At 41.0% G+C, this 144,179-nt stretch overlaps 2 protein-coding genes across 3 annotated transcripts; one reads left to right on the top strand and one right to left on the bottom strand.

The window, feature by feature from the left end:
* Positions 1–48,422: 48,422 nt before the first annotated feature.
* igfbp2a (insulin-like growth factor binding protein 2a) lies at positions 48,423–97,244 on the top strand. Of its 2 annotated transcripts, none has more exons than XM_053638054.1 (4): positions 48,423–49,372; positions 63,014–63,189; positions 92,940–93,080; positions 94,234–94,457. In XM_053638054.1, the coding sequence occupies exons 1-4, from the start codon at positions 49,021–49,023 to the stop codon at positions 94,234–94,236; spliced, it is 672 nt and encodes a 223-aa protein (XP_053494029.1). In that variant the 5' UTR covers positions 48,423–49,020; the 3' UTR covers positions 94,237–94,457. The 2 variants fall into 2 exon arrangements, with proteins under 2 accessions (XP_053494029.1, XP_053494028.1); XM_053638053.1 differs by lacking the exon at positions 94,234–94,457 and adding an exon at positions 94,465–97,244 and having other exon boundaries at positions 48,427–49,372.
* Positions 97,245–111,615: 14,371 nt separating this feature from the next.
* igfbp5a (insulin-like growth factor binding protein 5a) lies at positions 111,616–131,996 on the bottom strand. The gene is made up of 4 exons (XM_053638334.1): positions 131,279–131,996; positions 114,838–115,034; positions 114,533–114,652; positions 111,616–113,794 (listed from the first exon to the last, which is right to left on the bottom strand). The coding sequence occupies exons 1-4, from the start codon at positions 131,613–131,615 to the stop codon at positions 113,660–113,662; spliced, it is 789 nt and encodes a 262-aa protein (XP_053494309.1). The 5' UTR covers positions 131,616–131,996; the 3' UTR covers positions 111,616–113,659.
* Positions 131,997–144,179: the final 12,183 nt, after the last annotated feature.

Below are 144,179 nucleotides of genomic sequence, written 5' to 3'. Positions count from 1 at the left end.
AAACTGTAGCCTAATGTCACAAATAATTATTGAAATATTAATGGTATTAATAAATCTTTTTGGCCTGCCACCATATCAGTCAATTTAAATTAATGGTTGCATTCAGAGTATAAGGGGTGTGTGTGTGTGTGTGTGTATGTGTGTGCACGTGCGCGTGCGCGTGTTTAGGAGTGCAGCTTAGCACTTGTAGCCTCCACTGTTTCGTTGTCAGAAGTGTTTGATAACTAAAATACCCCCCCCCCCCCCCCCCGTCTTTTTGCCAGTATCAGCCAGAGGAGGATGTCCTCGAGGAGAGTTTTTAATTGCACTTTTTAAATTTTAGTTTTATACCACACCATGGTATCGACTTTGGTATCGAGTATCGTGTACTTTTGGTGGTATCAGTACCAACTACTAGATTTTTGGTATCGTGACATCCCTAATTCTGTTTTTTTTTACTTCTTCTACTAATTTAAGGTCTACTGTTAGATTTCCATGTATCTCAGGAATCTCAGATTATGCCTTTCAGATCTTCCGTCATGCCTTCCAGCCTGTTCTACAATTACTTCTATTAACTTTTAGTTCTGTGCTTAGAAAGTGTGGTTCTCCTCAGAGCGCTTCAGATCGATCTGGGGAGCCTAAATGAACACACACTAACACATGCATGCTCAAATAGACATCCGAGTTTATTCATGCAGACCAAGAGTATTTTTACACATTGTTAACAGCAGTGCATGGACAGTTTCTACTGGTGCAGGGGCCAGACAGATCGACAAAACAAAACACACAGCACACTATGAAAATAAGTCTTTTCAAGAGACAGAAAATACATGTGCCAGGTATAAGAAAGGATGGCAGTTGATCAGCTTATTTAAAGAGGTAATTAAATGTATACATTCATCATAGGTATTTAATAGCACAGAGACACACAAACAGAAACTATAACCCAGTATTCCCCGTATCTAAGGTGTCTTAATACAGTTCAAAATATGAGAGTACATGATATAAGAGAATTTCCTTTCATTTCTCTCTTTTATTCTTGCGTAGCATAGAATAAACCAAAAGGAATTCTCTAAAGTCATAGGTTAACATCACCCGTCCACAGAAAAGTCATGATATTGGTTTTGTGATGAGAACTAATACAGAAAAAACTATATGTATATGTGTAAAAGGTGAATCAGGTCAGCCAGCAGGACAGGACTTCCTTCTTTTGTAGACACGTTCACCCACGCTCAGACCTCGTCAGGGGTACAGGTACGTTCCCGAATGGGCAACCTGTCATAGAGAATAGGTGGAGGAAAAATAGAATGGACAGAGCTCATTTGTTAACAGCTTTTAACCAACTTGCATGTCTCCAGATCAGTCCTTCGGAGGTCGTAACACCTGGTCTCCTGGAATAAAAGGAGGTGTGGGTTACTGTGAAGGGTAAAGGTAATTTTAATTTAGCACGTACTTGCATGTCAAGCAATTTAGACACGTAGTCGTCTAGATGAATATCGACACCACTTCCTGCAGACTGAGAAAGGTTAGTAGACGTTTTCCAAGCCATGGGGAAAGTCGACCGAATAAATAACACCTCAAAGGGTGAAATGCCTGTGGTTTTAGATGGCGTCATTCGAATTTCAGTAAGAATGGCAGGTAAAAGGTCAGGCCAGGCAGTACTCCTTCACCAAAATCCTGACGACAGTTTTAGCATTTTCCCTCACGCATAGAAAAGCCACAACCCATTTAGAAAAACGGTCTACAATGACCAACAACATTCTATGCGGTCCAACGGTTGGCATATGGGTAAAATCGACCTGCAGACTTTCAAAAGGCATCAAATGGCCTCTGCTTTACAGCAGAACCAGTGGCATTGTTATGTAGACATATCAAACATCGTGAGAGATGTGTCTTTATTCGAGGACATAAGTCACGTATACAAAATTTGGAGGTCATATTAGACAACACTCCTGATAGGAACGATGTGAGACACCCTCTTTGTTTTGACAATCGCGAGAGCAGTTGGTTTAGCACAGGAAGAGATTAGATTGTCAACTAGAATGGAGTGTGAGATTGGCGGGCTTAAAACACGATCCGTCTACAAAAACATACTTACTATTGAACAAAGGAGTATCAGAGAGATTAGATCGAATGCTACATGAAGAAACAATTTCTTTTAAACAATCATGATTTTCAGGTAAAGGAATGGTGTCATCCTGTGAATTTAGCAGACAAATTTAATGGTCAAATTTGCGGTAGCACAGAGAAAAGTTTCATAACCACTTCTGCGCTGAGCCATCATGTGTTGTGTTTCAATGTTGGATAATACCTGAAGGGCCATGTGCAACACCAAAGGGTGACAGAAACCAATCATTCTGCATCTATTACCTACAGAGCAGCACTCCCAGCCACTGCCCAGCCACTGCCCACAGACAGCCAGGTAATCCAGCATGTTCCTGTGCCACCCCCACAGTGTTCATGAGTGGGCAGATGGTAAGGTTCACAGGAGTATGTGTCCCAGGAGTCAAAAGTGGATTGAATGTTCTACGATGGCTCTGAGCTGTTTTGTAGCGGGCAGTTGAGAAGTCATCACAACCGCCATCCGGCCGTCCGACAGCCGTCTCTGTCCTTTTGATAAGAGAAAACCCAAACATTTGACTTCTGTTTTACATAGGTGCAATTTTGTACGTGAAATCTTGAATCCATTGTGAGCCGGATGTTCTAGCAGTCTCAAGGTTGCAGTTCAGCAGCTTCTGACTCAACAGTGATAAAAAGATTGTCCCGTATTGCAGTACACGAGCGTCGTCATGGAGATCTTGCAATGAGTCTCACCACACGAGAAAACACGGGGCCAATGTAGCCCTTTGGCAGGCGTGTCCAGGTCAGCTGGCATCCCCATGCGTAAATGCAAACGTGGCTGAACACTGAAACAGCAGAGCACAATCTACCACGCTAAACCACGCATGGTGTGAAGGTATTAATGTAATGTAATAATAGAAGGCACATTAGAACAATAGGAGAAATACAACATTGAAACACAACTTCCGCCTGAGGTCTTGTGTTGAACAGGCTTGGGAACAGGATTTAACAGGCGTGTTACACGGGCCTATACAGGGCTTCAAAACGCCTTGCTGTACCAGAGAATTACCAATAACATCATCAATGCCAAGGGCTTTCGATTCAGACAAGGGATATTGTTTTACATACACAGGATGAGAATGTTTTGACTTAGCTGATAGATCATTGCATGTCCTTGTGGTCTGCCCAGAGAGTTAGGCACATTCTGACACATTGAACAGCTGATTTAGGAGATTTACTGCGTTTCACAATTAGAGGTTTAGAAATTTAGAGCCCGAGAATGCAAAATTAAAAGGACACTCTGGCATGTTTACGAATTCATACGTGAAAATTAATTAATGATCCAAACGTTATAATAATTTGTACTTATATTCATAACATTCCCTGAACTGAAGGATACATAACATAACATTCCCTGAAGTGGCCTGCCACTTCCAACATACAGTGAGGGAAAAAAGTATTTGATCCCCTGCTGATTTTGTACGTTTGCCCACTGACAAAGAAATGATCAGTCTATAATTTTAATGGTAGTTGTATTTGAACAGTGAGAGACAGAATAACAACAAAAAAATCCAGAAAAACGCATGTCAAAAATTTTATAAATTAATTTGCATTTTAATGAGGGAAAAAAGTATTTGACCCCCTCTCAATCAGAAAGATTTCTGGCTCCCAGGTGTCTTTTATACAGGTAACGAGCTGAGATTAGGAGCACACTCTTAAAAGGAGTGCTCCTAATATCAGTTTGTTACCTGTATAAAAGACACCTGTCCACAGAAGCAATCAATCAGTCATATTCCAAACTCTCCACCATGGCCAAGACCAAAGAGCTCTCCAAGGATGTCAGGGACAAGACTGTAGACCTACACAAGTCTGGAATGGGCTACAAGACCATTGCCAAGCATACTGGTGAGAAGGGGACAACAGTTGGTGCGATTATTCGCAAATGGAAGAAGCACAAAAGAACTGTCAATCTCCCTCGGCCTGGGGCTCCATGCAAGATCTCACCTCGTGGAGTTGCATTGATCATGAGAACAGTGAGGAATCAGCCCAGAACTACACGGGAGGATCTTGTCAATGATCTCAAGGCAGCTGGGACCATAGTCACCAAGAAAACAATTGGTAACACACTACGCCGTGAAGGACTGAAATCCTGCAGCGCGCGCAAGGTCCGCTGCTCAAGAAAACACATATACATGCCCGTCTGAAGTTTGCCAATGAACATCTGAATGATTCTGAGGACAACTGGGTGAAAGCGTTGAGGTCAGATGAGACCAAAATGGAGCTCTTTGGCATCAACTCAACTCGCCGTGTTTGGAGGAGGAGGAATGCTGCCTATGACCCCTGGAACACCATCCCCACCGTCAAACATGGAGGTGGAAACATTATGCTTTGGGGTTTCTTTTCTGCTAAGGGGACAGGACAACTTCACCGCATCAAAGGGACGATGGACGGGGCCATGTACCGTCAAATCTTGGGTGAAAACCTCCTTCCCTCAGCCAGGGCATTGAAAATGGGTCGTGGATGGATATTCCAGCATGACAATGACCCAAAACACATGGCCAAGGCAACAAAGGAGTGGCTCGGGAAGAACCACATTTAGGTCCTGGAGTGACCTAGGCAGTCTCCAGACCTTAATCCCATAGAAAATCTGTGGAGAGAGCTGAAGGTTCGAGTTGCCAAACGTCAGCCTCGAAACCTTAATGATTTGGAGAAGATCTGCAAAGACGAGTGGGACAAAATCCCTCCTGAGATGTGTGCAAACCTGGTGGCCAACTACAAGAAACGTCTGACCTCTGTGATTGCCAACAAGGGTTTTTAAACCAAGTACTAAGTCATGTTTTGCAGAGGGGTCAAATACTTATTTCCCTCATTAAAATGCAAATCAATTTATAACATTTTTGATGTGCGTTTTTCTGGATTTTTTTGTTGTTATTCTGTCTCTCACTGTTCAAATAAATCTACCATTAAAGTTATAGACTGATCATTTCTTTGTCAGTGGGTAAACATACAAAATCAGCAGGGGATCAAATACTTTTTTCCCTCACTGTAGGTGCTGTTATTACCTCATGTACAGATCTCTGTGTATCTGGCTTGATTGGGGAGGTGTGGGCATGTGCTTTAGACAGTTGTTTTGTCCCCCTGAACTTGAGTCCTGATCTTGTGCCCAGCAGTGAGAAGTCCTGCATTTCATTTTCTGAGTAATCAGACAAAGCTTCCAGCGCAGTGAGGTCTGGATAGAAATGTGGATTGGATGATGGTGCTGAGGGACCCGCTTCTGCTGCTGATTGTGTTCGCCGTGGAGGGGTGGAATCCAGGTCAGGATCGGCTTTCTGTAACTTAGCACACTGAGAAACAGATGAGGGCCTTGCCTGACATTTTTTCTCTCTTTTATGTACCTCACGCTGACATTCACCAAATGCCTTCCAGTGAGCCAAAAACTGCACTTCGCTCTTTGTTTTAGGGGTCTCTCTCTCCTTTGTCTCCAAATTAAGTTTCTGTTGTTTTAACTGTCTGAGGCTAAAACTACCTATTTCTGGGAAAACACATTCTTTAACTCATACATCATATTGGTTCAAACATCCTTTTCCATAATTTACAAGCATAAGCTTGTGTGACATTAGGACCAACATACGAACAACCTGTGCCCTGTTTTAATTGCTTGTCTCAATATTCTTTTTGTGAAAGGATAAAATTCAGGCACACAAGGGCTATCTGTAGTATATAACAGTGGTTCCCAAACTTTTTACAGTGACATAACCCCCAGGCATTTAATATCCTTTTGCATACCCCCTCTCTTAAACTGTGCTGTCTGACGATGGCATCCTCTGTATTGTTTTTATTTTTTTTTTTGGCCTTTTCCCCAAGCATTATACCAGTTATATCAGCTGCAGCAGGAAGTATTAAGTCCACCACAATAGTATGGGGTTTGCCCGTCTTAGCCACTCTGCAACTCACCATGTAGGATGCTTCCAGACCCTTCCTATTTAGGGCTTCCTACGCTGTTATAAAAACCTTATTACTCCTGAGTTGTCTTAATTGTCTTTCAAAAAGCTCTCGAGGTTTATTTAGCAAAAAGGAAGTAGCATTCTTTGTTTCTAAATATCTGCGCAGAAATGCTGGTTTCATGCAATTATGAAAGAGTACGTTTGCACATATAACACACTGTAGCTGGGGAGTTTCTTCACTGTCAGCGTGTGTAAAGCCCAAAAAATATATTTCTCATCATATTTGCGTTCTGATGTTTTTTCTGCAAATTGCTGGTGAGGAAGAGGTGGCGTTTCAACTTCGGATACATCGCTGTCTGTATCCGTGTGAACTGGGCTAGTAGCAATGGGTACACTTACACTTGCTACGGATGCGGTGTTAGAGGGACCTGGGCCACTGCTGTCAGAGGACTATGGTTGCAGGCCGATATCTTTGTAGCCACTTCTCCATTTTAATGTTACGAGCTATTACTTAACTTCATGATATAGCCATGTGATGGTGATAAATGACACGCGGTAAGATGCACGCTGAGGCATGACTGTGATTAGATGCAGTTTTGACCCCGAAAGACAGGATAATTTGATTGGATGTCATGTATTTGATCTTTAGTACATTGCAATTTTGCTGTTTGTACACTGGAGGGGGCACAAGTTTATTTTTTGGCCGTGAGAAAAACATTGAATTAGAATTTTAATGTTATTTAGTGAGGCTGTCACATTACAAAGATGGTTTTGGAAGCAATCGCAGATATACAACGTTTATTAAACAAACAAACAACAAAACAAAGACACTCAGACAACTTTGGCAAAATACTGTGGCAAGAAACAAAACACGGTGACATGGAACACGGCAGTCTAAGACAAACGAAAGACAGAGAAGCAGTGCAAACAGTGGCTAATATATAGGAGTGCTCGTTAACCGAAACGTGGTTCAGGTGTAGGTGGTCATGTGACATATTGTAGTCCAGTGCAATGGCTGATGGGAACTAAAGTCCAGAGTTACCTCCTTGATATATGACAGAACCCCCCCAAGGGCGCTTCTCCTGGAGTGCCCAAAAAATGCACCCCCTCCATTTGGTAGTCCTGGCCCCTTGGGCAAAATGACCCCAGCAGAACTAGGAGACGGAGCGGCGACCTCAGCAGAGCAAGAAAGCAACGCAACGTCTTCAGTGTAACAGGTAAGCAGAGCGATGTTCTCAGCGGAAGAGGTAAGCAGAGCGACATCCTTAGTGGGGTTGGAGCACAGAGCGACGTCTGCGTGGCAGGACCGCGGGACAACTTCCTCCGCAGGACAGGAGAGGGGAGCGATGTTCTCCGCGAGGCCCGAGGGAAGCTCCAATATTTCCGCGAGGCCATAGAGAGGAGCGAGGTTCTCCACGAGGCCAAAGGGAGGAACGATGCTCTCCGTGGAGCAGGAAGGGGGAGTGACATACGACGCCTAGCAAAGAAGAGGAATGACATCTTCAGCGGTACATGGAGGCAGAGCGACATCCTCAGCGAAGCAGGATGGCAGAGCGACGACCTCAGCCTAGCAGGAAGGCAGAGCGACGGCCTCAGACGAGCAGGAAGGCAGAGCGATGTTCTCAGCCGAGCAGGAAAGTGGAGTGAGGACCTCAGCCGAGCAGGTAGGCAGAGCGACTTCTTCAGCCAAGCAGGAAGGCGGAGTGACGTCCTCAGCTGAACCGGCAAGCACAGCGGCGTTGTGCATGGGGTTGGTGAACAGAGGGGAGTACTTGGGTATGTCAGAACATGGAGCAACGTCTTCAGCCAACCCGGGTGACTGAGCGGCGTCCTCAGCTGACCCGAAAAGCTGAGAGGCGTCCTCAGACGAGCAGGGAGGCTGACTTTCGTTCTCCGCTGACTCCATTTGCTGACCTAGCTCCATTATGGGGGAGGGAGGGTGGGAGATGGTACTAGCTCCGACCACAGACTCCCACTTGTACCCGGACTCCTCCACCTGATGGTGTAGCATAGCGAAGTACTCCGCGAACATAGGCGGCATAGTGACGCCCAGGTATTTCATCCTGGCGATCTGCTGCTTCCGTGGTAGGTCTTTCGTTCTGTCATGTTTCAAAGATGGTTTTGGAAGCAATCACAGATATACAACATTTATTAAACAAACAACAAAACAAAGACACTCAGACAACTTTAGCAAAATACTGTGGCAAGAAACAAAACACGGTGACATGGAACACGGCAGTCTAAGACAAACAAAAGACAGAGAAGCAGTGCAAACAGTGGCTAATATATAGGAGTGCTCGTTAACCAAAACGTGGTTCAGGTGTAGGTGGTCATGTGACATATTGTAGTCCAGTGCAATGGCTGATGATAACTGAAGTCCAGAGTTACCTCCTTGATATATGACAGAGGCAGAATTAAATGAACAGTAAATCTCAGCATTTTTCCCCGTACCCCCTCCGTCACCCCAGGGGTACGCGTACCCCAGTTTGGGAATCACTGGTATATAACAACCTGATTTGATTAAACTCAAATTATACAAGAAAATGAAAGTCCCAGTAATCAGGTACAGAGAAATATGAAATATGTGGCTGCATCCTAGACATGTATCAGTTTTGTCAACTCATACACATTCAGAAAATGAAAGACAGCAATGGAAGAAATTACCTGTGAGGGCAAGTCCACATACAGCAATTTGGTAGGACTTACAGTTTCTCTTCCCCCGCCATTTTTTTTCCAGCAAAATTTACTTGTACGTTAAATTTGCCAAATGTATCATGTACATCTGATATGATGGAATGAGTCAATGGGGCATGCCACTTGATAATAACCCATCATACTGCGCATAATACTGCGCCTCTTGCGCGTCTTAATAAGTACTCTCTTTACTTATTGATTGCTCGAAACAGACTCTTTCTGTTAGCAAACATTTTACCGTTATTATCTCTCTCTCTTTCTCTCTCTCTCTCTCTCTCTCTATATATATATATATATATATATATATATATATATATAGACCCGTCGGTATATATCTTAGCTTTGAAGGTGTGATTTAAGAAGCACCAATATCTCTGCCATCGCAGAGGCGAATTTCCCGGAACTTCTTATAAGAAATCGCTCATTGGAATGCACGCATTTCTTAGATCATTGACTCCCTTCCATACAGACAGTAATACATAATGACTTTATAAAATTCTAATTTACCTTAAGGCTGTTTCTTGATTATTGCTACCAGTCAGTGGTGAGGCTGCGTCTGTCTTTAGCCCTGCACAACAAAAGGCAAACCGCCTGCTCGTCAACACGGATTTCAGGGTGAAACTTTTTCACGGCGTCCTCTGGTTTGGTTGTTGTCCAGAAAAGCTGATAGACCAGCCAGGGACGCCAAATGTCGTGGAAATTAGACAACATTCGCAGACTCGTCCTCTGAGGTGAAAAGGTTTATTACAGAAGGATGAATACAGGATAGAAGAATGCAAGATAGAAGAAAGCAGAATAGAATAATGAGAGCACTCTGAGGTGCTTGTGCTGAACATCTACTATATATATGAAGCACAGGGCACAATACACTACCGATAAGGAGCAGTTTTGAGGCAGTTCAAACAGGTTTTGTTTCAGGGTCGAACCCTTAACAAAAAAACGTTTGAGTCTCTGTAAGCAGATAAACATTCTGTACAAATCTAAATGACGTCAGAACCAGAAGATCTAATGCAGGGGTGTCAGACGTACGGCTCGCAGGCCAAAACCGGCCCGCTAGTGGGTTCAATCCGGCCCGCAGGATGAATTTTGAAAGTGAGGAAATGCATAAAAGACGCGAACTAGAAATTTTTAATAAAATGCTATTCCTAAATTATCCGCTAGTGGCACACTGTTTTAGTCAGAATAGAAGGCGCGGCACACTCTGGGACTTGTTATTACTGTGTAGTCTACCCTATTTTCTACTAGTCCCCACACCCTCATTAGTCAAAATGTCTTTGTCAAAAAGGAGAAAAGTGGATACAGAACGTAGAGTTTTCCAAGAAAAATGGACCGCTTCCTATTTATTCACAGAGATGAATGGGAAACCTGTGTGCTTGGTGTGTATGCAACAATTTTCGGTGTTCAAGGAATATAATATTCAGCACCACTAAGAGACTCATCATGGCGAAAAATACGACAGCTTGCAAGGACAACTGAGAAAAGAGAAGATAAATGAATTGCTGGTGGGTCTGAGGAAGCAACGGTCCATTTTTACCCGGAGCCGAGAGGTCAGTGACGCAGCAGTACAAGCCGGCTACCTAATTGCTAATGAAATAGCATTAGCATCAACGCCGTATTCCAACGGTGAGTTCGTTAAAACATGCATGATGAAGTCTGCAGAACTCGTGTTTTCTCAGTAATGAATATCAATAAAACAAAACTGCGCTCAAGGCTAACACACAAGCACTTAAATGACATTCTGAGATGGGCTGCTACTCAGGACATGACGCCTGATATTGATGCACTTGTGCAGACCAAAAGATGCCTAGTTTCAGGAGCAAAAAAAGTAGTCTAGACATGACTAACTCCTTTAAAATGCTGCTTCAGACACTGATTGCACTTAAAGAATACAGTTCTGTGAAAATGAATCCTTGCTGTAATAATAGTTAAATGTAAATATGTAAATAGTTATATAATGTAAATAGTTAAACAGCTTCACTACAAAAGTTTGGTTTGGTGGAATCCTATTGTTCATGCAATGCCATAAATTTTAAAGTGCAATACTACATTTTTCAGTTCCAAATACCTGTGACTTAAACTTTTTTGCATTTGTAAAAACACTGTGACCAGTTGTAATGCACACATGTAAATGATAATCAGAAGAAAATTGCACGTTTGCACATGTACTGCGAGAGATCTCTCTTTTTGCGAGTGGAATAGCGCCCTTTTATACTTTCCCCTCACCTTCTGGATGGTGGAATTCTCCCATGCCGAGGGCCATTCACCGGCCGTGTGTGTGTCGCCAGCCCCGCCCCGCCACCACATGCTCTCCGGCTGTCCAAATCATTGGTGGTGCTGAAGCGGAGCTGTCTCTTCAGCACCACCGCGGCAGTCGCGGGAGGAGCGATTTTAGTCTCTTGTGCGCCGGCTGTCAGTCCGTCGCGACAGTACCCCCCCAGCTCCGAGCCTACTGCTGCCATGTGTTGGGCCCACAGTGCATCCCGTCGCAAGAGACCATCTGCATTCCCATGGTGGGTCCCCGCCTGGTACTGGACCTGGAAAGAGAAGTCCTGTAACGAGAGGAACCATCGGGTTACCCTGGCATTAGTGTCCTTGGCCTTGGCCATCCACTGTAGTGGGGCATGGTCTGTCACCAGGACGAAGTGCCGACCGGTCAGGTAGTATCGTGGCTCTTCGATGGCTCACTTTATCACCAGGGCCTCTCTTTCCATGGCTGCATATTTCCTTTCAGCGGTGGACAACTTCCGACTGATGTAGAGGACCGGGTGTTCCTCTCCACTGAAGGTGTGTGAGAGAACTGCGCCCAGCCCGGTTTCGGATGCATCTGTGTGCACAGTGAATGGAAGGGTGAAGTCTGGGTTGCGTAGCACTGGGGCGTTGGTGAACGCTTCTTTCAGGGCTTGAAAGGCCCTTTCCGCTTCTGCTGACCACTTCACCCGGTCAGGCTGGCCCTTTTTCGTGAGATCTGAGAGGGAGGAGGCTACAGAGGAGAAGTTAGGCACAAATCGGCGGTAGTACCCCGCCAACCCCAAGAAAGCACGTACCTGTTTTTTTTTTTTTATGTAGGCCGGGGATAGTCTTTTACTGCCTCAATTTTCTTCATCTGGGGCTTTGGTAGGCCCCAGCCAATACAGTACCCGAGGTACTGTGCCTCAGTCAGCCCCAAGTGGCACTTTTTGGTGTTGCCTGTCAGCCTGGACTTCCGGAGCTCTTTAAGGACCTCCCCTAGGGTGAAACAGGTGGTCCGACCAAGTGGAGGAGTGGATGACCCCATCGTCCAGGCAGGCAGCTGTGAAGGGACTATGGGGACGCAGGACAATGTCCATCAGTCACTGGAACGTTGCTGGCGCCACATGGAGCCCGAAGGGGAGAACCTGGTACTGCCAGTGGCCATTCGCCATGCTGAAGGCCATCTTCGGTCTTGCCTCTGGGGCCAGGGCCACTTGCCAGTATCCTTTGGTTAGGTCCAGGGTGGATATGAACCAGGCCCTCCCCAGTCGCTCCACTAGGTCGTCCACTCGGGGGAGGGGATAGCTGTCGAATTCTGAGACCTGGTTCAGCTTCTGGAAGTCATTGCATAGCCGCATACTTCCGTTGGGTTTTGGCACAACTACGATGGGGCTGGATCAGAGGCTGTTGGATTCCTCGATGATGTTGTCCCACAGCATTCGGCCGATCTCCTCCTTGATAGCCTGGCGGCAGGCCTCCAGGACACAATAGGGCCGTTGTCGCACCACCACTCCCGGCCGGGTCTTGATCTCGTGGTGGACCATCCCTGGGGAGGTAGAGAACACATCCGTGAGTTGACCCACCAACTCTGATAACTCCTGTCTTTGCCCGGGAGTGAGGTCTTCACCCAGCTGGACCAAGGTACCCTCATCATGACCTGTGTCTCGGGCCGCGAACGCAGACACTACTGGCGCCGGCTCTACCCACTTCTTTAGCAGGTTTATGTGGTATGTTTGTGTCTCTGCTCACTTACCGGGCTGTTGCAGGCGACAGTTTATGGCCCCCTTCTGCTCGAGGACCATGTATAGCCCTTGCCTTCGGGCTAGGAACTTGCAGGAACTGTTCGGCACCAGTAGGAGCACCTGATCGCCAGGTTGGTACTCCCGAGGTTGTGTCGGGCGGTCGTACACTCGTTTCTGCTCCTCCTGGGCGGATCTCATATGCTCCTGGACAATCAGGGCCACTCGGTCAATTTTCTCCTGCATCTCCTGCACGTACTCAATGACCGAGCGGAATGGGGAGGGCTGTTCCTTCCAGGCTTCCTGGGCCATATCCAGCAGCCCTTGGGGTCACCGTCCGAAGAGGAGTTCAAAGGGGGTAAAGCCCTTGGAGGCTTGGGGGCACTCCCGGATGGCAAAGAGGACATAGGGTAGGAGGAGGTCCCAATTTCTCCCTTCCTCATTTACCACCCTCTGTAGCATCCGCTTCAAGGTCTGGTTGAACCTCTCGATGAGCTCGCTGGTCTGGGGGTGGTAGACGGACGCCTTTTGGTGCTTAACCTGCAACAGCCGACACAGATCAGACATTAGTTTGGAGACGACAGGCATACCTTGGTCGGTCAAGATGTCCTTCAGTATCCCCACGCGGCTAAACAGGAGCATCAGCTCTTTCGCAATGTTATGGGAGGTGGCTTTGCGGAGTGGCACCACCTCTGGGTATCAGGTGGCATTATCCAGGATGACGAGTATGTACTCGTGGCCCCGGGCAGATTTGGAGAGTGGCCCCACGAGGTCCATGCCTACCATCTCGAAGGGGACGCCTATGATGGTCAGAGGGATAAGGGGAGCCGGTGGGGGCCTCTGTGGGGCAGTGCGCTAGCACTGGGGGCATTGTTGTCAGAAGCCCCGGACCTCTGCATCCATTCCTGGCCAGACAAAGTGGTCTTTTAGCTTTTCTAGGGTTTTTTGTGCTCCCATGTGGCCCCCGAGCGGATGGGTGTGGGCCAGGTGCATCAGCGTCTGTGTCTTGGTCTTGGGGACTGCAAGGAGGTCCACGATCTCCCCTCAGTGACTGGCCCGTTGGTATAGGAGACTGCCCCAGCGAGGAAGTAGGAGGAGGGGACCCTCTGGTTCAGGCTCTGGTTGACCCCTTCTATCTGCCGCACCTGGGCCGAGCAGTGTTTTAGGCGGTCGTCCTCCTTCTGCTCCCACCCAAAGTTCCCTTGGCGGTTCACCTGTTGGAACACAGATGAGATCGGGTTAATGTGTGTGTGCGGCTTACCTTCTACTGTGGCATCCCCCTCATCTTGCGCCAAGCAGGCCTGCCAGGCTCGTGTCTCTTTCGTTCGCTGGGGCACCCTGCTGGATTATGGAGCTGGGCTGACCGGGAACCCTGGCCAGTCTCTTCCCAAAAGCAGCAGCACAGGGAGGTTGGGGATGATGCCAACTAGGAGTGGCCAGGTGCCTGTTTTACCCTGGATCTGGACCTCGGCTGCTGGGACTTCCCTGGTATCCCCATGGATGCAGGTTACGGTGATGGTCCCGTCCCGGCTGAGTTCTTTTGGCAGGATTGTCAGCCGGGCGAGGGTCACCGTGCTCCCGGAGTCCAGCAGGGCAGTGACCGGGCTCCCTTTGACCCACACTGTCAGGGTAGGGGCTCTTGGCAGGTTTGGTGTGTGTGGAGGGCACACCCTGCCAGCCAGGGTTTCTGGGCCTTCTTCGGTGGCCCCAGGTCCGGCTCCGTTGGCAGGGGCTCGTCCCTGGGTCTCCCATAGGCAGGCGGGCTTTGGTGGTTACCCCCCAGGGTAGCGCTGGCGGTTGGGCCGGTGGGGCAGGAATATTCTGGGCAGGCTGCGGGACCACCCTCCTTCCCGGCCTAGTTCCAGGGTGGCCAAAGCGCGCTCCAGGGTGGCTAGGAGTTCCTTGGGCGTGCCCAGCGCCTGCACTCCCATGACCTGGCATTCTGTTGGTGGTAGAGCCCTTAGGAATCGGTCCATGGCCACCTTTTCTGCAACCTCGGTGGCGGTATATAGGTCGGGTTGAAGCCACCTCTTGGTTATGCTCAAGAGGGTGTCCATCTGCCCGTGTGGCTTGACCCCCGGCCAATAGTTCCTCCAGTGGAACTCCGCCGCCGCTTGGTGGGGGGGTTCGCACACACCACGCCAGGATCTCCTTCTTCACCTCCCCATAGTTGGCTGCTTCCTCTGGAGAGAGGGTGTAGTAGGCCGTGTGCGCCTCCCCGGAGAGCAGCGGGTCGAGGTTGCGTGGCCACTCGTTGCTGTCCCAATCTTTGCGGCGGGTGATTCGTTCGAAGGTCTCTAGGTAGGCCTCGATTTCGTCCTTGGGGGTCAGAGGGGGAAGCAGGCGTTGGACCTCACGGCCGGGATCAGGGAGAGGCATGGCGGCTGCGGGGGTCATTGTTTTCAGGGCCACCATTTCCCAGGTCGGGGCCTGCAGGCTGTGCACGAGCTGCTGCGTCATGGCTTGCTGCGTCACGGCTGCTGCGTCACGGAGATTTGACTCCAGAAGATGCTGCAGCATGGGATCCATTTTATTTCTTTCTTTATTTTATTTTATTTTATTTTATTTTATTTTTTATTTTTTTAAAGTGTTGTGTAGAGTGTGGGGCTTTAACAAGAAGGAAAAAAACAAAGGAGAAGGGGGGGAAAGGAACTTTATCTCCCCCCTTTTTTTTTCAGGTGGGTGGGTCTGTGCTCATGCCCGCATCCTGCACCAGTTTAGGGAAACTAGCCAGCGGTGGGCGGAGAACAGACACACGGGAGGCCGTTTTGGTGTTGCCCAGGAGGATCTTATTCAGGACAGTCTGGTAGGTATAAGTGGGTGCGTGTGTGTGTGTGTGTGTGCTTGCCTGTGGGCGTGCAATCGTGCGGTGAGGGTCTCAGTTGTCTGCGGCCAGGGGGCGGAGTCTTCGCTCGCGTCTGAGTCGTCTGGGAAAAGAAAACACACACAATGACGATTAGTAAGCACGCACTCGCTGATAAGCATCCGTGAACACACATAGAGCCATGCGCGCATGTACTGTGAGAGATCTCTCTTTTTGCAAGCGGAATAGAGCCCTTTTATACTCTCCCCTCGCCTGCTGGATTGTGGAATTCTCCCGTGCTGCGTGCCATTCACCTGCTGTGTGTGTGTCGGCAGCCCCGCCCTGCTGCCATGTGCTCTCCGGCTGTCCAAAACATTGGTGGTGCTGAAGCGGAGCTGTCTCTTCAGCACCAACGCGGCAGTCGTGGAAGGAGTGATTTTAGTCTCTTGTGCGCTGGCTGTCGGTCCGTCGTGACAGAATGTTCTGCAGCGTGTAAGGATTCAAACAGTTCAGTTCGAAGCCTGGATGGTGAGTCATACATTTTGGCGGGTCTGTAACCTGGTTCATTGATATTACAAACTAAGAAGGAAGACAAGCCAATAATTGTTTATAACGCAGTCAACATTAGACACTAAAGGAAAAGGAAAAAATTGAAAAACATTGTATGGCCTCGTATTTGAAATGTTCAGATATATGACAACTGCTAGTGTGGAAATGTTTCCCAAAAAGAATATTGAATAAATACATGTTTACTTTATGTAGTAATTTATTATACTACCTTTTTGTATTTCCAAGCAGCAGATGTTTTCAACTTTGCTGGGCATCATATGACAGTTTTCACATCTGCACCTAAACAAATTAGAAAGGTAAATTGCATGAGTATCTATCTACACATAGCAGCTGTGTTAGCATGGTTATAGCATGGTTTTGCACTTCACAATGCGGCAGTCCGCCTACAGGGCAGCAGCGTGTCGGAATTTTATAACCTCATATCTGAAAGGTAAGAGAGTTACAAAATGAAAACTTACCACTGTGAAACGTTCAGCTCAAGTCATGTTTTCAAACTTGCTTCCACTTGATCTGCTTGTTCATCTGCATTTTCAGATTCGGGCTTGAACTGATATCGTAAAACTGACATGTTGTTTAGTAACTTAGAATTTCTAAAGCTAACCCAAATGGCGTTATATTCATGTCTCACGCATGGGGGTTTTGGCCAATCACAACACAGCAGGTCAACTGGCCAATCAGAGAACTCTGGGCTTTTCAGAAGGAGGGGCTTTGCAGAAATCTGAGCAATTCAGGCAGCCTGGGATTTGAGGTACTGCAATGATGTACATTATTTCATAAATAATGTGTATTTTGAACATTAAAACATGTTAACCTACTCTCTTACAACCAAGAAAGTAAAGAAAGTTTAAAAATCTTATGACCCCTTTAAAGTTGCAAGCAGCATTTACAGGGTCTTGCACACAATGGCAGCTGGGGGCACCATCACTAGACTAATCTGGATCGTTGAGACATACTGAACTCATGTACAAAGTTTCATATTGATACAAAAAAAGAGCTGCAGAGATATAGCAGATCTTTATCTTGTTTATGATATTTTCTGGCCTGTAGGTGGCACCATCACAAAACTTTGCATGGACTTTCAGCTCATCATCCCAATGTTCCATACCAACTTTTGCTTCAATATGCAAAATAATTGCCCAGATATGGCCCCACATAATGTTTAATGGCTCTGAAGTTAGATTTATTGCTGTGTTACCGGTGACCGATCTTGAAAAATCAAAAATCCATTTGGCCATGTTTGTGTAGATTGGCTGGAAAATGTAGGAATATTTTGTGTCAATTGGAAGGTTTGTAGGACTAGTATTGAGAACTTTGTTTATGACATAATTCAAAATGGGGGACAGCCAATATGGGTGACCCAGTCAAAGTTGTCAGCTCTAATAAGAACAAAACATAAAACCACAATAGGTGCCTTAAACCTTTGTTGCTCTGCCCCTAAAAAAGAAAATGTAGAAACACAATAGGTCTCTTGCACCTTCAGTGCTTGGCCCCTAATAAGAACAAGGCCAACAAACACTATGGGTGCCTTGCACCTTTGTTGCTTGTCCACTAATAAAGCTGCAATAAAGAACTGGCATAATGTTCAATAAATTTATGCAATACATGGCCACCCACAAGTTTTGCTACGTAATCTTAAATAAATCACTGCAAATGTTTTTGTGAACAAAAACTTTAAATAACAAAAATGATTTTCATTAATAGTGAAAACCTCTGCAGTAGTAATATCATACACTTTCTGTCAAAGTGTCAATCAAAGTTGTTTGATGATTTATGACGTTTTGTGTTCCCCTGACCGACAGTTCTATAGGTACACCTAATTTATGACCAAGGGTTTGGGGTAACCCCAATCGACCTGTACCAGTGGTCATTCTGGCACCTGTATGTCTGTGTTGGATAGGAGACACATGTTTCCTCGGTGAGGGCGTGTGGGGTTTGCTAACGCCTTTGTTTACGTTAATGAGTTAGCGTATGTGGTGTTAATGGATTTTAAATATTGGTTTAAGACATTGTAGTTAAAACACAGAAGTCAGTCTGCAACTATCTGTGACAATGGCTGTTCAGAGAACTCCTAATGCTTCTAGAAGACTGGTGTGTATTACACCCATAAGAGGATCTGCTGAAAGGCAAGAGGAGTTGGCCTTTGCTCCAAGAAAAAAACAACAACAATGTGTTAGTTTGACACAATTTCTTCATGAAAATGATGATGTAAAGACGCTGATGTTTAACCCTGAACAGGGCATTACCAACTCCGGAGACCATTTCTTAAGACTGCCCTCATATTACAATGATTAAAACAGTTGGAAGATGTTACATTGGTCACATACACATGATGTCTCAAGAATCTACGTCTGCCTGCTACTACAGCAACACTCCGGTGACAGCCCCGGTTTTGCCTGATGACAACGCAATAGACAACGCTAGAAACCATCCCACAAATGTGACAACAGTTGGTTAGATCATTTCTGCAAGGAATTAGGATATCACAACATGAGTTTCCTTACAACTCCGTACAGCACCGCAGGAACTTTAGCAGGGGCCGCTGTCTATGCTGGTGTTGATGACTGCTGCATTTGGTCTGATGCTTTCAAGATTATAAAAGCGACTGTCGTGGTCCTTCTGGAACATCGCATCAACAAAAAGCTGAAAGAACTCTGCTTGGGGTGTGAAATGAATCACCCAAGTCAGATTAGACACTCATGTCTGTTCGAACCTGACGCATATTTCTTTGACAAATACTTTGAGGAGCTATCGTGTAATCTGGTTAAACCCGGAATTAAACACTTCATCACTCAAGCATTGAGTCGGTGTGGTTTGAGGATTCACCCCCGGAGGATTCAGGGGTCAGTGGATGCCGTTCTGCACGAGCTGCGTGATGAAGTGTACATTGTGGAAAGGCTTCACGAAGTCAGAGAGAAACTTACAGCATCTCACAAAAGTAAGTACACCCCTCACATTTTTGTAAATATTTGATTATATCTTTTAAGGTGACAACACTGAAGAAATGACATTTTACTACAATGTAAAGTAGTGAGTGTACAGCTTGGATAACAGTGTAAATTTGCTGTCCCCTCAAAATAACTCAACACACAGCCATTAATGTCTAAACCACTGGCAACAAAAGTGAGTACAGCCCTAAGTGAAAATGTCCAAATTGGGCCCAAAGTGTCAATATTTTGTGTGGCCACCATTATTTTCCAGCACTGCCTTAACCCTCTTGGGCATGGATTTCACCAGAGCTTCACAGGTTGCCACTGGAGTCCTCTTCCACTCCTCCATGACGACATCACAAAGCTGGTGGATGTTAGAGACCTTGTGCTCCACCTTCCATTTGAGGATGCCCCACAGATGCTCAATAGGGTTTAGTCCATCACCTACACCCTCAGCTTCTTGAGCAAGGTAGTGGTCATCTTGGAGGTGTGTTTGGGGTCGTTATCATGCTGGAATACTGCCCTGTGGCCCAGTCTCCGAAGGGAGGGGATCATGCTCTGCTTCAGTATGTCACAGTACATCTTGGCATTCATGGTTCCCTCAATGAACTGTAGCTCCCCAGTGCCGGTAACTCCCACCACCATGCTTGACTGTAGGCAATACACACTTGTCTTTGTATTCCTCACCTGGTTGCCGCCGCACAAGCTTGACACCATCTGAACCAAATAAGTTTATCTTGGTCTCGTCAGACCACAGGACATGGTTCCAGTAATCCATGTCCTTAGTCTGCTTGTCTTCAGCAAACTGTTTGCGGGCTTTCTTGTGCATCATCTTTAGAAGAGGCTTCCTTCTGGGACAACAGCCATGCAGACCAATTTGATGCAGTGTGCGTCGTATGGTCTGAACACTGACAGGCTGACCCCCCACCCCTTTAACCTCTGCAGCAATGCTGGTAGCACTCATATGTCTATTTCCCAAAGACAACCTCTGGATATGATGCTGAGCATGTGCACTCAACTTCTTTGGTCGGCCATGGCAAGGCCTGTTCTGAGTGGAACCTGTCCTGTTAAACCGCTGTATGGTCTTGGCCACCGTGCTGCAGCTCAGTGTCAGGGTCTTGGCAATCTTCTTATAGCCTAGGCCATCTTTATGTAGAGCAACAATTCTTTTTTTCAGATACTCAGAGAGTTCTTTGCCATGAGGTGCCATGTTGAACTTCCAGTGACCAGTATGAGGGAGTGTTAGAGCGAGGACACCAAATTTAACACACCTGCTCCCCATTCACACCTGATACCTTGTAACACTAACAAGTCACATGACACCGGGGAGGGAAAATGGCTACTTGGGCCCAATTTGGGCATTTTCACTTAGGGGTGTACTCACTTTTGTTGCCAACGGTTTAGACATTAATGGCTGTGTGTTGAGTTATTTTGAGGGGACAGAAAATTTACACTGTTATACAAGCTGTACACTCACTACTTTACATTGTAGCAAAGTGTCATTTCTTCAGTGTTGTCACATGAAAAGATATAATCAAATATTTACAAAAATGTGAGGGGTGTACTCACTTTTGTGAGATACTGTATAGATGTCAGCAGCAAGCAGATTGTCTATGATGCAGTGGACAGTTGGAAAGGGATCGAACCAGTCATTCAAGATGGGGAACACGTGAAGTGTGACAGGATTGGCAAAGATTCTGCTTAAACGCCGTATTAGGTGCGAGATGTCTGCTTTGTTGCATATGTGTATTAATACGTGCGATCCAATTTGTGCTTCTATCACAAAAATACTAGACCTTGTGACTGAATGTGGCAAATGTATTAGAATTGTAGACATTTTATGTATGCATACATATGTGTATGGTTTATGTGTAATCCTTCTGTCAGGAAATGAGCAGACTGTTTTCTGTTAAATAATCGATACATTTATTGCCTACATAGTTGAGAAAAACACTGATGTGCATAAAATTTCTACACTCCCTCGATGGTGTATGATAACGTTGTTCTCTTTTACTGAAATAAATACCATTACATTTATGTCCATCTGAGTTATTCTTTTGTGGAGACTAAAGTGTCGATGTGTCGGAAGAAATGAAAAAAGTTTTTATTACACACCTTCTAACCTGGAGTCTTTATGTGGTAAAAAAAAAAAAAACGTTTAAAAGACGGCGTTTTTTAAAGAAACAGGAGTTCGTTTAACTGATAAACAAGTTTCGGATTGGCTTGCCGGCAAGGATGCTTACATGTTACACAGAACTGCGCTGTTAAAATACAAAAGAAATCGTGTTTTTGTTTATGGTATTGATGAGCAGTTTCAAGCCTATCTGGTCGATATGTCTGGATATGCCAAGGAAAATGACAACATTCATTTTCTGTTGACGTACATAACTATGTTTAGTAAATTTTCATGAACTAGGTTTTAAAAAACAAATCCGGTGTCGAGGAGTCTAAAGCTTTCGAATCTATATTGGATGAGGGCAGGGTTGCCCTACAAATTACAGACAGATAATAGGAAAGAATTTTTTAACAAACATTTTCAAAGCATGACAAAAAAGTACAACATACAACATTTTGCACCAGCCACGGATTTAAAAGCATGTATTAATGAACGGTTTAATAGAACCTTAAAAGGTAGGATGTGGAGATATTTAACTGCTGCAAACTCCAAACTCTATATCGATATTCCACAAGACAACACTGATGGATACAATGCCAGCTATCATAGGAGCATTAAGATGAGACCTATTGATGTGAACAAAGAAAATGAATCTCCGGTGTATCATAATCTATATGGATCTAACCGTGGCCTCACCGCAATCCCCAAATTTAAATATAATGTTGGCAACATTGTTTGAATTTCTAAAGTAAGAGGTCTGTTCACAAAAGGATATAAGGAAAACTATAAGCACAAGTTTTTCACTATAACAGAATGCATATCATGCAAACGCCCTATAGATTGTGTGATTATGACGGCGATGCAATCAATGGTGTTTTTTATGAAGAGGAATTACAAAAAATATTTGTGAACAAAAACAAAACATTTAAAGTGGAAAAAATGTTAGACAAGAAGAAACAAGGCCAAAAAACATTGGTTTTGGTAAGATGGCTCGGATGGCCCTCAAAATTCCCATCATGGATTGACCAGAAAGAATTGGTTGATGTACAGGCCCCATAAAACAAAGGAAAACTCATAGACAGCACGCATTCACAGGGCTCTACAGTGCGTCCATTTCACTAACATTTGCGATTGAAAAGTACTGTGTGCGACTGTGAATAAATATTTAGTCGCACCGGTGCGAGTGACCTGTTTGGAGTTGTATAATACAATCGGAATAAAAACTACAGGAAGTCCAAAATGCATCTACACCGCGCAACAGTTACTTTCACACTGCTTTTCATTACTTCAGTCAACCGAACAAGTGTGTAAATACTGCAGAGAAGCCATTATGATGAAAAAAGTAACACTGCGCATCATCTGCTTCTCTCAACTTCCCGATCTCATAAACCGCCATCTTTTATTGATCACCCAAAATGACCTGAACTTGCACCTGCTCGTGTAGACACAGCGGCATTGGGCGGAGTAAATTAATAATAATGCTAACGCTACAAGGTGGGTGTAATTCAAACGTCTTTATTAAATAATTCCTCACCAATCATAAACAAGATTAGCAACTGTTCAGCCTGTTAACATACAGTACGCTGCAGCTCTCCTTCACCAACTCTAATAGCACATTCACTTCATTTAAACTCAGGGTTGCCAGATATTACTAGAAAAGTCAATTCCAGTTTCCATGTTTTGATTTAATTCCATGACATGACATGATTTGATTAAATCTATTAAAGCTGAAATAAAAAAGATCTGGTATCTGGATCGGTTTCGGTCGTAAAAATCCTAATCAGAGCATCAGTAATGAACACCATTAAACTAAAGCGCTTTGCATCTGATGGGTAAATGAACGCATCCAATCACATCCTATATGAGATTATTCAGATATATACACAATATACACATAGCGGGTCGAGAACTGACTCCGGCCCAGAACCATGACAGTGGAAAATGTCTAATAGTGTAGTTTTAAATATATTTAAGAGGAACAGAATTCAAACACTGAACATTGATGTTTATTGCATTTGTTTACAAGGTCGAACAGGTTAAGGGTTGTTTTTTTGCAGATTTCTGGGACTACAGTTGCTTCTAAGGCCAAACAGACTTCATTTTACACTATCTGTTGTTACCAGATGAGGATGGGTTCCCTTCTGAGTCTGGTGCCTCTCAAGGTTTCTTCCTCCTAACATCTTAGGTAGTTTTTCCTTGCCACCGTCGCCACCAGCTTGCTCAATTGGGATAAATTCGCACATTTAAAATCTGTATACCGTGTTTATATGTTTCTATAAAGCTGCTTTGAGACAATGTCCATTGTAAAAAGCGCTGTACACATAAATTGAATATTAATATTAAATTGAATATTAATATTAATATATTAATATTTTTGCATACGGTCTGTAAAATTAACTGAAAATATTACATTTAGTTTATCAGAAGGTAAATTAATTTGTCATGGCTCACACTATGTTCCTAAATTCTGTCATAATTGACCAGCTCAAGTTTTCTCATGCCTTCTTGTGTGTTATATTGTGGCACATTAATGTTACCATCTCTAGAAAATACAAACAAAAAAAAACCCTCAACTTCAACTTTGCTCCAAAATTTTTGATTGTGTTCCTAAATTTTTGTAATTAGGTGCACAAATGCTCCTAAAAGAAATTGTTACCGTAGAGCCCTGATTCATGTAAAAAAAAAAAAAAAAAAAAAAACAACCATGGCTGAGGGTGGATTTTATGTAATGCTCCCCTGTAATGCCTCAATGGCTGTTTATCCAGAAAATCGTATCTCATGTTATACAACTCGATTATCGAAAACTATAAATCTAAAAGGAGAATGGTAAGTCGGTTTAATCGAATTTGAATATCCGGTGTCATGGTACACATTTAATGAGGAAGATGCTATGTTCATTTTCAACTATAACTACAATGAAGACAGAGAATTGGGTCACCGAATATAATGTTGAAAGATATTATGACGACGTCGTTTTTTTGATCAGGGAGATCAACACAGCCCTTACACCATGTGCGAGTCTTGTCTATGATCATGTTAAAAATAAATTGTTTCTGAAAGGCCCTCCGAAGACATCACTGACAGTTTATGGAAAGGTGGCCAATTTTTTAGGATTAAAACCAGGTGTTATTGAAACTGCTGACCAAACTCATGAAAAGCATAATGTGACTTATGCGTCCTATCAGGCTGACATTAATGCGGGGTTTTACAGTATTTATACTAATATCATAGAATACCAGACCGTGAGTGATTTCTACGTACTGCTGCTAAAGTGTGTATATATAGAGGGTGAGAATAACAAGATTGTTAGATACGTGTTAGATACGACACACCACATTAGGTATTGGTTAATAAATCATCCATCACCGAGATAACCATACAAGTGAAAGACAATCAAAATCGAGACATACGTTTCAGTTATGGGAAGGTGTGTGCCAAGCTACATTTTTTGGCCTGTGAAACAGTTTGTTTTAAAATACGGCATATTTCAACAATCACCACACTGACCCTCTGCGTTATGTCGCGTATTACCAGAATCAAGCAGAGAATGGACTCCCCGGCTATGCAGGGGGTGGTGTTACGTATGGATCTGGGTTAGGGGGTATGTTTAGAGGCCTCTTTAGGATGGCTATTCGGTTGCTAAAACGTGGTTTTAGCATAGCCAAGCCGCATCTTATATCAGCTGCAAAAAACATACTAAGCGATGTTGTTAGCAACACATTATCGCATACTCTTAATAATAATAATAATAATAATAATAATAATAATAATAATAATAACACCACTCAAGACGGATCCGGATTAATGGTGATGGCTTGCAGAAGCACATCTAGACAGCCAAGGGTTCGGAGGAGTGGCCAAATGATGAAGAAAAGAAAACATAACACCAAGAAATAGTCAGTTGTTAAACGCAAACACAAGAAGACAGCAATCAGTTCTTAAAAAGAACAGTGCTTAAAAAGTGAACTGGATCTATTCACAGTGCCGTTGAATCAAACTGTTATTGAAAAAAATACTTATATAGAAGTAACGCCATTATCTTCTATATCACACTCAACACATCTGGAGTTTTTTTATAGCAGGTAATGGAGAGGATTATGTAGACCTAAACAACACACTGTTTTTTTTTACCTCTTAAAATCACTAATGCAGACGGTACAGATATTGCAGACGGAGCCCCCGTGGGACTTATTAACTATGCTGGCACTACAATATTTTCACAAGTGGACGTGTCGCTTGGAGACCGTTTCATATCACAGAGTTCCAACACATATCCTTATCGTTGCATAATAGAGTGTCTTACCAATTATGGTAAAGATGCTCTTGAAACATTTTCTCTCCACGGGGCTCTTTTGCAAAGACACGGCTGGCCACATGGACATAACGGACCCCGCTGGTGGTAATAGAGGTTTGACAAAACCTTTACCAATGCCAGTAATGTGGTTGAACTACTAGCACCCGTTCACAGTGACGTATTATTTCAAGAAAAACTAATGCTTAATACATTAAAATTTGCATGACTAGAGGTAACGATGAATTCTGCTTGATGCGGAGCGATATTGTAGCCTATAAATTAAACATCGTGTCGGCTTCGCTGCTTGTGAAAAAAGTGCCTGTATCACCAGGTGTGAGATTGGGGCATGCACAATCGTTGCTCAACGTTTGCCAAGCACTCCATCGACAGAGTATGTGTGAAAATCTTCTCAATTCCTGCAGGCTCACGTGTTTGTAATCAAGACAACTTATTCTTAGGAACTCTACCAATATCTGTGGTTCTGGCTGTGGTTGATAATGATGCATTTACAGGCTCCTATAATAAAAATCCATTCACATTTAAAAACTATGACCTAGAATTTTTGGGCATTTATCTGGATGGGCAGCAGCACCCCGTGAAGCCTCTGCAGCCTGAATATGGAAGTGGTTCTGCATTGCGTGAATTTTACCAGTTAGCGCTGGCTTCTGGAAAACATCTTAAAAATCAGTTTCTATCTATTGATAGGGAGGATTTTCTGCACGGTTATACCCTTTATGCATTTAACCTCACACCGGACGAGGATTGCAGTCAGCACATATCGCTTACCAAATCTGGAAATATTAGACTAGAAGCACGTTTTAGACCGCCTCTACCCCGAATGTAAAAATGGACACTGTCCAGCTTACGTCTATCAAGGATAAGATCTTGTGTAATACCCATTTTCTCGGTGTACTCCTTTGTGACTATCTACCAAAAGCCCCTTTAAGAAAATTACTGTCAGTGGTGATAATCAACACACATCCTTCAGGACCCTCGGGTGAACACTGGTTAGCCATCTACATAAATGAGGTCGGCGTGGGTTGTTTTCTCGACAGCTTTGGTAATAAACCAGATGACAATCATTTTCCTCATAATATCTAAAACTTTCTAAAGTGCAATTCTAGAGTGGTACAGCATTCATCAGTACAAGTCCAAGATTTTTCATCAAAGACTTGTGGGCAGCATTGTGTGTCTTTTTCTTTATCACATGGTAAAGGGTGGGCACACGATGGCTTAGTCGTTAGCACGTTCGCCAGGGTCCGGGGTTCGAGTCCCACCGGGGCCATGTGTGTGCAGAGTTTGCGTGTTCTCCCTGTGCTCCGGGTACTCTGGTTTCCTCCCCCAGTCCAAAGACATGCATGTCCAAAGTGTCCATAGTGTATGAATGGGTGTGTGAGTGTGTATGTGATTGTGCCCTGTGATGGACTGGCACCCTATCCAGGGTGTACCCTGCCTTGTGCCCGATGCTCCCTGGGATAGGCTCCAGGTTCCCCGTGACCCTGAAAAGGAGTAAGAAAACCCTGAAAGGGAGTAAGCGGTAGAAGATGGATGGTAAAGGGTTATGATTATGACCATATGTTGAAGCTGTATACCAACGATTTTATTAAAAATGACAAGATGGTGTTGGCTTTTAAACTAAAACTAAAAAAAGTTTGTTGTAATGAAAATGTTTTCAAATGTATTCATTGTGTTCATACAGGTGAAATGTTTTTCTAATTTTAAATTTTTTCAATAAAAACAAAGAACAGATTTCTTCTTTTGACTCATTATTATTATTATTATTATTATTATTATTATTATTATTATACATCCCATCCAACAATACAGATAATAACAAGATCATAAACATTAGAAACTCAGATATTAAAAACCACTAGCCACTGACTCGTGTCTGAATAATACTGGGCCGTCTGAATAATCTGATTGTGTTGTTGGTGAGCTCGGAAGTATTTTCTGTTTTTTACGCTTCTTAGATGAGTCGGTTATAGGCAATGTGGATTTGGTTTTGAAAGAGTTAATTGCGTGTCTGACATAATGGTTTGGTACCGTAGAATATGGTATGTTTAAAGTAGCAAAAGCCTCCAGAAATTCAAGCTGTCACGTTTCGTGACATAACGGAGATAGGACGGATGCAAACGCAATTGGAACAGTTTTATTTATGAGAAACACAGACAGGTAAATCCAAAACGTGATCCAAAAATGTAATCCACAAACATGCAAGAGGTCAGGCGATCGGCAAACAGGCATACACAGGGCTAGGCAGGAATCAAGGTCATGGTCACGGAAAACAGGGTCAAGACACAAAACATGAAACATAAACAATGGTGAGATACTGGGAGCGGAGAAACCAGTGTAAACTGACTATGACTATCTATAGTAAGTAATCTAAACTAAGTATCTTAACTATCTCTCATCTAAACTACTCTAATATTCCACACTGTGTGCTGGGAGGCGCGCGGTATATATACATACATAATCAGCCTCATAATGGCTGACGGCTGAGTTCAATTCGGACACACGTGACACAGTAGCCAATGACGGAATAGGGAGGAGACATAACAAAACATAACAAATGCACGTGTCCAAATGTCACGAATGTCAACAACGAAAAAGCAGGTGCTCGCGCACCTTGCACAGCAGCGTGCATTCACATGCTCTTCGGCACGCTGCTTAAAGGGGAAGTCGTGACAGAACCCCTCCCCAAGGGCACTCCTCCCGGAGTGCCATGAAACATCCATCTCCATCGGTGGCCCCGGCCCCCTGGGCAGAATGTCCCAAGCAGAGCCAGGAGACCGCACGGCGTTCTTGGCGAAACAAAAAGGCAGAGCGACGTTCACGGCAGAGCAGGAAAGCAGAGTGACGTCCACAGCAGAGCAGGAAAGCATAGTGACGTCCACGGCGGAACAGGAAAGCGGAGCGACGTCCTCGGCTGAACAGGAAAGCGGAGCGACATCCTCGGCTAAACAGGAAAGCGGAGTGACGTCCTCAGCTGAACAGGAAAGCGGAGAGATGTTCTCAGCAGAGCAGGATAGCAGAGGAACATCCTCGGCTGAGCAGGAAAACAGAGCGCCATACTCAGCGGTGCAGGAAAGCAGAGCGGCGTCCTCAGCAGAACAGGAAAGCAGAGCGACGTCCTCAGCGGAGCAGGAAGGCAGAGTGACATCCTCGGCAGAGCAGGGAAACAGAGCGATGTACTCAGCAGTGCAGGAACGCGGAGAGACGTCCTCGGCTGAACAGGAAAGCAGAGCGACATCCTCGGCGTTGCAGGAAAGCAGAGGGATGTCCTCGGCTGAATGGGACGGCAGAGGGATGTCCTCGGCTGAACAGGAAGGCAGAGCGATGTCCTCGGCTGAACAGGAAGGCAGAGCGACGTCCTCGGTGGAGCAGGGAAACAGAGCGACGTACGCAGCAGTGCAGGGAAACAGAGCGACGTACGCAGCAGTGCAGGGAAACAGAGGGACGTCTGCAGTGGAACAGGAAAGCGGAGCGAAGTTCCCAGCAGAACAGGAAAGCGGACTGACGTCCTTGGCTGAGCAGGAAAGCAGAACTTGGCTGTCCGTGTCGGTAGACTCGGGCGTGAGCAGAACGTGGTCGGCCGTGTCGGTAGACTCAGACTTGAGCAGAACTTGGTCGGCTGTGTCAGTAGACTTGGGCGTGAGCAGAACTTGGTTGGCCGTGGCAGTTGACTTGGACGTGAGCAGGGCTTGGTCGGTCATGTCGGCTGACTTGGACGTGAGCAGGGCTTGGTTGTCTGTGTTAACAGACACTTGGGACAGTAACTGGGCTTTACAGTTGATCTGTGGAGCTGAGACCCCCTCCTGAAACTCAGGCTGGAGCTCTGGTGCTGGAGCCTCCCTGTTGACCTCTAGCTGGAGCTAGGCAGGTGAGCCCACCTCGTGGGTCTCAGGTTCGAGCTCTGAGGTCGCCAGGTTCACCTCCGGCTGGGGCTTGGGTGCTGAGACCTCCAACGGGAGCTCCGAGGTCACCCTGTTGACCCCGGGCTGGATCTCTGCATGGGCTCTCCGGTGGAGTTTTTTATGCTCCCACCAGCTGCTCTTGAAGCATTCATGAGAGCAGTAGAATGCTTCCTGGAGACCCAGTTTTTTGCAGGTAGGGCATTGTAGCTTGGTCTCCCTCCTGCAGCCCTCAGACATGCATGTTGGTGCCACCTCCACCACGTTGGCTGGAACCTGAAGCGGATCGGTGGAGGCTGACCTGTCCATCCCCTCATAATAGAGGTTAAATGGCAGGTCAGGCTGGGGCTGTTCATTGACTCTCCTCCCCAGTAAATCCAGACCATGAAGTTGCCCTGACTGGGTGAACTCCTCCATAAAAAGTTCTGCAAATTGAGTGACATCCTGGAGGGCAGAGGACCCAGTGCTCACCAGCTGCTCCGCCCAGTCACGGGCTGGACCGCAAAACCTGGACACCAAGAACCCGATCCACTGTCTCTTAGTAGGCTCGGGATACGCCAGGCTGCAGAAATATTGCTGGCAGCTGAAGAGGAACTCCAGCGGGTAGCTCCCCAATCCAGCTGTTTCTGGCGGCAGTTCAACAGCGTACCGTTGAGGGAACTGCACGGACAAGAAATGCGGCCAGTAATCCAACCGTTTCCCGATAAGGTATTGTCCTGCTACTCCCATTGTAGCGTGATGTCTCTCCTGTCTTCCTGCTGCATCCATGTTACGGCGGAATATTCTGTCACGTTTCGTGACGTAACAGAGATAGGACGGATGCAAACGCAGTTGGAACAGTTTTATTTATGAGAAACACAGACAGGTAAATCCAAAACGTGATCCAAAAATGTAATCCACAAACATGCAAGAGGTCAGGCAATCGGCAAACAGGCATACACAGGGCTAGGCAGGAATCAAGGTCGTGGTCACGGAAAACAGGGTCGAGACACAAAACATGAAACATAAACAATGGCGAGATACTGGGAGCGGAGAAACCAGTGTAAACTGACTATGACTATCGTAAGTAATCTAAACTAAGTATCTTAACTATCTCTTATCTAAACTACTCTAATATACCGCGCCGTGTGCTGGGAGGCACACAGTCTATATACATACATAATCAGCCTCGTAATGGCTGACGGCTGAGGGCAATTCGGACACACGTGACACAATCGCCAATGACGGAACAGGGAGGAGACATAACAAAACATAACAAATGCACGTGTCCAAATGTCACGAATGTCAACAACGAAAAAGCAGGTGCTCGCGCACCTTGCACGGCAGTGTGCATTCACATGCTCTTCGGCACGCTGCTTAAAGGAGAAGTCGTGACACAAGCCAGCCGACAGGTCTTCGGGCATCAGAAATTTTTTGCGGAGCCGTGATGCTTTTAACTAAATTGAGCATGTGTGAACCAGGGATTGTTCTACCGTTAAACACAAACTCTCCCAACTTGTCCCAAGAAGTGGGACATCTTTAATTTTAGACATTTTATCTAAAGTTTAGCGAACGTTTTTTACATTCCTCTGTGGAACATTCTTCAAAATATCATCTACAACATTATCTAAATCATCGTGGGGGTTTATGCCGGCCGGCGCAGACAGCTTTTCTTTTTCTGCAGAAGTGTTAATGTTAATGTGCTGTTTTCCCAATCCCGTTGTCTAGCGAGTGTTAAACACTGTAAAATGTTTGTGTACAGCTTCGCCTTTTCGTAATTGTCCAAGTCAGAACGATGCAAAATATTTCTTATAGTCATGTCCAAATCATTCACCACAACCTGCTGAATAGAATCGTGGGGGGTACCAGGCTTTAGTTTATCCAACTGATACTGCAGAACTAAAAAAATCTTCTCTGCATACATAAAAATCAAGCTGGAGATGAAAGGAATAGCGACGCTTAAGAGCTGTAGAAGAAAGCCCTCCTGTTGGTTTATTAATACCAACCGTCTTATCCGCCCCAAATCTGATTAGGCTTTTCCTTTTTCTCAGTGTCTGGTATTGTTGCGATGTGAGCAGTATATTGCCATAGAGAACAGTTAGAGCTACTTCACATAATGTCGCAATGAGTTCGTCTGTTGCAGTTTGTAAAACAATCCGTCTTTGTTTGGGTGTTGCTTTTAATAATATTTTTAAAAGTGGCAGGTTTCTACAAAGTCTGGCCAACATTTTCTTCTTTTCTGGAGATATACCACAGGATATGATGCAAGTAAATCTGTTCTGAGCCGATAATGTTCGGGTGTTTTTGTTTTATAATCAGTCATCAGGTTCCTGAAAGGTTTGTTGGTTTTTCTAAAAAAACATTTTGGTTTCGACTTTGTCATCAAACTGTCTTCTGAGCAAGCCGTAGGGCACTTTTGATAATGGATGTAAATGGTTGAGGTTATAACGACAATCATGCCCATGAAACATACAACCTTTGAATTCGAAAGGTTTTTTTGACACCATCCTTTTCATAATAACCATCGAGATCGTATTTTCCAATCACCATCTCGCCGTGGTTTAACGCATGTTGAATGTTTATGTCGCGAGTTGTTTTAACATATTTAAGCCAGTCAATGGAAATGTTTGAGTATGTCTTGTTCTGATTTGTGTACGCATTGTTATGGGTCAGAGCTAGGGTGTCTTTTTGTAGGAAGCGGGTTTTATACACGGCCATGTAACACGCTGCTAAAGTGGCGTATCTGAATGGGTCGAGTTTGGTACACTGTATGAATTCGTGGCAGTACTTCATGCATGCCTCATGCAGAACCCCCTCTTTGTCAGACGTTGTCTCATAGCCGTAGAAATGCTCATCTGGGTATGGTCCTATGTAGTCTTCATTTTCTATTCTTTTTAAAAGATGTGGAAAAATGACTTTTCTCTGCACAGGTTAGATTTAACGAAGTGGACGTCATGGCCAGACGCATAGGTATGAATGAGTAACTATCAATGAAACATTGCTTGAATGTCTTGTCATACATTAAAATGTATTAGAATTTGAAGTGTAAGCCCTGCTTTTGTGAAATATTCCAAAAGTATAAAGTTGTCAAACCCAGAAGCATAGTGTGCAACGCATGTGAAATTCTGATAATACGTCTGTCTAAACTTTTTAACAAGTTGATCTATACAGTCTGTACCAGTGGCTGAGAACTCTTCTCCTTTAAATGTAATCGGCATACAAAGTTTGCAACGTGTTTACCATCTACGTGTTGTGTCTCTAAATCATAATATATGTATTTGTCGCTAGGTCGCTTGAGTTTTATTGGTTGTATAAAACATTGGTGTACGCCATCATTAACCAATTCCACACCACCATGGATACAACATTCTGCTGCACACGTGTTGTTTTGGGTTGGCTTCATTGACATGATAATGCCTATTACATTTCTGACAGTATTTTGTGACATCATACTGGGCGTACTCTTGTCCTAATTGCGTTTGTTTATGCGCTTTATAACAATAGGCAGATCTGCAGTACTGCATTGCCTCGTTGTGATGGTGTATTTATGACAATCAGGTGGATTACAAATATCGCAAACGTATTTACACCTATGGTCTTTACGGCCAGTAAAACCTTGGTGACAGTAATCGTACACATATGGTGTACCTATGAATGCTTTCAAATTCTTAATCATGAACTAATGGTCATTGTGCAGATACAAGAACACTGTCTTATGAGGTACTTCATTGGACGTATACCTCTCCAACATACCATTATACGTTCTATGGAACACCACTATTTTAATGTGTAACAAATACTCAAACCATGTGATGTCATTAAACCCTATCTTTTGCTGTACTGAATAACCTGCAGTGTTCTGCAGAGTCTCGGCTATCGGTTCTAGATTAGTAAACGACTTTCACTCAGATCGATTCTGATCCTCCACTGTCTGAATTAAATACCGTAATGTTTCTGTGTTACTGCTCTGTTCAAGGGAACAACCACCTTCGTCACACTTAGTTACTGCTCCCTGATTAACAAACTGATTCCCTGCAACGCTTTGACATTTTTAAACCAGATTTTAAATTTTAAACAAAGTGTTTTGAAACAACTATGGTTATAAAAAACTAGTAAAAACACTACAAACAGTAAACAGTATCGAATCAACAATTAATACAAGCAAACACACAGATGTATGGAACCTATTGTACGAGTCACCCGAGTATGTTTTTAAGAAGGTGTACATTCTGCTTTAACAAATCTGTCATCAGGTTTTGGTCATAACCAGTGCAGCAATTCTCCCCAGCATGGAGTCTCTGTGTAGCTATAATATGTTTATACAAAATGGTGTTTCGTTGTAAAGTATCCATCACAGACTGGTTATAAACACTCTGCTTCTTCTCAAAGCCACCCAGACGCTCCACAATGAAAAGTAAAACACTTTTCAAGATCCTCAATACGACAATCGATGGTGTTAAAAATACCCCTTGATGATCTTGAAACAGCTTTGCATCAGCTCAAATAAGGCTATGTTGTCTCTAACAGTCGGTGACTCGCGACTGTAAACTTCTTGGTTTGAAGATAGAGCCTCAGAGTCGTTGTCCCCGCTGACTGCTTCCGTTTTAAAACATAGCGCATACATATTGGTGGGGGTTCGTAAAGTCATTAACACCGCCTACGCTAAACTCATTAACATAAACAAAAGGTGTTAGCAAACCCCCACACCCCCCACCCAGGAAACATGTGGCTCCTATCCCACACACACACATGTGCCTGTGTCATATCCCAGTCCAGCCTCGACTCAGTTTCCCAAGAAGCAACACACACCTCCCACACACGCATGCGCTCACCTTCCCCAGAGTTCTAATCACACACACCTGTAACCAATCTCACACACACTCACACCACAGCATATAGAGACTCTTTCATCACAATGACTTAGCGAAGTATATGTTCAGTATATTCTGTCATTTTCCAAGCCATTGTTTCTAGTGTTTCTAGTGTTTGTTCGCTTAGTTTCCTTGACCTTAGCTTACGTTTCTGACTACAAATTCTGCCTCGCCCCCTATTGTTTTGTTCGCCCGATCGCCTGACCTCTGCCTGCCTTACGACCACAAACTTTGAACACCCCTTTACCTACGTATTGATCCTGTTGCCCGCTTCTGCTTCCGTGCTCCCCACGGTACGTGACAGAATACTTCGCCTTCCTATGGAAGCAGCGGGTGATCCGCGTTGGCAGCAAGCCATCGACGGCCACGGCCGGCTTATCAGCGACCATGACCAACGACTAGCCAACCTGACTGAGCAGGTAGCTAGGCTAAATCAAGCCACACCGTTCGCTACAGCGGGATCTGGCACGCTGCCGGGGTTTTCTCCTACAATGCTCCCTGATCTTTTCTACCTACCCAGACATGACGGAGAGTCGGAAGACTCTCCATTTTACGGAAGACATCATCCATTTTATGGAACTTTTGACCGGGAGAGCTCTGCTCTGGGCCACAGCGGAGTGGGAGCAGGGAGATAGCACCATAACCATGTATGATCAACTGACGGAGCGATTCTGGACCGTCTTTGATCACTCTCCAGACAACAGGGAGACTGGGGAGGAATTATTAAACCTGAAACAAGGATCATGCTGCGTGGTGGATTATGCTCTCGAGTTTCGCACTGTAGCAGCGAGGAGCGGATGGAACCAACCCGCCCTCAAAACTATGTTTCGCCAGGGATTAAATCCTGACATCGTGACCAAACTGGCATGTTGAGATGACCAACTAACACTCGACTCGCTAATTAGCCTGGCGATTCGCCTTGACCGTCTGCTACAAAGCCGCCACCCCGTACTCCGTGAGGTGGATGTGGCAGTGCAAGGTCCTCCCGTTGAACCCATGCAGCTGGGTCGGACACGGGTTAGCATGGAGGAGAGAGAACGACGACGCCGCGAACATCGCTGTTTTTACTGTGGCGAAGAAAGGCACTTCGTTCAATAATGCCCTCTTAAGCAATGCCATGCCCCAGGAGAGAGCGCAACCGCTAAGCAGCATCAGCCAGGGGTGAGTTTTGGTTCAGCAGCCCAGAGCTTGTTTCAATCTGCATTTGTTATGCCGGTCATATTAGAGTACTCAGGGTTGTCTTGTATTTTAGAAGCGCTGATTGACTCAGGAGCGGCGGGAAATTTCATCGACCAAACCACCATACAGCAGCACAACATCCCCGTCCGTCCACTAATCACACCATGCCGGATTCAAGCTATCGATGGAGCCCCCATTGGGAGGGGGGTCATTACACACTGCACTGAACCAGTCAACCTCTGCACCAGCGCTCTCCATCAGGAGAGTATGATTTTCCATGTCACTGTGTCTGCCCAACATCCAGTGGTCCTAGGATTTCCCTGCCTAGAACCCCATAATCCGAGAATTTCTTGGACTCAAAAGGAGATAATACACTGGTCCCCTCATTGCATCAAACATTGTCTCCAGACACCTGTGATCATGTTAGCAACCACGTCCATAGAGAGCACTAACGATACAACCACCGTTCATATTCCCATTGAATACCAGGACCTCAGTGAAGCGTTTAGTAAAGAAAAGGCTAGTGGATTACTACCTCATCGGCCCTACGACTGTGCCATCAATCTGCTTCCAGGCACGACACCACCCCGAGGAAGCGTTTACCCACTAATGCAGACTGAGCAGAGAGCTATGGAAGAATACATTCAAAAAGCATTACACCAGGGTTACATACGACCCTCTACATCCCCAGCATCTGCTGGATTTTTCTTTGTGGAGAAAAAAGGAGGAGGGTTACGACCATGCATAGACTATTGGGGCTTAAACCAATGCTCCGTCAAGTTTCGCTATCCACTACCGTTAGTACCTGTCGCTCTAGAACAGCTGCACACTGCTACCATTTTCACCAAGTTGGATCTACGCAGTGCTTACAACTTAATCCTGATCAGAGAGGGGGACGAGTGGAAAACAGGGTTTAGCACCACGTCCGGGCACTACGAATACCTGGTCATGCCGTATGGGCTTTCTAACGCTCTCTCTGTCTTCCAGTGTCTCATCAACGACGTCTTAAGGGACATGCTGGGATGTCATGTCATCACGTACATTGATGACATCTTGATCTACTCCAATTCCATGGAAGAACACATTCACCATGTCCGTCAGGTTCTGCAACGATTACTCCAACACCAGTTGTATGTCAAAGCTGAAAAGTGTGAATTTCATAAGGACACTTTCATTTCTAGGATACATCATTAGCCCTGAAGGGGTTACCATGGATCACAAAAAGGTCAAAGCGGTGGTGAACTGGCCTATACCCACAATGGTGAAGGAGTTACAGAGGTTTCTGGGTTTTGCAAATTTTTACAGACGATTCATCCGGAATTTTAGTGCCATAGCCAATCCTTTGACGTCCTTGTTAAAATGGAAGCCGAGATGCCTGCCATGGAACCCAGCTGCCCAAGCAGCACTTGATCAGCTTAAGAAGGCCTTTACAACCGCCCCCATTATCAAACACCCAGACCCATCTAGACCATTCGTAGTGGAGGTTGACGCATCGGAGACAGGTGTAGGAGTGGTTCTCTCGCAACGTTTCGGAGAAAGGCCAAAACTCCATCCTGTGGCTTTCTTTTCACGTAAGCTCTCACCCGCTGAAAGAAGCTATGATGTGGGCAATCGAGAACTCTTGGCCGTTAAGTTAGCCCTGGAGGAATGGCGGCACTGGTTGGAAGGAGCTACACACCCCTTCGTCATATTCACAGATCACAAGAACTTGGAATATTTACACACTGCAAAGAGGCTGTCACCCCGTCAAGCCCGATGGCCACTGTTTTTTGATCATAGAATTTTTATTGAAAATTTACATTTTACATAACACCCCACCCAACAACCCCAACAAACAGCCACAGCCAAAACCAAAAGAAAGGGGGAAACAAAAAAACAATAAACAAACAACCAGAGAAAAAAAAACAAACACAAAACAAACAAACAAACAAACAAACAAAAACAAAAAAAAACCTAACAAACATAAAAACCCAAAACAACAACAACAACAAAAAAAGGGGTAAGATGATCAGGAATTACAGTCCACCTCTCCTCAATCCACCACCAGGGTGGAGGCAGGCTGAATGACAAGGATAATTCAGAAAAGTTTGCAAACACATTATTAATGAAAAGATCCTCAAAGCGTTTCAGACCCTTCTTTTCCCACAAAGAGAACGTGGAATCCATAAAGGAGGGGGGAAAGAGGTGGCTATTACATATAGGTGCCATGGTTGAGGCCGAGATGGATTTAAAATGACGGCGAAACTGATAGAAAATTTTTAGAGAGGTACATACTATTGGATTATCCGTGTATTGTGAAAGGGCTATAGGAAGGGAGGAGAACACCATAGCAGGGAGGGAGGTTCAAGTACAAGACTTCGCTTCTAAGTGGCACCATGGAAGAGAGAGGACCTGCACCCAGACCACCAGTTTCTGAATATTAGCCGCCCAGTAATAATACATGAAATTGGGCAAGGAGAGGCCACCACTTAGTCGACTCCTCTGAAGTGAAAATTTGGAAACCCTGGGAGTTTTCCCTGCCCATACAAAAGAGGAGATTAATTGGTCTTTATTCTTGAAGAAAGATTTGGGTAAATACAAAGGGATGGACTAGAAAAGGTAGAGGAATTTTGGAAGAATGTTCATTTTTACTGTGTTTATTCTACCAAGAGGGGATAATGGTAGAGCTGCCCATCTTTGGAAGGCCGACTTCATGTATGAAATTAAGGGTGTAAAATTCGCCGCCATTAACGCAGAATAAGAATGGGCGACATTAACTCCGAGATATTTGAATTTTGAGTCCTCCAAATGAAAAGGTATTTCAGTCTGTTTTATTTTTTGGCCAGATTGGTTTATGGGTAAGCATTCACTCTTCTGTAGGTTCAGTTTATACCCGGAAAATTTCCCAAAGTCATTTAATATGCGTATTATCTCAGGACTAGATGCAATCGGATCTGTAACTTAAAGTAGTAAGTCGTCAGCATATAGGGCTAGTTTATGTGTATAATTCCTTTGCGAATTATACCCTGAAATACAGGAAGAGTTCTAAGCGCCATCGAGAGAGGCTCAATTGCCATGGCAAAAAGTAAGGGAGACAGAGGACATCCCTGGCGCGTACCCCGTGTAAAATAGTCAGATTTAGCATCGTTGGTATATATGGAAGCCTGCGGTTCCACATATAATAAACGGATCCATGATATCAGTCCATCCCCAAAGCCGAACCTCCTTAGCACTGTAAAAAGATATTCCCATTCAATTCAATTCAATTCAATTTTATTTGTATAGCGCTTTTTACAATAGACATTGTCTCAAAGCAGCTTTACAGAAATATCAACATGGTATACAGATATTAAAGGTGTGAATTTATCCCAACTGAGCAGGCCACTGAGTGGCGATGGTGGCAAGGAAAAACTCCCTAAGATGTTTTAAGAGGAAGAAACCTTGAGAGGAACCCGACTCAGAAGGGAACCCATCCTCATCTGGGTAACAACAGTTAGTGTGAAAAAGTTCATTATGGATTTATATGAAGTCTGTATGGCCTTAGTAGCAGCCGTAATCCCAGCAGTCTGGAATTAGAGAAGATTTGAGTTCCATCCAGAGGCAGAAAGGATCTGGATCTCTAGTATCTCCATAAATTCGTGTGGGGCTCGGCGAAAGGAGAGAGGGAGAAAAAAGATTATTATGACTGCGAAGTAGTAGAACAGAATCTAGTCAGGGTAGGCTTGAGTAAACAAATGCGTTTTAAGCCTAGACTTAAACACTGAGACTGTGTCTGAGTCCCGAACACTAATAGGAAGACTGTTCCATAACTGTGGGGCTCTATAAGAGAAAGCTCTTCCCCCTGCTGTAGCCTTCACTATTCGAGGTACCGTCAAATAGCCTGCATCTTTTGATCTAAGTAGGTGTGGCGGATCATATAAAACCAAAAGGTCGCTTAGATATTGTGGCGCGAGACCATTTAGTGCTTTATAGGTTAATAAAAGTATTTTATAGTTAATGCAAGATTTTACTGGGAGCCAATGCAGTATTGATAATATCGGTGTGATATGGTCGTATCTTCTAGTTCTAGATAGGACTCTAGCAGCTGCATTCTGGACTAACTGGAGCTTATTTATATTCCTACTGGAACATCCAGACAGTAAGGCATTACAGTAATCTAATCTAGAGGTGACGATTGCATGAACTAGTATTTCCGCATCATGTAGTGACAATATGTTTCTTATTTTAGAAATATTTCTGAGATGAAAGAAAGCTATCCTAGTAATATTATCTACATGAGCATCAAATGATAGGCTGGAGTCAATAATCACTCCAAGGTCTTTATCTGCTGTACATGATGAGACCATCCAGAGTAACCATGTGATCAGAAAGATTACTTCTAGCTACACGTGGGCCTAATAAAAGTATTTCTGTTTTATCAGAATTAAGTAGAAGGAAGTTAGTTAACATCCAATGTCTAATGTCCTTTACACAATCCTCAACTTTACTAAGCTTCTGTCTGTCCTCTGGCTTCGCTGAAACACACAACTGTGTATCATCAGCATAACAGTGGAAGCTAATTCCATGTTTACGAATAATTTGACCTAGGGGTAGCATATATAAAGTGAAGAGCAGTGGGCCTAAAACAGAACCCTGTGGAACTCCAAAAGTAACCTCAGTACGCATGGAGAAATCACCATTTACATCTACGAACTGATAACGATCGGTCAGATAAGACCTGAGCCAGGAGAGGACTGTTCCCTTAATACCAACAACATTTTCTAATCTATCAAGGGGAATAGTGTGATCTATAGTATCAAAAGCTGCACTAAGGTCGAGTAACACAAGCAGCGAGACACAACCCTGATCGTAGGTCAGTAGAAGGTCATTTACTACTTTAACTAACGCTGTCTCTGTGCTATGATGAGGTCTAAATCCTGACTGATACATTTCATGAATGTTATTCCTATCTAAGTACGAGCATAACTGCTTTGCTACAACCTTTTCTAAAATCTTAGAGATGAAGGGGAGATTTGAAGATGAAGGGGAGATTTGACCCCTATCGATCCTATCAAATGCCTTTTCTGCATCCAAAGAGATGACCACTTCAGATGAGGCGCTGTTTTGTTTTGAATTCAAAATGCTAAGTAGAGTACGAATATTAGAAAATGAATGCCGTCCTTTTATAAACCCGGTTTGTTCCTCTGAAATAATGCTAGGGAGAACCCCGTCCAAACGAGAGGCCAAAAGTTTGGCTAAAATCTTGACATCAACATTGAGGAGGCTAATAGGTCTGTATGAATTACATAATGTTGGGTCCTTCCCATCTTTGAGCAATAGAGTTATAGACGCTTGTCTCAATGTTTGTGGCAGCATCCCTAGTTCTAAGGATTCCACGAATACAGCCAGAAGTAATGGGGCCAATACAACATGAAATTTCTTATAAAATTTGGCAGGAAACCCGTCCGGGCCAGGTGATTTCCTAGATTGCCATGAGTTGATTGAGTTAGTGATCTCATCTAAGGTGATGGGGCTGTCAAGCTCAGATGCCAATAGAGGGTCAACTCCGGGAAAATCAATATTTCCAAGAAAATGGTCCATGTTACCTGAATTGTCAGGAGATCCAGCTGTGTATAAAGAGGAGTAAAAACTTTTAAAAATTGAATTAATTTCTACAGGATCCGAGGTTAATGCACCACTGGACTGCATAATCTGAGTGATAGAGTGCGAGAACACTCGGCTATGCAGTTGGTGAGCCAACAACCGACCGACCTTATCTCCATATTCATAATAATTGCCACGTGTATGTAACAACAGCCTCTCCGCCTCACCTGTCGATAACAACTCGAACTCCGCCTGCAAATTAAGCCTTTGTTTATGCAGCTCAGGGGTCGGGTTGAGAGCATATTGGTCATCAATAGCTCGAATATTATCCGATATCTCTTTTTTCTTATCCTTGCGTTGCTTATTGGCATGAGCAGAATAAGAGATTATCTGTCCCCTTAAGCAGGCCTTTAAAGTTTCCCAAAGTAAAGAGTAAGAGATTGAATCAGTTTGATTAGTAAGAAGAAAATCATCTATTGAAGGAGAAATATACTTGCAAAACGCTGAATCGGATAGTAGAAAGTTAGGCCTCCATGGTGGACGAAAGGCGCGATGTGAAGGTAGAAGAATGTCAAGACTTAGATGAGCATGGTCTGAAATAACCTGGTAGATATTCAGAGTTTACAACCCGAGAAATTAGAGAGTTATTAATAAAAAAGTAATCAATGCGAGAAAAAGATTTATTTACGTGAGAAAAAAAAAGAATATTTTCTCACTGTGGGGTTAAAATACCTCCACGGATCAATGTAACCATTCTGAACCATAAACTCAGAGAATACCTTTGCCATTAGCAGAGGAAGCCTTTGCAACAGCGCTAGATTTGTTCAAAACCGGGTCAATAACACAGTTTAAATCTTCCCCAAATATCAAGAGATGCGTGTTCAAAGCAGGAATTTTTTATAACAAATTCTGAGCAAAAGGAGCACTATCAAAATTCGGGGCATATTGCCCCGCTACCCCACCACCCCACTACCCCACCCTCCCCCAACCTTCCCCCATCCCACTACCCCACCCTCCCTCACCCTCCCCTACCCCACCACCCCCTGACCATCAATTATCTTCTCTCCATTCCCAAACAATGGAGGCAGAACCCTACAACACCGGAACATCCGATACTTATGAACCGTACCTATTCTTGTTGTGTGAAGTCACTCCCGAGCAAAAAAAAAAACAAAACACAGTCATTATGTATCACAGGCAACCTGTAGATTTACATGGAAACTGATATAGTTGTCCACACCCACGTTGTTTTACAGTCACATTACAGGTATTAATAAATCGGTTAACTGTTATGTAGACAGATTAAGATGGAGGAAACCATTCATTAAACCATCGTTGCGCTTTTTGGGGACAGTTGAATTGTAGCGTCTCATCACCGAGGTCTATCTGAAGGTGAGCAGGGTATCTGAGAGAAGACCGCACATTTCTCTCACGCAAGCTGTTTCTCCCTGCAGCGAAGGCCGCTCTCCTCTTAGCGACGTTGGAGCTGAAGTCAGGAAATATGAAGACCTTACGGCCTTGATGGAAAAGTTGATTCCAATTCCCGCGTCGAACAACTTTTTCTCTGTCGTGAAAGTAGTGAAACCGCACAAATATCACTCTGGACCTCTGACTCTCTCGCTGCTCCTCCGAGGGCACGGGGCCAATGCGGTGCGCTCTATCCAGCAATGGAGCAGTCGGAAAAATTTCTGATCCGAGCACATCCTGGAAAAATTTAGACATAAATGTTACGGGATCGCTCCCTTCTTCTCGTTCCGGAATACCGATGACCCGGAGATTGCAGCGCCACGAGCGGGACTCTAAATCCTCAACTTTCTCGGTGAGTTGTTTGTTAGCCGAAGTTAGCTTCAGCACCGTCTGTTCCAGTGCTACACTGCGGTCACTGTAATCGTTCAGGTGCTGGTCAAGCTCGTCAATACGCCGTCCTTGTGATTCAATGCCTGATTTAAAACTCTCAAACGACGCAACAACTGGGGCCAGAGCAGAGTCAATAGCTGCTTTCACCTGAACTGCGATGGTAGATGTTAGCTCCATTATTAAAGTGTTGCGGAGATTTTCAAAATCCAGCGGTAGCTTGTCGCCATGACTCGTCGTGCTCGGTGAAGATTTAGGTTTCCATAGTCTTTCAGAAGCCATAATTCCTTTCTGGTTATAGTCGTGGACCGAGTAATTGAAAAGGAGCACACCAAATGTCTTAGAAAAGATTCAGGTTGCCTGAAAAGTACAATTAAAAGATAAAATGCTCGGGAGCTCACTCCACTCGTGCCTTCTCACTTACATGCTCAGCTGGAAGTCCTCGGCCACTGTTTTTTAACAGGTTCCAGTTCACCCTGTCATACCGACCAGGATCCAAGAACATGCAAACCGACGTCCTGTCTCGTCTGGAGCACACAGAAGTTGTGAATAACCACAAAGAGTACACCATTCCCCCCTCATGTATCATCAGTGCCCTAGAGTGGGCACTTGATCAAGAATTAGAGAACGTTCCCCAGTCACAAGTTCCCGAAACATGTCCATCAGGAAGACTATTCGTGCCCGAACTTTACCGACAGGAACTCGTTATCTGGGCCCACACGGTAGTCGGTACAGGTCACCCAGGGGCACAACGCACATACCATCTGCTACGGGGAAAGTACTGGTGGCCTAATATGGAAAGGGAAGTACACAGAGTGGTGGCATCCTGTTCCTCGTGTGCACAAAGTAAGGTACCACGGACACTTCCTGCTGGCAAGCTCAAACCCTTACCCTTAACAGAACGCCGATGGTCACATATATCTGTGGATTTTGTAACCGATCTACCCAAGTCCCAGGGAAACACAACCATTCTTGTCATGGTGGACCGATTCTCAAACTCAGTACGCTTCATTCCACTACATGCCCTGCCCACCGCCTTTATGACTGCCGAGCTACTATTTCAACATGTTTTCAGGTATTTCGGCATTCCGGAGGAGGTAGTCTGTGATAGGGGCCCTCAATTCACCTCCAGGGTATGGTCCAGCTTTATGGAAAAGATGGGAATCACTGTAAATCTCACATCAGGTTATCATCCACAAGCTAATGGCCAAGTGGAACGGGTCAACCAAGAATTAGGCCGATTCCTCCAAACTTTCTGTGCCTCTAACCCCGAAGATTGGAGCAAATTTCTGCCATGGGCCGAGTACGCCCAAAATTCTCTCTAACACTCTGCCACAAATCTCACCCCATTCCAGTGCGTACTTGGATACCAACCTCCACTATTTCCCTGGAATGCGACTCCCACAGAATCACCTGCAGTATACCATTGGTTCCAACGTAGTGAGCAAGTCTGGGCCAACACACACTAGCGCCTGAGACAGACCACACACACATACAAGCGCAAAGCTGATCGCCACCACAGTAAGCATCCATGTTACCAACCCGGCAATAGAGTATGGTTATCCACCAAGGACTTAAGACAACCACATAGCTGCAAGAAACTCACCCCGAGATACACTGGGCCCTTCAAGATCCTCAAACAAATCAATGAGGTTACCTATCATCTGGAACTACCACGACACAGCCGCATCGCCCCCTCCTTCCACGTGTCACGTCTTAAGCCAGTTGTCACCGGACCTCTAGCCAGGGAAGTGCCCTCCGAAACCCCTTCGATTCCACTGGAGATTGATGGACAATCAGCTTACTTAATCAAGAATATCATCAACTCTAGGCACAGGAGGGGCAGGCTTGAATATTTAGTCAAGTGGGAGGGCTACGGACCAGAACAACAGTGCTGGATTCCAAAACAAGACATATTGGATCCACAGCTCATTAAGGACTTCCATGCAACTCATCCTGATCTTCTGGGTCCACGACCCCGGGGGAGACCCAGAAAGAACTTTGCTCCCAGAGTGAGCCCTTGGGGGGGCGGGGGGGGTCTGTCATATCCCAGTTTCCCAAGAAGCAACACACACCTCCCACACACACATGCGCTCACCTTCCTCGGAGTTCTAATCACACACACCTGTCACCAATCTCACACACTCTCACACCACAGCATATAGAGACTCTTTCATCACAATGACTTTGCGAAGTATACGTTCAGTAGACTTGTTCTCTGTCATTTTCCAAGCCGTTGTTTCTAGTGTTTGTTCGCTTAGTTTCCTTGACCTTAGCTTACGTTTCTGACTACGAATTCTGCCTTGTCCCCTATTGTTTTGTTCGCCCGATCGACTGACCTTTGCCTGCCTTACGACCACGAACTTTGAACACCCCTTTACCTACGTATTGATCCTGTCGCCCACTTCTGCTTCCGTGCTCCCCACGGTACGTGACAGCCAGAATGACTGCTGATACAGGTCGATAGGGGTTACCCCACCCCCACCCCACCCCTGGTCATAAATTAGGTGTACCTACAGAACTGTTGGTCAGGGGAACACAAAGGTCATAAATCATCAAACAACTTTGACTGACAGTTTGACAACATGTATAACTACTATCTGCTGATTTTGTTACTTACCTTTGAAATAGCTTTTACAAAAATCTTCACTTTGTCCACGAGCATTACTCACAAATTTGCTTGCTTCAAATTCATTTATGTATTACTGTCACGTGGTGTCTCAGAGGATCGTAAAAAATTAAGTTGGGTTTACTAAATTCCAGATTAATGTCGAATTCACAGAAAATTTACGTTATGAGTACATTAAAAACTCTATCTTGTGTTGCAAATATACTGTAGCTTTAAATTAAGTAAATGTAACTTTTTAAGTAAAATATGTTTATTTTAATGATCAGTGTTTGCTGAAGGCAGGAATATATTTTTTTCAGTGTACTTTGAAATTTGTCCAAAATTTGACCTGCTTGTGACACTAGAGCTTTGAGAGCTTGGGGTGCAGATTTGGTGTGTTTGTAGCTGAATGTGTGCTGAAGCTGCGTGCCAAATCTTTACTACACAGTTCTATTGGCTGCTATAATAAGCAGAATCCGTAGAAAAACAATAGGCGCCTTGCGCCATTGGTGCTCAGCCCCTAATAATGAGAAAAGGTAGAATAACAATAGTGTCTATGCACCTTCAGTGCTTGGCCCCCTAATAATAATAATAATAATAATAATAATAATAATAATAATAAACACGATTACATGCTTTGAATATGACACAAAATAGAGCAGTAGCAAAGCTGAAGTTGGTGTAGTTAATGACTGTATTCAGATTTACAGAAAGTTATAAAAGACTGTAATATTATTACCACAATTATATATTTATCAGAAAGCATTACAAATCTACAGTGACACCTTTTGAAAATGATAGTAACCGTAAGAAAATCTGTAATAATGCTGTAAAAACAAACATCCTTTAGTGTACTTTTTTTATTATAATAAAAAAGTCAAATATGTCATTTGGCCAGGGGTGCACAAACATTTGCATACAACTGTTATACACTGTCAGTGTGAGCCAGATGTATATGCCATATTATTGTGAGACCATTTCTCTTGTCCACACATAAACTTCCTATGAGATCACTGCCTCTTCGTAGGAAATAAATAAATACACTTGTAGGTTCAATAGCATTCACTAACCCTAGCCAATATAGCAGCTTTGTTACAATGCCGTTAAACTAGTAGCGGTCTGTGCATTTAGACTCACTTTAGGTGTGCTTATGTAATATTTTATTACAATTATTCCTAGGTAATATCATTTTATACAATAATGATAAAAATTTTCATATTTTTGTCAGTTCCAGTTTGCTAGCTAATATAGCTAATTCAGATAATTAACTCCTTCAAAACTTTACGAGAAAGTCTCAATGTTCTCATAAAACTGCCAATGACTTCGTCCAAAGAATTCGTTCTTACACAGTCCCACTAAACTTAATTGTGACTGGTTGGGTCACTATTCAGTCAGTCCAATGACCCATGATTTCCAACTACTGTGCCGGGGCACACTAGTGTGCCGTAAGAGATCGTCAGGTGTGCCGTGAGAAATTATCCAATTTCACTTAATTAGTCTTAAAATTATTTTTTTTAATTAACATTTATTAATTATTATCTGCAAATAATATGACATTGTCGAGTGTCAAGCTATCTTTCGTTCAGATTTACTTTCAACGGGGATGAGACAACACCGACTCCATTATGCTTGATGTGTGGCGAGAAGCTGTCCAACAGCGCCATGGTGCCAAGCAAGCTTAAACGCCATCTCCAAACAAAACACCCTTCGCTTCAAAACAAACAGATGGACTATTTTGTTTGCCTGTGTGAAAACACAGAGAAACAGGCAACTTTTATGAGAAAAACCACAAAGGTAAATGAGAGCCCTCAAAGGTAGTTACCTAGTTGCTGAACTTGTAGCTAAATGTAAAAAGTCCCACACTGTGGCAGAGACATTAATACTACCTGCCTGCAAAGCCATTGTCAACGAGATGCTCGGATACACATCAGTAGGAAATTTGTGTTGCAACTTGATGAGTCTACGGATATTAGTGGACATTCTCAGCTATTGGACAAAGTGCGTTTTGTGGATGGAGATGTCATTAGCGAAAACTTCCTATTTTGCAAGGCACTGCCAGAACAAAACAACAGGAGAGGAAATTTTTTGGGTCACATCGGAATATCTTGACCAGGGAGTACTTACGTGGGAAAATTGCACAAGTATTTGCACTGATGGAGCTGCAGCCATGGTTGGGCGCACCAAAGGCTTCGTTAGCAGAGTGAAGGAAAGAAACCCAAATCTTATTGTTACGCACTGTTTTTTGTACTGTGAGGCCCTCGTTGCAAAGACTTTACCAGCAAAACTAGTTCCTGTGTTGGATGATGTTGTGCGCATAGTGAACTTTGTAAAGACACGACCTTTGAAAAGTCGTATATTTCAATCTTTGTGTGAGGAAATGGGAGCGGAGTATAAAGCCTTATTGCTCCATACGGAGGTCCGATGGTTGTCGCACGGCAAGGTGCTGGCCCGTGTGTATGAGCTGCGGGAGGATAAACGTGTTTCTGATAAATGAGAGGTCCGATTACTCAAATCTGTTTGCAAGTGATGAGTGGTGTGCAAAGCTGGCATACCTGGCAGATATATTTCATTATCTTAATGAACTGAACACACGGACGCAAGGCCGAAATGAAAATGTGCTTACAAGCACAGATAAAATTAATGGATTCCGTTTAAAGGTGCACCTCTGGCAACAACATGTGCAAAGTGCCAACCCTGATGTTCCCATCACAGAGAAATGGCAAGATCACACTGCTGCACTGTGCGAGGTAATAGGTAAACATCTGAAAACTCTTGAGGAGAAGTTGTCATTTTATTTCTCTTCAGCCTCCACCGAATGCCTTGACCGGGTTAGGGACCCCTACAGCTCAGCATCAGTTGTTGGAAAGGACATGAGTTTACAGGAGCAGGAGGAACTAACTGAATTTAAACAAGATCGTGGTTTAAAGCTAAGATTTGCTTATCTTCCTTTGGACAGTTTTTGGTTGTCTGCTGCCAGGGAGTTCCCCATTCTGGCCAACAAAGCTGTTTTGACATTGCTCCCATTTTCCACAACATATCTGTGTGAGCTGAGCTTTTCAAGCCTAACTGCTATAAAAAACTAAAAACAGAGAGAGACTGAGAACTGTTGAAGACGAGCTTCGTGTGTGTCTTTCTTCAATTCCTGCCAGGATATCGGCTTTGTGTTCATCTAAACAGGCCCAGGTTTCACACTGAGTGAGTATAAATAAATTGAGAAACTATATTGTAATTATATATACTGTATTAGGCTACAGAGTGTCATTTTGTAACATTTTCCAATGTAAAAAAATGTGCCGTGGCTCAATAAAGGTTGAAAAACACTGCAATTACCAATACCTCAACTTGCTATTAATGTAAAAAATGCCCCCCCTTCTTTATTTTTTTTTTTATCTCAGACATTAGTGATTGTCTAATACAGGGTCAATTCAGGCCATATAAACGTGTCAGACAGAATCACTTGCCGCAGATCACGGAGGAAAAGTGCACATGTCCCCATGTCCCTGTTATGCTTCTGCCTACAGAAACGAAGCAGCTTGCGCGCATTTTTATATCGACCCAGATGCGCGCGATCCTCTCAGGATGTTGTGGTATGATGTCAGCGCTACACGAGCACCGATTGGACACTGTCTGCGAGCGCGCTTCTGTTGCCACTTTCTTTACCTGAAGCCGACGGAGGAGTGCAAAATACCCAATTACAATGTCGTACGTAATGCTGGAGTTGCTGTTGTTGCTGGGGTTTGCGGACGCCTCGCGTGCCGAGCTCGTGTTCCGCTGCCCAAGCTGCAGCGCCGAGCACCAGGCGGCGTGTCCCACTCTCACTGCAGAGAACTGCGGCGAGATCGTGCGTGAGCCGGGCTGCGGCTGCTGCCCAATCTGTGCACGCCGGGCCGGAGAGCTGTGTGGTGTGTACACACCGCGCTGCGCCAGCGGCCTCCGCTGTTACCCCGAGCCGGACTCGGAGCTGCCGCTAGATCAGCTAGTGCGCGGCCTCGGTCGCTGCGCACTCAGAGCGGACTCTGAGCCCAGCACGTTGAGCGCTGAACTTAGCGGTGAGTCTTCCACCCATCTATCAATTCTACATAAATTCGAGATGTATGCATGGATTCGCCGATTTTGCGCCAGGATTCATTGCACGACTTTAATAGTGTGTACAAGACTCGCTTTTTTCTAAAACTTACACACACACACACACACACACACACACACACACACACACATTGTCTACTATCATATTTTGCTGTTTGAATATATTCTTGTTTATTTCTATAGCAAAAGATAGAGATTGATTAGAAAGGTGGACTTCGCTCCTTGACCCTTTCTGGCTGTAAATTTTTCACAGTGGGTGTTAAAGGAGTGTGGTTTGCGAGAAATCTCTCTCAGTGTGCCCTGTAGCTTAAGACATGTCAGAGTAAGAGAAGAAATAAGCACATTTCATGGGAAAGACAGACTGGATCAAATTATTGTTGGAACATTTGGTAGAAATGTGGTGCAAAAGGGCATTTTTGCACTTTCAGGTCTTACTCTGCATCTCATTATTGTAATAGAACTGACACGTTGTCTGCCTTTCAAATTGACTCTTGGAGAGGATAGTACTCATGAGGTTTCTAAAGGAAAGAAATGCCTATTCTTTATTTTTAAAAATGGTGAAAATAACGAGTTATGTCAGTGCTGCTTATATTTATTTATTTATTTTCAGTTTGACAACACTTTGTACTTGTGTTCATTTATTGTAGTGAGATTTTTTTCTTAATCACTTTACACATAATATATAAAGAAAGACTCTCAGTATAACACTATTTTGTTGATGTGATCACTGAAGAGCTGAAAGGGGTCAAAAACATTTATTGTGCTTGTTTGGTTGTTCTTGTAAACAGGTCTCATCTTACATAAAGAGGAACCAATGGTCATCCTTGGACAAATAAAACAGGCCTCACACAGCCCCTGGCCACCTGGTAGAGCAGCTCAAAAATAAATTACCCATTTAGGAGGTCTATTCAGAGGTCTGATGAGAGAGGTTGCCCGACAGACTGAAAATAGTCCCAAATAATCCCCTTGCTCTCTTTAAGAGCAGGTATGGCTAGCATCCCTGATTGGTGGTTCAACAACTTGTATGCCAAAAATCTCACTGCACCGGGCTCCAAAATAAACTTGCAAGCTCCCTGCAGCTTGGAGATAGCACAAACAATGTCACAAATGTTTTTGAGCTGTGTAAGCCTGGCAGTGATGTGTGGGTGTACAGGAGGCATTAGCAGAACCGAGGAGCTCAGCAGAATTTGTAGAGGTCTGTTTTTGCATGATCCCCTCACATGGCTTTTTGCAGGACCAGGCTAAAGATGACAACTGTATGCATGTAAGTGTAGACCATCAGTGTTTTGCATATCAGGTAGTAACAAATGTTCCTCCTGCATTCATGTAGTGGCTTGATTTATTGTTTATCTCTCAGTAAGCCTAAGATGGCTCATAGCAACAAGTCTGAACTATGATGTCAGCATGCTTACTTATTCCTTCTGTTTGGGACAAAATGACAAATGAAAGTGGAACAATACTAAAAGATTTTTGCAAGGTTTTGGTTTTAAGGTTATTAAAGGTTCTACACTCAGTGTTCAGTAATTGTGGTCCAAGCACCGAAGATACAGGAACCCTGTTATTTTTGTTAGGATTTTCTTCTTCTTCTTCTTCTTCTTCTTCTTCTTCTTCTTCTTCTTCTTCTTCTTCTGCAAAACTGATTGTGCAGACTAAACCATTGGACCTACAGATATGAAACTTGGTCAGTATGTAGTACTCCCTCTCGCTTATCAGGGAAGAGAGATTAGCCTGATAATTTTATGCTTTGACTCATATGTTGAATTCCAGAAGTTCTACAGTTAAAATGTATTTTTGCAATGTATTCCTAGTCTTCTTCCAAACAAAAAAAATCCCTCAGAACCATCTAGCTCAACCCACTTGATTAGCTAATTTTTATAATACTATGAAGTACCTACTTTTGAGGACTTGTCCTAGGATGTTTGTCCTATCTTCACAATTTTGGTGTCAAGCTACCCAGCAGAGTGTGACCCTCAATAATTATCAAAAACATGCTGAGATTTGTAAAGAATATGGTTGTCACATGTCAATCAATTCAAATTCACAGCAAATCAGTGAGGCAGAATGTAATGTACTCATACAGCTTTAACTCATGTGTCTCATGGATTTGTTTTATTTACAGGGCAAGATTCTGAGGTCATTTACAAAGTTTGATGTGTAGTCATGCATAAGGAGCCGGGCTAAGGTTAGATAACATCTGATCGAGTTGAAACTTGGTATACTGCATCTATATACTGTGTGTATGTGTGTGTATATATGAATGTCTCTCTCTCTCTCTCTCTCTCTCTCTCTCTCTATATATATATATATATATATATATATATATTATATTATATGCTAATCTGCAAGTGGATTTTTGACAAAGTCCTGGTTACTTAAAAACCTGGCTGCCATTGGCCAGTCACCTTTCAGCAGGCATTTGACAAGGTAAACACTGAGCTATTCTCATGAAACTTGAAATTATGTTCCCTCTAAGGACCCCCTATTGTCTCACTGATCTTGGCCTCTGGAGGCACTATTCATGTTTTTGCACGTGAAAACAAGCATATCTTTTGTAAAATGAGGGGTACAGTAAAACTTATTTTTTTCCCTTGCTTTGTCTCCTTGCCCCCTTTATTGCCTTTTGGACCATTTAGTTCTGCCCATGCACATTTTTTGATAAGTTGCTTAATATACAAAACCTACTTTTGAGAACTTGACTTAGGATTTTTGCCCTAGCTTCACAATTTTGGTATCAAACTACTAGAGTGTGAACCTCAATGTTTTTTTTCTCTTTCGGCTGCTCCCATTCGGGGTCACCACAGTGGATCATTGGCCACATATTTTGATTCAGTTCAGTTTTATTTGTATAGCTGTCACAGTTATGGAGACTTCAGAGACGGATGCACGTGCAGATTTAAAGTTTTAATAAAGATGAGGACACAACATAAAAATACAATACATACAAGGCAAGAGAGCATAACCTGACAACAGAGGAGGAACAAAGCAAGACAAAGAATGTGGAGCAAACTGATTACATTCACACAGGTGCACGTTAACAGGAATAAGGATCAGGTGCAGGTGGTCATGTGACTGTGATGCAGAGGTGCAGTGGCTGCTGGGAACTTAAGTCCAGAGCTCCCTCTGGCAATACATGACAATAGCGCTTTTAACAATGGACATTTGTCACAAAGCAGCTTTACAGAAACGTACACAGTAAATTCAGGATATACATTTTAAATTGATAAATTTATCCCTAATGAGCAAGCCAGAGGCTTTTATCTCAAACCTGGTTGCTTCTGTAGATAAAGCATTAATTGTTGGTGATTTTAATATTAATTTTGATAACCACTGAGAACAGGCGGTTGTGTCCATCTTAGATTCAGAAGGTGTTAATCAGAATGTAATAGGACCCACTCATAATGGAGGTCACACTCTTGACCTCATACTAACATACAAATTAAATATAGAAAATATTGTAATTTTTCCGCAGTCTGAAGTTGTCTCAGACCATTATCTTATCTCTTTCAAAATACGTATTGATCATAATATTTGCACCTTGCCTCGCTACCACGTAAAACGTACCTTCATGCCAGCTACTGCACCGAGCTTCATCAATAACCTCCCAGAGACGTCACTTAGATTTGGATCACCGTCTGATCCGATAGAACTCGATCAGGCGACTGAATGCTTAGAGTCAACGCTCCGCTACACGCTAGATAGAGTGGCTCCACTCAAAAGAAAAATAATTAGAGAGAAAAAGCTAGCACCCTGGTATAACGATCAAATCAAACGCGTACCTTAAAACAGACCACTCGACAATTGGAACATAAATGGCGTCAAACCAAATTGGTAATATTTCAAACAGCATGGAAGGAGAACTTACTGAACTATAGACAATCTTTTAGTGATGCTAGAAAAGTCTATCTCTCCACCTTAATAGAAGAAAACAAAAACAATTTGAGATTTCTATTCAACACAGTAGCAAAATTAACTAGGAATAAAACCACCACAGAAAGAAGCACTCAATCACTACATAGCAACGAAGATTTCATGAATTGTTTCATGAAAAAGTTGAAAATATTAGATGTGAAATTCAGGCTATTAAATTAAAACCAGGCAGTTCTATAACTAACCCTGTAGATGATAATATAGCAATATCTGATCAATGATTAGAATGTTTTACTCCTCTTAGAGAGACCAAACTAGCTTCATTAATCTCTTCAGCGAAATCATCAACTTGCATACTCGATCCTTTCCCTACATGTTTCTTTAAACAGATTTGTCCTGGAGTAATTGAACCCCTTCTAAATATAATCAGTTCTTCCCTTAGCACTAGCTATGTACGTAAATCATTTAAATTAGCAGTTATTAAACCCCTGATTAAAAAACCTGACCTTGACCCCTCTCAAATGTCCAGCTATATCAAATCTCCCCTTCATCTCCAAGATATTAGAAAAGGTTGTAGCACAGCAGCTATGCTCGTACTTACAAAGGAACAACATTCATGAAATGTATCAGTCGGGGTTTAGACCTCATCACAGCACAGAGACAGCGTTAGTTAAAGTAGTTAACGACCTACTACTGGCCTCTGATCAGGGTTGTGTCTCGTTGCTTGTATTACTTGACCTTAGTGCAGCTTTTGAAACTATAGATCATACTATTCTCCTTGATAGATTAGAAAATGTTGTTGGCATTAAGGGAACAGTCCTCTCCTGGCTCAGGTCTTATTTGACCGATCGTTAACAGTTCGTAGATGTAAATGGCGACTTCTCCACGCATACCGAGGTTAAATTTGGTGTTCCACAAGGTTCTGTTTTAGGCCCACTGCTTTTTACATTATAAATGCTACCTCTTGGTCAAATTATTCATAAACATGGAATTAGCTTCCACTGTTATGCTGATGATACACAGTTGTATGTTTCAGAAAAGCCAGACGACAGACAGCAGCTTAATAAAGTTGTATGTGAATGTGTAAAAGACATTAGATGTTGGATGCTTATCAACTTCCTCTTACTTAATTCTGATAAGACAGAGGTACTTGTACTAGGACCACGTGTAGCTAGAAGTAAGCTTTCTGATTACACAGTAACCCTGGATGGACTTTACGTTTCATCATGTGCAGCGGTAAAAGACCTTGGAGTGATTATTGACTCCAGTCTACCATTTGATGCTCATGTAGATAATATTACTAGGATGGCCTTCTTTCAACTCAGAAATATTGCTAAGATAAGAAATATATTGTCACAACACGATGCAGAAATTTTAGTTCATACTTTCGTCACCTCTAGGCTAGAATATTGTAATGCCATACTGTCTGGATGTTCCATTAGGAGCATAAACAAACTCCATTTAGTCCAGAATGCAGCTGCTAGAGTCCTAACTAGAACCAGAAGATGCGACCACATCACCCCGATCTTATCAACACTGCATTGGCTCCCAGTGAAATCTCGCATTGATTATAAAATACTATTATTGACTAATAAAGCACTAAACGGTCTCGCGCCACAGTTCCTAAGTGAACTTTTGGTTTTCTATGATCCGCCACGCCTACTTAGATCAAAAGATGAAAAGATCAAAAGTCTGAACTGCTGAGTAACCTTACCTCATATGCAATCAGATTTGGTTCTTATGCTTGTTAATCAACCCTGTTGGGCTGGGCCTTGTTTTACTTTTTTACTTGTTTTAAGTTCGTGAACCCTTTAGAATCTTCTACATTTATGAATAAATATGACCTAAAACATCAGATTTTCACATAAGTCCTAAAAGTAGATAAAGAGGATCTAATCCATTTTTTTTTAAATATACAGAATATTATACTTGGTCATTTATTTATTGAGGAAAATGATCCAAACCTATGTTTTTAATATTTGGTGTAACCCCCTTGTGCAGCAATAACTGCAACTAAACATTTCTGGTAAGTGTTGATCAGTCCAGCACAACGGCTTGGAGGAATTTTTTGCCATTCCTCAGTACAGAACAGCTTAAACTCTGGGAGTTTAGTCGGTTTCCTCACATGAATTGCTTGCTTCAGGTCCCTCCACAACATTTCTATTGAATTAAGGTCATGAATTTGACTTGGCCAATCCAAAACATTAACTTTATTCTTCTTTAACCATTCTTTGGTAGAATGACTTGTGTGCTTAGGGTCGTTGTCTTACTGCATGATCCACTTTCTCTTGAGATTCAGTTCATGAACTGTTGTCCTGACTTTTTCTTTTAGAATTCTCTAGAATAATTCAGAATTCATTGTTCTGTCAATGATGGCAAGCCATGCAGGCCCAGAAGCAGCAAAACAGGCCCAAACCACTATACAACCACCACCATGTTCACATCTGGGATAAGGTTCTTATGCTTGAATGCAGTGTTTTCCTTTCTCAGAACATAAAGTTCTAATTTGGTCTCATCCATCCATTAAATATTTTTCCAATAGCCTTATGGCTTGTCCATGTGATCTTTAGCAAACTGCAGACAGGCAGCAATGTTCATTGGACTCATGAACATTAAAATTAGCCAATGTTTGAGAGGCCTTTAGTTGCTTAGAAGTTACCCTAGGTTCCTTTGTGATCTCATGGACTATTACACGTCTTGCTCTTGGAGTGATCTTTGTTGGTCAACCACTCCTTATGGGTAACAGTGGTATTGTATTTCCTCAATTTGTACATAATCTGTCTGATTGTTGATTGGGGAGTCCAAACTCTTTAGGGATGATTTTATAACTTTTCCAGCCTGATGAGCATCAACAACTCTTTTTCTGAGGTCCTCAAAAATCTCCTTTGTTCACACCAAAAAGTCTATTCTGAATATACCCAAATGTTTAAACACCTGTTTAACAGGTGATGCTAACATGCCATTCCGCTTTTGATGTATTCACACCAACAGGAAGCCCAGGTCAATTCTATAGTCAAGATGATTTGTACTGTCCTTTTCTATTGTTACAGTGTAACCTAGCTAACAATTTTTGATTCCCAGAATGTTCTGGAAATGTTAGTTTTTGCTTCCCAGGACATACATTTTTAAGATTTATTTTTGGTTAGCCAGGAAAGTTTTCTTTACAGAAATAGAATGTTGTTTTTAGGTTTGTAGAATGTCCTCCTAACGTTCTCTGAACATTCCCATAATGTTCTCTGAACATTCCCATAAGATTCTCTTAACCTCAATTTTCATAATTTATTTTAAATATTCATAAATTAGTTCATCATTAATCATATATAAATAAAACAAATCAGTTTATATGAATAAATAATGAGCACAAAATCCATTTTTGTTGATCCATTGTTTGCATAAAATAACAAGCCATGAATCTTGGGAAATAATTACTGTTTTGTATCATTTAATTTAAAAAAAAAAAAAAAACCCATAACCTTTTCATAGCTAACAATTTGCAAGAACACTATCATTAAAAAAATAATTTGTAACCAAAAAAAGGATGCATTTTTCAACTTCTGATCAACTTCTCCACTTGAAAACAGGTTTACTTCTTCCACCACCGTCATCAGCAAATTTAAGAAAGACAAAAAAGGCAACATAAGTTACACGTTCATTAGATTAAGCAATCAGAATTAGATCAACAATTAAATAAATAAACTTTACATTTAACATCATGAAGTTTGCGCATGGCTCTGTCTAGCTGTCTGATGTTACACACAACACCAAAAAAATCAAAATCTTAAAAATACAAATTAACATGAAAAGCAAACATACATTGGATATTAAGAAGGTTTTTGTGTATTTTGTAGTAAATCTTCGAAAAGAAAAGTAAAATACACTAAATCCTTTGCAGTTTGGTTCTCAGATGAATTTATTCATTTTTAAAGATGTTTATATATTTTTTACTGAAAAAACAAGACAAATACACTGATGCTGTGTGACATGACCAAACATTTGTTTTAAGTGTCCGGTGCTATATTTTACTTCCCTGAACTGCCAACTGTAAACTAATGTGTGAAACCTAACTAATTAGCCAGCTAGCTAGCTACCATTCAGCATTGCTTAGCCTAGGTAACTAGCTAATAAATTAACTATTGTTTTGCTGCAGCTAACTAGCTTCCTAACGTTAGACAAAGAGAAATGACAGCAACACTAATGTCCTTTGACATTATGTGACAAAATCACATACTATGCCTGTACGTACTGCATTTGAGGAAGTACGTACTAATCAGTATGTGTGTGTATTATGACTAGAATCCCAGACATACTACATCCGCCATGTTAGCATTGTCTGTGTGACTTTCGACATAATCATAAACACAAAAATCAAGTTACATGTAATATGTGCTCATGAAAAGTGGTTTACAGCTATTTTGAAAATCGGATCAAATATAGGTCCAATTTTGTACTGTAAAGAAAAATAATAAACAATGTGTACATGTCAGACACGAAGCTGATTTGACTAACCATTAATTGAACTTCAAATTTAAGCTAAATTTGAACCAATAGCCACACCAGTAGCAATTTTTGGAATACATTTTTGGAAAATAGAAATGTATGTTTGTAAGTCTAAACCAGAGCTGAAAATAGACTTTATGCTGTATAAAACTTTTACACTAGAAATATTGATTTGCCTAGAAAGTAGCAATATACACTGAAATTTTTTTTTTTTTCGCATGAACCCAAGTTCTGTAGGTGCTCAGTTTAAAGGCTGAATACATCTCAAAAGAAAGCTACAGGTGAAGATAGTCAGGGTACCATGAAAGTGGGTTCTCACACAATTTCCAATATTTTCCTGTTAATGGAGAACATGTAGTTACTTAAGCTGCAGACTGTAGAGCTGCAACAACTAATCGATAATAATTGATCGCTGTCAATGAATCTCATTATCGATTAGTTGGTCTGTGCGTGGCATGGGGCACATTTACTCATTGCATTAATTCTGTTCTGAAAACACGCATCGGAGAGTACAGACCAAAGTTGTGTCCCAAATGACATACTATACACTTACACTATGCACTATATACTCTACCCTTTAGTGTATGAATATTAGATGGGTAGTATCATCTCAAATGGGGCACTAGCATTAATATAAGCCATTTCCCAGTCGATGGCCCGTGATGTCAAATGCACATAATGCGACGCCACTAGCTTTAGCAGAATACCAAGAGTCAACAAAAATGCATTTCTTCAGTTTACTGTTTGTCAGCATTACATTTTATGCCTAACATGACCTCAGTCACCATCAGCTGAAGGCGTAATCATAAATTGACAGCAGAAAAAAGTATGCGACCCAAGTCTGCTAAGGCATGGGAGCTTTTTATATTAAATGCCACGAAGAAGACTGTAACCTGCAAACTTTACAAAGTGAAGCTTGTGTAGCACGGAAGCACGACAGTGTTGCACGAGCACAAACTTATGTTTATATCCAAAATGCTACACTGTGCAAGGGGTTGGGGAAACTGTTTTTATTCAATTTATGTAATTCAACATGCCATTTTGCATTGAGAACATTTGGCACTATTATACTTCCATACCACACGCACAACTTAACACACCTACTGAGCAACAGACTATTTGGGATTTGCCAACCATGTCTGTTGTGGTTTCATGTAGGGCTGCACGATTATGGCCAAAATGATAATCCCGATTATTTTGATCAATATTGAGATCTTGATTATTTATCACGATTATTCATTGATTTTAGGGACAACATATTTTTATTGCACTTTCACATTTAAATAAACAGACCGCTGCTTTCATCTCCATGCTGTGCTACATTCCTGCTAATGTACAAATCTTTGATTAAATTAGACTGATCCTTAAAGTACATCATCTCGTAGAAGCAAAATATAAATAAAATTGTACCCAAAATATAGGATGAGTAAAAATAAAAATGCCATCAACCAAATGAAAATATGTGATCAAATATAACAATATGCAACCAAATGAAAACAATTCAGTCGTATGCAGAAAAGGCAATAACAGTGTTTACAGGAGGAGAGATGCAAGACAGTTTCTTTTAGGAGCACTTGTGAACCTAATTACAAAAATTTAGGAGTACAGTTGAAGTTTTTTTATTTTATTATTATTATAATTTTTTTTTTTTTAGAGATAGTAACATTAATGTGCCACAATATAACACACAAGTAGGCATGAGAAAACTTCAGCTGGTCAATTATGAAAGACTTTAGGAACATAGTGTGAGCCATGACAAATTAATTTACCTTCTGATAAACTAAATGTAATATTTTCAGTTAATTTTACAGACTGTATACAAAAAAACAACCGTTAACCTCTTCCACCTTGTAAACAAATACAATAAACATCAATGTTCAGTGTTTGAAGTCTGCTCCTCTTAAATATATTTAAAGCTACACTATTAGACATTTTCCACTGTCATGGTTCTGGGCTGGAGTCAGTTCTCGAACCACTCTGTGTATATTGTGTATATATCTGAATAATCTCATATAGAATGTGATTGGGTGAGTTCATTTACCCGTCAGATGCAAACCGCTTTACTTTAATGGTGTTCATTACTGATTTTTACGACTGAAAGTGATCCAGATACCAGTCTTTTTTTGTTTAAACTTTAATCAGGAGGTCAGTCATAAACAGTTAAATGTAAGCTCTCTGCTCATGGTCACTGTTAATTGAATTAAAATAATAGCAATGAGAACTACTGTTGGTTAATTGATAAATAAACAAGCATAAAATATTTATTTTTAAATATCTTAAACAATAGAGTCCTAATTAAAAGTAGACTAACACAAGCATGATCCATTTTAGGAAAAAGGCTAATAGCTTTCTAAGGAAATAGAGAACTAAGCTTAATGTCATTGATATTAAATGCATGTGATTGGCTGTAAGGGTAGGAAGCACTTGATTTGAGTGGAGAAAACAGCAGAGTTTTCTATGAGCGGAGGACGAACTTTAAACGTCAATATCGCAGTCGATCATGTTCATTTAATTGTGGGCAGTCAAAATCGTAATCGCGATCGATATTCGATTAATTGTGCAACCCTAGTTTCATGTAACTAAAATTGAGGAAAAAATCACCAACTGAAATCTAGGCAGAAACACATACATGTTATAGCTGCAGAAGTCTTAATCCATGATTATGTTGTTAGATCCCCTTGGTCTTCCTTATCCTTACTACTTATAAGTTCTATGTTTTTCATGCTGTGCACCAGATAGAATTACCCATTCACCCAACATCGATTTTACCTACATTGACCAAACACTTGTTTTCTGTCATACCTGGTCATGCCATATGGGCTTGTCAACAGGCCTTCATAAGTAAGGTACTCTGGGAATTCTTGCATATTTGTGTTATTAATTACATTCTGACCTGTTCCCCAACCTAAACAGAAAATGATAGTTCAAAAACGCTCCCATCTTGCACCACCCTGATCATGGCCTGCAATTCATGGTGGAGGTGGATGCTTCAGAATGTGGAGTTGGAGCTCTGGAAGTTGCTGGCAATCAAAGCAGCCTTGGCAGAGTGAAAACATTGGTTGGACAGAGCCAAATACCCAATGGTTTTCATCACTGGTCACAAGAATCCTGAATGTTTCTAGGCAGCAAAGCGACTAAACCCATTCCAAGCCAGGTGGACACTATTCTTCACTCACTTAGACTTTGTGCTCACCTATTAGGTTCCAAGAATAGTAAGGCTGACGCCCTCTCACGAATTCATGTCAGTTCATGCACCAAGACACCCAGGCATCACAAGGACTGGGAGACTAGTAGAGAATAAGTTCTGGTGGGAAACATTTAGACAAGATGTCAAAAAGTATGTTAATGCTTGCTCTGTCTGTGCCCAAACCCATAACTCATGACAGTTACCCACAGGCCCCCTGCAACCTTTACCCATTTCACAATGACCTTGGTCACATATTACAATCGATTTTATCACTGATTTGCATTATTCACAGGGTCACACCACCATACATCATTGACTGCTTCTCCAAGGCCAACCACCTGACCAAGCCTGCCCAGAGCCCTTGAAACTGCTGAGATCTTGTCAGATCTCTGGCGAGATGTTTACAGGCTATATGAATTGACTGAGGACATAGTCTCAGATTGTGGTGTTCATTTCACCTCCTGGGTATGGCAAGTCTTTTGCAAAAGACTTATCAGTGTCAGTCAAATTACCATCCCCAGTTTAATGGCCAAACAGAAAGACTCAATCAAGATATAGGGAGGTTCCTGAGGGCTTCCTCCTGCAATCACCAGAATGACTGGAACAAGTTTCCTCCCTTAGATGTATATATCCAGAATTCCCTCATCCACTTGTCCATAGGCCTCACTCCATTTATGTGTGTGCTGTAGTACCAATCGCCACTGTCTACATGGTCGGGAGAGCCATCTAACGTGCTAGTGGTAGACAATTAGATGAGATGCAGCGCACATCTGTCTACAAAGAGCCGTCCAACTACATAAGAGCCTAGCAGACAGCCTAAGGTGCCCTCATCAACCTCTGCAACCTTGCCAGAGGGTCTGACGATTCACCTGAGAACTCTGACTAAAGCCTTTCAAAAGTCCCTTCAAAGTGATGAAATACTTGAATTCAGTATTGTATAAACTAGAATGACCCCCACAATATAGAATCACACCCACATTCCATATGTAATTACTCAAACCATGTATCTCCATACCTACTCACCTGATGACTGGAGTTGAACCATCCCCTCCACTGGAGATTGAGGACACACCTGTGTACACAAGATGCTCCTCAACTCCAAGCAGTTGGGTATCACCTTATATTACCTGGCAGACTGGGAAGGCTCAAGGAACACTCCTGGGTTCCGGCAAAAGACATTCTTGACCTGCTCTGGTAACTTCCACTTCGAGCACTCTGATTGTCCTGCATCCAGACCGAGAAGAAGGGGACAAGATGTGTTTGGCTTAGGGAGCCACCCATTTAGGGGAGCGAGAGTCTGTAACCTCTAGCCCAGGCTTTCCCATTTTTTGATGATCTGTTTTTGACCTTGCCTTGTCATCTCAATTTTTTGCCTTTAGCCCTTGCTGTTTTGATTTGAAGCTATTTTCCAATCAAATTTTGGTATCTCAATCACAAATAAGTTTGCAACTCAAAGATGCAATTTAAAAAGTAGTCAGGCTCTGAGAATGGATGAAAAGAAGAGCAGTCAGAAATATTCTAGAGGGAGAAATCCCATCTAAAAGATTTGTGAATGATAAGGCTGTGATTCCACAGTGTAAATGAATCAGATTATTCACATTTCATAGAAGTCGCATAATTCCGCTCTCTCCTGCTCAGTATTTGGTCCAATAGACTAATATAGAAAAGCATGAAAAAACGGGCCAAAATTTTTTTGGGTTTGCAATAATAGGTTTTTCCCTCATGCCTTCATCACCCTTGGCCAATTTTCTTTCCCCTGGAATTTAGTTTTTGTGTAATAAAGAAATAACCTGTCTGCCAGTTGTGTGCCTACTTTGGCCAGGCCTGATTTTCCTCCATAATGTTCATACAAGAGCCAACACCTAAAGTACCTAAACACCTGTCCCTTTTAATATCCATTTAGTGGAAACCTGTTAATTCAATGTGGTATTCCTCCACTTTCACATGATACAATTTTAATTGTAAGATTTTGGTAGGCTGTACATACAAGACCACTTGTAGCTAATTTACCTACTCTCCTTTAAACACTCATTTTGGCTCTTTTTTGGGGCAGGTGAGGTGATGGAGCTGCCGGAAGCAGAACAAACTGAAGTCCCTCCAATCAGAAGGCCCACAAAGGACAGCCAGTGGATGGGCCCTAAAGAGAGTGCGGTCATCCAGCACCGGCAGCAGATGAAGACCAAGATGAAGTATAAAACAGAGGAGCCCAAAGCACAACGCAGCAAGCTGGTAAGTGATGGAAAATGCAACTGAAATTGTGCAAAGTAATGAATAAGCTATAGTCAGGAACTGAATATGTGAAAAAAAGAATATGTAAATTACCTGGTAGGTCTGCCTAATAAACTGTCCACTAAGTATACTTAGAGTACATAGTCAAAGGTTTGTGGACACCTGACTATGCCCAAACATGTTCCAGCATGATAATGTCCCTGTGCACAAAACGAGGTCCATGAAGACATGGCTTGCTAAAGTTGGAGTGGAAAAACTCAAGTGGCCTGCTCAAAGCTCTGATTTCAACCCCACTGAACACTTTTGGGATGAACTGGAACGCTTACTGCATCCCAGGCATCCTTGATGGTGTAGATCTGAGTTTTCTACAAAGCATTTACTTAACCCTTTAAAAAGCTTTTGATTTACATAACCTATATTTAAATTCAACCAAAAACACATGTATGCTGTAAAACGGTGTTGTCACCACTTAGCTACGATAAATAATAATACATGTTTTTAATTGACATTATGGATGTGTGGATTTGCTAAATACACTATAAAATAAACAGAGGTGTGTGAACACCAGACCGCAGATTTAGTCCCCTTTTGCTGTTTTAATAACCTTCTGGGAAGGCTTTCTACTAGATTTTGGAGCACGGCCGTGGGGATTTTACCATTCAGCCACAAGAACATTAGTGAGGTTTAGGCACTGATGTCGGTCAAGTAGGCCAGGGGCGTAGTTCGCTTTCCAGTTCATCCCAAAGGTGTTCACTGAGATTCAGGTCAGGGCTTTGTGCAAGCCACTGCAGTACTTCCATTCCAACCTTGGCATCAGTAGTACTGATGCACTCTCAGTAGTTACTTCTCATTTTCTAAACTTGAAAAATGAGCCCACTCTGGCAGTGCTGATAGCCCACCAACAGAGAATGATGATCAGAGTGAATGCAGCATGCTAGTGACCGCTATTAACTGATGTAGGATCTTCTACTTGACAAAGCTATTTGAGTACCTCAACCTATTTCGTGGTATCAGTCCCAGATGAATTAGACATTTGGAGGCACAGGTTACCCTTGTCTGACATCATTATTCAGAAGTCTTGAGTTTATTCAGTGACTTGATTTAATTGAGTCTGTTTGGTTAAATGATTTGCTGCAAGAGTCATTTGTCATCACACTATTGCTGAAACGTTTCATTGCAGAAAATGCAACAGTGGACAGGTTGGCATATGCAGGATACACCACTGGCCACACTGGTGCCACTGCAAACACAGAACACTAAATGATTTGTGTCAGAAGCATGAATGTGATGCAAGAGCACAAACTTTGTTTATATCCACTGTTCAAGGGGTTGGGGAAACTAGTGAGAGTTGCTTAACAGGTTCAGTTTAAGTCAAGTTTGTCATTATATTATTTGCACGCTTGCAGTGTAACTTCTGTTGTTTATTATAACGGGAGCGATCTGTAAGTGATCTATTAGTAATTAGGCCGTGTTGCTCCTCATTCATAGTGTAGATGCAGTGATCAACAGTGGGAGCGCAAGTAAGATCTGTGTAAGATGTGTAACAGAAACCATAAGGTGCAGGGATTGTAGTTAAATTATCGGTTGTTTTTTGTGCTTCCATGAAAAATAATGCATAAATACTATTATAAACTATATAATATACAATTATATAATTATGTATAAAAATGATTTTTAAGTCTGAAGTTTATATTTGTAACAGTTTGTGGAATATTTAAAAATAATCAAAAAAGCTATTTTATGGTTTTTAATCCGTTTTATCTAAAAAATAATTGGCCGATTACTCGATTATGAAAATAGTTAGTTGTAGCCTTAATCTAAATAATTTTTTTCTTTGCATTTTGTTAAGCTGATTTTTAATGGGGGAAAATTATGGTCAAAGAAAACTGTACATGGTCACCTCACAGAAATATAGTGTCTGTAACAGAACATACAGTATAAATGGGAGGGAATATAAGACTAAAACCAGGCTATTTTTATAACAATCAGTGTAGCAGGCTCTTTCCGCAGGCAGTGCAACTGTCGTCAAATGTCATCACATTGAAATATTGGTAAGATATTATATGCCACACAATGTTTTAGTTTATCACTAATGTAATGTATTGTTTTTTTCTTTTTTTTTTCTTTAACACTATCTTATAATATATGGGTTACATAGAAAATAGACTTTTTGGATCAGATTCCTTCAAAAATCCCATAACGGGGTTCCATATTTTGTATTCCATACACTTGTATTGCAGGAGTTTAAACCTTAGGTTTGGGCTTTTAAACAGATACTTTGCCATTCCTCATCTGTTATATTATCACCTAAATCTTGAGACCAGGCCAGATGCTTATTTTCAGTAGTTTCCCTATTGTTAGAGATAATTAGTCTATAAAACAAGAAGATTTGCCTACCACCATGAAACTGGTTTAAGGTGATTCTTCCTAAAGGTGACAAACCTGGTAAGAGAGGCGAATGAACTTGTGCCGTATTAATAAAATTCCTAATTTGTGTGTCATACTAAACAGTTTTAGATCTTCAACTGAAATACATAAAACAAAGGCACTCTGTGTAAACACACAATACAGTTTTTTATTTATTTATTTATTTTATTGAAGCAAATAAAGTTTCATAAAAAAAAAAAAAAAAAAACTAATGAAACTTAAAATCTGGTTGTGCCACCTTTAGCAGCAATAAATGCAACAAAACAATTCTGATAACTGGAGATCAGTCTTTCACTTACTTCTAGTACTAGGACTTACTCCTGTGCTTTGGATCATTGTCTTCCTGCATAATCCAGTTGCACTTGAGTTTGTCATGGAAATTAGACAACACTCGCAGACTCGTCCTCTGAGGTGAAAAAGGTTTATTACAGAAAGTTGGTTAATACAGGATAGAAGAAAGCAGGATAGAATAATGAGAGCGCTCTGAGGCGCTTGTGCTGAACAGCTACTATATATATGAAACGCAGAGCATGATGCACTTCTGTGTACCGATAAGAAGCAGTTTGAGGCAGTTCAAACAGGCTTTGTTTCAGGTTCTTAGAAGATGTGCAGATGAACCTTGAACAGATAAACATGTTTGTGTCTCTGTAAGCAGATAAACATTCTGTACTAATCTAAATGACGTGACATGACCTTCTTTGACGTTATCCTCAGATGAACATGAACAGAGCAAGAAAAAAACTATTACAAAGTAAAAATTTATTATTTCCATCACATTTCCCCCTTTTATCATTGCAAAATATGATAACTAAAATTAACAGAGAAATTACTATGCTTTGAATACATCAGAGCTTCAGAATCCTTTCACGGTTCAACTGAATTCTTCATAAAACAGGCATAATGAGGGCGCTAAGGCTGTTTTTGCGTATATAAAGTATCCTGTGGTCAAGCAATCTCATGTAGGGTGAGAGTCATCCTGGTCAAAGGAATATTTACAATAGGTGTGAAATGGATGTCAATGGGTCGTCATTGTCAGTGTCGCTGGGAGGATCTAGTACCTAGTCAGGTTTAGGATACAAGTCAGGTTGGTCATCATAGGGATTGTAATCAGTCTTTGTCAACATCAGGTTTGGGCATTAGTGATTTCAACGAGCATGAGAGACTGCTCCAAACGAGAGAAACAATACAAGGCAAAATGAGCAAGACAAGAAGAATTATTGCACCTATTGGTAGACAGACGGTTAATATATACGAGCCCCATCCCCCGAGTACTGAGTTCAGCCAATCAAACCCTGTCTCACTAGTCTGCGGAGGGTTGTGTATCACAGACCGCATGTGTTCAATGATAGAATAACCATTATGTGTCTGCATGACGAGAGGATGTGTTACGTTGTGTGGGTAGCATTGTTGGCAATGATTCTTATGACCAAAGACGATACAGAACGGTTTACAGAGGCGGCCAATGTCTTGGCATATGGGCTTTTAACTACTAATTGTTATATAATCTGCAGCAATAGTCTACTAAAGAACTTCACGGGCTTATGTGGGACCTATTGAAATCACGTCGCCTTAGGCACTTAGACCCGTCACCACGATCAGCTAAATACCAAATTTGGGTAAAAGTGTGTGCGTCATGCACTCTTTCTGCCGCAACGATGTGATTGGCATGATTGATCAATAAGTCTTCCACACAGTACACTCCAATATCACGCTTTGGTTTATCTTTCCAGCTTAAGGGTCTACCCACCGGACCCCCAGTGTTGTCGGGAATAGTCCCAGTGATTTGTGAGTTTATTTCTGTGACAGGGCTTACTAACAGATACCACCTATACCAGGAGAAGGGTGCACGATTTGGAATAGGTTTGTATGTATGAGTGGATGTGCAGGTCGACATCTAATGATTTGTGTCTAGTCTGCAACAGTAGTCTGTGGTCAGGGAGCTTTGGGGCGTAAGAGGTGAGGTAGCAAAGTCATGTTGTCTAACCTCTGTCCTGGTCACGTGGCTATATACTACGCACTAATGAAGTTCAGTCCTCCTAAGAGTATAGTTTCCGTGTCGTCAACATTTTCTCCAAAAACTATGTGTCCGTGATTTCACAGACAATAGATACCGCTTGGTGTCTTGTGTTGTGTAACCACAAGGAACTGGTGTGAGAATGTGTGTTTGAATGCAGTGTGTCGTGTGTGGGTGTGTGGGTGTGCAGATCGTTGCTTGTTGAGCATCAGTCCTCCTAGAGGCCTCTTGATAGAGAATCACTTTGTAGTCCTTCTGTTGAAGTCCCGTCTTCCACAGCTCATTGCTTGGCTCTGGCACTCTCCTACAGTGGCTGGTGTGCATCCACGTGACTCTCTGGCTGACCTTTACCAAAAGTGACGAAAAGGATCTAGAATGGCCACGACCACCGTGGCTTGTTCCACCTGGTCCTGCGGAAGTCCTTGATCACGATCCACTCTCAGGGCTTCAGATCATGCACTGGGCCTGTGGCTGGAGCTTGAAGCGCTGCCTTTACCTACTTGTGGATAGAGTGCAGAGCAGAAGACAGGGTTGCACAGTAATTTAACATTGCATCATCACATGCTGCAGCGTCGGGAAGAGGAGCAGTCACAGGTCAAATTCCTGTGTGTGGAGGTCTCCCAAACAGTATCCCAAAGGGGCTAAGTCCATGCTAAGCCTGTTTCAGAACAGCATTTGCCCAATCTGATTTTTAGTGTCCCATTTTCTCTCTCTACCACCCCACCACTATCTGGATGATATGCACAGTGCTGCTTTAATTCAATACCCAAATATTCACCCACCTGTTTGAGGGCATGGCTCACAAAAGGTGTGCCATTATCACTGGAGATTTTTGTGGGAGTTCCACATCTAGGAATTACTTCTCTAAGCAATGCCTTTTCTACCGTGTCTGAGTCCTGTTTGGACGTAGGGACGCAGCCTTCTCTACCTTTAAACGTTGACCCACGTTATGGCAAACGGCGTAAACAAAAGATATATATATATATATATATATATATATATATATATATATATATATATATATATATATATTAGAGAAACCAATGCTTTAGCACAGCAATAATTCCCCCTTTTGACACATGGTCCCTGCCATGCGTCAACTTTGAAGACAAGGACAGCCCTGGGGGCACCGCCAAACTCAACAACCGTGCAGCCTGCTTTGCGCCACACAGTCTTTTCCTCCACCGTAGCTCGTGCTTGGATGTCTGAAAGCTGTAAAGAAGGAGTGATTATTTTCTTTTGAGTTTTGGGACCATGGATGCAGCTGTTTGCTTTGCTGCACTGTCCACTTTTTCAAATTAGACCTGTTTTCCTAGGAAAACAGGTCTAATTTGTTAATGTGTGCATCACATTTGCATACTGCAATAGCTTTAGGGAGTAGGACTGCATCCAGCAGCTCAGAGACTAGTTTGTGGTGGGTTATGTGTGTTACAGAACTCGTCAGGAAGTTCCTGTGTTTCCAAATTTTCCCAAAATCATGTATTACCCCAAAGGCATATCTACTATCTGTGTAGATAGTTACTGACTGTCCCTCAGCATATCTTCATGCCTCTATGAGGGCATACAGTTCAGCTGCTTGTTGCATAGCCCACTTGATTTTTACCTGTCTCTGGGTCACATGATGCAGACCCATCCACAAAACGGATCAAATCCAATGGATTTCCAATGGAACATCCTTCAGGTCAACTCTAGGGGAGCAGAGTTCGTTAGTCAGTACAACACAGTCATGTGGTTCCCCGTCTTCCTCTGTTGGAAGGAGAGCAGCAGGGTTAAACAGTACATCGTTTTATAGTGACATTTGGCATATCTAATAGAACTGTGTTATAGCGCAACCACTGATGGGTGGACAGGTCTGAGGTTCAAGCATGAGTAATGACACTTCATGTGGAACCAGAAGGGTCAATTCTGAGTAACGTACCAGGTCTCTGGATGCTACCACAGTTTTCTCAGCTGCTGCTACTGCATGTACACATGGGGGAAACCCTGCAGCAACTGGATCCAACTTACCTGAGAATGAGCTGTCCAACCTGTCGCATATGCCATCTCTCTGAGCGGTGCTTCTAGAATAGTTTAGAATGAAAGTTCTGCGATACGAACACATACCCAGGATAGAGAGAACTTGTTTCTTTGTCAGAGGCTTGGGAATCTTCTGGATTGCAGATACTGTTTCAGCTGAGAGTTTCTTTCCCTTTGCAGAAATGTCATGACCCAAGAACCTCACTTCTTACTGCACAAACTGTAATTTGGAGATACTGGCTTTGTGGACTTCTTTGGCAATATTCTGTAACAATTTAATGGTGTCAGTTTCACACTGTGCCCTGGAGAAAGCATTGAAGGTGCTAAGCTGTCCTTTAGCATTTGGTTGTATGTTAGTGACTCACAATACCCTTAACACAAGCGAGTGAAAGTGTCAGGACGTCCGTCAAAATATGAATGCAAACCGAAACTGACTGTCTTTATGAAGAGGTATACTGAAAAATGCATTAGCTAAATCTATGACTGAAAACCATTCGCTATTTGCTGGAACCTGGCTTAATATAGTGTAAGAATTTGGCACATCTGGAACTCTCTGTTTGACTGCTGCATTAACCGCTTTCAAATCTTGTACAAATCTCCATTCATCAGGTTGTAGGTTTTTTTTTGCTTCACTCACTGGAAATATTGGAATGCGCACTGACGAATCAGGACCGGGAACAATGACCCCTGCTTTTAGTAGTGAGTTAAATACTGGCCTAATTCCCTCAATAGCTTCTGATTTAAGAGGGTATTGAGATTGTCTGGGTCTAAAGTCAGATTTAGGCCTGATTACGACCGGTGGTGCACTTCTAATCAGGCCTACGTCATGTTTCCCTTGGGGCCACAGCCCGAGAGGCACCTTCTTCAATTGTTGGTGTATCTCTGGGGTGTGGGACTTGTCCCAAGTTTCAGAAACATTCCCTTGTCATGACAAATGACATCCCGGTTAACCCTGCACATTTCCAGAAAGAATTTTTTATAAACCACCAGTGTCGGGTTGTACCATATGTTGGAGGTGGGTTTCTGTTCCCAATCTGTAATTTTCCCATTCTCACATAATTTGACCCATGGTCCCACGACTTTCTACTGTTTGTTTGTTATTTTGGCTAATGAGACGTGAGGTGCTGGTTCCGGGACAAAACATACACACATCTGTGTGTCACTTAATTTGACTGAACATGCACAAAATTTGTCACACCAATATAGGTACAGCTCTTCCCTTTCTGGGATATCCATAAACCATTCTTTTTCAAACTCGGAATCTCTCCCTTTTTGCACTCGTGTAGTGCAATGGAGGGCAGAGGACAGCATAAAATCAACACACTTGTCCTTCATTTTATCATGTGCTCCTATCATTTTATAATTTTAGCACAGGCTCTAGGCTTGCTATGCATGGACCACTGATAAACACAGCACTCTGTTTCTTTGACAAACGGAGTTCCCTGAGTTGAGGAGATTTTAGTGTAAAACACACATTAAGTCCCTGCCCAGTAGATTGACTAGACATGAAGACGAAATTAGGAATTGGTGGGTTACTCTTTTCCCATTTTCACTTTCACAAACTAGTGGTTCAGAGAAACATTCTAATACTGAATGTCCCGTCACACCCATGGAGCGCAGTGACCGTGAACTCATTTTCGGAGATTCTTTTAATTTGCAGTGTTTTATTACTTTGCTCCTGAATCTACCAAAAATGTTTCACTTTGCCCATTAATTACAAGAGTTAAACATGGTAACTGTGTAAAGGGATAGGCATTATACTTTAAAAGGTTAAGGGTCATGACTGGTTCAGACATTTGTGAATTGTCAGTCTGACGAGTGTTGGATGTGGGTATGTGCATATGTTCCTGTTCTTTGTGAGCTAACTGATAGTTTGGGTGTCTGATGTCACCTCTTCTGTTCCCAGGTGCCTCACCCTTCCTTTCCTTCTCCCCTCAGTTGGCCTCCTCTGGGTTCTGATCTGAACAGTCTCTTGCAGACTTTTCCGCAGATAAAACATGTGAAGTTGTATCTAGGGGGGGTTGTCACCTGGCCTTCCTTGTCCGCGTCCTTTTGGTTTTCCTCGCCACCCTGGGTCTCTTCCTCTCTTCTCCATCTTTCTTTCCTTTGCCTCTTGTAAGAGCATAACGTGGATTGCATATCGTTCTACCTGAGTCAGATTTCCATTGTCCCAGGTAATGCATTGACGTTTTAAAAGAGCAATGATCTCTGGTTTCATATCATTCATGAAGCTGTTTCTGAGATGTGCTTCCCATGCCGTAACTTTGGCTGCTTGTCCATCTGCCAGTGCTACTGGCCTTAATTTGCATCATGGACTTCAGTGAGATGCAATAGATACTGGGACACAGTCTCTGAATCTTGCCGCACACATATCGCTATTTTTGTCATGTCCATTCGCACAGGAAAGATGTTCGTCGATGAGCGTCGTGATTTCTGCTCTGTACCTTGCGTTGACTCCATCATCCCTCTGTGGGTTGATCAGGTGGACATCGGCCTCTGGGAATTCATGTGAAACCTTGACCCAGTCTGTGCCAAGTTTCGCCATGAGCATTCATCGTAGTTCATGAGTGGTGGGTCTGAATTCTCTGGAGAATATCTGAAGTTCATCCCCAAACTTTCATCCTCCTACATCGCAGAGCGCCAGCAGATGCGTCATGCTGCTCTTGATGTCTTCCAATGTCCAGGGTCTGTGAACAAGCATAGGGCCTCCTTCACCGGCCACTTCTAGCATTGGGGCATTTACCACGGCGTGCACTGTCCCTTCTCGGTCTGATTTTGTTGGTCTGAAGCCCTCAGGCAGCAATGTTGTTGGTCCCTTCACTTGGGATCTCGTGTGTAATGCCACCGGTGAAGTTAGGACGGCTGGCACATAGTTTGGTGGGGGTTGGTGGCTCAGTTCTGACAGGTTTGGATAGAGTGGCATATGGGCCGCTTCATCATGAGCAGGTGCCTCTGAAACTGCAGGTTCCTCCCTCCTTACTGGCTGTGGGTGTTGCGGTGGGGCGGAGTCCAAGTCAGGATCGGCTTTCTGTAACTTAGCACACTGAGACACAGATGAGGGCCCTGCCTGACATTTTTTTTCTCTCTTTTATGCGCCTCACGCTGTCATTCAGCAAATACGTTACAGTCAGCCAAAAACTGCACTTCACTCTTGTTTTAAGGGTCTCTCGCTCCTTTGTCTCCAAATTAAATTTCTGTTGTTCTAACTGTCTGAGAGTAAAACTACTTTTTTCTGGGAAAAGACATTCTTTAACCCGTACATCATATTGGTTTTTACACTATTTAAAAAATAAATATTTACACCATCTGTTGTTACCCAGATGAGGATGGGTTCCCTTTTGAGTCTGGTTCCACTAAGGTTTCTTCCTCTTAACATTTTAGGGTGTTTTTCCTTGCCACCGTTGCCACCGACTTGCTCAATTGGGATAAATTTGCACTTTTAAAATCTTTATACCATGTTTATATATTTCTGTAAAGCTGCTTTGAGACAAAGTCTATACGGATCTATACGGATTTCAGGGTGAAACTTTTTCACGAGCGTCCTCCGGTTTGCTTGTTGTCCAGAAAAGCAGAAAGACTCACGCAGCCCAGCCAGGAGACGCCAAAGGTTGTGGAAATTAGACAACACTTGCAGACTTGTACTCTGAGGTGAAAAAGGTTTATTACAGAAAGATGGTTAATACTGGATAGAAGAAAACAGGATAGTACAATGAGAGCGCTCTCATTGTTCTATCCTGTTTTCTTCTATCCAGTATTAAACAGGTTTTGTTTCAGAGTCTTAGAAGATGTGCAGGCGAACCTTGAACAGAAAAACATGTTTGTGTCTCTGTAAGCAGATAAACATTCTGTACTGATCTAAGTGACATGACCTGGCCTTCTTAGGCGATCTTATCCTCTTATCCTCTGATGAGAATGAATAGAACAAGAACAAAACTATTACAAAGTAAAAATTTATAATTTCCCTCACAAGTTTCAACTTACAGACTGAAGACCGGATATTCCCCTGTAGGATTTTCTGGTAGAGAGCAGAATTCATGTTTCCCTCAATTATTACAATTTGCCCAGGCCCTGAAGCAGCAAAGCATCCCCACACCATCACACTGCCACAAGGATCACTACTGTGCTGAGTTTTTCCATTTGGGGATAACGGCTTTCACTGTGGTCATTTGGAGTCCCAGAGCCTTTGAAATAGCTTTGTAACCCTTCCCAGACTGATGTATGTCAATCACCTTCTTCCTTCTTCCAGCACTCAGGCTTGGTTGCATCTAGTCCAGCTGAACCTCATTATGAATGCAATTTCATAGATTTGGGGAATTAGTAACTATGAGGGCAAATACATTTTCACACAGGCCTAGTTGGTATTAGATAACTTTTTTGCTTCAATAAAAAACACGACCATTTAAAAAATGTATTTTGTGTTGAATCAAGTTGCCTTTGCTTCATCTAAGATTTTGTTTTAATTTCTGAAACAATTCATTATAAGAGACAAAAACAGAAGATATCAGGATAGGGGCAAATACTTTTTCACAACACTCTATGTTGTTAGTTATTATATCTGCGGTAGGATTTGAATATAAAATTTTAATCCTTTTTCTAAAATAAGGGTCAACACCGGCATCAAAAAGAAAGTCCCACTCCACCCTATCAAGAGATTTCTCCGCATCTAAGGAAAATAATACTGTATCTGGGACTTCTTTTTTAATGTGCATGACATTTAATACGGAACGTATATGGTATTATGAAAAGCTTGTCTGCCTTTCACAAAACCATTTTGATCAGGATCAATCAATACTGACAGATATTACCAAGTCTGCTGGCCAAAACTTTAGCAATTATCTTGGAGTCTGAGTTAGGCTAATGGGTCTGTAAGAGCCACATTTCATAGGTAATTTCCTTGGCATAAAGATTCAAGTTATGAGGGCTGAACGTAAGGAAGAGGGAAGTTTTTCACTGTCAAATGATTCATTCATCACGTCGATCATTTTATTGTGAAAGATTTTATAGATTTTATAGACATCTATAGGTAGGCCGTAAAGTTTTCAAATACTTGTTCATTCTTTATCATCAAATAATAGCTAAACAAAGCTATGAAATAACCTATTCAAAAAAGAACAAGTTAACTCACTTCTTTATGTCTTGGGGAGTGAAGCAGAGCCAATTTACAACTCTTTTGTGTATGGCACTTTTGTGTATATCATGACCGAAAGGCATCTGGAGTTTGACTACAAGACAGTAATGGAAAATTCAATGACCACTTTACAAGCAGATCCAAAAGTCAGGAGAAACAGTTGAGGCTTTCATCAGGAGCTGGTATGAACTCACTCAGTAGTGTGAATTTGGGCATATTAAAGATGACCAAATCTGAGACAGATCATTCTGATTCAGATCATCCAGATCATTCTGGATAGTGCTGTTTCACAGAAGTTGCAGCTAGAACCTGAACTGAGTTTCCAAAATGCTATTCATTTAGTGAGCAAATTATGCAACAAAGCTCAGACATGTGACAGGATTGTGCAGTGAATGCCATGATACACAATTTACAACAGCCTCAGTTCAAATGGAGCACCACAGGATGCCAACAGCAGAAGAGACCAACTCAGTGGGATTTTAAACAAGCTTAAGATAAATACTGGGCCAGACATCATGGTGATGTCACAGCAAACATTTTTTTTTTTACTTTTGCAGTGTCATTCTCTTAGTCAAAATCCGCCGAAGTCACTTGTTATGAGTACAGGAGGTGAAGCAGTATGCTTGGGGAAATGTTTTGGCAAAAAGCAGTTAAAAAAAGATGCCAATATTTGTAAAAGGGCCATATGTGCATAAACTTCTGGGAATGAACTACAAATGGGCCTCATTGTGAGGGTAGATAGCATTGACACAGAAGTGTTAGGTGACATATTTGGTGAGATAGGACTTCTGAAGTGTGACCAGTCAAGATCAAACTGAGAGCAGGTGCACAGGCCTATTTATTAACTGCAGCATGGAAGCTAAGTTGAGAAGCACGGGACTAGTAGAGGAGGTTACAACCCAATGGACTGCTGTGCACCCATGGTGCCAGTTGAGAAAAATATGAAGATTAAGTGAGAGTGTGCATTGATCTCAAATGTTTGAACCAAGCTGTGAACCATGAAAGATACAGTGGTGCTTAAAAGTTTGAACCCTTTACAATTTTCTATATTTCTGCATAAATATGACCTAAAACATCATCAAAAGTCCTAAAAGTAGATAAAGAGAACACAATTAAACAAATCAGACAAAAATAGCATACTTGGCAAGAGTATGTGATCCTTTGCTTTCAGTATCTGGTGTGACCACATTGTGCAGCAATAACTGCAACTAAAAGTTTCTAGTAACTGTTGATCAGTCCTGCACATTGAGGAATTAGCCCATTCCTCAATCCAGAACAGCTTCAACTCTGGGATGTTGGTGGGTTTCCTCACATGATCTGCTTGCTTCAGGTTCTTCCACAACATTTCTATTGGATTAAGGTCAGGACATTGACTTGGCCATTCCAAAAAATTAATTTTATTGTTCTTTAATCATTCTTTGGTAGGACGACTTGTGTGCTTAGGGTCGTTGTCTTGTAGCATGACCCACTTTCTCTTAAGATTCAGTTCATGGACAGATATCCTGACATTTTTCCTTTAGAATTTGCTGGTATAATTCAGAATTCATTGTTCCATCAATGATGGCAAACCATCCTGGCCGAGATGCAGAAAAGAGACACAAACCATGATACTACCACCACCATGTTTCATAGATGGGATAAGGTTCTTATGCTGGAATGTAGTGTTTTCCTTTCTCCAAACATAGCGCTTCTCATGTAAACCAAAAATTCTATTTTGGTCTCATCCGTCCATAAAACATTTTTTCCAGTAGCCTCCTGGCTTGTCCATGTGATCTTTAGCAAACTGCAGACGGAAAGCAAAGTTCTTTGGAGAGCCGTGGCTTTTTCCTTGTTCTACACTATCTACCCTCAGATCTATGGCCTTTGAAATCTTCGGGCCACTTGTCTGCAGAAGTTTACAAACATTGTGCTGCTCTGGGGATTGCACGTCCCCAGTATGTGCATCGAGGATCTCGACAAATTAGATCCTTGGCTGGCTCCTGGACAACAACCATAGTCCGACTATTTGGTCTTCGTGTTATCGCCTCTTGATATGCGCAAAAATGCATAATCAGACTATTAATCCCAACAATGTCAGTTTTTTGAGACATGCCTCTTTTATTTTGACGAACAAAATGCATGTCTCGACTATTAAGATGGCCCTTACAAATGCTCGATCGATATCCAATGAGTCCTTCATTGGAATTTATTGCATCGTGATCACTGGAATTTGTATTTATTATAGAGACCTGGTTAAACCCTGTTGAGTTAATGGCTCTGGGAGATTCAACACCAACAGGCTGTGACTTTTTAAATTCTCAACCGACTTCAGGGCGAAAAGAGGAGGTGGAGTGGCTATTGTTTTCACAGACTCTTTTAAATGTAGGACACTACCTGTGGATACATACTCAAGCTTTGAGGTTCAGTAATTGAAGGTTGACGTCTCAAGTCCCATTTACTGGGCACTTCTGTACAGACCTCCCAAATTCAACAATTCTCTGACTTTCTCTTTGGATTAGTGTCTTGTGGTGACAGATTTCTGATTCTTGGGGACTTCCAGGTGAAGGCCCTAGTATGAGTGGTGGTAAAAAGAAAGCAAAGATGGTGAGCTCGAGGCAATACAGCGAAAGCTATTTTTCGTTCGGATTTACTTTCACTGGGGATGAGACAACACCGACTCCATTATGCTTGGTGTGTGGCGAGAAGCTGTCCAACAGCACCATGGTGCCAAGCAAGCTTAATCACCATCTGCAAACGAAACACCCGTCGCTTCAAAACAAGCCAATGGACTATTTTGTTCACCTGTGTGAAAACACAGAGAAACAGGCAATTTTTATGAGAAAAACCACAAAGGTAAATGAGAAAGCCCTCTTAGACAGGAGTGTAGGAAAATGGAGTGAAAATGGAAAATTTTCATTTGACACTTTAAGAGAGCGCCTAATGTGTTACTGAAGTGCAGTAAAGAAGGCAAAAGCTAAATCATTTCTGAAAATGCAAATCGACCAAAAGTTCTGTTTAAGTCAAGTACTGCTTTTCTGAACGCCACACAAGAGACCTGTGAGGATTTGAAAAGATTTTTTATTCACAAAGTGGAGCGGATTAAAGGTGCAATTATCCCTTCACATGTTCATCAGCCACTAATTTTTAGGCTGTGCAGTTCATCTGATATAGCTCTGAAGATGAAGTGTTCCAGTTGCAAACTGGATATTTTGTCCCCAAATTTTTTTTAAAGATGTTTTTTACAACCAATGGTTCCAGAGTGACAGCAATTATAAACAGTTCATTAGTAAGTATTGTTGTTCCAAGCTGTCTTAAACATGCTATTGTCCATCCTCTGCTAACAAAACATTCTTTACATCCAGCAGTTCACAATAATTATAGACCAATCTCTTTAATCTTTAATTTACAAGATTTTAGAGAGAGTTGTCTACACACAGCTCTACTCCTATCTAAATAAGTTCAGCATCTTAGATAAATTTCAGTCAGGCTTCAGATTTCTACACTGTACTGAATCTGCACTGTTAAACATAACTAATGATAGTTTCCTTTCCTTGGATTCAGGATTACATGTTGTTTTAGTTTTATTGGATTTCAGTGCCGCGTTTGACACAGTTGATCATGATATTCTTTTAGATCGTCTGCAGTGTATGGTTGGCATTCAGGGCATGGCCTTCAGTGATTTGCTTCTTATTTGAAATGAAGAACGTTTTCTGTTAACTTAGAAATATTCTCCTCTGCATCGGCTCCTTTATTATGTGGGGTCCCTCAAGGGTTGATTCTAGGACCCTTACTATTCTCTGTGTACATGCGCCCACTGGCCTAAATTTTTCAGAGATATGGAATGTCTTGTCATTGCTATTCTGACAACTCAATTTTATTTTCCAGCATGCTTGGACAAAAAAAATCAACAATAGAGAATGTCCTAAATTGCTTTGCTGATATTAAGTGCTGTCTGGCAGACAATTTCTTACAGTTAATAAAAGCAAAACTGAAGTTCTGATTCTCAGCCCCTCCAAGTCCTCTACTTGAACTGACAGCTAGGTCCGCAGTCGTTAAGTTTGCAAGATCATGCAAGGACCCTTGGAATGATTTTGGACTCATCACTACTTTTAAATAGACAGATCAGTGCTGTTGTTAAGAGCAGTATCACGATTTCCCCATGAGCCAGCGCTGCAGTATTCCAGCGTGCTCGGAAAACTGAAGCGTGAGCCCGTTGCGCGAGCGCTTAGCGAATGCACGCTTCTAGGTCTTCTATGAGATTGACTTTGTTTACTTTGGACACGTGCGTTTGTTACAGTCATGTACTTTCTCCGCCCCTGTTTTGTCATTGGTTGTTTCCCGGCTTCTCAAGTGTCAGGCTAACACACACACACACACACACACACATACACAGACACGACCTGTCACACACACATAGACACTTCCTGTCTATTTCTATGCAAAGCTGTCAAACTCATAAAATTTGCATTGATTTTGCACAGAATCACATAAAGCTCTTATTCTATCTTGATTAATTTTCTCAGCCTTTTTACATAAAATAACATCAGCATTTCTATGCCATTTATCAATTCTGCTCTGAGTATCTCTCAGAGCTACCATGTTAGCCATTCTTAGTCCAATCATTTCACTTTTTGGTTTGTTGTGAACACGATCCAGTTTCTCCACTTTCTAGTCTTTTCTGTCTTTCTACTCTTCCCTTTCTTTGATTATCTCTGCAACGAGCTCTTCGTGCCTTGCGGCTCAAGTCTTTTTGCTGTGCACATAACGTCCAGTAAAGTTACAGAGTGAGAGGGGATCTGTGTTTTTTCATCCTGGTGCTTGGGGCCTGTGGATACTATAACAAATTTTTCAGTCACTATATACAGGGCATGGACTTTGTTTATCTTGAGACTGACCATAAACCCTTAGTGCTTTTGATAAATAAATATGACCGTGGCAAAGCTCCACCAAGGTGCTGAGTAGAGATGCACCAATACCACTTTTGTTCAGATCAAGTACAAGTACAAGTACTTACATTTGGGTACTTGCCGATACCAAGTACCGATATGAGTAATTCACACTTTTCGGGAATGCCCCACATTTGAAGCATGTCATCAAATGCACCTGCTATGGCTTGGCCAATGTGTGAACCCCTAAACTGCATTGCTTATAAAACAACTCTCTGGGGAGTAAAATCCTCATCAATCCACTGTGCTGTTAAACTTCTAAGAGACATTGGGCTGACACTGCTAGTCCAAATATCAGTGGTGAAGCTGAAGGCCGAAATGTCCTGCAACAGGTTCCTGATGTGCTTTTTCACCAAGTCATGCAGCTTTGGTAATGCGGTATCTGTAATGTGGTGATGGCTGGGAACCTCATACTTCGGCTCAAATAGACCAAGAAGACGACAAAATCCTGTATTATCTACAACTGACAACGGTTGGTCATCAAGAGCAATGTACCGGGTAAGAGCTTCTGTTATTTTTACTGCCCGTGGGTTGTCTCTGGACATTTTCTCTCGCTTCTCCAGCATTTTCTGCAAAGTTGGTTGTTGCTGTTTCCCACTGCTAGCATTAGCAAACTCTTTGCACTCGTTTGTTCTTTAGATGTATAATCAAATTGCTTGTGTTAAATGAGCTATTTTTTACCCCTCCTCTTGACAGTTTAGCAGAGCATAGTTTGCAGTCTGCTCTACTTTTATCATCATCACTTATCTTAAAATATCTCCAAATTGCTGACAATGCTCCTCTTCCGACTACCTGCTTAACTGACGAGAGGTTAGGCTATGTCACGTTGTCATAAAGTGGTATCGGTGCCGTTGTATTGGGGTAGTTTTACAAGTACAAGTACGTGAGCACAGCATCAGGCCGACACCCGGGTACTGGTATCGGTATCTGTGCATTCCTAGTGCTGAGACTAATTCTTTTGAAGTTCAACATGACAGCTGAGTACATCCCAGTGAAAGCCTGATTGTTGCCTGCACACTTTTGAGATGCTCACTGAGTGATGTATGTCGTGGAAATCCACCTATAAGAATTTGAATAGCCAGAACTCAGGCAAAACATGTATTGCTTTATTAGTAAGATTCTCGAGAAACAAGAGGCACTCTGTGACAAGTCAAGAGCACTTCTGCTGAAGCTTCATTACAGTGGTTATTTATGGGGTTTGTTAGACATGACTCAACTCAAACATAATCACATGCTTCTGGCACCTTTTGTGCAAAAACAGGATATGTTGTATGGGAAAAAATCTAAAAATGCTTACCTGACTAAACAGGGGATACATAATTTAAAATCGACAATAAGTCTGGGTCACTCTGCCCTTCCTATATCATGAATGGAACATAAATGGAACACTGAAGTCTAGGTCATTCTGTTACTAATGCATCATCGACAGTGTTATAAGTATAATAACAGGAACAAAAGAGCACTGCTTGTCTTGAGTCTTAAGTTCACATTTAGTACATTCTTAATGTGAATATATGTTCAATTGTTGGTAATGATAATTCGGTAATAATCAAGTAATATATTATATTACTGAGTAATGACAATTAATCAGTATTTATTAATTATAAGTAAATATTATCGCCACAATGTACACTGATCGGCCATAACATTAAAACCACTGACAACTGAAGTGAATAATGTTGATTATCTTGTTACAGTGGCACCTGTCAAGGGGTGGGATATATTAACAAGCATAAGGATTTGAGTAACTTTGACAAGGGTCAAATTGTGATGACTAGACAACTGGGTCAGAGCATCTACAAAAAGGCAGGTCTTTTGGGGTGTTCCCAATATGCAGTGGTTGGTACCTACCAAAAGTGGTCCAAGGAAGGACAACTGGAGAACCGCTGACAGGGTCATAGGCACCCAAGGCTCACTGATGTGCATGGGTGGATGTGCATGTGTGTCGATTACCTGTGGAAGAGATGGCATCAGGATGCACTATGTCAAGAAGGCAGGCAGGCTCTGGGCAGTGTTCTGCTGGGCAACTTTGGGTACTGGCACCCATGTGGATGTTACTTACATGTACCACCTACCTAAACATTGTTGCAGACCAAGTACATCTCTTCATGGCAGTGGTATTCCCTAATGGCACTGACCTCTTTCAACAGGATAATGCTCCCTGCCACACTGCAAAAATTGTTCAGGAATGGTTTGAGGAAAATTAAACTCTATGATTAATTTGAAGACAATACACAGATCAAATGAGACAAAGGTGTTGACCTCCGTAAATCAGGCAATGGCTATAAAAAGTAGCTAGATGTCAGAAAATACCCATATCCAATGGTAGGACGGTAATTAAGTAGTTTAAAACAATTGGGGTTAAGTAATAGCTAAGTAATTAACCTTCCTTAAAGGATGCATTTTTATTTTATCCAAACACAGTGAGGAAGATTGTTGGTGAAAACAATTCTCAAAGAATTGTTTAGAGGGATTTGCAGATGATTTTGGAGTCTCCAAATCTGCTAGGAATCTTGTTGGGATACATGGTATCATGGACATCATGAAATAACAAGAAATATTTTAATTAAAATCTGGCTGCTAAGAAACTGCAGCTGGATCATGGTTGGATTTTCCAGCAGGACAGTGATCCAAACCATATGTCCAAATCCACAAAAAATGGCTCAGCATAGCTCAAGTTTTTCATAAAATATCCACAGAATCAGTTTTTTGAGATTACAGTACTCTCACACATTGAAAATCTGTGGGCTGAACTGAAGAGGAGACTCTATAAGATGTCTACAACCTCTTACCCTGAAGCATCTGCAGTGATTCTGTATTGAGGAATGGTCTCATATTCTGTGCTCTGTATTCTCCAATCTCATCAAGTATAATTAGAGAAGACTCCTATAAAGTGTTATACTGGGTTGGGAAGCACTGAATGCAGGAGTGCCAATAATGGTGACATATGTGGCATCCTAATCTCCATATACAAATTAAATTGATTGATTTTTTTAAAGTGAAAGTATTTTATATACTTTGCTACCAAAAAGTAATTTAATGCAGACCAAGTGTAAGAAGACCTGCAAATTTAGAATATATAGAAATATACATTCAAAGACTACTTTGTTGGGCACATCTGTACATCTGCACATTCATAGAGCCAATCATGTGACAGCAACATAATGCATAAAATCATACAGATCAAGAGCTTCAGTTAATGTTTACATAAAACATCAGAATAAAGAAAAAGTGTGATTTCTGTGACTTTGATCATGGCATGGATCCTGGTACCAGATGAAAAATTAGTATCACTAACTTTTTAAAAACTTTTTTTAAGAAAAGGAATGCAGTTTGTTTCATTGGGCAATCCAGGGAATAAAATGCATATACTCACGTAATGTGGCTTGAATAGCTTATGAGTAGCTTTGGATTCACATGCAAATTTAATGGGCAATTAATGGGTTCACTTACAGAAATTTCGTCATTTGACATGTATTGCGAGCCACCAATTCAAAGATCTACATCAGAAGTTTCTTTTGCCCAACACTTCACCACTTCACCCCCTCTGCCAGAAACACCAAACACTTCTTCAAATTCCCAACATCATGTCTCTCCTCCTGGGAGTGATTGTACCAGATGTGTGTTTAAATCGAGTGTCCCTGGAGAAAGAGAAAACCTATACCTAGATTCAGCGGAACCAGACGGGAGACCAAGACCAGAGTGCTTTGCTATGCTTTTGTTTAAATGTAATCCCACATAGTAATTATTTTTTTATATATATAAAAATGAATTGTTGAATGTATTTTTTGTAAGCACCATTAATTATTTCCTCCTGTATGGCTTTGATGCTTTAATGTGTCTGCTGTGGTTGGAAAAAAAATGTACAAACCCAATTCCAAAAAAGTTGGGACACTGTCTAAAATGTAAATAAAAACTGAATGCAATGATTTGCAAATATCATAAACCCATATGTTATTCACAATAGAACATAGAAAACATAATAAATGTTTAAACTGAGCAAATGTACCATTTTAAGAAAAAAATAAGGTAATTTTGAATTTGATGATCACAACACGTATCAAAAAAGTTGGGACAGGGCAACAAAAGGCTGTAAAAGTAAGTATTACGGAAAAAAAAACAGTTGGAGGAACATTTTTCAACTAATTAGGTTAATTGGCAACAGGTCAGTAAGATGAATGGGTATAAAAAAAAGAGTTTCTTAGAGAGGCAGAGTCTCAGAATTAATGATGGGATGGGAATGTCAAGATGGTGAACTAAAAGCTGTTTTCTCATGATGTTATTTTATCCAGACAAACGCTGGCGAGTTTAACGCTGCTCCGGCTTGCTTGTTTTTATTTGGTATTTTTTAAATTAATTGCAAATTCAGTGTAAATGTTTCTTGATTTTTTTATTTAGTACTTTAATTAAGTTAGATCGTTGTTGTTACGCCACGGCCAGCAGAGGGCACTGCGGCACGGCTTCTGACTGGTCACGTGACTCTTTTGTTTTCGTTCGCTTCCCGCTTGGACATTGAATTAAGTTTGATCATGTCTCTGATTTGCCCAGGTGTCCATGTTTTGGTTTGATTAGGTTTGCTATTTAAACCCCCCGTGTGACTGCGCACTTCGCGCAGTATTATAGTGCGTATAGTTTGTACCAAACGTCTGATGCGTTTCCCGTTTATGTTTGAGTACGATAGTGAATGCGTTAGCATGTTAAGCGGTCTGGTTTCATGCCCTGCTCTAGTTTCAAGCCACGATACCAGTTTCTTGTTTTCCTGATGAAGACCGCGTTTCCTGTGTTTGTTTGTCTACTGCTAATAAAGACTTTGACCTGCACCTGCATCCGCCTTCAGTCCCGATACGTAACAGAATACTGCGCCCAAAATGCGGAAGCAGCAGGTAGCCATGAGCGCCACCAAAGAGGCCAGGATTTGGGCGCTTTACCGTTCGTCCCTGGAGATGAGCAAACAGCTCGAAGAGGAAATTGCTCAGTGCAAAGCCGAGCTGCGCGCCGCATCGTCCCTCGCGCCATTTACCCCGTCCCCGCCGCCGAAGAGCGACGCCGTGCAACGCAGCCAGCAAAATGATATGAGCATCTGGGGCTTCCCACGGCAGGGGAACTGTACAGCGCCACGCAGCCAGCAAAGTGACCTGAGCATCTGGGGCTTCCCGCTGCAGGGGAGGTCAACATGGCGACCTCAGAGCGACAGCTTGAGACGGCTGAGGAGGCCGTCCCGCTGCCTGGCCGAGGAAGCTGTCCTGCTGTCCAGCCCAACAGAGCAGGCCGTCCCGCTGCCCTGCACGGCTGAGGAAGCTGTCCTGCTGTCCAGCCCAGCCGAGGAGGTCGTCCCGCTGCCCTGCACAGCCGAGGAAGCTGTCCTGCTGCCCTGCCCGGCCGAGGAGGCCGCCCAGTCCTCCAGTCCCGCTGGGGACGCCGCCCAGCCCTCCAGTCCCGCTGGGTATGCCGCCCAGCTCTCCAGTGCCGCCGGGGGCGGCGCCCAGCAATTCTGTTCCAGAGCCGCCCGAGGCGGCGCCCGAGGCGGCGCCCTGCGTTCCAGAGCCGGCACCCTGCGTTTCAGAGCCGCCTGGGGCGGCGCCCTGCGTTCCACTTTCAGTGCCGCCGGGGGCGGTGCTCCGACTTTCAACCCCGGTGGGGGTGCTGCTCCGCCCCTCTGCTGCCTCGCTTTCCTTGGCAGCGAGAGACAGCTCACACAGGGGCCCGGGACCCCCGTTGGAGGGGGGTTCTTGGTGCTCCGGGAGGAGCACCCTTTGGAGGGGGGTTCTGTTACACCACGGCCAGCAGAGGGCACTGCGGCACGGCTTCTGACTGGTCACGTGACTCTTTTGTTTTCGTTCGCTTCCCGCTTGGACATTGAATTAAGTTTGATCATGTCTCTGATTTGCCCAGGTGTCCATGTTTTGGTTTGATTAGGTTTGCTATTGATACGTAACAGTTGTAAGTTAGTGACATTTTTATTTGTTTTCTGTCACGTTTTACTATGTTCTGCCTGGAGACATTGCGATTCAAATCACAGAGATAGCTTTGAGATTTCTTTGCTGATAAACATTAAACTGCTTAAGGTGGATTACAGTGAAGTCTGGCTGAAGTTGGCTGCTGTCCACTCGAAAACACTCTATCTGATTATTAAAGATGGGAAATACTCAGCAGTCGAACTTTACCGGTTGTGGCGGGACTATGAAACTTCTGCAGAGCTCCTCTGCCAATGCAACAATCTTTCATTGAGGATCTCGTCAAAAGACGGATAAAGTGATTAACAAGAATGATTTCAATGCTATTCCCTGCCTCTGGTCTGTAAACCGACGTCACTCAATGATCTCTGACCAACGCGGTGTTGACTGCGGTGTACTAGCCTCTCTGCCTAGGTCAGATGTACACATGCACACCAACTGCCTGAAATTTGGATTATACAATATTCAGTCTCTCACCAACAAACTGCTCTGGTCAGTGAATTTATTACTGACCATAAACTGGATCTACTAGGCCTCACCCAAACCTGGCAGCAAAACAATGATTTTCTATATCTTAATCAAGCAGCCCAGGGTTTGTTTACATCTGTAAATCCTGTCCTTCTGGGAGAGGAGACGGTCTTGCACTGCTATATTGTGAGAATGTGAAAATGACTCCACTCGCCTTGCCTGATCAATCCTCCTTTGAACTGCTGGCTGTCAAACTCCATGGACCTACACCCACTGTTATTGCGGTACTGTAAAGACCACCTAAGCCATCAAATGTGTTCATATCTGAACTTTCAATTATACTAACAATTCTGAATACATTGTCTCCGAATGTGATCCTGATCAGTGATTTTAACCTTCATTTGGATAATTCTTCCAACTTATTTACAAGAGACTTTATGGCCATGCTTGATTGCATACATATTGAATGATTGCAGTATGTAGACTTTTCAACCCACAGCAAAGGCCATATTTTATATCTGGTCTGCTGCACTAGTATTACACCCAGCCATATCAATGCTGCTGAACTACCCATCTCATTTGACACCTACCTCCCTGTCATGAAATCAAAACTCTGAACGTCATGTTATATCGCAACAATAAATAGGTCAAGCCTATAGGTAATAGGTTTACCGCTCTAGTTAACTCCTATACCTGCCCTGCTCCTAATGCTTCATTAGTAGATCTAGTGAGCCATTACAACTACTGCTTGTCTTCTGCACTTAACACTGCTCCCCTGAGACTCGGACCGTGTCATTTGTTCACATTACACCTTAGTATACATCTAAACTCCACCAGATGAGGTCCATGGGTCGGCGTCTGGAGCAGTTATCAAAAAGGACTGGTCTTGTGGTCCATAAAAAGATATATTCTGATCACATACTTCAGTACAAAAATGCTGCAAAAAATCTGTTGCAAAAACATCGTATTATCAAATATCATCAGTGTGGGAGAAGGAAACACCAGAGCTCCAGATTCACCAGAGCGTGAATGGAGTACTTAAACCAACTGATAACTCCATTCATCTGAATCTCTCTGATGAACGCTGTTCGGCCTTCCTGAAATTTTTCCACTCTAAAATTTCCACCAATCATCGACAATTGACTTGTTCAATTAATGAGCAAAAGGAACCATGCTCCCCGAATTCTGTGGGCCCTCCACATACACTGGTATGTGGAGAGCCTGTAGTATTCGGGGAGCATGGTTCCTTTTGCTCATTGATTGCTCAGGTGGAGGAATTGCACGTCACGATGAGATTCACAGCGTTACTTGCCACTGGAAGACTGAAATGACTAAATGCACTTTAGTCATTTCAGTCTTCCAGTGGAAAGTCATGTCTTGAATCTCATAATGATGTGCAATTCCTCCACCTGTCAACTGGATCCTGCACCAACCAACTTACTTAAAGTGTGTCTGCCCTCTATCTCCCCTCTGATAATCTCAATAATTAACACTTCTCTCACCACTGGTGTGGTCCCCCCTTCATAAAAAATTGCCATTGTCAGGCCAACACTGAAAAAGCCAGGACTGGATCCTGATGACTTCAATAATTATCGACCTATCTCTAACCTACCATTTATATCAAAAGTCCTTGAGAGGATAGTGGCATCTCAGCTCCAGGATCACCTAAAAATCAATAATCTGTTCGACCCATTCCAATCTGGATTTCGCCCTAAACACAGCTCAGAAACTGCCATGGTTAAGAGAACCAGTGACCTCCTTTGTGCAGCTGATTCTGGACTACTCTCCATTCTCATCCTCCTAGACCTCATTGCAGCCTTTGACACCATCTCTCATCGGATTCTTCTAGAATGTCTAGCTAACACTGGCGTCCTTGGCACTGTACACCAGTGGTTCGCATCCTACCTCACTGACAGGACACAATTTGACCAAATAGTCACCAAGGGAGTTTCCCAGGGCTCAGTTTTGGGGCCTCTCTTATTTATCATCTATCTCCTCCCACTTGGCAATATCCTTCTAAATCATGGTGTTCACTTTCACTGCTATGCTGACGATACTCAGCTTTACATGTCCACGAAGCCCTCAGCCTCTCTTCCTCCCAGTACAATCATAGCCTGTCTTCATGACATCAACTTATGGATGGCTAAGAACTATCAAAAATTAAACAGCAATAAGACTGAGCTACACGTTGCAAAGATGAACACCTTCACCCTCTCCACTGACTGCTGCACTATACCATGCTCCACTCAGGTTAAGAGCCTTGGTGTCATTTTAGATAGCATTCTCTCCTTCACTGCACATAAACAATGTTTCTTGCAGTGTCTTTTTCCATCTATGGAACATTGCAAGACTATGCCCATCCCTCACTCAACACAGCACAGAAGTCTTGGTCAATGCTTATGTTACATCCCACATTGACTACTGCAATTCCATCCTGTCTGGCATCTCTAATAAACTACTTCACCGGCTCCAAATAATCCAAAACTCTGCAGCAAGGATCATTACATGCTCCAAATGAACCAGACATGTAACACCTCTGCTCACCCAGCTTCACTGGCTTGCTGTTGCCTGTCGAATTAAATTCAAAGCTCTGCTTCTCACATTTAAGGCCCTACATAATCATGCTCCCACTTACCTCACTAACTACACCCCTCTTAGCTTAGCAATACTGGACATGAACTATACCACATTTCCCCTAAGCTCTGGAATTCACTTCCCCATCACATCCGCAACTGTGAATCCATTTCAAGATTCAAAAGTTCTTTAAAAACTCATCTCTTCAGGCTTGCATATTCTCTGTGACACGATTACATAATTCTTAATTATAATATGTGTTTGTGTTTTATGTATAATATTGTATAATGTGTGTATATATATATATATATATATATATATATATATATATATATAATATTGTGTTTTAGTGTTTTGTGAATTGCATTTGCATGTTGTATTCGTGAAGTGACCTTGGGTGTCGTGAAAGGCGCTTGTTAAAAAAATAAAGTGTATTATTATTATTATTTAGTATAAACAAATTAATTATTTTAATTAAAGCTTTTTTTTGATAGTAAAACAACATATACAACTGCCACAATAAAATTATAACATTTAAACCAAAGATCGGACTTGTATATACGTTTACTACCTTACATTACCTACATAGACGAAAATCCAGTTCGCTCGCGGTTTTATAAATCATGCACATTTCCATCGGTATAAAGTCCATCAGCTTTATTTAAGAAAACAAATGCAAAGTTCCATATTTAGTCACAAATGTCCTCTTCAAAATGCATTAACTGTTTTGGTATCCCACCCCTCTGGAATTTAGTAATTAACAATAAACTGAACTGGGACACATTCTAAAAAAAGCTAATCTGCTTTGGCTATGCTGAACAACCCGCCTCCTAAATTTTAATTGGGCAGTCTAACTTGATTGACACCCACATGGACCAATTGTAGATACTTCTAACTTTCAAACAAGCCCAAACTCGACATGATTGACCACTCAGAGGCTGAGAAAATCAAAAGCGTATTCAGCACAACTAAACCTTTTACACGTGCATACATTGGTGTTAAGATGTGTGTCAGCGGTACAGGGCCGTGCAGAGACACTATCAGGAAATGGCTTCTCTGCTCTAGCGGTCTTCCTGCAAAACTTTATACAGCAGGTTTTTGCATGCTTGGTAGTTTTTTCTGATCGCTAGTTTTCTACTGGTTTTCGCTCAGCATGTGATTTATCGGCGCCTTATAGCGGCGGCGTGCTCCCGAAAAAGCCTGAATGTGTCACAGCTTCTGAGGGAGTTATTTCGGAGTGGCTCTTTTTTATTTTTTTTTATTTTTTTTGGAGGAAGACGGTGTGGATTGAGTTGAGGAGTATTCCAGCATGGAGTGGGCACGGCTTTGGCAGGTATGTAAATTATGTTGCTTTCTTTTTTTATTAATTTCGCTTGTAGCATGGAAATGTATTTTTTTGCATGCAGTATGAAATTCTTGAGTTTTGCATGCAACACGGCAGAAATATTTCCACATGCAACACGGCGGTGTATGTTTGCTATATGCAATATGGGACGGCTGTGGATCAGGTGGTAGAGCGGGTTGTCCACTAATCGTAGGGTTGGTGGTTCGATTCCCGGCCCACATGACTCCACATACTGGAGTGTCCTTGGGCAAGACACTGAACCCCAAGTTGCGCCCGATGGCAAGTTAGCACCTTGCATGGCAGCTCTGCTACCATTGGTGTGTGTGTGTATGTGGGTGGGTGAGTGTGTGTGTGGGTGAATGGGACACAGTGTAAAGCGCTTTGGATAAAAGCGCTATACAAGTGCGCCATTTAACACAGCAGTGTTTGTTTTCTACATGCAACACGGCGCTGCATTTTTTATAATAATAAACAACGGCAATTGCACCAGCATTGATTTATATAGAATATATATTTTACATAATATGTAGAATTATTATTATTATTATTATTATTATTATATAAATATAAAAGCCATTTTAATATTTACTATGGGTGATTTTGGGTACTTATTGTACTTTGTATTCATGATTATTTATTGTTACAGAGAAGAAGAAAAATGCTCCTGATCCTCCTCACACTTCTTCTGAGGCCTTCTCCCACAACACCCACATGGAGGTTTCCACTGCAAAACTGACAGCTCTATCTACCCGCCAGAGAAGTCAGAGGAGAGGGGTCACTCATGTGTCTATCATTTGAGCCATTAGGAGAGCAAGTGCTCCTTCACCTGGGGCTCTGGCACTATTTTTAATAAACATTATATTTTCTGAAAGTATGTTTCAGACTTTTTGTGTGTGTGTGAAATAACACATTGTGTAACAGAATTCATGCTACTGCCATTTGTTTTCATTTTGGAGACGTTTGGTGCCATTTGGAGGGGTTATTTTGTGCCTTTTTTAAAAAAAAAAAAGGTTTTCTATTTCTAGAACTCTGCAATTTTTAAAGACTTTGTCCCATTTTTATAAACTTTGTGCATTTAGAGAGGTTTTATGTCATTTGGAGACGTTTGGTGCCATTTTGGAGAGGTTTTTACCTGTGTTTGGATAACCTTACACACAATTTTAGTGGTTAGAGATAACTTCCTCATATTTTGGGTGTTCATGGACAAGTACTTGGGGCATCTTTGAGACCAGGACTGGGATTGATATCAACATTTGCTGTGAAGATATAACATTTGTGTTAAAAGTAAACATTTTTTTTTATATATAATTAAAAAAAAAAAAAATTATGAATATATTGCCCCAGGTAGGCTAGGTAGAAGAAGAAATACTTGACATAACTGCTAATTCTTAAAGTCTTAAGTGTCTACTTTCATATGAGAAATTAAGCACTACTGTGGTGTGTGATATCACAAAACAAATCAATGCTGAACACAGGTACCCCCAAAACAGACAAAAATGCCATTTTGGCTACCGCGAAAAGAGGTTAATCAATCTTAGAATGTGTCATAAGCGAAAATTCGTCTGCAAGTCTTACATCATCTAGACGTATTTCTGGCAGATGTAGAAGGGACTGGGTAAACAGTGTTCCACTATGCTGGTGGAATTACGCACATACTGCTTTGAGTCAGAACGGAAGTTGCGTGATGTCATGTGAAAAGGGTCTATAGTTGACAAGAGCGCAAGTATAAACACAACGAGGCTGTAGTCTATGAGATTTCCTGTTCGGCGTGATGACATTTAATTTCCCCGACAGCCTCTATAGTACCATTTAGCCACTTGTTAGCGACCATCTTTTTCAAGACATGTAAAAGCTTAACAAAATTACAAGTGGGGTACTACTGATGTATTTTATGTCATAATATAAAATTTGAACATATCTTGAGATTGTGTTAACCACAGACCTTATTTCAGGCATTTAATCAAAAACCCATTCAAAAAACCCATTGACTTCAGAATGATGGATGTCAAGTACACAGAAAAATTAAGTCTGGATCACTGGAAAACAACTTTTATGTTGAGATCATGAGAAAACAACAAAGAAAAACTTAATAATGCATGGCCGCTTAGGGCTTCAAATTCAACTAAATCATCAACATCATTGCGATAATCATGCTGTTTTTCTACCATTATTTTTTATGGTAGAAAAATAATGACATGTGTGTTACTCTCAAAATGATACTTTTTCATAATGCCATGACTTTATTTACAATATATTATGACCTCAATCTCATAATGTTACAACTTTACTTTTTTTGAATGTGCTCTTGTAGCCGGTCCACCTGCCCCGAGTGGGGCTCAAACCAGTGTTGACTGGTATGGGAAGTAGACGCGTTAAAGAAAACTTTAGTGTACAGCCTATAGTATACTGTAGGTCACAGGGGAGTGATGTACCAGCTAGCCTCCATTGCTGTTCAATTAAATTATGAAATTACTATCACTATAACATTAACACTATAATAAAACAGTGGTCAAATATCAGAGCCTTAGTTTTTAAATAACATATTGACAATCCAGATGAGGTAATTCGTTTAACTGTTCAATGTAATGTAATGTCATGTTCACTACACCTTTAGAAAACAGTTTGCTCACTCAAAGAATGTGACACGACTGCCACCTAACCGTCTTGTCTTGCCAGCGCTGACTGACTGAGTGACATACTGCAGGATCGCATTCTATTTCTCACACATTTTTAATGGCCACATCTGTATACTTATGCTATACCTACCTATTTTGTGTCATTTGCATAGGCCAATATTTTATCATGCCACCTGCTCCTGGCTTACCTGGAAGGAAAACATATATATAGAAAACATGTATCAAATTATGTAAAACTAAGTCCTTTGGGTTTTGTATGATAGAGTCAGTGTCAGCTGGAGCTGGAGCAAGTACTTGAGAGGATCTCCAAAATGGCCTTCCAAGACAATCGTGGCCTTCTGGAGGACCTCTACTCTGTGCACATACCCAACTGTGACAAGAGGGGCCAGTATAACTTGAAACAGGTAAGAACAAATAATCAAACCATTTAGATTAGGCTCAAATCTGAGTGCATACTAATGTATAATAATCTTTAGTAATGGTCTACTAATAATGTATAGTTTGTATTCTTAACTTGCCTTGGCATTTATGTATGCTTATGTTTACAACCACAGGCAGGGGATTCATTTTTTATTTGTTCAATTTACATGAGTTATTAAATATATTAATTAAAAAACAAGTAGGAAAAAATGATTTTCTGATGTTTGTTGAGCAAAGGAACAGACCTCTTTGGCGGTTGGGGTGGGGGAATCCGGATATAACCTTGAGAGCAGCCAGACTCAAAAGGGAACCCATCCTCATCTGGGTGACACTGAATATGTGATTATTAATCATTTCACTTCTATAACAGTAAACTCAGGATCACCTGTATCACAGAAGTAGCATGTGTAGCTTGACATACAGAGAGAGAGGTGGGGAGAAATAACAGATTATTAGGTATGCTCTTGTACTGTAATGGTTTAAGATGATGTACATTAGGTATGCTCTTGTACTGTAATGGTTTAAAAAGATGTACATTGTGCACAGAGTGCTAGCCAGGACTTTGGCAAGAATAGCTATGACAGCATAACTAAAAGGGAGCGCCAGAAGTTAACACAGACATGAGGGTGCCCTGGGACATAAAGCAGCCAGCCACTCAACACTCAACAAACCTGAGTGAACACATGAGAGTGGGGGGTGACAGCATCCAAACATCACAGTTTACCAAAACACTCTATGCCCATGAATCCTCCAGATCTGTAACTTTACCTCAGAAAAAATCTTATTAACAAAAGGCTTGACTAAACAAATAGGTTTTCAGCCTAGACATAAAGACAGAAACCATGTCTAAGTCCCAAATACTAATAGGAAGCTATTCCTCAATTGTGGGGCTTTGTAAGAGAAAGCTCTGCCCCCTGCTATAGTCTTCATTATTCCAACAAAGGTACCAACAAAGAGCCTGCACCTTTTGATCGAAGCAGGCATGTTGGATCATAAAAGACTAAATGTTTGCTCTTTATAAACCATTCAATGCTTTATAAGTCAATAGTAGTATTTTATAACCAATGCGAAATTTTACTGGGAGTCAGTGCAGTGTGGATAAGATAGGGGTAATGTGGTCATATTTTCTGGTTCTAGTAAGGACTCTGGCTGCTGCATTCTGGACTAAATGGAGCTTGTTAATGCACCTACTGGAGCATCTGGACAGCAAGGCATTACAGTAATCCAATGTAGAGGTAACAAAAGCAGAACTTGGGGGAGAACTCAGGGGAGCAGGACCTCTGCTGGGGGGGTGTAGTGTCTTGGGCTGATGTGACAATCACTTTATTAAAATATCAATGTCATTGTTGACCGTCTCATGTGTTTCAGTGTAAGATGTCAGTGAATGGACATCGGGGTGAGTGTTGGTGTGTGAACCCCAACTCAGGCAGGCACATCCAGACCTCCCCAGTGATGAGAGCTGACCCCAACTGCAGTCAGTACATCAATACCTTAGAGATGGAGACACCTTCAGCACCACAAAACTAAAAGCATCAAAGAGAATCCGTACCTGTAGAGTCAGTATTTTAACTTCCTAAACAATCTACCAGTAAACTTGTTTATGTATGTGTGTGTTCATGTTTTTCTAGAATTTTAATGGTATAAAACATAACTTGTAGAAGTGTCAGTGATTTTATTAGCGTGAGACCCAGCATTATTAGGGGGTTATGTAATGGGCGATATGTAATACAGAAAACTGTAAGCTGGTTTTATAATCACAGGTTTTAGACATTGAATTCATCAGACAGAATACTTATGGGTAATTCTTTTCCACATACTTTATACGGACCAAGATGTGTTTAGGATATTTAGTTCCCTATTTTTGGTGCTATTTTTCAAAATTTTCACAAAAAAATTGTAACCCTAACAGTGATTTTAGACCTATAGAAAAATATAATATTTACACCATATATCCAGAGAGCTGCACAGTATCCACAACATATTTATACTGTATCATATTGATTCCATTGCTACAGCCAGGTTCATAAATATTTGGACATTGACAAAGTTATTGTTATTTTAGGTGTCTACATCAGTAAATTGGAGTTGAAAATAATATTATCAAAGTGAATATTATCAAAGTGCAGACTTTCAGCTTTAATTAGAGGGTGAACATCTAAATCAGGTGAATGCTCTCTGACTTTCTATATGTGGTCAAGTATTTGGCCAATTGGCTGTTCAGCTGTTCCCTACGGCCAAGTGTATGTTAGTTCCTTATTGTTTCACTTAAAGTCTAGAGTTGATGTCAAGTGTGGCATTTGTATTTGGAATCTGTTGTTGTTAACTCTCAATATGAAGCCCAAAGAGAGAGAGCAAAAACATTAGGTTTGGCCAAATTAATTATTTGGTACATTCTTAAAAAGAAAGAATGCGCTAGTGAGCTCAGGAACACAAAAAGGCCCAAAAGACCACAGAAAACAGCTGAGGTGGATGAAAGAATTATTCTTTTCCTGGTGAAGAAAAAATGTTAATAGCATTTGTCCAGATCAAGAACATTCTCCACAAGGTAGGCGTATCTGTGTCAAAGTCAACAATCAAGAGAAGCCTTTACCGGAGTAAATACTAGAACAGCATCCTATACACAGATGAGACAAAGATCAACTTGTGCCAGAATAATAGGAAGAGAAGAGTATGAACAAGGGAAGGATCTGCTCATGATCAAGCATGATCATACCATGAAGCATCAAGCATGAAGCATTCCACCTCAGCTAATGTATGGCTGCCAATGGAACTGGTTCCCTTGTTGTGTGATGTGACTGCTGACCCTTCAGAAAAATTTTGAAGGGTTTAGGGCTGTATTCTGCTCAGATTTGGCCAAATACTTGGGCACCACTTCATAGCGCACATGAACAATGACACGTACCATACTTCGAAAGCAACCCAAGACTTTTTTAAGGCAAAGAAGTATAATACTCTACAATGGCCAAGTTAATCATCAGACTGGAATCCAATTAAGCATGCATTTCACTTGCTGAAGGCAAAACACCGCAAGAATGAGCAGGAATTGAAGACAGCTGCAGTAAAGGCCTGGCAGAGCATCATCTGGGAAAAAAGCCAGCATCTGTTGATATCTATGTGTTTCAGACTTCAAAAGGTACTTGACTTCAAAGGATTTGAATCCAAGTATTTAAAATGACAATTTAATATATGGTTATGTTCATTTGTGCAGTTTATTTTGGTCCCTTAAAAACAGGTGCGGGGTCAGGGGTGTCCACATATAAAAAGTGCTGTAGTTCCTACATTTTTCAGCTTATATGGATGTAAATATGCTCAAATTAAAGTCTGAAAGTCTGCATGCACTTTGAGGTCATATTGAATTAATGTATTCATTTTTTTTATTTCAACTCCACTATATTGTATACAGCTAAAATAACAACAGTTATTTTATGTAATGTATTTTATTTGAGTTAGAATATTTTGGTGGTGACATGAGAAAAGTGGTATCGAGATTATATATATTTTAGACTAACCCCACTTTGGTCTGATGGTGGGTATTCTAAGATATTGGTATTGCCAAGGCCAAGATCATGATATCATATGATGTATTGTGCAGCCCAAAAATCAGGCATTTCAGTGCTTTTTGTTCTATTAATGTTAATTTATCTGTCAGGGGATCACAGGGAACTCACTAAAATAGTGCCTTACCAAATCAGATCATGCTCTCTGATTTTAATATTTACAGTAGTCTCCTTTCAGATCATTTGGGCCTCCATCTTCAAATCTGAGAACCACTATAAAAATATATATAGTTGGACCATATGCTGACACACAGCAACATTGTTGCAACCATGTTACCATGTAATTTGACCCATTTATATTACACGTGTGTAGATAATAAATGATTCTAATGGTATAAAGGTCACTGAAGAAAAATAATCTTTACACTAGTTTTGACACCTAGTGGTCATATCCATGAAAAGAATATGTAATTACAACTTTGTGTAGTGATATATGAATAGTGTCTTCTGTAGTTCTTCTTCTTAAGAATATTTTACATATTCATTCTGTTTTCTGAATGTACAAGTAATACAACATGAATAATATTCAGTCTTTTAAGTATTTCAAGGTCTCATGTGTAGTATGACATTAAAACTGGTATTAACCTCTGATTTCTGTTTTAATTGTTACTCATGAATCACATCAGTTTTCAGGACAGCCAGTTACTGAGTCTGAAATATTTCTTGATGACAAAAGTGCCCGCTCTCCCATATCGCCATCAATTTTATTGTAGCCATGGAGATTTGAAAATTGTTTAATATGTGTTAATATGTACATCTCCGCGTTGATAGGGGGCAGTAGACCAAAATAAGAGCAGTTACTTTATTGAGATTGGGCCATAATCAACCAGTAATTTCTTTTCCAGTGACTGACGGTAGAAAGTTCCATAAATAATGGTATGGGATTTATGAATGGCTTGAATATAGTCCCACCATTGATCGGGCTTTTTGTTTCACGTGTCGCTCAGTTGATGGCGACGAGTCTAAGACGGACACATTTCAATTGACTGGATTTACCAACTGGAAAAAAGCCACTGAAAAATGAACATCAGAAAAGCAGTGTGCACATTTCTGCTGGGTTAAAAATGAAAGGTAATCAAGAGACACTTTAAACGGGAAGCGTAGCCACACAAATCAGCAGTGAACACGCAAAGAGAGTGGATGAGAACAGAGAATATCTGAAAAAAATATGCGAGACTTTTCTCTTCTGTTGCCGCTCTGGTATTGCTCTTCGTGGTCACGATGAAACGGATGAATCAGAAAATCGGGGAAATTTCTTACAGTTGATGGATTTAAGGGCCACTGATAACCAACTAATTAACCGGCTATTCAAAAATTGAGAGAGATCATTTAATTATGTTTATAACAAGCACCAGAATGAGTTGATCAATATAATGGCCAGTCAGGTTAAAAGTGACATCATAACAACGAGTGTATGAAGCCGGAATTTTTGCCCTTATCGCGGACGAAATGCAAGACATAAGTAGGCATTAGCAAGTTGCAGGGATTTTAAGATCTGTCGACAGAGACCTAGATGTCCATGAATCATTCATCAAATTTTATAGGACTGACAGAACAGATGGTGAATCTTTGGCCCTTCTTTTAGTGAATGTACTGACAAGCTTTACTCTTGATATCTGCAACTTGAGAGTGCAATGTTATGATGATGCAGTGAGTATGCGAGGAACCTACCGTGGTGTAGCTACATGCATTTTAAGAGAAAATCCTCTGGCGTCCATGGTTACTCGCACATCCTCAACCTCTGCATTGTGGATGTCTGTTGCACCAATACAGCTGTGAGACACATGCTGACCAATGTTCGATCTCTCTATAACTTCATCGAGGGGTCAGCAAAACAACATGCAGTTTTTGAGTCTTTGCGAGAACGGAGCAGAGACTTTTCAGGTAAATCTACTACACTGAAATCTCTAAGCAACACAAGCTGGACCTGCCATGCAGAGGCTCTCAAGGCCATACTTGATAACTTTGAGACTATCGTTGACACTCTTAGTGAAATTTCTGAAAAAGATGTGCGAGTCGGTGGACAGGCAAGTAGTCTGCTGACATCTGTGACCGATTTTCACTTTTCATTCCCTTGCATTTTAATGCGACAAATTCTCATACAGTGCAATGTACTGTCCAAAGCGTTACAGTCACCCACCTTACATTATACCAATGTAAAAAGCCTAGCACCACAATCTCTGCTCTTTTAGCAATGAGAACTGATCACCACTTTCAGCAGCTTTGGGAGTTCATAGTCGAGTTGTGCAATAAGAACAATTACCGCAGCCCACAATGTCCATGGAGGAGAACAACCAAAGCAATGGTGCCTGGACTGAATTCAGCCTCAGCTCAGGACTATTACAAGGAATTGCATTTCAGCGTACTGAACAACACTATTAAAGAGATCTGTGAGCAATTTCAGGAAAATGACATTAACACTTTGACTGCACTTAATCACACCCTCAGCTCTAATACGGACACCGAAGAGGACCTGACATTTATTTGTCGTCACTATGGATTTCCAGAAGAGGAGACGAATGTAGAATTGTCACTTTTCAACACTATGTCAACTGGAGAAGCAAGTTTTGAAAAACGACTGTCACTGTTCAGAGTCGAAGCTAGTCCACAGTCTTGTAAACGTTGGCAACCCCTTGAAGTTATTCTTGACTGTGCCGATGAACCATGCATCGTGTGAAAATTTTTTCTTGCTTCCGTCGACTGAAAACATACATGAGAAACACCATGAGACAGGAGAGACTGTTGGACATTGCAGTACTGAACAATGAACAGGCCATTCATGTGGAGTTGGATAAAACAGTTAATCGCTTTGATGTCATGCCTGGTGGATGCCATTTAGCTCTTCACTACGGTATGCCGTTGTTTTGATACTTAAACTCGTTTGCTTAAAATTTCTGCGAATATTTTGCTGAGGCAGGTACTTAATTTTTCCTTGCCTCCCCAACTCGAGAGTCAAATGTTGCCCATATATATATATATATATATATATATATATATATATATATATATATATATATATATATATATGCTTATGTTGCAGTATTGGATTGAACACGCTACTGCATTACTGTATCGATATAGCACAGACAGAGAAGTAAAAGCAGTTCAGTTGAACCACATGCAGTCTCGTCATTATAAACATTAAATGGTGTCAGAAGGGACAAAATATGATAATTTATGGAGCAGTTGAAACCCCTCGGGAGCTCTGAGCCTAGAAGGAAATGTAGCTGAGAACTGGAGAGGTTGGATCCAAAGATTTGAGTTGTATCTTATTACAAGCAGAGTCTCTGAGAAATCTGAGAAAATAAAGTGTGTCACTTTTCTACATGTAGCAGGAGACGATGCCATCAAGGTATTCAACACGTTTGCATTTGATGACGATGTTGATGATTTTGACATACTGAAAGAGCTGTTTGCAAAATACTGTGAACCATTAAAGAATCTGACATCTGAGACAAGATCACAAGGCCAAACTGAGTCTATTGATACTTGTGATGAATTTAAAGAACAAAGCCAAGGATTGTGAGTTCAGAGAACTGATGGGAGTCATTGCTAACATACCGAATTGTATACGGTATTACAAATGATCAGCTTAGAGGCAGACTGTTACTAGAATCTGACCTAACGCTACAGAGAGCAGTGGACATTTGCCGAGTCACGGAAGTGAGTCATAACCAATTGAAACACTGCAAGAAGAAACTGAAGTGCCCTTGCATAAAATTCACAAGCAAAAATATGTTTTAAAAAAAATAAATAAAAATTTTTTTTAAAAAAAGGGAAAAAGAATGTTTTCAGCAAAATACTGTGAACCACGAAAGAATCTGACAAAATGCTGTGACCCACGAAAAAATGCTGTGCAAAATACTGTGAACCACGGAAGAATGCTGTGCAAAATACTGTGAACCACGACAGGCCATTAGTAGAATGTACAAGATGTGGATATAAACACGGACCCCAAAAATGCCCTGCACAGGGACAAATAAGTTAAGTCTGTCACAAAAAGTACAGGTTTGCAAAAAAAAATAAAAAAATTGAGTCGCAAACAAACAGAGAAACAACATAAAATACATGGAATTGATCACACAGGATTAAGTGGTGAGGAAATGTTCCTTGGAACAACTGAGATGAAAGCAACTGAGCTGTACGAAATTGATGAAAAGAACCTTGGATTGAAACTCTCAAGGTAAACAACCTTGAGATTGTAATGTCATGTCTCTAAGAGATCTGGATGCTTTGAAGCTTGACAGTAATTAAATGTGTAAGTCCCGCTGAAAACTAGTGATGTATTTAGGCCACAAGATGTAGCCATTGGGTCAGCAATGCCTTGAATGCTAATTCAAAGACAAGTATTACACTCTGGAATTTCAAGTCATAGAGCAAAATGCATTTGCAATTCTGGGCAGAGAATCGTGAACAATCCTCCCAGGAAAGTGCCAGTGGCCCTGAAAAAAGGACATTGAAAAAGAACTGAAATGAATGGAAAAATTGGGTGTAATCAAAATATAAACCAAGCGCACAGAATGGGTAAATAGCATGGTGATAATTGTACAACCCCAAAAGAAGATTAGGATCTGCATACTGTAGACCCTCAAGATCTAAACAAAGCAATAAGAAGGGAACACTACCCTCTCAGATCAATTGAGGAAGTTGTTGCTTGTAGACAGTATCAAAGTGTTAACCCCTTTTACCAAGTCATTGCCTGCCAAGCAGAATGCTCTTCCCAGAATTCCACTGACACTAGTTGTGATGTTGCTGGTTCAGATGTAACTTCCTCTGGCCAGAGCACTTTCGTCCTTCAAAGATACAGAAAGAAACAAAATCTGCTGCCCTTACCTCAGATAGCAACCCTGATTCCACATTGTGAAAAAAGACCTCAAAGCCTCTGATGAACTAAACCCACCTGAGGTGCAACGTATAGTTGTCGAACACGTAATCAAAAATTATGCTTCTGCAGTACAATCTCATTCAAACTGACTGTGCTCTCTCACGGCAGATCCCAAAACCCTTGGTGAAGCCGGTGCCTCATGTTGATCTTTTATTACATGATTCCTTCCCTCCAGATGTTCAGAGGAGGAAAGTTCTTGAAAACCTCTTGCCACCATCCTCAGATGTGGTTAAGCAACTTGGCTCTAATGTCCCTTCATGAAATTATGTTAAGCTGTTGACTTAACATGGAGTATGGTGGAGGATGGTGATGAGATCTTTGTTTGTTTTCTGAACACCCACCAACATGCAGGCAAAAAAGCTTCTGACTATTTTCAAAGACTGCAAATGATCCTTAACGCTGCTGTCAGGCGGGATGGAGTGAAATATTTTTCTGCGAACCTGTTGAAACAGTTTCAGTGTGTGTGCTGGAACCAATCTTTGATACTGACACTACAGCTTGAATCAAAAGCAAAGACCTCACTTGACTTTGCTGAGCTGTTATCCCTGCTCAAAACCGAGGAAAGCAGGTGGGCCAATAAACTTGATAGAAAGCAACATCACATAGGCGGCCCAAAGCAGAAAGTTTCAAGTCACACTCATGTTATCACTGATGTTTCTGCCTATACTGACCCCAGGGTGCTAAAAGCTTGCCTATCTGAAACTGAGGCATTACGAAAACAAGTGGCCGATCTGAAAATGCAGTTAGAGTCTTCTAAGCCAAGAAAGGGGAATCACATGAGTCCAAGTTGGCAGCAAGCCTACCTGATGTGCCTGTTAGAGCAGAGTGTGCAGTCAATCACACGTAAAACTCTGAAAACTGTGGTTCTGCTTCCGATGTGGAGAAGATGGTCACATCACTAGACTATGTGCAGGTTCAATTAATAAAGCTCTAGTGGATCAAAAATATAAGGAGCTCAAAGCCAAACAAGAAAAATGGACAATGAAAAATGGAGTGCCTTTAAACTGGGTTGGGGTTCGGTAGTGGGACATACTGGGGCCCTTTGTAAATAAGAAAAGTCTCAACTTGCCAAAAATGGGAAAGGCAGCCAATCAAGCCCATTCTATTGATTCTGTTCATTGTGGTCAGACAGTTTCTGGTATTATAAGGTAAAAATGTACTGCTGAGATTATCCTTGAAGGAAACTCCTGTATTTCCGTTCTTGATTCAGGGTCACAAGTGACGAAAGTGTCAAAGTCTGTCTATGACACTTACCTGTTCTCTCACCCAATCCTTCCCCTGGGAAATCTTACTGAAGTTGAGGGAGCTGGGGGAAGATGGTGTCGTATCTAGGTGATATAGAATTGGGCATACATTTCCCTAAAGAAATTGCTGGAAAAGCCGACACTGTTACTACATTAGCGTTAGTGGGCCCTGATTTCAAATTCAATCTAAAAGTCCCCGTACTTATTGGCACTAATACCCTTGACATTTTGTTCAAATCCTGTGCTGTTACTCATAATGGTCAGATCTCTTTTGAAAAGGAGTGTTCGTACTCACCTGTGATCCAAACCATCTTGTGTAGATACAACCTGGACCAACAAAATGGCAGTGTGGGCAAAGTCAAACTGAACAGAAATCAAAATGTCACCCTACCTGCTGGTCAAAAAGTGGTCCTGGACGGATACATAAGAGGCATGCCCACAGAAAAGGACGCTTCCTTAGTTGTCGAACCCTGTTCCCACCCAAGTCTTTCGTGGGGCTTAATGCTTTGCAGCCAGGGAGTCCAAGGAGAACATCCTTTAAAGTTCCAATTCTTCTACAAAATGAAACCACTCATGAAGTTATCCTCCCATGAAGAAGTTGCTTAGCTGAGCTCTGCATTCCAGCTGCTCTATCTTCATTGAAAACTGCCTCTGCTGAGGAGAAAGAACTTAAGGCCCCATTTTCTTCTGTGGTAGAGAGTTGAAATGCCATGTGTGTTACTGAAGAGGACAATAAAATCACTAGGGCTGCAATTAACGATTATTTTATAATCATAAATCATATAATCATAATCGATTAGTTGGCTGATTATTTTTCGATTAATCGGACGGGGGGCAAACTTTCAGTACCTTTTTTTCGTTTATTTAAAATAAAATCCACAAACTGAGTGTTACAAATATAAACTTCAGACTAAAACTTTACACAACTGTTTGTCCAATTATATAAGACTAAAAATAATCCAATACACACAGACACACACCAGAATATATATGATTAATTTAGGACTGTTTAATTCATTGCTTTTTGTGCATCCATAAAAAGTAATGCATAAATACTTCATATATATATATATATATATATATATATATATATATATATATATATATATATATATATATATATATATATATATATATATATATATATACTATGTATAATAGTATATTAGTGAACTGAAGAAAGTCATTGTTGATGACTCTGGGTATCTGCTAAAGCTAGCGGTGTCGCATTACGTGCGTATGACATCATGCGCCGTCGATTAGGAAGCGGCTTGTAAAAAACCCGCTAGTGTTCTATTTGAGACAATATTACCTTTCTTTTTTTTCAAAAATATTTTATTGAGAAAGAAAGATACTTCATGTCACATAGAAACAATACCATTTGTCACGTTTCAAGGTAGATTCGGAAGCAATCGCAGATATACAACGTTTTATTAAACAAATAAACAACAAAACAAAGACACTAAGACAACTTGGCAAAATACTGTGGCAAGAAACAAAACACAGGGGCACACGGTGGCTTAGCACGTTCGCCTCACACCTCCAGGGTCGGGGGTTCGATTCCCACCGTGACCCTGTGTGTACGGAGTTTGCATGTTCTCCCTGTGATGCGGGGGTTTCCTCTGGGTACTCCGGTTTCCTCCCTCAGTCCAAAGGCATGCATGTCCAAAGTGTCCATAGTGTATGAATGAGTGTGTGAATGTGTATGTGTTTGTGTGTCCTGTGATGGATTGGCACCCTGTCCAGGGTGTACCCTGCCTTGTGCCCGATGCTCCCTGGGATAGGCTCCAGGTTTCCCCGTGACCCTGAAAAGGAGTAAGCAGAAGAAGATGGATGGATGGAAGAATGGATAGTCTAAGACAAACGTAAGATAGAGAAGCAGTGCAAACAATGGCTATATATATAAGTGTGCTCATTAACAGAAATGTGATTCAGGTGCAGGTGGTCATGTGACATGTTATAGTACAGTGCAGTGGCTGATGGGAACTGAAGTCCAGAGTTACCTCCTTGATATATGACACCATTCTTATTTTTTGTTATACGTACATATACACACATACATACATACATACATACATACATACATACATGGTGTAGAAAAGAAAAACAAAATTAAATAGTACAATCACCTAAACAACCCCCATCATGGCTAACCAATATCTATATCCGGTTATGTATATATTGTAAAATCCAACAACAAACACAAAAATTCAAGTGGGAAGTGTCTGTAACTCCATAAAATATTAAATAAAGGGTTGTCATTTATTTAAAAAAAATAAATAAAACAACTTGTAAGTACAACCCCTCATCGTATATTTTACTTTCTCGAGTTTTTAAAAAAAAACATCATATCCTTAAGCCACTGGGAGATGGATGGATATTTAGCAGTCTTCCAATGCAACTGTAGGTAACGCCTTGCTATTAGGAATGTGAAAGTGATAATATCTTTATGTACAGAGCTTAATGGAACTGAGGCATCAGGAATCCCAAATATAGCAATCAATGGGCAAGGTTTTAAATCTACTCTGAGAATAGTGGACGATAGTAAAGAAACCAGTCCAAAAACTATAGAGATAAGGACAAAAGAAAAACATATGACCAAGATGACAGGGAGAGCCATGGCATTTATCACACTTGTCCTCTACTTCTGGATATATTACAGAAAGTCTCGACTTAGACAAATGGACCCTATGTAAAACTTTGAACTGGATGAGCCCAAGATGAGCACAAGAAGTGGTAGACTGTATCTTACCTATAGCACGTTCCCAACACTCTTCACTTATTTGTACCCCTTTCCCATTTCCATTTCCCATGCATTCTTAATTTTGGTACTCGACTGACTACCTAAAGCCAGAATAAAATCATATATTTTAGAAATCATTCCTCTCTGATGTGGATTGTTTGAAAACAAGCTTTCAAAAAGGCTGTTCAGGAGGTGCAGAGGGGAAATTAGGAAAACATCTAGAAACAAAATTTTTAATTTGAAAATAACAAAATAGATGTGTCACAGGGAGGTCATAAGTAGATGACAGATTGGCAAAGCTATCAAAGACACCATCAGCATATAGATTTTTTAATTGTTTAATGCCCTTGTCATACCACACTGAAAATGTAGAGTCCATTTGCAATTACTTTCGCCAACACCTTCACATCTGCATTGAGCAGAGACAGTGGTCTATAAGAACCACAGGAGGTTGGATCTTTGCCATCCTTAAGAAGGAGAGCTATAGTGGCTTGTGTCAGAGTTGGCTGCAAAGACCCACATTCCAAGGATTCGTTGAACACAGATAAAAGCAATGGTGTTAATTTCCCAATAAACGTTTTAAAAAATTTAATTGGAAAGCCGTCCGCCCCAGAGGCTGTTAGATTGCATAGTTTTCATTGAATTTAGAATTTCTTCAACCGAGAGTGTGGAGTCCAGTTGCTTGGCAGTATTAGAATCAATAACAGGGTTACAAAGGTTTTGAAGAAATGCATTCACTTTAGTATTGTCTGCAGGAAATTCAGATTTATAAAGTGAAAAGTAAAATGATTTAAAAGTAGCATTAATTTCCATGGGATCTGTAGTGACAATATTATAAGTGATTTTAATACTAGGTATGAGACGGGAAGTGGCCTGTCGCCGTAGCTGATGTGCCAGTAAACGACTTGGTTTGTCACCATGTTCATAGTATGAATCACGAATATGTACAATAAGCGCTCTGCCTCTTTAGTCGAAATAAGATTCAATTCTGCTTTTAAGTCGAGACACTTTTTAAGAAGTTCTGGAGAAGGGTTCAGTGCACATCTTTGATCGAGGTTACTGATCACAGATGTGAGTTCATTAAGCCTAGCCGTGCGCCTTTTATTAGAGAAAGTGGAGTAAGAAATAATCTGCCCTCTGATATAGGATTTAAGTGTCTCCCATAACAATGAATAAGAGGTGGAGTCATTCTGATTGAAGAAAAGAAAGTCATCAATAGAAGTAGAAATGAACTCACAGAATTCAATGTCAGCCAAAATAAGAGAGTTAAATCTCCAAAGTGGTGGGCTATGTTTATAAATAGAATGTTGAATATCTAATTGTAGAGGCGCATGGTCAGAAATTACAATACCCATATAGTCAGAAGAAACTACACAAGAATTAAGAGTGCTGTCTATAAAAAAATAATCAATCCTCGAATAGGAATGATGCACCTGGGAGAAGAAAGAAAACTTTTTAAGAGAGGGGTTACGGGATCTCCATGGATCAACGAGACCGTTCTGACGCATAAAATCGGAAAATGTTTTAGACATAGCAGATTGATTCAGAGAACGGGGATTAGACCGATCCAAGTTTGGGTCAAAAACACAGTTTAAATCCCCTCTGAAAATCAAGAGGTGAGTATTTAAAAACGGGAGGTTGCTCAACAATCTATTAGCAAATTCCACATCATCAAAGTTTGGAGCGTATACATTTACCGACAAAACCTGTCTTTGCATTAGGGTACCAGCAACTATAATATATCTACCATTCACATCAGCAGTAACGTTAGTGGACAAAAACTGTGACTTTTTGCCAATTAAAACAGTGACCCCTCTTGCCTTCGAATTAAAGTTCAAGTGGAGGACTTGACTTACCCAAGGGCAGTGTAACCTATGATGATCTTTAATACGTAGGTGAGTCTCCTGCAAAAATTCTATATCAGAGTTTAAACTTTTCAAATGTGTAAAAACCTTAAATCACTTGACAGGATTACCCATACCTCTGATGTTCCAACTAATAAATCTTAGAGGTGTGCCTGTCCCAGCTGTGCTGGGATCCATATTACTATTAACCATTTAAATAAAGTAAACCACAGTTATACAAATAGCCAATTAGAGCCGAAGTGGGACCCCCTCCCCCCAACAAACCCCTAAACACACACACCCCCAAGGTCTCCATATAAAAAAAGAACAAAGGAGACAGCAGTGTTTCCCACAGTAACCAGAGTAAGCTGAACTAACCAAAAAAATTAAAATTTACAAAAGAAGTTCCAATAAGAGAAAAGGCCCCTACTGACTTCGAGTCTGATAAACAGTCTGCACGCAATAACAAATATAATGTGTTATCTTTTAAAGACTTGTGTTACAAATTAGATGAAATATAGATAATGTAACAGTGTAGCACATAAGGCTGAGGAAAAAATACTAACATAAATTTAAACAAACAGAAACTGTAACCTAGTCAGAGCATCAAAACAGAGAACCACATTATTACAGAGGTAGAATTAAGAGGAGTGAGTCCAGAAAATCTAGGAGAGGTAATTCAACAATAATATTTTAATTGAAAATCAGAATACTGTAGAGCTGGAAGCCCAAGTGCAAAAAAAAGGAGAGTCAAAAAGATGCCGTTGTCATAGGTGATGCAGCTCACCCAGATGTCAAGAATTTGACATAGTCCCCTGTTTCCTTCGCTGAAACGAAGTTCTTCTGAACACCGTTATAAGTAATGCGAAGCCGTGCTGGGTAAAAAATTCCATTAGCGAGTGCCCTCAATGCCACGAAGTTGACACCTAACCTCGTTAAACGCAGCCCAAGCCCGGGCTATCTTGGCTGTGTGGTTTGGAAATACTGAAATGGTCAAATCTCTCACTCTAATCTATTGGAGCTCTCTCGCGTGGGGTAAAATGTCAACACAATCACTGTGATAGTGGAATCTGCACACAATAACTCGTGATCATTCACCAGGCTTGGGCTTAGACTGAAGGGTCCGGTGGGATCGGTCCAAAACCGGCTCCTTCTCCAGATCAAACACTTCCTTCAGCAAGGCCGCTATAGCAGCAGTTGTACAGGTGTCAGGCCTCTCTGGAACTTGCACTATCCTAATGTTATTATGCTATGACCTAGATTCCAAGTCCTCACATTTATTCTCCAACTTGGTTATGGTAGCAGTGAGAGACTCGATAGTAGTCTTCATCTGAGCTAGGTCATCGGTACAACCGGAGAGAACATGCTCCATTTCCCCAACAGTACCTTTCAGTGTTGATATGGTAGCATCGGTAGCAACTTTATAACTAACCAGCTGTGTCCTCACGGCTTGCAGGTGAAGCTTGATAGTAAACAGAGCATCCCCGAGAGTCTCCTGGAGTTCCTTTTTTAAAATATTGGCAATGTCTTCCCTTAGCGAAGCCAGCAACTCGAGCCTGAGGGCGGCGAAGTCAGGGTCAACACGCGGCAAGGCGGATTCAGGGGAAGAAGGCAATGCGCTTGCAGCTGTGGTCGCAGCGTGTACCCTAGGCCTCAGTTGTGTCTGAATAGTACCACCAGCTTTCATGTTTTTTTCCAGACATTTTAACGTATTTCAAAGTTAAATGTGCAAACAAAAAAACAGAGTAGAGTAAGTCAAAATCTATTGTATGACCGAAAATTAATTACAATTTTAATCGAAATCCGCAGGAGCCTCCAACTTCGCATCCTACTCCATTGGCAACTCAGCAGCGCTCCCCGATATTATCTTTCTAAAATTCTTACACTAGATGGTAGAGTACACAGTGCATAGTGTAAGCGTATAGTACGTCATTTGGGACACAACTTATTTAGTCTCCAATGCGTGTTTTGGGAAGAGAAGTAACAGTGAGTAAATGTGCCCCTTGCCATGCGCAGACCAACTAATCGACAATGAGATTCGTTGACAACGATTTTTATAATAGTTTATTATCGATTTAATCGATTAGTTGTTGCAGCTCTAAAAATCACCTTTATTTCAGTGATTCACCTCTCTCTGTAGAGTGGAGGAACAGAGTTTCAAAAGCACTTAACTCCATTCCGGAAGTTTTTGCTATGGGCGATCTTGATTATGGACATACCACTGTGGTTAAACACCAAATCCGTCTTTCTGACCCAACCCCTTTTAAGCAAAGGGTAAGGCCTATTCATCCTTCAGATTATGAGGCTATCACACTTCATCTCCAGTAACTTAAAGAATGCACACATCATCCGCGAGGCGCCTGGCATCCCCTATAGTAGTCGTAAAGAAGAAAAATAGTTCCATTCGACTGTGTGTATTATCGAAAATTGAATAATCAAACTATAAAGGACGTATATGCACTGCCCAATATTGAAGAAACATTTTCTGCCTTACTCGGATCTAAATGGTTTTCCATTATGGACTTTAAATCAGGGTAATACCAGGTTGAGGTTGAGGAAGAAGAAACATCAGACATATGCGTTCGTATCACCCATGGGATTCTAGGAGTATAATTGAATGGCACAGGGAGTGACAAATGTGCCAAGCACTTTCCAGCACATCATGGAAATCTAATAATTTTCTCTAGTAGTCTGGAGGAACACGAAGAACATCTGAAGAAAGTTTTGACCAGACTGAAAGAATTCGGCTTAAAGTTGTCACCAGGCAAATGTGTATTCTTTATGAAATCAGTTAAGTACTTCGGCATATATCCTCTGAAAGCAGAGTAGAGACTGACCCAGATAATATTTTGGCACTTACTACTTGGCCAAAACCCTTGAATATCATAACATGTACAACATAATAAAAATGAACAGTATTTGACAGTAATTATTATGTTTATGTTTATGATTGACATATAATAGCTTATGCCTGTTAATGAGGTCTAAAATGTTACTACAGTTGATATTGGCAACAGTGAAGCATCTATCACAGTGACCTCATTTACATGGACAGCAGTAATCTAATTATTGACCTTATTCTGAATAAGACAATATCGTGATTAAGGTGTTTACATGAGTTGATTTTAGAATATTCCTTTCATGTTCCCGTTTTACACGTTATAGAACATAGATCAATTAATGGCACACGTCATTGCGTCCCCATGCCACGCCGTCCGATGTTCCCTCCAGAAATGCATGTATCAACATACAGTTCGTCTTCATTATGGTACTATATACTTTTTGATGTTTCATTTTTAATTTTATGAAAGCTTCAAGTGCAGTTAATTATTAGTCATGCTGTACGTGCAAATAGATGACTGCATGAAGCTGTGGGCTACATCCGAAACCACATACTTACCTACTATATAGTAGCTGAGATACATGTATTTCGCCTACTATACACTGTAGTAGGTAAGTATGCGGTTTTGGACGCAGCCATGCTCTCTTGTTTGCCGTCAAACGGTTGAGCACTACCTTGTGTTTATGTGTCCTGTCGCAAAATGGGGTGAAAACTCTCATACGACGTTAATAATGTGATTAAGGTGTGTACATGTCTATAATGCACTTCAATAATGCGACTAAAATAGGAATACTTCACATGTCTTAATTTGATTTGTGTTTACTTCAAGTATGACTTTAGTCAAGATAATCAACAATTGCTATTTACCTGGTAGTTTCTTAATCAGAGTATTGTCTTAATCAGGTTAATATCGGATTATTGTTGTCCATGTAAACGCACTGAGTGATATCTATCTGATGTTGTTTTAGGTCATATTTATGCAGAAATATAGAACATTTTAAAGGGTTCACAAACTTTCAAGCACCACTGTAAATGTAAACACTAAAACAGCAAATACTTACAGTAAAGTGTAGTAACTATTTAAATATAGATAGTAAGTATAGAATTGATGTATAATCCACTGCATGTATTTGATTTTCCATGAGCGGGCTAATGGGTGTTTGACCATACCAAATTTCCTAGCACACCTAATTAATGAATTTTGCATGTTTCTGAATACATTTCATGGGAAAGCAGAGTGTTGAACACCTGGAACTAATGCTTACTTAATTTTAAGTCTAATAATCATTTTATTACTACTGTATAGAAATAAGTCACCATGGCAGCAAAGTACATGCTGATGTAATCTCAAACTTGATAATGCAGGTCACACAGACAACAAATATCCACATGTTTTTTATTCTTACAATCAAGTAGATAATTAATGCTTTTTATTACAAAAAAGAGACAAAAAATAAGAACACAAATTATGCAGTGAATAAATAGCACACACTGATATTCTGATATGAAGAAATTTGCTCATTTATCACTTTCTTATGAACCTAGAATTATTTTCAAATTGAAGAAAATCTCATCAAAGTTTCTTAAAACTGCTTTTTTTTTTATTATTTTTTTTTTTTACAGACATAGAATTGATCCATTTGATGATAAAATGTTACACAGTATATTTATAATTTAGTCTATTATAATTTGGCCTGCCACTAGCACTGCCAAGCTATCAGTGTTGGGCCCTTGGGCAAGGCCCATTTATACAACTGAGCCTAATTGCTCAGTTGTATAAATGTAAGTCACTCTTATAGTGAGGAATGGGCTATAATTCCTCCAAGCCGATGTGCAGGACTGATCAACAGTTACCGGAAATGTTTTGTTGCAGTTATTGCTGCACAAGGGGATCACACCAGATACTGAAAACAAAGGTTCACATACTTTTGCCACTCACAGATGTAATATTGGATCATTTTCCTCAATAAATAAATGACCTGATATTTTAGGTCGTATTTATGCAGAAATATAGAACATTCTAAAAGTTTCACAAAATTTTGAGCACCACTGTTGCGCTTGTGGCTCCATTTTAAGTGGTCCAATACAGGTTGCTTGACCATTTTAAATTTTCCTCTTTTTTGTCTGATTACCTCTATGTATTGCCATTGCAAAACCACCAGTTTTTTTTTAATATTATTATTATTTTATTTGGTTTAAGTACGATCTTTGTGTAATGGCACACATCAAATTTTGGTTATACAGCTGTTTACAGAAAACTCAACATATAAACACTTTGCACATTCTTTTTCCTTAGACTTAGAGCTTAAGTTTAATTGTAATGCTCAATATTGCTAACAGTTCCACTACATTGTTTAGAGCCAACCTCCAAACTTACTTGCCTGTAATTTTCTAATAATATTGAAGACCTTGGTTAGCTTGTTCAGGTTGTGTTTGATTAGGGTTGGAGTCAATGCTGCAGGACAGATTTGAAGACCCCTGATCTATCAAGTTGGAACAGGTGTACAGTTTGTATGTGTGAATAGATTTTATACAAATATGGAATTACAGTGTTCAGTTGGGTGTTTTACAAATGAACAGTGTCATAAACAGATATGGTGTTGTTTCTTTGTTTCTCCTGTGATAAAAGCAGTAAGTGACTTCTGGGCTGTAGTTACTTACTGCTTTGCATCGAGGTAATCACACAAAACAAAAAATTCATAAACTTAAAAATGGTCACACAACCAAAATTACAATTATTGGACCACTTTAGATGGACTGATTTAACAGTAACATTACAAAATCTAGTGGAAAAGCCTTCTCAGAAGAGTGGAGGTTATTATCAAAGCAAAAAGGGGACTAAATCTGAAATGGGAAAGCACATACAGTAAATAGCTTATTTTATTAGCTTCTGGTAGGCTTAACTGAGATTGAGAAATGTATGTATGTCAGCTCATCCCAATTACATAGGTTTAGCTTTGATTTTATATGATTAGCTTTCTATAGTCATTGACCATTGCCATTTTTGGGGGAAGGCATATGGCTGCTATAATATTAGCACTGACCATTTACCCTGCATTAAGAAAAATAGCAAACAAAAAAAAAGAGCCACACATTTAAGATTATATGGAAAAGTGCTCTGAAAGTACTTAAAGTGCTCTAGTACTGAAAAAAAATATTTTCATAATTCCATTGTTTGCTATGCATCTTAGTACAATTTATTAAACATATAATTATCGATTATTGATTGTTTGCTGCTGAGATGACTGATATTTCAGTCCCAAAAATGTATGAGCTACGAAAGGACATGAATTAGGTACATACAAATCTTATGTATACAAATCTGTTTTCTAGCTTTGACTATACATACATGAATGAGAGGCTTTTTACAGATTCTTTAGGTGATTTGGTAGTTAACAGAATATGGCAAAAAGCTGGAGATTGGACCTGTTATCAACAAGGAGACTCTTCATTTGTTGTTGCTGTTGTTCTCTGGATCGCTGCACTGGATGTTGCCTCCACTGTAGTCAGTTCCCAGCATCATGGCCCCATATTTATCTACGCACCAGCAAATGCCTCGCTTCCGCCCTCTGGAGGGCTTACACTGCAACATAAAGTAGAGGGAAGTACCGTTTAATGGTTAGGTAAAAATACGCTTAAACTTAACAATATCTGTACGAGTCATACCATACAAATTCACATGCAGTTTACACAGTTTAAAAACTTGACATTGTAGTAATGTGGAAGTTACTTTGGAATTAGCTGTGGTCTATAAAGCTTTGGCCAGAAAGTTTGCATAATGCTAAATGGTGGTAAAAAGCTTACATCACTTGGCTTCCAAATCTCTAGTAGGGCTGCAACTAACTTTTATTGTAATAATCGATTAGGTGGCCGATAATTTTTTTTCGATCAATCGGATTGGGGGGGGGGGGGGGGGGCGAGGGATGACAAACTTTCAGTACCATTGTTTATTTAAAATAAAATCCACAAACTGAGTGTTACAAATATAAACTACAGACTAAAAGTTTACACAACTGTTTCTCCAATTATATAAGACTGAAAAGAACCCTATACACACAGACACACCACAGTATATAGTATTCATTTAGGACTATATATATAGGGATTTCAATGTACACCTTCCAGCCAAACCGAGTATTTGGACAGACCATGTTATATATGTATGTGTGTGTGTGTGTGTGTGTGTGTATATTGTATATATATATATATATATATATATATATATATATATATATATATATATAATATGGATATTTGGTGGAGGACATGCTTTAGCTATATGACAAATAATTTTTTCATTCTGTTATATAAGACTTAAAACCTGTTTGCGCTTGAAGAAGCCTTTCTTGTCACAGTTTGGCAGATAGAGAGACAGAGCCATGACTCTAGGCATGTCCTTCATCCTCTGGACAATTATGTCCAGCTTCCTCCGACACAGTCCCTGTAATTAGCACAAATCAACCAAATATTTTATATAAGTACAATATATACTCTTATACCAAGGTGCCATAACACTACAGAATGATCAAGTGAGACCATGGTGAAAGCTAACAGCACAATTCCCATTAGGTAGTAAGACCGATTGGGAAGCTTTGCTTGCTCATTGATATGTTCTCTGAGACTTACCATTTCAGGTTGGGCTTTCTCTATTCTGATGCGGGAATAGTCCATATGGCCCATGGTCCTGAGCTTGGACTGTAGCTGCTTCCTATCCTTATGAACAGCCAGGACCTTCTTGTTATTGAAGTGGTCTCGAGGAAACAATGGCACCTTGGAATGGTGATGTAGATCCTCAGTCACTGGCCCTGGGACATCCTCTTGATCTATGGATGGGAATCAACAAATTATAAAGCTAATTTGCTTACAGCAGAAAGCTTACACATGAGCAACACAGGCATCAAAATGACGCTTCAAAATTCACAACCATAATTTCTTTTATGAAGATTCAAATCATTCAAAAATGTGGCAAGATATAAAATACAGCAGAATGGATGCCTCGCCAAATGGTAGCCATTTGGATAATACAAAAAGTTTTCTTTAGGCATTAATTTACTGATGACTCTCTACCTCTCCACCTGGCACCTTTTCGTTCCTCTAAGCAGCTTTGGGGAGTAGTTAACTAAAATTAGTGACGCTACTAACTTAACTACATTTTTCAGTAGCAAGATAGTACCTCTGCTACTTGAAAAATAGTGTAGCTTTTCCAGTAACAAGTTAAGTTTTTTTATTCAAATGAGTAGTGGTGTAGCATGACCATTCATTACTTTTTGTCCAATTATAACAGTGCGCTTCATTGCATCTGTGGTGCCCACTTGCTTCACAGGAATTAAGAGCCTCATTGGACCTGTCCAAATACCCACACTTGCAGTCTTTGCAATTAATCACTTGTCTACTTACATCATGTATTTCCTGTATTTGGCACAAGTGTTCAAGTAGCCGTGAAGACCGCAAATGTGTGTAGAACTTCATTACCCGATGGGACACACTTAGCAAGTGCAAAAATGTTGGTCCAGTTTGTGACAGCAGTACTCGTCGTTGTTATTGTTCTTTTAAAAACTTACTGTTACAGAACAAACAACTGACCTAAATCTGATGAGTGAATTTTGGGTAAGTGAATGTATTTTAAGTGGTTTAAGTGGTTAATAAAAAGCATTTTCAAACATTTTACAAAATACATGTTATCTCTGCTGTCTGTACCAATAAAATGTGCAAAGCTTTACATTTTTCTAGCGAATTATATTTAATATCTAATTAATTTAACTTACACTGGAAAGTTTTCCTTGACATCTCACAATTTCGGATCATGAATGAATGACACTCAGCCTCGAATACCTCTGTGAAGTGTGGATTTAGTGTGCTTTAAGAGCACTGAGCTTTGGAATTTTTAAGAAGTTTGTTATGTGATGTTTGGGGTGGGTAAATGATAATACCATAATGAATTAGTACTGGCATTTATTTTCTGATACAGAGAATATTACTGGCGCTTTGTTGTTAATAGGAAACACAATTAAATGTTTACATTTATTTACAAAGAAAAGAAAATAATTCAATAAGTTTATCAAAGGCCTATTTCACAAAGCCAGTTTTGGTGACTACCCAAGTAAGTTTGAGTTTATTTTGAGCAAATTCTGATTTTGGTGGATTGGTTTTTAGTTGGTTTTATCACCATGGTAACTTACACTACATGGCTAACCTGCTCCGGAACATGTTTTATTCTGGGTAAGAAAACTGTAACTTCAACCAGGAAGGGAAAGACCATTTAGAGACAGACACAATCCCTTGGCTTTTCCCAATTACCATCTGTATGAAAGATATGGATTTTCGGATCTCTGCTGGCTTTTTGAGCCACACATTAAAAATCTGACATGCCGAAGCCACTCTTACCGTACCGCAAACTGTATGTGTTGCTATGCAGTTCTTTGCAAGTGATACATGTCATGTCAGTGGCATTATTCCTGTCCTAATATATTTTCACACATTGATATTTATTTTATTAATATTTAATTTAAAAAATTACATTTATATTCAATGAAATGCCATGAAATATGTTGGGGTTATAAGTTTTAAATCTACCTAATGTGCCCATTATTTTAAATGAGTAGGCTACAGTGCATCCAGAAAGTATTCACAGTGCTTCACTTTTTCCACATTTTGTTATGTTACAGCCTTATTCCAAAATGTATTAAATTTATTATTTTCCTTAAAATTCTACAAACAATACACCATAATCACAACATGAAAGAAGTTTGTTTGAAATCTTTGCAAATTTATTAAAAATAAAAAACAAAAAAAAGCTCATGTACATAAGTATTCACAGCCTTTGCTCAATACTTTGTTGAAGCACCTTTGGCACCAATTACAGCCTCAAGTCTTTTTGAGTATGATGCTACAAGCTTGGCACACCTATTTTTGGGCAGTTTCTACCATTTTTCTTTGCAGGACCTCTCAAGCTCCATCAGGTTGGATGGAGAGCATCAGTGCACAGCCATTTTCAGATCTCTCCAGAGATGTTCAATCGGGTTCAAGTCTGGGCTCTGGCTGGGCCACTCAAGGACATTCACAGAGTTGACCTGTAGCCACTCCTTTGTTATCTTGGCTGTGTGCTTAGGGTCGTTGTCCTGTTGGAAGATAAACCTTCGTCCCAGTCTGAGGTCCAGAGTGCTCTGGAGCAGGTTTTCATCAAGGACGTCTCTGTACATTGCTGCATTCATCTTTCCCTCAATCCTGACTAGTCTCCCAGTTCCTGCCTCTGAAAACCATCCCCACAGCATGATGCTTCCACCACCATGCTTCACTGTAGGGATGGTATTGGCCAGGTGATGAGTGGTGCCTGGTTTCCTCCAGACATGACGCTTGCCATTCAGGCCCAAGAGTTCAAACTTTGTTTCATCATGGTCTGGTGGTTCCAAACTTCTTCCATTTACAGATGATGGAAGCCACTGTGCTCATGTGCTTTCTTTGTTTTTTATTTTTAATAAATTTGCAAAGATTTCAAACAAACTTCTTTCACATTGTCATTATGGGGTATTGTTTGTAGAATTTTGAGGAAAATAATTAATTTAATCCATATTGGAATAAGACTGTAACATAACAAAATGTGGAAAAAGTGAAGCGCTGTGAATACTTTCCGGATGCACTGTATATCTCTGGATTTAATTACATTAAATTGTTTTATTGTTATTACTATTAATATGAGTAATATTGTATTATTATTATTATTATTAGTAGTGGTAGTAGTAGTAGTAGTAGTAGTAATATTATTAATATACATTTTGAGTATTAATTGTATCTTTTGGATGGTCTATAAATAAAGCAAGACTATAAATTCCTAATTGTTCTGAATTATCTTTAAATTGTGTTTAATTTTTTTATGCACAATTATACACAGTTATTCATAAGCTGATTCACAACCATGACATACGAAAAATGTTGCCTATTTAAGTAGCTTTAATGTAGTTAGCTACTTTTTCTTAGTAACTACTTTTTTAAAGGAGTAGCTTGAGTGTAGCTTAACTATGTCGAACTATGAGTAGCTTGTAGCTTGAAAAGCTACAGTTCCCTTTCAAAGGGAACTCAACGTTGTGTGAGCTTCACACTGTGGGATGCGCCCTCATGTGTGACCAGTATCGGAAGTCTGTGTAAAATCAAGCCTATCAATAGGCCTGCCATGGTCAGGTGACATGCCATATCGCACATATAAAACGCTGCCTGTAAACCAGGACATCAGCTTTCTTTGTCTTCAACACAAGCTGTATGTCGGTTGCCTGTGTAAACATTCCTAAAACTCTTCACTTCTCTCCATTTTGAAAAGTTTATATATATATATATATATATATATATATATATATATATATATATATATATATATATATATATATATATATATATGCATGAATGAGCTTTATAGAGTTCAGAAAAGTGAATTACTCCCTGCTTTCATTTTATTACAGAGTGGAGGTACACATTTTTTGTGTAAGGGTATGGCAGCGGTGCAGCTCAGTGCAGTGCAGCACTTCTCAGCCAAAGCAAGATGGGTTTCGGAACCTCAGGACTCTGGGCTGGCCTCTGTTGAGGCAGCCAGCTGGCTCAGATCCTAGGGGTACTGTATAGGCACAGTGAAGCAGCTCTGCTCTTGGCTCTCTCACTTCTCAACCGAAGGGGATGGAGCTCGCAAAGTGACATCCCCCAGTATGGAGAGTCAACCCACTCTCTCTGATTCTGAGGAGCCAGAGGGGGAAACCAGAAGGATAACGCTCCCTCTCACGACGTGGGATTATTCGGCCAACGTGGGGAATAAAAAGTATTGCTCTTATGCTATGCTGAAGGTGGAGGGCTTGCAAGCCACCTCTCTCCATCGATGGCAGCAAAATCAGGGAGGTGTACTTTGCTATCCAGGCCACAGCCACAGCCTGCTAGTAGGCCTGAATTAAAAATGATAATCAGGGCTTTTCAAGTGAAAAAGGAGGGAGATATCAGGGGACAAGAGGTTGTTAGGACAGTTAGACCCCAGTATTACTGTAGGGCTCCCCAAGTCAATGTCGTCCCAAGTTCAGTTTTCTCTGGTAAGCGAACAGTCATAGGGCAATGAAAATCTGATGCTTTCCCTTTTTTAAACTACCTGGATGACTGGTTAATTCTAGTGCCGTCCAGAAAGTTGGCAATTCAACATCGAGATGTTGTTCTTGCCAATGTGAGAAGCTTGGGGCCCAGGTTGAACCTCAGGGACAATTGCTTCCCAAGTCAAGAGTGACTTTCTAAGGGTTATATGGGATTTGAATACAATGAGGGTGTGTCTATCCCCAAGATAAAGTTAGGTCTGGGCATTGCCTCCTGTCATACCTTTGGGCCCATTGCACATGAGACCATTCAGTGGTGGCTGAAAGTCGGGGGTTTCATCCAAGGACGAAACCCCTGAGAGTAATCAGTGTCACGTGGTGATGCCTACGTGCTCTGAGAACTTGTAGGTGTCCCCAGTTTCTAGCCTCAGGTCACAATCTAGGGTCATCTCTTATCGCCAGACGGTAATGTCAGATGCCTCCCTCACAGTCTCTAGGGCGGCCCTCATCTAGTGCCATATAAATTGCCTAGAGGTATGGGCCATACTCCTAGCACTGAAATTCTTCTCCTCAGTTGAGAGGTCACCATGTGTTAGACAACATAGCAGTGGTCTCATATATCAACCATCAGAAAGGATTAGTTCGCAACCCCTGTGCAGGTTGCTCAACTAATTCTTTTCTGGTGTAGAGAAAGTTTTGTCAGTGAGTGCAATATGCATTCCAGGCAACCAGAACTTTGGGGCAGGTATCCTGTCAAAGCAGGGACTGAGGCCTGGGGATTGGAGGCTCCATCCACAAGTGGGTGAATCCATATGGCGGCAGTTCGGCTGAGTGGAAGTGGACGTGTTCGCCTCTGAGGAGACATAAATTAGCATGTGAAAGGTTACTAGCATTAATCACAGGAGCTGTGTAAAACAGCTTAACTATTTAAATGGTGAATTTCACCTGTACCCTACTACAAATGTAAATGAAAATACAGTGAGAAGGATTTTTGCATCTGCCACGACAAAACCCTGAAATTATGAAGTTGAAACTTTATTTGAAAACCATTAGTAAAAAAAAAAAAAGAAAGAAAAGAAAGATAAACAAACAAACACACAAAAAAAACTATTCTTCTAAATGCGGTTTCTTTTCTGTCATAAGAACAACACAAAAGGGTTTGGTGGTTGGGCATTTTCAGTAAGAATGACAGTGAAATAGTGTTACTAGTTTACAATATAAATTAAACTAAAACAGTCTCTTGGGCATCAGACAGTAACTGTAGATTTAAAGGTTTTAAATTCTCCAGCTCCCTAGTTTGTAAAAAATTTTGAAATCAACTGTATTTTTCTCTCAACATTATAAACAATAATACACATTCATCAAAACCTGAAAATGACTGAATTTTGCAGAAATGTTTGAGGGGAAAAGCAGATTCAAAATATTTGTGTAATTTTACAAATTGTACAGTAGCATAGAACAGTAAATATAAGTAATGATAGGTGATTTGAGACATGTTTTGTTTTAATTTTACTTATTTGTGGTTAATCAAATTGGTTAGCCGTAAATAAACAGTTATGCAAAAATACAGACATGGACATGATTTAAAATAATTTCATGTTAACCGGTGGTGGCTCGTCCATAGGGGTAGGTAATGTAGATCCCCATCATCAGCCATTCAACGAGTAATCTTCATAAATCCCTTATTCACAACTTTATACAATTTCAATTCTGTTGAAATACTACTTACCTCTTTTGAGTGACAAACAATATAAAATATGTTGTTTGACAGACATAAGCTGATGTTTCCTTGATTTGCTCACCTTTCTAGATGTTGCACAATCATGGTGCAGCATGGTTACTGCCCACTACCCATAGAGTTATCATTACACCCAGTGATCAACAATGGGACTGCAGCAATCACTAATAGTGGCCCACTGGGGCAGAAATTATGCTGCTCCATGCTTCAGGGAGGAATTATGCTGCTCCATGCTTGGGGGAGAAGCAGAGGATAAGAGAGTTAATGACAGGATTGCAAGGTTTGTGGTTTTTACTCCAAATTGAGGTAGTTTAATAATATTCCACAGCCTCCAGTGTCTTGTTTTATAGCAAGTAATCAGAATTAAATATAATAAATTGCAGCAAAGACAAAGTGTAAATGCACACAGTGAGTGACTATGGAGTGACCTTGGAGAGGCACATGTGCACTTTTGTTTGTTTAAGTTATGCTTGTGTGTTTTATATCCTGTTTGAGTTTTGTTTATTATTAAACTTTATGTTGATGTTCAGCCGGTTCCCGCCTCCTCCTTGACCATTTTGAAGTGTATTAGTCTGATAGCTGATTTTCAATTGCATTAGAATTTTGTGTCTTGAAGTAGCGAGCAATTGAAATTTTTTTTACTGAATTGAAAAAAATATAATATCTGGTCTCTAATGTATAATCAGGTCTCTAGGGTATATTATGTAACCGAACAGCAATTAAATTATGGACATATTATGTCACATAAGCAATTTAGGCTTTCTATCTTTAGTTAGTTGGTTAAATGAAATAAATATGCTAATTATTAACTGACTCTTACAAAAATTGGTTCTTTGGACATTTAAGGGCTCTTCTCTTCCTAAAGGGGATCTAAGTACTTGTAACCCTCTTTTACAGTATATGAGGGTGACCTCTAATCGCCCCAAACCAATATGTTTATATATATATATATATATATATATATATATATATATATATATATATATATATATATATATATATATATATATATATATATATATATAGACGGCACCCTATTGTTATTCTACCTCTTCTTCTTCTCCTGTTTTCTGGCGATGGTGTCTATGGCAGCCCATAGAACCGTTTGGTAAAAAGTTGTGAAATTTGGCAAACTGATTGGGGAGGGTCAAAGGAACATTGTGAGCATATTTGAGCCAAGTGCTGCCAATGCTCTAGTGCCACCATCAGGCACCATCGGACACAATACAGTTTGCCCATAATGGGCTAATGAATCAGTATTGCCGCCAAACCCGAAGTGAGGCTACATTTCAGCAATGACTTTGGGCACTGACACAAAACCTGGTATGCATCTTCAGGACCGACCATGACCTGAGGTTGTGCAACACATTTCATGACAATGCCACCTACTGGTCAAAAGTTACAATAGCATGGTAAACTCATGCTGACTCATTATTATCATTATCATGTGTCTGAACAAACATTATCAAATGAATATTGATATTCAAACTGTTCTCCTGTAACACACTGGCAAATGCAAAAAAAAAAAAAAAAAAAAAACAGGACGTGAGGGTATATCTCACCACTTCATCTACATATCATCATGAAACTTGTTATGTATCTTCAGGACCATGCCCTGAATATGCACCCAAGGTGTTTCATGACTGCACGACCTTAACTTAATTTTTTTTTTATATCATTTGAAGAATTCCCTGGTGGACTAGTGGCTAGGATGAAGTGCTCCCATTGCCACTGGTCTGGGTTCAATTCCTTGTCAGGGAGGGTTGCACGAGCCTATAGATATAAGCTATAAAAGTTCTAAGTTATAGCTACAAGCTATAAAACAGGCATCATGTCATAAAAAAAAATCGCCATAACGCTACCATACATATCGTAACATTTGTGAGTTTATATAATATATATACAGTGCAGCCGGAAAGTATTCACAGTGCTTCACTTTTTCCACATTTTGTTATGTTACAGCCTTATTCCAATATGGATTAAATTAATTAGTTTTCTCAAAATTCTACAAACAATACCCCATAATGGCAACATGAAAGAAGTTTGTTTGAAATCTTTGCAAATTTATTACAAATAAAACACAAAAAAAGCACATGTACATAAGTATTCACAGCCTTTGCCATGACACTCAAAATTGAGCTCAGGTGCATCCTGTTTCCACTGATCATCCTTGAGATGTTTCTACAACTTGAGTGGAGTCCACCTGTGGTAAATTCAGTTGATTGGACATGATTTGGAAAGGCACACACCTGTCTATATAAGGTCCACAGTTAACAATGCATGTCAGAGCACAAACCAAGCCATGAAGTCCAAGAAACTGTCTGTAGACCTCAGAGACAGGATTATATCGAGGCACAGATCTGGGGAAGGGTACAGAAACATTTCTGCAGCATTGAAGGTCCTAATGAGGACAGTGGCCTCCATCATCCGTAAATGAAAAAAGTTTGGAACCACCAGGACTCTTCCTAGAGCTGGCCAGCCATCCAAACTGAGCGATCGGGGGAGAAGGGCCTTAGTCAGGGTGGTGACCAAAAACCCGATGGTCACTTTGACAGAGCTCCAGCGTGTCTCTGTGGAGAGAGGAGAACCTTCTAGAAGAACAACCATCGCTGCAGCACTCCACCAATCAGGCCTGTATGGTAGAGTGGCCAGAGAGAAGACACTCCTCAGTAAAAGGCACATGACAGCCAACCTGGAGTTTGCCAAAAGGCACCTGAAGGACTCTCAGACCATGAGAAACAAAATTCAGTGGTCTGATGAAACGAAGATTGAACTCTTTGGCCTGAATGGCAAGCATCATGTCTGGAGGAAAACAGGCACCAGTCATCACCTGGCCAATACCATCCCTGCAGTGAAGCATGGTGGTGGAAGCATCATGCTCTGGGGATGTTTTTCAGCGGCAGGAACTGGGAGACTAGTCAGGACTGAGGGAAAGATGAATGCAGCAATGTACAGAGACATCCTTGATGAAAACCTGCTCCAGAGCGCTCTGGACCTCAGACTGGTGCGAAGGTTCATCTTCCAACAGGACAACAACCCTAAGCACACAGTCAAGATAACAAAGGAGTGGCTACAGGTCAACTCTGTGAATGTCCTTGAGTGGCCCAGCCAGAGCCCAGACTTGAACCCGATTGAACATCTCTGGAGAGATCTGAAATGGCTCCCCATCCAACCTGATGGAGCTTGAGAGGTCCTGCAAAGAAGAATGGGAGAAACTGCCCAGAAACAGGTGTGCCAAGCTTGTAGCATCATACTCAAAAAGACTTGAGGCTGTAATCGGTGCCAAAGGCGCTTCAACAAAGTATTGAGCAAAGGCTGTGAATACTTATGTACATGTGCTTTTTTGTTTTTTATTTTTAATAAATTTACAAAGATTTCAAACAAACTTCTTTCACGTTGTCATTATGGGGTATTGTTTGTAGAATTTTGAGGAAAATAATTAATTTAATCCATTTTTAATCCATCCAACAAGGATATAACATAACAAAATGTGGAAAAAGTGAAGCGCTGTGAATACTTTCCGGATGCACTGTATATGTATATGTATGTATGTATATGTCTGCATGCAAAATTTAATGGAGATCAGACAATAGATGGTGCTACAACAGTTTAAGTGTTTTAAAATGTTATTTCTTTATGGTCAATTACCATATATTTCTTATAATTATCTAGCTTTTTCTCTGATTTAGGTGCTTACAGGCTTGCACAATATTAAGTAATATGTTTATACACATGTTCTTAAAGGCCCTAAAGTGCTTGAACCACAATAACAGCTATATTCACACAAACACAAGTTCTTCAAATTGCTTCTATAAAAATTCTTTAAAAAAAAAAAAAAAGTTATTTATAACTTTGGTATTATTTGTCCTTAAATCATGGAACTGGTATCTTTAGATCCAGTGCAGCATACCAAGTCGGGTGAACTGTGTTAAGATGTTGTATTTTAAATTGGCCACCAGGAGGCACTATCAAGTTTACATGTGTATAAATGGTTGTATATTACACTATTTTACCTAATACTTAACCATTTTGACTCACGAACCACTGTTGTCGATGAAATAATTAAATATCTGTGATTCTGGAAAAAAAAAAAGTATATTATAGTAGCCCATAGAACCGTCTGGTAAAAAGGTTTGAATTTTGGCACACTGATGGGAGGGTCTAAGGAACAGTCTGACCAAATTTTGGAAACATGCTGCCATCACTCTAGAGTCTAATTTGGAAGTATATTTATGGTCATAACTTTTAAACTGTGTGTCCAAAATTTAAAAGCCAGGTATCCCAGGATTCCCTAGGTCAAGTTGAGTTCAACACACCCTACGATGTCAACTTCCGCCTAATCAGATTTTCTGCCATCTTGGATTTATTTAAAAACTGTTTTGTTTTTTTTGCCAGTCCTCCCACAAAAAAATTTTAATACTCCAAGCAGTTTGTCTGTAATGGGCCAATGAATCTGACAGCAAAGCTGCCAAACAGGAAGTGAAGTTGTATCTCAGCAAAATGCTTAAACCTAACTGACATTTTTACTACTCCTCCAAATTTTCTTCAACAAATTTGGCTCACAACATATTGAGAGCTATCTGAACAAAAGGAAATGCTAAGGAGGCACTCTGTGAACTGTATGGGGTGATTAGCGAACTGCAAAACAAACACCCAGATGGACTGTTTATCGTTGCGAGAGATTTTAACCATGCGAGTCAGTGCTCCCTAAATTCCATCAACATGTGAATTTTGCGATGAGAGGGGCAAACGTGCTAGATCTTGTTTACACAAACATCCCCGGCAAGTACTGGGTGGACCCCCCGGCAAGTACTGGGTGGAGCCCCAACTCCACCTCTGCTACTCAGACCGCATCTCTGTTATGCTAATCCCAGCATACAGAATGCTTCTCAGATGCTCCAAACTGGTTTTGAAGCAGAAATCCTGGCCAGCAGGGGCCATCTCTGCTCTTCAGGACTTTTTTGAGCACATGTTCAGGGAGGCTGCAACCGAAAGCGACTCCACCAATTTGGAGGAATATATGGGGTCAGTGATCAGCTACATCAGCAAGTGCATTTATAATGTCACTGTCTCCAAGACAATCACCACATGCTCCAACCAGAAGCTGTGGATCACTGCGGAGGTGCGTGCACTGCTGAGGGCCCGAGACTCTGCCTTCAGGTCAGGTGACAAAGCGGCCCTAAGTGCAGCGAGGGCAAAACTGTGACATGCCCAGAAAATCCACAGTCATGCACAGTGGCAACACAAGGTGCATGTGGCAGTGCATTCAGGCCATCAGCAACTACTGAACAACATCACCCACCTGTGACAGCGATACCTCACTTCCAGATGTGCTGAACAACTTTTACGCTCAGTTTGAGGAATGACGTGGCGGCAAGGAAGATCACCCCTCCTCCCAACGACCAGGTGCTCTTTCTAACCAAGGCTGATGTGAGGAAAACTCTACACAGAATCAACCCACGGAAAGCTGCTGGACCAGACAACATTCCTAACAGAGTGCTCAGAGGATGTGCAGACCAGTTGGCATATGTTCTCACTGACATCTTCAACATCTCCCTAAGTAGCACTGTCATTCCAATGTGCTTCAAGGCCACCACCATTGTCCCGATGCCAAAGAAGTCTTCAGTGTCCTGCCTCAATGACTACTGTCCCATTGCACTTACACCCATCATCATGCTCGTCATGAGGCACATCAAGACCCTGCTGTCCCCCTCACTGGACCTAATTTGCGTATCACCCCATCCACTCAACAGATCATGCCATTGCCACCACAAAAAGGACACCTACGTTCGAATGCTATTCATAGATTTCAGTTCAGCATTCAACACAATCATTCCTCAGTGCCTGGTTGGAAAGCTGAGCTTGTTGGGCCTGAACACCTCTCTCTGCAACTGGATCCTGGACTGCCTGACTGGGAGACCTCAATCAGCCCAGATAGGGAACAGCACCTCCAGCACCACCACACTGAACACAGGGCCCACAGGGCTGTGTGCTCGGTCCACTGCTGTTCACTTTGCTGACTCACGACTGTGCAGCAGTGCACGGCTCCAATCACTTCATCAAGTTCGCCCATGACATGACTATGGTGGGTCTCATCTGCAAGAACAACAAGTCAGCATACAGAGAGGAGGTGCAGCGGCTAACAGACTGGTGCAGAGACAACAACCTGTCTCTGAACGTGGAAAAAACAAAAGAGATGGTTGTTGACTTCAGGAAAGCATGGCATGACCACTCTCAGATGAACATTGGCGGCGCCTCCATAGAGATCATCAAGAGCACCAAATTACTTGGTGTTCACCTGATGGACAACCTCACCTGGTCCCTCAACAGCAGCTCCATAACCAAGAAAGCCTAGCAGCACTTCTACTTTCTGAGAAGGCTGAAAAAAGCCCATCTCCCACCCCTCATCCTCACCACGTTCTAAAGAGCAACCTTTGAGAGCACCCTGAGCAGCTGCATCCCTGTCTGGTTTGGAAATTGTACCGTATCTGATCGCAAAACCCTGCAGCAGATAATGAGGTCAGTTGAGAATGTCATTGGGGTCTGTCTTCCCTCCATCATAGACATTTACACCACACGCTGCATCCGCAAAGCCATCAGAATTGTAGATAAGCTCACACACCTCTCACACAAACTCTTCACCCTACTGCCATCTAGAAAAAGGTACCGAAGCATTAGGGCCCTCACGGCCAGAATGTGTAACAGCTTCTTCCCCCAAGCCATCAGACACCTTGGGGGAATTCTATCAACTAATCAGCTTTTTGGACCATTCATCCGATTTTCACCCAAATTGACTCAGATCATCTTCAGTCCATGCCAGCAGTAAGTTATGGATTTTATGTTAGTAGACCAAACCAAGCTGTTGGTCATGCTCTGATGCTTGCTTAGCTATGGGGTCAAGCACAACAGAGGCAAAGTAAGTAGCTACTTACTTTGCCTCTGTTGTGCTTGGCCACATAATTGCTGCTTGCAGCTATATTTATTCTTATTATTCTATTCGGAAATTGGTACCATTTTCAGAGGTTGCCATTTTTGATGCAGAAACATGAAATTTAGCACTGACATACCAAAACCTCCAAAACTATTGGAATGGTAAGTCCCATTCTTTTCTTTTTTCTATACACTGAAAACATTTGTGCTTATAGTCAAAAGAAGAATGAAACAACAGAGCAGAATTTCAGGTTTCATTTCCTGATATTTACATCAAGATATGTTCAACAACTTAGAACATGGCACCTTTGTTGTCAGTCCACCCAGTTTCAAGGAGCAAAAGTATTGGAAATGAAAGTCTTAAAACAAATTAAAGTAGGTAGCACTTAATATTTGGCTGCATATCCCTTGCTTACAATAACTGAATCAAGCTGGTGATCCACATGGGCAACAACACCTGTCAGTCACATGTTCAATTACTTTTTTATTCACTTGAAAAATGGGTAGGTTCAAACAAAAGGTGTCATGTTCTAAGCTGTTTAACACATACATATGTTAACATCAGGAAATGAAAGCTGAAATTCTTATCTATTGTCTCATATTTAGGGTGCACGGCGGCTTAGTGGTTAGCACATTCACCTCACACCTCCAGGGTCGGGGGTTCAATTCCCACCGTGGCCCTGTGTGTGCAGAGTTTGCATGTTCTCCCTGTGCTGCGGGGGTTTCCTCCCCCAGTCCAAAGACATGCATGGTAGGCTGATTGGCATGTCCGTAGTGTATGAATGGGTGTGTGAGTGTGTGTGTGTGTGATTGTGCCCTGTGATTGATTGGCACCCTGTCCAGGGTGTACCCCGCCTTGTGCCTGATGCTCCCTGGGATAGGCTCCAGGTTTCCCATGACCCTGAAAAGGATAAGCGGTATAGAAGATGGATGGATGTCTCATATTTATCTTTTGATCTCAAACCCAAATAGGTTCAGTGTATAGCAAAAACAATAGAATTGGCCTTGTGGTTCCAATTCTTTCAGAGGGGACTGTAGATTCAACATGGTAAAATGGTGCTTGTGTTTTTGGAAAAGATCAGATTAACAGTTGCCATGTAGCAAGACTCCAAAGTGGGTCATTTTTTCATAGTGAAAACTTTGGGGTTCTTTTATATTTAGCCAGAAGGTCATGCAGACCAAAACATACGAGATACAGACATGAAACTTGATCTTTATGTAGTACATGGGGAATAGGCAACACTCTAGAAACCACTTGGAATAGCATAGCAACAACCTAGCAATACCATATCCACCAAATAGAATAGCATAGTAATCACTTTGTAACACCCTAGTAACCATCTGGCATATCATAGCAACCACCTAGCAACACCGTAGCAAATAACTGGGATATCACAGCAACCACCTAGCAACACCCTAGCAACCAAATGGGTCAGCATAGCAACCACCTACCAACACCCTTGCAGCCACCTGGGAGAGCCTAGCAACTAAATAGTTATTTATACTTACTAACTAACTGGTCATTTAAACTTAAATGATTTAATCTTTGAACATTTTAACCTTTTAACGTATTATAAACTTTAAATATAATGTTTCTACATTTTTAATGTATAACCTCGCAACACATCAATGCTAGCTCTAATGTTATTAAAATAAATATCAAACATACTGTGTTAGTTTTTACACAGGCTTGTCTACTTTATTACTTATATTATTTGTTACATCAGTAGGCTAAGGAGCAGTAGATTTCCAGCTCGATTTCTGAAACGGTATTTTTTGTAACAGGGGCACAATATCTCTTATCTTAAATAACATACTTCTGAATGTCGAGTCCTGTAAATTTCCAATGGGCCTAAAAAATCCAACTGCCTAACCAGAAAGAACAAACAGTACCGGTTTCCTGTGGGCTTCCCTCAGCATGGGCTGTAAAAACTGCACATGTCTGCAATTGTAATTTAATTGGGTCGATTTTATGAGGATTTTGCATGTGGTACATTTTACTTACAATTTTGTGCTTCATAATATGCACAATGTTAAATAACTAATGTTTTTTCTAAACTGTTTTTTACTATATGAATTAGGTAACTGGTGTAGATTGAACTCAAAATCACATACTGCAGATGATAATTATTTTAAAGTAAATGTTAAGCACTTTGTGTGTATTATATTTATTGACCCCCAAATATTTTTACACAGTACATTACCCACAAGTTATGGACATAATAAAATGTCCAAATGTTACAGTAGTCCTAAACTGTAAATCTTGAATTATAACAATGTAGAGTGGTTGCAGAAAATTCATAATCATTATTTTTCCCATTTTAATAACTTTCATTGAATAATAATAAGAAGAAGAAGAAAAGTTTAAGCCAAATGTTTTCAATAGCTGCATCCCTTTAATTGAAGATAAAGGTGGCGGATGCCAAGTTAAATTATTTGAATGTGTTTCACCATCAAATATGGAAGAAACAAGGTTATTGTACCATATAAGACTACCACATAAGCAAATCTCCTGACACCACTGCAAAAAAACAACAACAGTACAATACTTCATCCAGGGGCTTCACCTTGCTTTCTTAATCTGCCACTGCATCATAAGGTAGTTTATTCTAACAAGATTTCAGTTATGAGGTCTTGATAAGATAACATTATCTCCTAATCTTGGAGAACTGTGCTTGGAATTTATGATAGTCTGAGTGCTGGCATGCTCTTTTCTGGAGATGAGTTTATCTGTTTTAGACCATGTTCACTTCAGCCCAAAGCCTAATACAACAGATTTTGCTGAATCACCATAGAGCAAATCTCAACCTTGCATAATATGCAATCAGCACACGGAGAGAGAGAGTAAGAGAGTATTCAGAGGCAGAATGGATAAAAATTAGAAAGAGAATCATAAGACATTGCTACATATAAACAACACAAATATATTGTGTTAAGATGTAATAAAAGCAAGTGCATATATAAAACATAAAATTTGAATCTATGGTATATATTATCTTGTTCCACAAATGTTCTTTAGATTATTAGTTTTTAGTAACCTGGAACCTTTGATGCTAAATGGATAGAATTTTCCTCCAAAAAGAACAAACCAAAGACCCCTTTAGGGTGCTAGATGGTGATAGTTTGGTCTAATTGTCTATACTACTTTCGAAGAGTTAATTAGACAATATTTGTTCCTGTATCATGTAGAAAATATGCCGATTTGTTTAATCTTGGCCAGTTGTTTCCTGTAAATATTATTATGTGATCTTTCAGCAACGGTACACGCATTTTACAAATTATACATTTTCTCGATACACGTTCCACCATCTCATTACTGCCGGTAATCAGTGTAGGAACTCACCCTGGGCCGGCATGTAGCCTTTCTTGTTCATACACACCCCCCTGCCGTGTAGCAGCGCATGCAGCGGCTTCTCCTCACCGAGGCGCGGTAGGCAGCGCAGACCCGTGGCGCACGTGCCCGTGTAGACGCCGCACTCATCTCCTAACCGCAGCGCGCAGGTCAAGCAGCAGCCGCAGCCCGGCTCCTTCACCGCCTGGCAGCCCGTGGGTACGGGTGGACACATGGAGAGCGCCTTCTGATCGCACGGCTCGCACGGCACATAGGAGGTGAAACAGGCCGGCATAAGCGCGATCAAGGCGCACGCACTAAAGAGTGTCTTCCTCTTCTCCAGATCCATGGAACAGTTAGCTGATGGGGGAATAAACTGATTAAATCGAATCAGTTCGGAGTACGGATCATACGTCAGTCTCCCAATGTCCAATTTTAACGTTATGGAAGTTGGACGGATCCAAATACAAATGCACCGATGATACGATTGTAGCAGCTTCGCGCTCAGTCTCGCGTTTGAATGAAAATTCCGGAGTTCATCAGCTGAAAACGCGGCTGTCACTAACACTCTCCACTAATCATTGGGGTTCAGTGGGGCTATGAAATGCGATGATCTCTGTGCTTCTTTTCCAAATTAGAGCGAGGAGCTGGAGAGTTCCAAGAATCTACGTTCGGATGCAAGAACTGCGCACATGTTCAGCTCGGTGAAGGGGAGACGCGCTGCACTCTATTTAAACCTCCCCGACTCCAAAGGCGGGTCTGCGGAGCTGCGATCCATTGCTATGTAAACACTGACGCTTATTAAAGGCCTGTAGTTTGACGGACAGTCAGTTTTACACACATTTAGCACTTGCCTGAAATGCAGTGGATTTATCGATGAATGTTTGGTGTACAGATATTGCCTCTTTACTTTTGCTATGGAGTTACGAGTCCAAATAGTTAAGTAATAGAAGCACAAGACCACCGATTTTAAAGTCTAATAGACTGCCAGAAACTAAGTAGTGGTACTGTTGAGGCCATGGTGATACGTACTTGCTGTATCTACTCAAAATATACACATTTACATTTATTCATTTAGCAGAAGATTTTATCCAAAGCAACATACAAATGAGGAAATACAAGCAAAGCGATATATCAAGCGGAAAACAATACAAGTAGTATACAGTACCCTCTTTCAGTGCCACATACAGTGCCCTCCACTAATACTGGCACCCTTGGTAAATATGAGAAAAAGGCTGGCTTTATTGTTTAACCCAGGAGTTCCCAAACTTTTCCAGGGCAAGGCCCCCCAAATGGCATTAACATTTGATCGAGGCCCCCCCTTTTGCAAGATGTCTTTAAAACAAATGAAAAATACAGACTTCTGAATATATCCCCATTTTTTTATTATTAATAATTAAATCTTACATCTTTACATTACTGTGATTGTGCCCTGCGATGGACTGACACCCTGTCCAGGGTGTACCCTGCCTTGTGCCCGATGCTCTCTGGGATAGGCTCCAGGTTCCCCGTGACCCTGAAGAAGGATTAAGCGGTAGAAGATGGATGGATGGATGGATGGATCTTTACATTACATTACATTAGGAATTGGTTGTGTGTGTGTGTGTGTGTGTGTGTGTGTGTGGTTGTCTGAGAGTGAGAAAGAGAAAACATACTAGTGGGAGGGATGGGCACACCAAATTGTTAAGGCCCCCTGGGCGGCCCCCACTTTGAAAACCACTGGTTTAACCTTTTGATCATTTCTTAAGAAAATTCACAAAAATACTCTCATGGATATCAAACAATTGCTCACTCTAAAAAATGGGTTATTTTTTTTCTACCCAAACGCTGGGTTGACCCTTTTGGGACATGTAATTGGGTTCATTTCTCAGTCTTCTGTATAGTTTTTGGGTAGTTTTATGTAACCCAACCGCTGGGTTAGTGTCTGGGTCATTTTCACTTTCAGTTGAATCATTGCACCCCTCACCCACCCAACGCATCAGCCCAGCTACTTGGGTCAAATCAACTCAGCACGGACTGTGTGAATTCGCCTCAGGTGGAGGTAGCGGTTTTCAAATGGACCGACTGTTAGATTTATTTGGAGAAACACACTCAGAAAGGTTGTTAATATCCTACACAATTTTTGTGTTAGTACTATTTCAACACGTTCAATACACTAAATTATCCAATCCAATAAATATGTTAAAAAAGAAAAAAATTCACACAAGTGACCAACACAACATATGTTAAATTACTGTCCAATCACATTGCTGACTTCGCTGAGGACATCATCATCCAACTCACTTCAAAGTGAATGTTCATTGCTTTGACCTTTTCATTGTGACAGCAGGGTCAGAGTCCTGAAGCGAACAAACCAAATGACCATAGGTAAGTTAGCATTCATCATTATTTAGCATTAATGCTGTTGAAATAGCCTGGCCGAGTTTGTGATATGTAGGCAGGGACCTCTCGAAAATATATTCATTGGAAAACAGTAACTCAGCGAGTGATAATTAACTTTACTTATCACTACGGCTACAAAAGTGAATATTATGTACTGCTTCCTCAGTGTTGGCATTAAGCTACTAGCATTGTGTGTTTATGTTGGATGTGAAATATGGACTGAGGTTTTCTATAATTTTCTGCATCTTAAAGTCTGCATCTCATCTGAGGCCCTTATCAGAGGATGCTGTCACCAATCACAGTAGGAATGAGTGATGCTAACATAGATGCTCATTTGAGTTGATAACATTACTTTAGCATACAGCTCGTGGTAATGTTAGATATTCCTATTCCTTTTTCAAAAGTTAATGATAGCCTAGCATTACAGCTATTCACTATGATGTAATACAGAGAGTGGATTAACGTTAACTAAATTTAGCAAGTATTTTGGACAAGGGAAGCTGTAGTAATTAGCATTAAGAGGATGATTTAGGGCCATGTTTCGTCATGCATCTGGCGAATGTTAATGCTGGTTAAAAGATCCAGACAGTCAGTGGCTAACAGAACTTAGCAGTAATGTCGAGGCCAAAATTTCTTGACAAGGTTAATGTGACAAAAAGAGAGGTTGGGCTATTAGGTTGTAATGTTTTCCACTATCTCTGTTGATTGACTTTTTTTTTTTTTTTTTTAACTCACGGTTAGATGCTAAAGGCAGGAAAATCAATATTTGCAAGTTAGCTAAATTTTCTTGGTGAGGCTACAGCTCCATTTTGTTCATTGGGAGAGTGGAGGTCACATTTTGAAAAATACACAATTTGGGATAACGTAACACAATTTCTCAGTTGAAGCCCAAAGGTATTTGTCCATATTTTGTAGCTAACAACTAACCAACACTCTTTTTGCTCTTTTACAGCTTTTCAAATGGAAGGAAGTGGGTCTCCTGTCTTCCCAGATGGCAGGGAGATTTGTCAGAAGATGCAGCAGCTCCAATTCTTACATATGTCAAATGTTTTAATGATTTTAATAAAAGTCACCTGAATTGCATGCAATTGTTTGTTTATTTTGTGAGCATTTTAGTAGAATTTTAGCATACAAACAAATAGAATTTTAGGATAATTGTAGGGGTAAAAGTATAAACAATACATCTTTGTGTTATTTTTTTTAACACATCTTTGTGTGGAAATTTACTAACACACAGCATTTGTTAAACATACTAACACAAAACATATTGTCCTTAACTAGACATGCAGGTGAGTTAAAAATGAACACACTGAGTGAAGGTTAATTCACTGGATCAGAAGTTAATCAGTAATTTACTTCAAAGTCTATATAGAACCACCACTTTAGCAGCTCTAGCAATACATTTCTGAACACCTACTTGTGTATAAATAAAGGAGATACCATGTTGACATATTTGTTTATAATGTGTTAATTTATGAAATAAAATTAACACAACATTTTTGTGGAAATGAAACCGTTTCACTTTGCTGGGTTAAAATTAACAACACAACTTGATGGGTTAGTTTAGCCCAAAATGTGTTTTGTCCTATATTTACCCAGCCGTTGGGCTAAAAATAACCCAATTTGGATTGTTTTTAACCCAGTGTTTTTAAGTGTGCAAACACAACACAGGTTTATATTTTTAAAAATCTTTGTTAAATATATGTGTTCCACAAAAATTGTCAGCCCTATGAATTCACATGAGAAAAATGTATTTGAAGTATATTCCCATTGATATATATATATATATATATATATATATATATATATATATATATATATATATATATATATATGTTTCACAGGGGTATAAATATGAGGTAACACACAGGCCAAATTCCCATAGTCATAACAATGGGTAAGACCAAGAAATATAGCTGTGATGTGTGGCAAAAGTTGTTGAGCATCACAAAATGGGAAATGGCTATAAGAATATAGCAAAAGCATTGAAAATGTCCATTTCCACCACTAAGAAGTTTCAGACAACTGCAAATGAATCATGAATCAATCATGAATCAACCTGGAATTGGATGTGTGTCTATATTGTTTCAACGCACTGTGAAGAGGATGGTTCGAGTGGCCAAAAAGTCTTCAAGGATCACAGCCGGAGAATTGCAGAAGTTAATTGCGTCTTGGGGTCAGAAAGTCTCCAAAACTACAATCCGATGTCTCCTGCATCACCACAAGTTTTTTTGGAAGGGTTTCAAGAAAAAAGCCTCTACTCTCATCCAAAAACAAACTCAAGCATCTTCAGTTTGCCAGACACTACTGGAACTTCAAATGGGATCGGGTTCTATGGTTAGATGAAACCAAACTAGAGCTTTTTGGCAATAAACACCAGAGGTGGTTTTGGCACACACAGAGAGGTAGCCATATGGAAAAGTACCTCATGCCCACGGTTAAATATGGTGGTGGCTCTTTAATGTTTTTGGGGCTGTTTTTCTGCCAGAGGACCTGGACATTTTGTTAGGATACATGGCATCATGGACTCATCATGGACTGCCTCTGCCAGAAAGCTTAAAATGGGCCATGGTTGGATCTTTCAGCAGGACAGTGATCCAAAACATACATCAAAATCAACACAAAAATGGTTTACTGACCACAAAATCAAGGTCTTGCCATGGCCATCCCAGTCCTCTGACATGAAACCCATAGAAAACCCATGGGGTGAACTGAAGAGGAGAGTCCACCAGCATGGACCTCGAAATTTGAAGGATGTGGAGAGATTCTGTAAGGAGGAACGCTCTCAGATCCCTCGCCATGTATTTTCCAACCTCATCAGGCATTATAGGAAAAAAACTCAGAGCTGTTATCTTGGCAAAGCACAAAGTATTGACTAAAAGGGTGCCAATAATTGTGGCATACATATATTTAGCAAAGATATTTTTTGTATAAACCTGTGTTTTGTTTGCAATTGTTTGATACAGTTCTGCCAGGAAGAATGGGCTAAAATTCCTCCTGAACGATGTGCAGGTCTGATCCACAGCTACAGGAAGTGCCTGGTTGAGGTTATTGCTGCCAAGGGGGGGGGGGGGGGGCAACCAGTTATTAATTCTAAGGGTTCACTTACTTTTTCCACTGCCATTTTGAATGTTGAATGAGTGTGTTCAATAAACACATGAACGATCAGAAATTTTTTTATGTTATTATTTTAGGCACATTAAATTTATTCAGAAAACCATGAAATTCCAAAAGGTTCACATACTTTTTCTTGCCACTGTATACATGAGAGCAGAGTATTTTTGTGAATATTTTGAACGAAAGATCAAAAAGTTAAACAATAAAGACAATTTTCACAGCCTTCCCTGCTCATATTTACCAAGGGTGCCAATATTAGTGGAGGACACTGTATGAATATTCTGTATACTGATCCAATTGTTCTTAAAGCATGCAGCTGATCCATATATATATTTTAGATTATTAATTTAAAAAAATAAAATATGATGCGATGTTTATTTGAAAAGGCTTCTGACTGAATTTGTAAACCTCAAAATCAATTAAGTAAAATTCCAGTCAATCCAGCAGGACTGAAAATTCAGCAGCACATGAAAATACACTTTCATGCTGGACTCACTGCATATAATTTGTCATATATTAATATATTGATATTGATAGTTGAAACTCTTTAGGCTTACTTTGCCACTTATAGCCCAAAGTGCCACTCATTGCCACTTATAGCCCAAAGTGCCACTCATTGCCACTTATAGCCCAAAGCCACATATTGTTCCTGTAATTAAAGCATCACACACATAAGGATAATACATCTCACTTATTGGTGTTTCAAAACATTTCTAACAAATTCTTGATATGCCTTGAGACTCAATATCTCATGACTGAGTGACAGTTTTTCCCCCTGGTGAGAGTAAGCATGTGATTTGCCCTGAAAATAGCATCAGAGAATCCTCAACTACAGATTTTGTGGCCAAGGTCTCAATTAACATGCATATAGATGCTGTTTGGTTTCGTGTTCAGGTCTAGTTGTTTATCATTACCAATGAATTTGAACTTCCATACCTTTTATATTTTGTCTGCCAGCATGTAGTCTACAGTGAGGGACAAGGTCTTATAAGCCATGTTTTATGATGGTTAGCTAAACAGGTCACCAGGACATATAGTAAGTATTTTAAGACATTACTAGTCAGCTCTATGGGTTAAACAGGAGTAAATTAGAAAGTTAAAGTTCATGGATGAACTTTGATGTTGGCTTGACAAAGCCCACTAAACATGCTAGAAGAGTTAAACGAAATTACAAGGTTTTGTTTTCACTGATCTCAATTTGTAAAAGCACTTAACAGTTAAGAATGCAAAGGTTAAAAGTATAAAAGATTATAAGATTCTATCAGGTTAACATAATTATCATAAAAAGAAGATGATAATGAAATACAGTATGTTGGCTTGACAAAGCCAACATAATGAGATGTAACAGAAATCAGATAACAATAATTTTGTGCATTGTGCAATGTCTAACAGCTATCTCCTAAAGAAGTTGCAGAGAAATTGTGCAGCTTAAACAAGTTCTTAGTGTTGCTAATATTTAAGTAGTGCATTGCTAGGCAATTGCCATTGTATCACAGCTGGTTCCTATGGTGTTTCAGTTCAATCAGATTTGCGATACCCAACATACAGGTATTTGAACTTAACCTCGACCCCCAAGGTGTGCTCACACGCCAACCTTGTTACCTTAGATAGCAGAGATTTAGTCCTGAACATGTCTTTTAAGTTTTGTGCAAAATCATCTAATGTGAGTAAAATAAGACCCACCTCATGATAAGGCTTTTTTCTTTCTTTCTTTCCTTCTTTTTTTTTTTTTTTTTTTTTTTTTTTTTTTTTTAAATATTAGCATTTTTATTAATTATTAATAAGATATGGCAAAAATCCTGTGAGTTATTTGCAAAGGTTTGGTTAGTATATTAGTGAAATTAGTGACATTTGTGTGAGTGGTGCTAAATGGGTCAAAAGGTCAATATTTGTGGAATAAGCCAATGAATCAGGACAAAAACAGAATCTTGACTAGACACCATATTTGACATGAGATTGGCTTGTTTATATATGAAAAAACTTGAATAGTACCCACCAGGGTCACAGTGATTTCTCATTGTTAACTTTATCAAATGTGGCCACTTTTAAAATGACCAGGTCATCATTAACACATACACATTAGGTATCAGACTTAAAGTTTCTTAAGTCCCCCCACCCCCCAATTGATGACTACACCTAAAATTTGCCAGGTATCCTCACAACCTTGTCCTGAAGGGGCCTGTCAAGTTTCATGTAAAGAATCATGAATTACAGCTGCTTGGTTGAATTAGGCCCCACCCCATTAGAATTGATTGGCAGGTGGTAGCTATATTATTCATAAATCAAAATAAACATAAGTTAAAATAAACATGTTTTTGACAAGTTTTAAGCAGGAAACTCTCCTGAGCCATTTGACACCAATTTTCTGAAGATAGGACAAAAAAATCCTAGGTTTAGTTCCCAAAAGTAGGTTTTGCATGACTGCCCCTTCAAATTTCACAACTAATGTAATATATATATATATACCAAGGTATTAGTCAAACGTGCGCAGGAAGAAAAGTCCATTGAATCTGAACACGAAATACAGTTGATTAAGACAATTGTTCTGGTCATTTATGTCCTCTACCTTAATGAATTGGCTTTGTTTTGTGACAGCCAATAATTACACAATAGACAAACTGAGTAGGAGCTGTTAAGTTCTAGGGTTAAATCATGATTCATAATGTTGTTTTATTTACAGTAAGCTCTTTAACTCATACCACACATGGACCTTCATCTCAAGTCTGTCAGCCCTTAAGGCTACAGGTAATTCTCGTGCCATACAGTGTCAATGACTTTTGGCAAGTTTCACTTGAATGGGTAGATGGTGCCCTATGGCTTTGTTGGCATGAGTCAAGCATGCTAGTTTGACTCGGAGCACTCCCTTTTAGCTATTCTCTCCAAATATGGATACTGTCAGGCTAATCTATTCAGAGAAGTCTTGATGAATCAGTAAAGCAAGCATGGGGACAACTCTTTCATTGGTCATTCAGTAACTTTATCCTGGTCAGGGTCATAGTGGATTCATGGTGGAACCAGAGCCTGTCCCAGGAAAACTGGGCCAGAGGTAGGAAAACACACAAGATGGAATGCTAGTCTCAGGGCACCATACATTTGAACATAAAGCCACACACCTAGGGGCAATGTATCCATCGAGACACGGAGAGAATATGCAAACTCTGCACAAACACTGAAGACAGATCCATACAAAGGTTCACACAAAAAAGTTGTAAATGTAGAAGGAATTCTCAGCCTGTTTTATCAACAAGTCATCAAGCATTTGTCTTACAGTCTATGTGTGATCTGAAACAAAACTGCTTAAATCAAGAATTTGGAAGTACAGTAAAGACTCGAATGACCCAGCATCTGCTTCTTGAAATTCTAACACTAACACTTCTAACACTCCATTTTCCAAAATTGTGACATCTATAATTTATTACCTTTTAAATGTAAGGTTAAAAACAAAGGTTGTGCAGGACACTCAAGTGGAAGGCCCACATACTGTATGAGTGTGACGGTCAGGTGTCCACATACTTTTGGCCATATAGTGTAGGCACTTTACTTATATCAAGTGTCTAATATTTTATGTGATTCTAAACGGGTCAGAAGGCTCGGCCTTCCATTTGACTTTGATATCCAACTATTCAAATACAGTACTGTATGTGCACACATGGCAGATAGTTATTTCAGCAAAAAGAAGCAACCTGCAATCACTGTAATATGTCACTGTGAACTCTTGTAAACACACACCTTTCATTATACAGATTTGATTTTTTTTTTTTTTTTTTTTTTTTTTTTTTTTTTTTTTTTTTTTACCTGTCAGCTATTTCTCTGATCAAATCAAATGTTTAAAAAATTGATTGGTTTCCTGTGATAGGCTGGATGAGAGACCATACCGAAGAGCACCCTGTACAATTATGGAATGATCTTTCACCTCAGTCCAAATGCACATATGGTACTGTCCCAGCAGCAATATTAATATCAATTTAATTGTAACCTGTAATTGGGTTTAATACTAACCCAAATTCACCCATGATTTCTAAATTCTATATTGCTTGGGGGCTTATGCACCTTATATGTAGCACATGCAGACAAGCTCTTTGCAAACGTTATGTATGCACTAAAAATTCCTGAATTATATACTGTAGCCTAGATAAATAAATACTTAAAATAAAAAAATAACAGCGTATCAAGACTTTCCCATGCCATTTGTTGATAGGATATCAGCTGTTTTTTCTGCCCTCTGTCTGTCAGTTAACCCTAACTAAGAAATCAAATGAAATAGTCAGGGTTCAATCTGTCTTTCGACTGTTAATTTGGCAGCAACCTTTACATTTTGTTTCAGAAAAAATGTTGTTGGTTCTCTGTTTATTGCAGCACTAAAAATATAGAGATCATCTACAAACTAAAACCATGTAAATGTATTAGTTATCACTATCCAGACAATTAAACAACAATATATGTTGTGTTACATTTGGGTTTTGCTTGATTGGAAAATAGGAACCTAATGGAGAAATACTGTTTTCTTTTTGTGTTACAGTTATCAGTAATCATGTTTAATTAAATATAGAAATAGTGGGGCTTAGTGGTTAGCAATTTTGCCGTACCTCATGGGTTCAGGGTTCAAATCCCGCTCTGTGTGTGCAGAGCTTGTGTTTTCTCAGGGGTTTCCTCCAGGTACTCCAGTTTCCTCTCCCAGTCCAAAGACATGTGTTTTAGGCTGGACTGGCATTTCCAAATTATCCATTGTGTATGAATGTGTGTGCAATTGTTCCCTGCGTCAAGCTGGACACACTGCTCAGGCTGTGCCCTGAGTTCCTCCAGGCTCCCCTGTGATGAATAAGTAGTACAGAAAATGGATAGATGGAAAAATAAAAATACAATAAAAAGTGTCTATAATATGTATACCTCAAAGAGTTCTTGTATAATGACCAAGTACATGAAATTTGATCCTTATGATGACTGATACCTGTATGTTCTGCATGACCTTGCTTTCAAGGTAGTGGGAAAGTGGAAAAGATACAAGATAGGATATGCTACTACTTAAATAAGCAATAATATGAGTAGGACATAGAAGGACCAAATTTCCACAGATACAGCAGATCATTATCAGATTTGCTAAGAGAAAATAGAACATTTCTGGACCACGAAGAGTGGGAAAAAAAAACATTGTGCTTACAACAAGATAGTCTCCATCATACATACAGTACACTTCATGGGCAAAATATTGTGGCCACCTGACCATCACACCCATATGTGGGCCTTCCCCAAACTATTGCCACTAAGTTGGAGACACTCAAGTATATAGGATGTCGTTGTATGCTATAGCATTACAATTTCCCTTCACAGGAATTAAGTGTCCTAGCCCATAACTGTTTTAGCATGACAATGAAAGAACTTAAGGTCCCTTCACAGAGTCCTGCCCTTTACCCCAATAAACAACTTGCCGACTGTGTCCTAGGCCTGCTTGCCGGACATTAGTGTCTGACCTCACTAATGATCTTGTGGCTGAATGGTTATAACAGCAATGGCTGGACTATATCCTATCTGGAATAGGATGTTCATAAAACACATGTGGGTGTAATGGTTATGGTGTTCTTATATCCATATAGTTTACATTGTTGTAGTGTTGTATAAAGCCATGTTTGGTTACATATACTATAAGCACCAACATGTGATGCAGTAAAACATTTTCCTACAGAGTGCTTTCTCAGCTAGCCACTTGCTGTGACTGGTATGACAAGGTCACATTCAACATGGTCAACTGAATTACCTACAATTAATTGGTTATGAAAAAGCACCTCCCTGTAATCCCATTCATCATGATTTGTAATTTGCCAAAGAAAAAAATAAAGAATGCAAAGGAAAGTGGATTTTTAAACAATTTGCTCCCCCAAACACTTACTTGTTTGAGCCAAACAACATGTAGGCTGTTATTCGTCAAAGCTTGTCTGACTCATTGTCAAGGTCGTTTCAGATCAACACCTGCAAGTGACCACTAGGTGTCACCGTGGAGAGGGGTGTCGGATCGTTTCAAAGCCTCAACACAATATGGCACATTTGCTTCAACTGCTTCAGTGTTCCACGAAGCCTCGCTCTGCCCACTACTATGTAAGAACTCAACAAAAACATCATACAATTTTAGAAATATGTATTCAACAATAACACCAGTACATAAAATGTACATATCTGGCTCACAGCTCTGCTCTCGCTTTTTATCCCTGAGCAGCTGCACAGCCTTGACGATGTTGGAGCCGTTATCTGTCACAATCAGCAGCACCTTGTCTTCTCCTATACCCCATGCATCTAATGTCTGATCAATGGACTTCCCTGTGTGTGGGTGCTCCAATTGGTGCAGGTTAAGCAGAGCATGGTGAACCTGGCCTCCAGGCGGATGATAAAAACAAGCTGACACACCCATGAAAGATGCTGTTAATCCTCTCTTGCTCCAACCATCTACACATAGGGTCAGCTTCCTCGCATCCTTAATGATCTCTTTTCATTTCTGCTTTGCCATATCCATCTTAGCCCCAATAAGGCTGTTGACTCTTGCAGCTCCAGGTGTTTTGAACTTTGGTTCGAGTAAAGTAGTGAACTTTTTGAAGGCAATCAACTCACACAGTTGTGTAGACATCCCAGTATCAATAAACATATTAACCAATGCTTCCTCCTGCTTGTGGTGTTCCTGCGCATTTACTAACCAGCAGCTATTGGTTCGCCGGTGAAAGCACTGCTGTAGTGTTCTCTGTCCTGCGGTAGTCTCCGTCATGCTGCCTAGCTCTGTACCGGGGTAAGCTTCTGTTTCAGGGGAGAGGGGCTTGGCGTTCTCCTTTACCTTATTAAGGTAAACTAGGTTAGCCTCCTTGTGCGCGCTTCTCAAATGTACTTTCAAATTCGTGGGATTTTTCCCTTTAATAAATTGTACACATATTTCACCACCTTCCACTACAAGGCACATGCTTTTATCTGACACACAGTCATATTCAAAGTAATCCCAAATAGGACTCTGCCAGTTTCTTCTGACTTTCGGTACTGCCATGATGCCAGGCGAGGAGCATGGACTATGCTGTGTTTAAATTGACATGGAATGTCGTAATTTCTGGGTTCCCAGTCAGAAATGTCAACTCTGAAAGATATTTGCTCTGTGAAAGACATTTTTACTCTATAATTGTATTTTATTTTAGTTAGTTTTGCAAACAGTTTTAGTTAGTTATAGTTTTTTTTGTAATGCCTCGTTTTTATTTAGATTTCAGTTAACAACGTTTTTCACACGTAGTTTTCGTTATTTCGCTCGTTTTTGTTTACGATTATAACCTTGGTGGGTATATATACACTTGCCGTACAACATTAAGAAACGTAATCTGCGGAGAAGATGGACATTTTGACAAGACAATGACCCCAAACATACAGCTAACTGAAGAAGGCCTTGCATGAC

Source organism: Ictalurus furcatus, chromosome 12 (genome assembly GCF_023375685.1).
Source record: "Ictalurus furcatus strain D&B chromosome 12, Billie_1.0, whole genome shotgun sequence".
NCBI classification, from domain to species: Eukaryota; Metazoa; Chordata; class Actinopteri; order Siluriformes; family Ictaluridae; genus Ictalurus; species Ictalurus furcatus.
Note: the sequence above shows the minus strand (reverse complement) of the source record. Positions and strands in the feature narration are given on the sequence as shown.

Coding starts and splice junctions, on each gene's coding strand:
- igfbp5a (XM_053638334.1), bottom strand. CDS start 131,615: ATGGATCTGGAGAAGAGGAAGACACTCTTTAGTGCGTGCGCCTTGATC. Junction 114,653..114,837: donor AGAAAGCCCAACCTGAAATG/GTAAGTCTCAGA, acceptor TGCTAATTACAG/GGACTGTGTCGGAGGAAGCT. Junction 113,795..114,532: donor GCTTCTTCAAGCGCAAACAG/GTTTTAAGTCTT, acceptor TTTATGTTGCAG/TGTAAGCCCTCCAGAGGGCG.
- igfbp2a (XM_053638053.1), top strand. CDS start 49,021: ATGTCGTACGTAATGCTGGAGTTGCTGTTGTTGCTGGGGTTTGCGGAC. Junction 49,373..63,013: donor GTTGAGCGCTGAACTTAGCG/GTGAGTCTTCCA, acceptor TTTTTGGGGCAG/GTGAGGTGATGGAGCTGCCG. Junction 63,190..92,939: donor AAGCACAACGCAGCAAGCTG/GTAAGTGATGGA, acceptor TTTGTATGATAG/AGTCAGTGTCAGCTGGAGCT.